General features: G+C 46.7%; 3 protein-coding genes across 4 annotated transcripts; 2 read left to right on the forward strand and 1 right to left on the reverse strand.

Annotated features, from left to right (window-relative positions):
• Positions 1–8,014: 8,014 nt before the first annotated feature.
• Positions 8,015–12,878, forward strand: LOC126548055 (cellular tumor antigen p53-like). Its single transcript, XM_050196137.3, has 2 exons — positions 8,015–8,845; positions 10,971–12,878. The coding sequence occupies exons 1-2, from the start codon at positions 8,132–8,134 to the stop codon at positions 11,277–11,279; spliced, it is 1,023 nt and encodes a 340-aa protein (XP_050052094.1). The 5' UTR covers positions 8,015–8,131; the 3' UTR covers positions 11,280–12,878.
• A 4,947-nt stretch (positions 12,879–17,825) lies between these two features.
• Positions 17,826–19,645, reverse strand: AIMP1 (aaRS-interacting multifunctional protein 1). Its single transcript, XM_050196138.3, has 2 exons — positions 18,705–19,645; positions 17,826–18,244 (listed from the first exon to the last, which is right to left on the reverse strand). The coding sequence occupies exons 1-2, from the start codon at positions 19,515–19,517 to the stop codon at positions 18,122–18,124; spliced, it is 936 nt and encodes a 311-aa protein (XP_050052095.1). The 5' UTR covers positions 19,518–19,645; the 3' UTR covers positions 17,826–18,121.
• Positions 19,646–19,758: 113 nt separating this feature from the next.
• On the forward strand, positions 19,759–90,577 carry LysRS (Lysyl-tRNA synthetase). 2 transcript variants are annotated; one of them, XM_050195709.2, is made up of 14 exons: positions 19,759–19,946; positions 26,993–27,123; positions 29,710–29,845; positions 32,875–33,134; positions 39,962–40,044; positions 42,181–42,284; positions 44,404–44,529; positions 49,213–49,332; positions 63,836–63,998; positions 66,117–66,290; positions 72,222–72,370; positions 73,143–73,292; positions 86,205–86,348; positions 90,007–90,577. In XM_050195709.2, the coding sequence occupies exons 2-14, from the start codon at positions 26,999–27,001 to the stop codon at positions 90,097–90,099; spliced, it is 1,827 nt and encodes a 608-aa protein (XP_050051666.1). In that variant the 5' UTR covers positions 19,759–19,946; positions 26,993–26,998; the 3' UTR covers positions 90,100–90,577. The 2 variants fall into 2 exon arrangements, with proteins under 2 accessions (XP_050051666.1, XP_050051668.1); XM_050195711.2 differs by lacking the exon at positions 26,993–27,123.
• Positions 90,578–144,179: the final 53,602 nt, after the last annotated feature.

Here is a 144,179-nt window from a genome sequence, read left to right on the forward strand (position 1 = left end):
AATACAGGGGCTAAGTGTGAAGGACAGATCACGTGGGAAGTGGGAAACCGGCAATCGATCATTGATTACTGTCTGATGACAGAAGGAATTCATGGTAAGTTGAGAGAAATGGTCATCGATGAGGAAGGGTTTAACAGAACAGGGAGTGACCATAAACGCATCATTTTGAAAATGGGATATATAGTTGGGAAAGAGAGCAAGGAAAGCACAATGGCCAGTCCAAATTTGAACGCTGAACAAATAGCAAATATAGTCACTAGAGTTGAGGAAGAACTTGGCAAGTGGCCAAGTAAGGAGTGGGAATATGGTGAGCTTCTAAGTGTAATAACGACAGAAATACGGAAAGAGAAACAACATGTTCGTTGGAAAGGAAAAAAGAAACCGAAAAGCTGGTGGAACAAGGAGATACGAGAAGCGATCGCCGAACGACAGAAAGCATCTCGAGAGCACAGGCAGGCAAAGAAGGCGCAGTTGCCACAGGATGCAGTAACCAGTAAATGGGAAATATACCGGGAGAAAAAGTCTGTGGTTCAAATACTGGTGCAAGCAAAATTAAAAGGTGAAAGTGAACGTTGGTTCTCAGAAATACGTGAGAAAAAGAAGGCCGCACCTAGAATATTTTGGAATCACATAAAGTTAATAGGCAGGAACTCAACAACAATACAACAACATATCCTAGACGAAGATGAAAACAGACTGGAAGGAGAAGCGGCAATAAATTACATCCAAAAAGTAACAGCCGAATCTTTCCAAGGCAAGGACGAGGTTGTATTTGAAGAAAAAAAGAGCATGAAAGAGACCCAAGTGGAAAAGGAGCTGGTGCTGACAAATTTAGACTGGAAGAAATCGGAAGAGAAAATTCCTAAGCGCACAGCCACAGGGCTAGACGAGGTTCCCGTTAGGCTGATAAATGAATTGGGGCCATAAAGTAAGGAAGCTCTGCTGAAAGCAGTGGAAAAAACTTTAAAAGATAGACGAATACCAGACAGTTGGCGACAAAGTAGAATGAATTTAATTTATAAAGGTAAGGGGGAGAAAGACAGAATTGACTCGTACAGACCGCTCACCATTACATCGGTAATATACAGGCTAGCAATGCAGGCAATCAAATTAAAGCTTCAAGCATGGGCAGAGAATAATGGCATTTTGGGAGAGCTTCAGAATAGCTTTAGAATAGGTAGGCGTTTGGATGATAACTTGTTTGTTCTTACTCAGTGTATTGAAATATCAAAAGCAGAAAGCAGACCGTTGTATGTGGCCTTTTTGGACATTACAGGAGCCTACGACAACGTAGACCGCAACATTTTGTGGGATATTCTGGAAGGGGAAGGCTTAGGTAACGATTGTCTACAGCTTTTGAGAGAGATTTACCTAGAAAATACCGTTTGCGTTGAATGGGAAGGGATGAGGAGCGCGGAGAAAGTTCATATCAACAAGGGACTGAGGCAGGGGTGCCCTTTATCCCCGCTGCTGTTTATGATGTACATGGTGAGGAAGGAGAGGGCGCTAGAAGGAAGTAATATCGGGTTTAATCTCTCATACAAACAGGCAGGTACAGTAATAGAGCAGCAACTCCCAGGTTTATTTTATGCGGGCGACATTGTGTTGCTCGCTAACAAGCAAAGCGATTTGCAACGTCTGGCTAATATCTGTGGACAGGAAGGCAACAATTTAGGTTTGAAATTTAGTGTTAGAAAATCAGGTGTTATGGTATTCAATGAAAACAATGAACATACAGTGGAGATACAGGGCCAAGAAATACCTCGGGGAACAGAATATAAATACCTTGGTATATGGATAAACGAAGGCAATGGATATATGGAAACACAGGAAAGAACCATAACAGTCAAGGGGAAGAGAAATGATGCCAAAATGAAGCACAGAGCGCTATGGGGATACAATAGGTACGAGGTCCTCCGAGGTATGTGGAAAGGGCTAATGGTTCCAGGACTTACTTTTGGAAATGCGGTTGTTTGCTTTAAGTCAGGGGTACAATCAGGACTCGACGGGAACTAAAGGTCAGTGGGTCGCCTCGCATTGGGTGCTCACGGGAAGACTACAAATGAAGCTGTGCAGGGTGATATGGGCTGGACTAGTATGAAGTGAGGGAAGCTCGCAGTAAAATTGAGTATGAAGAACGGCTGAGGAATATGGAAGAAAGTAAATGGGCTGGGAGAGTGTTCAGGTATCTGTACAGGCAAAACATTGATTCACAGTGAAGGAAAAGAACTAGGAAGCTTACCAGCAAGTATTCGACCCGTAAAGTGGGCAACACAGCAACAAGGAAGGTCAAGCGGAAAGTCAGAGAGGCTGAATTAATCTCATGGGTGGCGGCAATGGAAAAGAAACCTGCCATGAGTAACTACTTAAGTGGAAAAAACGAAATCAGGAAAGAAACCATTTATGATAACTCAAAGGGAAGCTCATTACTTTTCGAAGCGAGATCGGGATGCCTTAGAACACGCACCTATAAAGCGAGATATAAGAAGGAAGAAGAAGCATGTGCTTGCTGCGGTAAAGCTAGAGAAACGACGGAGCATATTTTATTAGAATGTGAAGACGTCTACCCAGCGGTCGATTTAGGCACCACTGGCCTCCTTGAAGCCCTTGGGTCCAGCGGGAGCAGTGGTAAAGCAAACAGGTCATCAATAGACATTAGTAAGAGGCGATTGGAGGATTGGTAGAAGAAAAGTAGGGAAACGACAAAAGACGGAGCCGTACAAAAGCACAGTTCGCAATAGGGGATCAGAAAGTTTGGACGTGGTAGTTCATAGTGTTTTTTTTTTCTTTTTTCATTGTTTAACCTAGGTAGGATATTAGGCAGCATACACTCTTAGGCAAAGTTACACCCTCTGGCTTGCCCCTTCTGCCACACAACAGTAATCGTTATCTGCCTTGATGCGTTTCCTTTCTTTAACGCTGCGAGCCCGGTACTTTCCAGTAACGAACGGCACGCGCGTTATCAGCATACACTCTAAGAACAGTTTACACCCTTTGGCTTGCCCCCTCTGCCACACAAAAATAATCGTCATCTGCCTTGATGCGTTTCCTTTCTTTATTGCTGCAAGCCCGGAACTTTCCAGTGACGAACGGCACGCGCGTTATCAGAAGGGGCACTCCAAAGGGTGTAAACTGTTCTATGCTGATAACGCGCGTGCCGTTCGTTACTGGAAAGTTCCGGGCTCGCAGCGATAAAGAAAGGAAACGCATCAAGGCAGATGACGATTATCTTTGTGTGGCAGAAGGGGCAAGCCAAAGGGTGTAAACTGTTCTTAGAGTGTAGAACAGTTTACACCCTTTGGAGTGCCCCTGCTGATAACGCGCAAGCCGTTCGTTACTGGAAAGTTCCGGGCTCGTAGCGTTAAAGAAAGGAAACGCATCAAGGCAGATAACGATTATCGTTGTGTGGCAGAAGGGGCAAGCCAGAGGGTGTAACTTTGCCTAAGAGTGTAGTAGCAAGAGCTTGGTGGCGCAACCCACCGCCCCGTTCCAAAGGGGACGCTGATAACATCCATCCATCCATCCATCCATCCGCAGCGCCGCCTAAGCAGAGTCTGAGGTCTATAGCTCTTCTCGGACGGAAACCGAAATAAACTCGTGCTTTGTTTGCTAGTGAAGCAATTTGTGCACGATACGTAACACTCTAAAAACAGTTTGCACCCTTTGGGGTGTATATTTGTCCCACAACGATAATCGTCATCTGCCTTGCTTGCGTTTCCTTTCTTGAAAACTCGGCGCTCGCTACTTTCCTGTCGAGAATGCTGCGTCACACTGATAACGCGCACGCCGTTCGTGACTGGGAAGTACCGGGCTCGCAGCGTTAAAGAAAGGAAACGCGGGCAAGACAGATGATGATTATCGTTGTGGGACAAATAGACACCCCAAATGGTGCAACTGTTTTTAGAGTGTAACACAACTACCCGGCCTTTTACGAAAATACTGCGATCAATTGGCCTCGAGCTCCACCACTGGAAAAACTGGCGCTACCGTCGGCGTGACGTGCTAGGAGGGATCACGTGGACATAGCGGCCGCGTCGGCTGCTTCGGGCGCGCCGAAGCGAGCTGAAAACGAGTTTAAATTCCCTCGTACGCTGCGGTCCTCATTTAGTGGCAAAATTCTCCCGCTTCGAGTGTCTCCTTTAAAACGCTTGAAAGCACTACAATAGGTAGTGGCTGCCTTTGAAGGCGCGCAACATGGTAGGCTACTGCTCGCTGCCGCAGGGCCCGACGCACGTAACGGAGCCCAGTGTCAATTCACACGTAGCCGCAGGACAAGAAGCTGCGTGAAGCTGGGCTCGCGAAACATAGAACCGGCAAACAGTCATCGGCTACAACTCGGGTATGCAGCAAGCACAGACGCGAGGAAGATTTCTGCTACGGCGCCCGGTCTGCGATGTTCTGAAAACGCGCACTGAGACGCTCGCCCGAGTCCGCTGCCAGACTAATATCATGACGATTTTGTCTATGAACTTGTCGATGCTATAGATACTGGCAAGTTCAGTGGAGTGGAAAGGCAGCGGTAAGAAGCACATCTAAAAAAAAAGCATGGCATATGGTCATGTTTGTGTTATGAATTAATGCACTGGATTACAAAAAAGGAGCATCGGGAAATTGCACGCTGAGAACACCGATAAACATACAGTGCGACGCAACTCGAGAAATAATATTGAACGGTCAAAGAATTTAGAAGAAAAAAAGATTGAATCGTCGCGACGGCACATCACAGGCGTCGAAGTCTGTATAATGAAATAATTTTTGAACAACTCTGATAGCGCTCACGCAACAATGGTTGCTTGTATACTGTCAAATGCTCATATTCTGCGGCCTAAAGCTCATGGCACGGTGCGAAAACGCGCACGCGGTGAAAGCGAAACAGTGCGCGGACAAACATGCAGATGCGCAGTCGGTCGCTGCGAATCTGCGCGATCGCTGCATTGAGGCTTCGTTCTATTACGCTCCATTTAGTTATACAAACACTACAAGAACATATTTCACATAGTTTGCTCTCAGCGTTTACCTACCTTTCACGCAAGAAGCCGGTTCGGGAGACTTCATCGCGGCGACCGCGCGCAGTTGCGTTCACTGTACGTATTCGGTAAAGAGATGGCGTCTGTAAACGATTGTGTGCTTTCAGTTTGCCCAAGATTATTATTTAGACAGTAAGAAACTTCTCTCGTTTCCAAAGTACTTACAGAAATGTCCGGGAGAGCTCGCGCGTGGTTTTTTCAGTGAGCGCTGACAGCAAAACCTATGAGGAGTGCGCCAAGTGATCCCTCATACTACGCCAGCGAGGCGCTTCCGATAGATGGCGACTCCGTAACTCCTCGCCGCCAATACCACCACAAACCGCCGTCTCAAGGCGCGCTAGAGCTCCGTTGATTGTTCTTCTCGTATCTAACAATGTAGAGGGCGCTCGTAACAGCCGTGTTCGTGCATGCCCACCAGTATTTTTTGCAAACCGTGATGCACGGATTTCTGCGATGTCAGATGACGCAGTGTCGATGGGCTACCACTCTGCTGTATTCGGCTGCAAAAAATAACTTTTGGAAGCAAGCGTGAAGTGCATCTTCAGGCACAGCGACTTCGTGGACACCGCCGCTGCGATAGAGAAGCGTCCGCTTTGTATTGCTGACATAAACAGAAAGGACTTTGCGTGTATGTTCGGAAGGTTTTGTTCCCAGTGAGCGCTCGGCGACGAACTCGGAACTCGGCACCCATGATCAAACTGGGATATGAAAGAAAGTTGCGTATTCATGTCGGTCAACTACTGCGTATGGATGATGCAAACTATTTCTTCGTGGACACACATTAAACTTACGCCTAGCGTTAACGTGCCCAAAGACGCTCACTGCATTTCCTTTGGCGCGTTCACGATAGGCGTCATTTAGATCAAGTCAAGCATGGGCTTCAACTTAAGTTGCATTTCTGAATACGGGGGTTATTCTGTTCAAACGTGTTCTAAGATTATCATGCTTGGCAACCTACGTTCTGGCGGAAGTTGACCGAGGACGTATTATAAAAACAGTACATACCGACTAAGAAATGAAGGTGTGTTCTTTTCCATTCTGCAACCAAAGCCGTGTCTACCGCGTGCCCGCCGGCCCTAGTTCACATGGGCTCTCCCGTGCGTCCGAATCTCGCCGGCAAGCTGTATTACTGCAGAAAACAAAGTTGCAGTTGAAAGAGTAGCTGTTAGTTTTTCAGCTCTCTCGAGTAGGCGAGGTGCCCTTGCACGCACAGGCACCATTCGAGACCTAAGAGTACGCATAATCTTTCAATGCGTCTGGTTGACCGTGGCACATTCGCAGCTACTATCATCAGTTCATTTTGTCCCTGTTAACAGCCCTTTCGATCGAGTTATATTACAGTTACAGATAAACCATGTTTAGAAAATCGTACCGCGAAAATGTTAGGACCACGAAAGTTATAGCAAAACGTGCTTCCTCCGAGCTTTGCAGTTACCTGGATTGGGAAGTACGCTGGTGCGGCAAACCGCATGACACCGGATACACCTCTTATTGTTGTCGCCTGAGTGATACCTTAATAGAGTTCAAGGCTAGACATACAATAATAACACGTTACATGTATACTTTATGTATCGACAAAGTTCAGACTTGACCCGCCTCCTATTTCGATCGTGGGTAGAGCTGCGGGAGTGCATCTGGGCGCGCCGCCGTTCGGTAATGTGGCTATATCGAAGCTAAAAGCTTAGTGACGACACCCTAAGAAGTTTTCCAATCGAAAGAACTTGTTGACACCTCTTGGGAAAGCGCGAAAACTTGCCACTCGTCAACTGCGCGTTCGCCATGCACCCCCCAGCGCGATCCCACATATCAGCATGGCGCCGCACGGTAAACGGCGCTGCGATCGCAAAATGGCGGCGCCCTCAATAAAACAGGCCGCCACTTCGACTGCTCGCAGCTAATACTTCCTAGTATTATAGTTCATAGTAAATTGAATTAAATATAGCGTGACGGGGCGCCAAGTTGATGAAAAGTAAGACAAAATTTACGCATACAGACTATTAGAGACTGAATAGCCAAGATGGACGAAAAACAATCACGTGCAACGTCCCATTGATTGTCGTCTTCTTCGTTCACTTCAGCGAAGCAGCCTGCATGCTACCGTCGGTACGGATCTAAACACGACGCCGTCGAAAGGCGCGGGCCTCAGCCGCGGCGACAAGGCCACCTTCATATGTCAGCTTCGGGTACATGTTCACAAAAGCGCTGTCCTGCTTCTGTGCTGAACTTCGATGTTGAATACATTTTGTTTGCGTGCTCCAATTTTTGTAATTCTTTTTGCATTGAACTCGGGACCGTGCAAAGAATCATTCAAAGTAGATGTGGGCGAATATCCAATACGTTCAAATAGCAAATCGAATAGGATCCGATTCGATTCGGTCTTCGAATCGACTAGACACTATTCGTAAATGAGAATATTTCTCAAATACTTTCCGAACATTTGAAAACATCAACTGCGCCCAAATAAACATAAAATTGGTCAAAAGTACGGTAAGCTTTACCCCCGCAGGCATAGTATAGCATCAGCACAATGCGTTGGCGAGCTAGTTGGTGCGAATCCATGAATACTTTGTTTAGCGCAAAACGACAGAGACAAGAAGGACGACAAGAAGCGCCTTGTCCTGTCGTCCTTCTTGTCTCTGTCGTTTTGCGCTAAACAAAGTATTCATAGTATAGCATGTCGTTAATTCAGATAATACGCATAAATACATAGGTATAGAAGCTACGTAAAAGTAAGAGACCGTTTTAGAAGATGCAAACAATACTATGATTGCCACAGGTGTTAAAGAAAGAACAGAAAAAAGGTTGTTGAGGTGAGCGGGTGCGTTTGATACCCGCGCGTTCAAATTTTGCCGCGCAAACACGCTGCGGCTCTCGCCACCCTCTCGTCGCTTCTTATTGGTAGAACATTAATAGCACGTGACCACTAATATTACTGACGTTTATTCTACGTCGACGATTCATGAGTACGTGCGTCTCGGTTTATGCGGTTTGGTAGGATTGGTGGTCCGCTTCGCGGACTTGCCCGGGCATGTTCGAGTGAGTGCCGGCCGGCGTTTGTCAGCTGCTCCGGCTGCTTCGCTTCGCGCTGCTGATGCAACGGCGCGATGACTCACATTCAGCATTGGGGAGGCGAATACGGCTTACTAGATGAAGAGATTTTGGGGCCTTCCGCGCCCAGCGACGTTTGGCAGGAACTAAACAATGCTATTTTCTGGCCTCCAAATGTGTGCGAGGAGTTGCACGAAGACACCGTTGTGCAACTGTTCGACGTTGCGCCGAGGACCACGGCTCCAAATACATCTAGCGTTAACCAATGTGTAAATGAATGGTCCGGTGACTTCGGATTCAGCGCCGTAATCGCGAGTGCACCGAAAGCCGGAAAAAACGTTAACTGGACGTATTCCGAGCAGCTTCGCAAGCTCTACGCTGTTGTGAACGCTCCGTGCCCCATTAGGTTCGTCACCGAGCGCGCCCCGCCTGAAGGTTCGTTTGTCTGTGCTGTCGCGGTTTTTCGGGAGTCCGAGTCCCGGCGAGAAAATGTATTGCGGTGTCCGGCGCATCGCACGCCAGCAAACGAACTCGGCGCCGGCTCCCGCGAAGATCAGTGGTTCCACTGCGATCACCCCCAGGCACAAAACTGCTGCGACGAAGCCAACGGCGGGCGTCACTGCGTTCGACTGCCGTTAGGACCGGAGCCTTTCAGCCTGACGTTTGGCTGTCGCAACAGCTGTCCGGGCGGATTGCGACGGAGAGCCACTGAAGTAGTCTTCCTGCTGCAGTCACCCGAAGGCCAGGACTTGGCACGCAGCGTCGTACAGGTGGGGCATGACGCGCAGCATGTGCATGTATCTCAGGCACGTACCCAGGATTTTTTTTTTTTTTTGGAGAGGGCCCAACCCAACGTAACTTCTCTATGCAAATGAGGAGCGGGGGGTTACCTTTACTAGTACAGATGTGAATAATGCCCACCATTCGCTATAAAGACGCGTAAACCCGCAAAAGAGAAATGATAAATTTGGAGAACGCCAAAGATTCGCCTTTAAAAGTGGAACGCGATAGCATTCAAAGACCCCTGACTGCTTTTCATGCTTCCCGGCAACTGCAGCTTATGTAACCGTAACATTTACCGGAAAACGCTGGCGGCGAACGCTATGCACGAAGGCAAGCTTTCTGGTAGAAATGCGGCCTCTTGCGTGGGTCGATGTGCTGTTATTGTTTCGTACTTTTAATATTTCAGTCTGAGAAGAGCTAACATAAAATGTGCGCTGTCGGTGTTTTTCTTTCATTACATTTGTTTGTAGGCTGCCGTTCTCAAAATTCCGAGGAATAGCTTTCTAAAGAATGAAAGACAGGCGTAATCAACTTTGGTGGTAGATGAGTGGTTCGGTATGCATAATTCTGAACTTGGTCTGACATTCTTTTTGCTGAAGCGATGTCCGACGCAGGACGCATTTGGGAAGTTTTGTAACGATACGTGGCCGCCAGAGTCCCGTACAACCGCGTAGAGCGCAGGACGCTGTGGTTCTAGACTAACTGCGCCCACCGCGGAAGGTTAGAAAACCACCCACATAACCACAGCAGAGAAGTGTCAGGCGGCTCGACCGATAACTTTAGAAGTGTCATTCAAGACACATGGAATTATTCTTCACTTCAGGCGGCGTTTTCTCTACTTCCTTTTAAACAAAGAGATGTCGGTCCATAAATATTTTCACAAACAACTGTTAAATTTGCTAATTTTCGCTTTTCATTTCTGTTTGGCTGTTGCCTCTGCTCTCCCTTAGTAGATCACTTAATTTCTCAACTCTTTGTGACTCGTTTCCAGTTGCCAACTTTGCACGAAAAGTGCTGTACAATTACACTCTTAGACAAATGTACACCATTTGGGTCGTATCTTGCCACACAACAATAATGGTCACCTGTCTTGCTTGCATTTTCTTTCTTGAAAATGCTGCACTCGCCACTTTCCTGTTGTGCTGATAATGTGCATGCCGTTCGTGACATGGAAGGCACCAGGCTCGCAGCATTAAAGAAAGGAAATGCAGACAAGACAGATAATGATTATTGTTGTGTGGCCAGATACGACCCAAAGGGTCATATCTTGCCACACAACAATAATAGGTGCAGGTTAAAGAACCCCAGGTAATCGAAATTATTCAGGAGTCGGACTCCACTGAGGCGTGCTTCATAATCAAGTGGTTTTGGCATGTAAAACCCCATAATTTAATTGAGTCTGTTCCTGTGACTATGTGTATATTTGGTCACAACGCCAAAAGTGTAGGGAAAAACCAGACGAGGAAACGGGTGGCAGTCATATTGCTTATAGTTTTAATGGTTTTGCAGGGTTTGGTGATGGGCGCTGTTTTACGTGATTTTATTTTCCACCTTATCTAACCCATAGCGCGAGTATATGGTTTCGAGGATCTGCCAGCGTCGCGGCGACCCGTCACTCCAGGAAATAAAGAAGCTAACGGAAAAGTTAAACGCAGCTGGCGCTATCTCCGGCCGCAACTCCTTCCACGAGCGTACATGCTAGCTGACTACGAACTTAATCCCTTTCCTGGTCCCTGGATCGGTCTAAACAAAGAAGGTTGAACTAACAAAGCAACAGCGATGTGCGCGTGACCGTTGAAAAGTGAACGCATCTTGAGTTATTAGCGCCGGCACCGAATCGATGAGAAAACTGGCCTTCACACCCAAGAGATGCCGATAACTACCGCCATCCAAAAGGAGTGAAAAAGGCCGCAAAATGTTGACCGCCGAATAGCTGTCAAGTCTCAAGATTGATTTGGCGGCGCTTTAGGAATGTGTGTGGTAAGTGGTGGCGTGGGTGGGAAGGGGGTTATGCAGCTTAACTTCGGGTGAGGGGGGGTCTCGAGCCCCCCCCCCCCCCCTTGTGGTACGTGCCTGATGTATCGTAATGTGTGGTGTTACGTTGTGGTGCAGGTGAAGGTTTGTGCCTGCCCAGGCCGCGATCGAAGACACGATGAGCAAGGCGGAGAACGTGAGCGCGCAGCGCTGGTGGCCCGCGCCGCCTTGCCGTCAACGAGCATGCATCGAGATGCCGACTGTACCGACGGATCCAGCTCTGACAGCGGAGGCGAAGGCCGTGGCGGTACTTTCTTACTACGTGTGAAAGATAGAGACGTGTACAAGTTCTTATACCATGTTCACCAATCTCTCGAGGGCGCACATGCTGCGACTACACCGAGCCTCAGGATGCGGCAAAATCCATCTTCAGAATCGGATGATTAGCCAGACGAGTGAATTGCGTCATTGGACAGCCATTACATGTGTGCTAGAGACCTAGGTACATGCAATTGTGAGTCTGCACTATGACTACCGAGTGACGCCTACACCCATAAGGAAACCACACTTCTAATGCATTCGGACTCCAGTCATGACAGATATATCTTAAATGACCAACCAGTATAAAAACTCTCTGCTTGGCATGTGCCAAGGTTATTTTATTGTTAACGTTTTATTTAACCCATTTTATTACGAACTACACGAGACAGGTACTATCAGCTAAATAAAACAGTGGAGCTTAATTTCTTGCAAGAAATGGTTTTTTTTTTTTTTTTTTTTTTCCACAGCAGTGAAATGCAACTTGTGATTGAGTGGTGAACTGTGCAGTGGCGAGTGCCTGTGTGAATGCCACATTGTGCCACTAAGCTCTGGGTTGAGCAGCAAGACCTTAATAAAGGTTGCTATTTTTCAAGGGAATGATTATAATATGTGAGGTTATTTAATCAGGTTGCCATAATTTTGTGCCATCCAGTGAGGTGACTACTTCCACACTCGTTTGTCGCTTGTGTCCAGTTCTTGCATTCCGTACATTAGTACTGTAAAGAAAATTTCTGAACTGGTGATGCCTTCAAGTGAAATAGAAAAGAAATATTTTCAGAAATAGCAAGTGCAAGTTTAAAGTCAGTCACGAAATCTTACCCCAAAGGAGTGTAATTTTTAATGTAGTCCTTACCAAATACAATTTCATGAAGTCACGTTCATGCTATGTCTTGATCAGCTGTCACAGCTGCGGGAACACATCTGCAAGGGAGTGTTACAATTCATAGTATGATTATAAGCAGATGTGTATAGAATGAATGTAAGTGTGCATATGTTGTGTGCCTGTGTGTTTGGTATGTCAATACCTTGGTTTTAAGAGCTGCGTTGCTCTGAGTATGAAATTCAATATTTGTATTTGAATGTGAACTTGAATGTTTTAGATTAAGCACATATTTGAACATAGAGAACCATGTAGTCTGAAGTGAGAGCCATTTGTTACTATATTGGGGAAAAAAAGTTAGGGCTGCATGGATTGTGCTGTTGGCACTCCAGTTTCCACCAGTGCCTTTGTTCCGACATATTTTGTATGCCTATTTTGGCTAGGACTGTAGTGCCTTATTTAAAGATGTTGCAGTGCCGCAATTTTTACATTTTATAGTTTGATGCAACCTTATGCATGACCACTGTTATACATGAATTTTATATGTGCGTTGTCATTGCCATTTTACAAGTTAAATATCTGTGATAGTGTGATAACCTCATGACATTGTCATCTTGGTGCAATATTGCACATCATTGGTTGAAATGCTGTCTCATGAGTGTGCTTATTCTTTATGTATGTTATTTGTATTTAATCGACTCTTTCTTTCACAATTTGGTACTTTAATTCTCTTTTGTGATGTGTGATAAGTTATTGTGACCAGTCTCACCACCTTTGCCTTTTTATCTAGCTATTGCAGTGCATGGCAAGATCTTGTCACATCCCTAATGTATGTATGCCCCTTTGTCTTCTTCTGGGAAAACAATAATAATAATAATAAAAATGCAATTCATTGAAAAAATTGAGAGAGATGTTTTGGAGACATTATGTTTTAATTAACCTGAGCATATGCTGCTGTGAGGTTCCTCGTATTTGCTTTGTGGCCGTGCTCAGTGTGTAAACATGTTGGATATGTGTGAATAGCAAAATATTAAAAATGAATATATTGGACAAAAAAAGAAAAAGAAGGCTTCAAATGTCAAATGGAGCACCAAATATTCATTATAAAAAGTGGATTAAAAATAAAGGAAAGGATTAATCTTAAAAGTCTACTACTAGACCTTCTGAAACTCATTTGAAAGCAGCAAGTAGCACTTCAATTTGAGTGAACATGTCAATGGCAGTATATGAACAAAGCAAGTGAACATGCTTCGACGTCAAGTTATGGTGCATTGTTATAACAAGACGAAGTGTTACAATTATGAAAGATGGTCACACACATTCTGTGTTTGACCATATTTCATGTTACTGGCTTGTATTGTGTACATAAAGCCAATAAGAAGATTTGACATTGCGTAAATCAAGACAACATAATGCACATCAAATTTTTAGCCACTGAAATTTGTTTCACAAGAAATGTAATTCCTTTTAATGCTGACTCAGTTATCATTTCCTCTCTGCAGCAATGAAGCCTTCCACAGCACAAATTTATCTTGCACTCAGAAGAGGGGTTTCAGGAGCATTGAAATATTTCTGGCCGAGTTGGCAGGTGCTTGAAGTGCCCAGCACAAAGCCACCGAAATGGGTATTAGCTCCATGCAGGCCTTCAGTGGTCCTAGTTCACCCGTGTATTTTACAAGTAAATGTTGAAAAATATGGAATTCTCAAATCTAATGTGTATTAAATAACAGTAACTATGTAATTTGTACTTAGAAATGTCTGTATTTGCTCTTCACTAGAACATACTTTTGCAACTTCACATTGTTATATTATCTAGGCAGGGTTGTTCGCAAACAGTGCACTTGGTATTTTGTACTTTGTTGTTGCTCTGTGTGCTGTGAAAGTGCACCACAAGTTGGCCTATTTGCTAAGCAGTGTAAGGTATTATAAAGGGCAAGAGTTAATGGAACAGAAGAGCTGTGAAGAAGGTACATTTTTCTTAGACGAGCTGGGTTTATCCACTCATTTCTAGTAAAAACAATGAAGGACGAGCTCAGCTCGTCAATGGTACTTGCCATGGACAAGCCTAGCTTCATCTCGGTGCTTAGTTGTCATTCTGGTAGATGGCAGCACACAATCCATAGAAACTGAGAGCTGGATCAGTTGCTGTGGTTCCATCTTAACAAAAAGCTGTGCGAAAAAGACATAGATGAGCGAGAAATGACAAGCACAAGCACTACTTGCAATGAACAGTTTCTTTGGAAAGAAACTGTTAGTTGCGAGTAGCGCCCACGCCTGTCATTTGTCTCTCGTCTACGTCTTTTTCACACAGTTTTTTGTTAAGATGACAATCCATGGAACAGCACAAACAGGTGTTAATCTATTCTTTCTTAGGAAGTAAAACATATTGGAAGCTAGAATATTCAAAAACAATATGGCCATTTTTCATCAAAATTTGGTATAATAGCATGGCACGAAAGAGGTTCATGGGATTTAATCCAAAAGCAACACCTGGCTTGCGAGAAACACTATAGTGGGGTCTGTGGATGATTTTGATCACTTGGGGCTCTTTAATGTGCATCTAAATCTAAGCAGATCAATGTTTTTGGCATTCTTCCTCCTTTGGAACACAGCCTACATGGCTAGGAATTAAACCCCTGATGTCATTCTCAGCAGTAGAATGACATAGCTACTGGTGGGACCTTGGAACAGACACATGCATGCTTCATTCGTGCAGATGACCATCACATTGCACCTATCATTTGCAATATGTGGCCCTGGGCTGCAAAGGAAAATTTTTCATAGCTCCCATGTTCTGCAAACTTTTGTTGTGAACTGTACATTATGAACACTACTTTTATTACTGTAGTGATCATATTGGAACATATTCACTTGTCAGGCTACACAATTTTGAGCAGTTGCATCATAGCTAATAGTTTGCATTGCGCAATTTTCTAACGCTGCCATGGGACCATCAGCTTCATAGCAGTAGTCTTAGGAGTTAAAGTTCAAGGTGTGGAAATATGTGGACTCATGCAAGTAAATGTTCCCACTTTTTTTTTTCTTGCCCCTGATAAAATTGACAGCACTGCTGGCATGTGCCAAATCATGCGCGTGTTTGACGTGCACTGTTTTTGTTATTTGAACTGCAAGGCTTTCATAATCATTGCTCTAAGCAAGTGATAACTTGGAGCCACCAGGCCAATTCCTTAACTACTCTCTTTAGGCTAGCTAACACGTCAGCCAATTAAAATACATTTCGTGTTACTGCTTGTGTAACAAGGAATCCCATACCTCGCAGTCCTGTGCACCCACCTTATGTGCTATGCAACAGTCGCATGCCTCAAATCCCAAATTGCTGAAAAACTTAAATGCAATGACTCTAGATGACCTTCTAGTAATTGCATAAAGCGTGAACACAATTCTACATCAAAGAAAGTTGCAACTTCTTCAGGTTCTTGTCATGGAGAACAGATCATATATAAAAAAACTAAATGATAATTGAGTAAAAATTGGTGTGGCAATTAGTCATTGGTTTGCTGAACTATCCACAACCGAAAAGTCTCTCCAGCATATCAAAAATGCTACTATGGGCTCCGTGTTAAGTTTCCAGTGCCTAAATCTGAATTTTGAAGCAAATCAGAATTTCAAGGCATTCAATTCAGCATTGAAAAATTGTGTTAGGCTTTGTGTAGCTAAATGGTGACCTTAATGCCTTTGACTTCAGCAGCATCCAAAGCTTTCATACAGTCTCTTCACACTTTCATTGGATCCCACCCAATATAGAGCTTGATTGAAATTACCCAAGCTATGCCCCCACTACAGTAGTTCAGTGGCTATGGTGTTCCGTAGCTGAGCATGAGGTTGCGAGTTTGATTCCCAGCCGCCGCAGCCACATACTGAGGGCAGCAGAATGCAAAAACACTGGTTAAAATTAATTCAGAACCTCCTGGCTCTGGTGCCTCGCATCACCCACAAGTTTTGGTACATTAAACCTCAAAGTATTAACTATACATGCAATTTTTGCCAAGACGCAAGATGTGTGAAGTGTACAATGTTCAATTCATGCAACACTTAAAATGATGACAGGTAAGCGACTTTGTAGTGATAACAATGACACCAACTAGCAAGCTGCAACTAGTTGTGCAAGCATACAAAATTTGCATGTGGCAAGCTGTTGTACTGAAACCAGTGCATAGGCTACTAGCCTAAGTGTCTGGCGTGTGCCAGCTGGGCTAAGTCATTCTGGTTAGACTAAGCAGTATTCTAGTAGAAAAAACAAGGGCAAGGCTGCAAAAGTGGTTGTGAGAAAAAGAAACAATGAACAGAATATGAATTCATGAAGTCTTCACATGTTCCCTTCTTGGAGAGTTTTAGCAGAGCATCTCTTAGTCTGCTTTGCTTGTGTTTCACATGTTTGAGCACTGCAGAGGACTGCGTTGATTCTGCATTTTTTGATAAGTGAGACTCTGAGATGCAAGCAGTGTACTGTGAGCTTACCTTTAAAACGGCAAAAGCCAAATGGATGCACAGTCAAAATCCACTCAATTTGCTTGGAAGCAGAGCAAGGACAGTGTTCTGCCTTCCGCTGCTGACATGAGTGTTGTGCACATGCACTCATCATTTCCACTGAGAGTCTTCTGTGCGCAAATTAAAACTATACAGTGATCTGGGCGAAGCAGACTCTAAACACTAAGCTATAACTCAGTTGTGTACCTTCACACTAGAAGCTGCCAATGAAGCATGGAAGTAGGTATAGCATTTCCCTATGCACAATCATCATTTTCAGTCTAATTTCATGAGCAGGTTCACTATCAAGACCTAGTGCTGAACCTAACCTAGCATTGAACCCTAGATGCCATGCTCACTCGGGAAAATTGAGGGTGTTAAAGGAGCCCTCGAACACTTTTAGATCGTAGAAAACGTCGCCAATCTGTCATAGAGGCTGCTGTGAACATGTGAGCCAAATATTGCTGCACAGCATACAGCAGCAAATTTACACTCTCGTCGTGTCAAAAACAGCGAAATCGCTTGCTCTCACTTCCACTATGTTGTCATGCAGTGTCATTGCAAGCAGCTGAATCCAACAACGCTACTGGCTGATTTCGTGATCGTGAGAGCACTCTCAGTAATACATAATTGCTAATGTTGAGTTGTGAATGAAACATATATATGTCTTCGATCTCAAAACGACTGAAAAACATTTCATCTGCCGGTCTAGCTGCATCTGCTGCACGTGGCCTCCAAGATAGCAGTGGTGTGCCTCATAGTGTAGTCTACCATGGCTGCCTAGGGGTGCTGCGATGAGCCCTGTCGCCGCCGCAACATCAAACTTTTGGGCAGGGCTTTGCCCTTCTGGCTTCTCCACTATATACCCTCCAGCACGCTTGCAGAGATGAAAAGAAAGAGACAGCTGGGTATCCGTGCGACAACGCCACTTATAGTTTAAAGATTCAAAAACATTTGCAGCATGACATTTGCGAGACATCCTTTAATGGCAAAACTATTAGGTAGAAAAGTGTTTCAAGGCCCCTCTAATGCATGCACAAAGTTGCACTTCTTTACATCAGTTAGTTTCTGGAAACAGCCATGCACGAGTGCTCGCGACAGGCTTCTGCTTTAGCAGAGATGGCCAATCATGGCACTGGAGACCTTTGTGAACTTTGTCACTGGCTCCATTGGCAACCTGACTGCGCCATCAGTAGTTAGTTGGTAAGGCAGACAATAAGAAGTTGAAAGAAAAGAATTTGTGTGATGCCAGCTCTGGCCTCTTTGTGAAAAGCATTGTCTTGAATTAAAACGCTGCAAGGCAGCAATATTCTGTGAAACATGTCTTCGCAAGCAAGTAATTGCAGCATAATATCACCACAAGGTTGTATTTCAAAAAGGTTTATTAGAAGACTTAAAGAACAATGAGATTGACAAAGAACCAAATACAGTCTGTATAACTTATGACAAAAGCACAGTAATGTAACTTCATGTGTATAGCACTTGCTGTATTCTGCATATACCGTAAATTTTTTATTAACCTAGCAATGTGCATGATGCAATTTTGTATATGTGTAGTTTAACTTGTCGGTACACTTTTGGTATTTAGCAATAAGAGTTACCACTTGTTCTGCTTATTTTCATCATAAGCACACATCATACTGCTGCTCATACTAGTAAACTACTTAATCTGGACATTGCATAATGTCTCTGCAGTCACATGGCCCTGACAGCCAGTAACAAGCCATTGTTGGCCTTTGTAAGTTGCCCTTTTTTCACCGTCAGTCTTGAGATCGGGGGCCACCTGCAAAGAAAGATGAATTCTTAAAGGACACACTTAAAGAGAAATAGGAGGGTGAATGACGGCGTACTAATACTGAAGCAATGCCTTGTGCTGCAACATGCACCACTATATTCTAAGATGTACCTCTACAAGACTAGTTTTCCGAAAACAGCTGAAAACGTACTACTTGTGGGTTCGGGCAAAAAGCTACTCCTCACTTTCACCTGTTGTCCACTACGCGATGCTTGTGAATGGTACTAAAGCTGGCTTAAAACATAGCAGCTTTATACATACTACACTTACGCTAGCACACATTAGATGAACATGTACCGCTAGTAATGATTTCGTGTCGCTACAACTGATACTTTCGTTCAATATATTCAAGAAATTCATTCTGACACATTCACGTAACGTATCCCAGCATTTGCGGGATGAGCGAAATCAATGCCACTCGTATGCAGAACACCAGTTGGTGCAATACCTGCTCAAAAATTTTCTTCTTGGGGTTCAGCTGTGCGTCTGGCTGGCCTGGATAACCGTCGCAGACAACACGATCGCCTGGTTGAGCACCTGGAGGAGGAGCCAGAATTTCAACTTTCTCTGGAGTACTCGCACACATGACCATGGCTTCCGATGTGACACCACGCATCTTGGCAGGCTTCAGATTGCACAGAAGTACAGCCATGCGGTTCTGCATCTTGTCCAGCGGCACAAATTTTACCAGTCCCGAGACAACTGTACGAGGTTTTCCCTCACCTACGTCAACCTGCTCAACGTATAGAGAGTCGGCGTCAGGGTGCTTGACTGCGCTCACGATTCTTCCCACACGCAGGTCAAGTCGGCTCACATCTACTGGCTTAGAGTCATCGTTGTCTTCCAGCTTTTTCTTAGCATCCGCTTTTTTTGCCGGGGGTGCTTTTGCGTCTACTGCGGGCCCAGCGCGTTTCTTGGGCTGATCGCCGGCACCAGCATCGCCAGGCTTCTGCGATACGGCTCGTGCAGCTGGCCTAGCGTTATTTGTTTGAGCTGGCTGCTCAGGTTTCGCTAGTTGCGCGGAAGCACCTACTGGCGCGATACCGTTGCCAGCTTCGGCTGCCTCGAGGCGATTTTTCCATGCTTCGACCTCTTGGCGGAGCTGTTCGTTTTCGCTTCGTAAACGGGCACATTCAGCTTCAACATATCGCTCTCTTCTAGCAGCACGCAAAGATTCCAGCTGAGCAGTGAGCAAAGCGAGCAATTCGTCCGCCTGCTTGGCCCTGCTCATTACCCGCGCAAGCGCGTTATCAACGATCATCTTGAAGAACTGCAGGCAATAGTAACGAATGGGAAAAAAGCGACAGTCGATAATTCCTGACGAAATTGAGGTAAGCTCGCAAACGCGGTAAAAGTCGTCGAGATCACTTTACCGCAACCACGTTATACAAACCGGAAGCGGAAGCATCGCTTGTGCACAGGCACACGCGATGCCAGTAGCGCTGCCATCGCCAAACAAAGCCCTGTCCAAGCTGTCCAAGCATACCATTGACTCGCTCGTACTTTTGCTCATTATTTCGTCTACAGTCCTTAAATTGTTGCCTCACGCTACATAATTTCGACGTTATTTGCAATTTCAGGGCAAGAGAAAAATTGTTCCTGCATTATTGGGCACATTGACATAGCCATCGCAATCGCAACAAAACTCAAGTTCAAGAATGGCAGACGCCGCCGAGAAATTAAGCAAAAAGTGAGTAGCTTTTTAGCGATTTTTAAGTTATTCACGTGGCTAACAGGCTACCTTTCATTTACACAACTAGATAACAGTTGATTAGCCTGCTATTTCCTAACTGTAACGTTATGTTCGCCTTGAATACGGGTGGCGGTGGTTCATGTCCACGTGCACGGTGGGATAGCCACGCTCCATTGTGGGAAGTGCTGATGGCGTTACTTTAGAGGGACGATTGCTTTACGTTAGCGAGTACTCTTACCCGGCGTTATATTCCTGGCAATACATAAGTATAAAGCTTTTATAAGGAAGCGGCTGATGTCATTTCATTTCTCGTCGCTTGTTGCTCCTGACGAGCGCCGAGAAACTGTAGTGGCATAGCAGCATGTCGAAGCTCAAAGCTGTGAATATATAAATCCTTACGATATTGCTACTGGCTCGCCGTTTGCTTGCTAGCATACACATTATGGCCGTATTCTGTAGCAGAAAACTCAAACCGATCGCTGTGTGCGCCTGGAGCTGTACCTTGTACGTACATTAGCGCGAGTTGTTGAACATACACGAGGATCATAGCCTGTTCACTGAGGTAGCAGCATCTTACGTTGACGTTTTTGTTTAATTTCTCTACTTACGCACTTGGGTGTGAAACGGCCTATATTAATGGAATCAATAAAAATACTGAAAGCACACGATCATTAATTGTGTGTGTGTGTGTGTGTGTGTGTATATATATATAGCGTTTTACATGGAGTGTGCAATTATGTGTATAAGTCACTTTTCTTTTTCTACTCTAGAATGAGGTCTAGAATGAATGCTCTAGAATGAACTTCACTGCCTGCACGGCACTGAAGTTGAGAACAGCCTGATGGTTATTTTGCACGTATTTCATCATATTCTGTGTAAAATTCAATCATTTCTGTAGTTGAAGATTTTATTCAGTGGGGCACTAATATAAGTATGCAAGCAGCTTCTAGCTGTTTTATTTTATTTTATTATCGCTGTTACCGGCGGAAGCATCGGCGAAGTTACAAAAGTCTGCAGCACCCAGATGGAACAAGGCCAACAACCACTCAGCCATAACCAAACTAATAAGAAAACATAGAGATAAATCTCATATAAGTGGTGGTGCATGCACCGAAATAGCCGAAGTCATAAGGGAGATTCAGTGGAAGACATTTCTATATCTAAAATTTTCGTGGATATCTTAGAATGTGGTTCATTATGCTGATAACACTTAAGTAAAGGTGGTTATCAACTGATTGTCATCTCTTATTAGTTGCATTGGATAGATGAATGGATTGGTGGATAAGGCTGAAAAATCAGGTGGTGGCACATGCCACTTAGCTGTGACTACTAATATATCTTGTACTTAGTGGAGGGGGAAATTTCACTCTTGCCTTAATTTCAGCCGCCAATCAGATAATATCCGTTTGGTTATTTCTACCCGCCTAAAGTCTATTTTTCCTCCACTGTCTTTAAACCCCAATGCTTTGGAAAAGTGCACTCCGTTGCTTTGAACTCTAGGGTGAAGCCTTTTACAGAAAACTATCAGGTGTTAAGCTGTTTCCTCTCCACATGCACTGCATGACGTGTCTATCCCTTGGTACTTGACTCGGTATGTCTTAGTCTGCAATACTCCTGTCCTGGCTTCAAACAACAAAGTGCTTTCCCTAAAATTATCATAGATATTTTCTTTGGCAATTTCCTGCTTGAAAGTTCCGTATGTTCCCAGTACCGATTTTGTCTGCATCCCTGTTTTCCACATACCCCTCTCTGTTTTTTCGTAACCAATGTTTCTTGGCTTGCTTCCGTGCTGTTGTCCAAATATTTGCATGACAATTTTCTGGCTCGCTTCCTCCATTTTGTTTCAACATTCCTCATGTGCAAGTTACTGAAGACGTTCCTGAAATGAGCAGAACTGAAATCCACTAATGGGGGCACGTTAAAGATCCCCTGGTGGTGGTTGACATTAATCCGGAGTCCCCCACTACGGTGTGCCTCATAATCAAATAGTGGTTTTGGAACGTAAAACCCCAGAATTCAATACAATTCAGTCACTTATTAGCACACAGCCTTGTATTAAATAAAGATGACATCACTTTTAGACTGCTCTTTGCATTTCTGACAGGGTGCATACATTTAATATAATGTGCTATTGCCACCTGAAAATGCTACTGGTAACAAGACCTTTGAGATCAATAATATTAATAAATAATTATTTTTATAACTGACAAAAGACCAAATAATCTTAAGCCCTCCCTCAAGAAAATAGGAAGTGGCAGTTAAGTGCTACAGACAACTGAGGGAAAATGCACACAAATCCACTCGTGAGGGGAAATGGCCATAAAGGCTTGTGCTTCACCCATGGTTGCCCTTGTGTGCAGTTCTCGCTAAGTTGCTGAAAGTGCAACAAATCGCATGTAAGTATTAAACTAAACATAACTGAGATGAAGGGGCATTAATCAACTGAAAAGAGGGAAAATGCTCCAAGGGAGCAATGGCGTCTACTGTACAGGGCTATACACATTCCTTCAAATCATGCCTTATACAGCAATTAGCTCTTGAAAAGCCTGAGGGAAAGACAAACTATGTGCTTGTGCAATGCTTTACCTGTGAACATTCTTCCCTGGATAAGGTCCTTAACATGGTAAGACAAGTGCATTGAGAATTCATAAGAAGGGAGACATTAAAGAATTGAAGAATTGTAGGCCCATTAAGTGCTGTATAAAATATTCAGCAAGATAATTTCCAATAGAATCAGGGCAACACTTGACTTAAGTCAACTAGGAGAACAGGCTGGTTTCAAGAAGGGATATTCTACAATGTATCACATCCATATCATCAATCAGGTAATCAAGAAATCTGTGGAGTACAATCAGTCCTCTATATGGCTTTCATAGGTTATGAAAAGGCATTTAGTAGAGATACCACCAGTCATAGAGGCATTATGTAATGAAGGAGTACAGGAGGAATACGTGAATATCTTGGGAAACATCTACAAAAGTTCCATAGCTACCTTGTTTCTCCATAAGTAGAAGATTACCTAATAAGAAAAGGGTCAGGCAAAGAGATGAAATCTCTCCAGTGCTAGTCACTGCATGCTTAGAAGTATTCCAGCTATCAGACTGAGAAGGCTTAGGAGTGAAGATCAACGGTGAATATCTTGACAACCTTCAGTTTGCAGGTGACACTGTCCTGTTCAGTAACACTGGGGATGAATTGCAACAAAGAAAAGTGTAAGAGTGGCATTGCATAATCTTGTGAGTGGCATAATCTTCAGTAGCCTGGCAAGGGAACAAGAATTCATGATTGCCAGTCAGCCTATGGAGTCTACAGGAGTATGTTTATCTAGGTCAATTACTAACAGGGTGCCCTGATTATGAGAAGGAAACTTACAGAAGAACAAAAATGGGTTGGAGTGCATATTGCAGGCATTACAAAATCCTGACTGGGAGCTCACTGGTGCTAACATATGGTGCAGAAATTTGGAGTTTAACAAGGAAGCTGGGGAACAAGCTAAGTATCGCGCGAGGAGCGATGTAACGAAGAATGTTAGGTGGCTAAAGTGAGCAAGGGACAGAACACTGACTATAGGTGCAACGTTAAGAGACAGGAAGAGAGCAGTGTGGATCAGAGAGCAAACGGGGATAACTGATATTATAGTTGACATTAGAGAAAGAAATGGAGCTGGGCAGGCCATGTGGTGGACCATTACAGTTACAGAATGGGTGCCAAGGGAAGGGAAGTACAGTCAACGATGGCAAAAAATTAGGTGGGTGATGAAATTAGGAAAATTGCAGGAACAAGTTGGAATTGGCTAGCGCAAGACAGGGGTAATTGGAGATGGCGAGGCCTTTGTCCTGCAGTAGACATAAATATATGATGACGATGATGATACAACGAATGATGACATGCCATTCTGTACAGGGAGTGGGAAGGGAATTAAAAGATTTTATAGAAGAGTGCAAAAAAAAAGAGAAAGAAACATAAATATGAAATGGGTGAGTGAACCTGATAATGATATTTACAGGGGAGACAGTGGGTGAATTCAAGTTTTTCTATATCATATAGTGAATCTTTCAAGCTTTGCAAGAAGACCAATTTTTATAGGTATTTTTAAAAATTTAGAACAATAAATCCCAAGGCCCACCGCTGTTTTGAAGGGCCAAGCATTGGACCTAAGATGCTAGGTAACATTAGCGAATTTTGACAAATAATGTCCATTTGGTGTTCAAAAAAACGTCTCATCACAGTGCGCTGGAATATTTGAGTAATATGTGCTCCACTGTTAAGCTGCCACAGTTATCACAGTAGGGACCAGTGGTATGCCCTATGCAATACAGATAATTGTTCGTGAATGCTAGTTCAGTCGCAGCCGATGGTTCAATGCCTCGAAGTGTCAAGGAAGTGGTTGTGCAATTCTTGATCTTACTCCGGTGTTACTCGATCACAGGAAGTGATTTTGGTGAAGCGGCAGATTCTAGAGACAATCTTTTTCTTCGTGAGCCCTTTTATTTTATTATTTCTTTTTCATATATATATATATATATATATATATATATATATATATATATATATATATATATATATATATATTGCTATGTTTGAAGTGCTGGCTTTTGTAAAATATATTCTAAAATTTCGGGATTCCAGCCCCGTTTGGGTAGCTTCATGTGCTTTTTCGTTACCCGAAATACCGGAATGGCCAGGTATCCACTAAAAGGTGAAGCAATGCCTAACAATGTTGGCCCTGTTGTGAAGAGAGACAGTGTCACAGGCTGCAGGTTGGTTGTTACATCGCTTGTGCCTGTTCCACATACTTTGTAGGGGCGCTTTCGGATCCGTGAATACTTGGCGGCTGCTCTCGAAGTACTTGCATAAGGGCTTTCTTAACTCTCTTAGGCATCAATTAATTTTGTTGACTGAAAAGTTACTTTTGCCACATTGCTTGCATCTTGAGAAACATAAAAAGTGTACAGTTGCAGAATAGATTAAGAATTTTCATTGTTTTGCGAGTTTCGTCAAGTTTACAGAATGTGGACTCCTTGCAACAACTCACTACAGGAACATTAGATATGAGAACATCAACTATCTCATGTCTAGAAGGCTTGAAAAGCACCTGTCCAGGCACCTGAAAATTATGCCTGGTGCAACACTCTGTGAAAAACAATGAAAGAAGTGAACCCACTGCATACTACATACCCGCACTGATCAAAAACACAACCGTTTACCTTCCTACTTATTTTACTAAAAGGTTTTGCACCTATTATTCAAACTTGCAGCACAATTCCAGTCAGATGAGTTCCAAGATGTAAGCGACACATTTTAAGTATCATTACTGTCATCAATGCTTTTGCGGTTGATGCACTATCGTGACATACACAGTTGTGTACACAGTGCCTGAAAGGGTTAATGCCATATCGCTTAGTTGATGTAGATGATGTTGGTCACTCAAGACAAAACAGGAATTGTCCGGTAGAGGGCACAAAAAGTCGGCATGATGAACAACGTTGAGTTGTAGAGCCATCCGTTAAGTGTGTGTATGCTTCCAATGGCCTGCCCAGAGGTAGACCAGAGCTAGTTTGGCGCTGATTATAGAAATATTCTTGTACAAATAGTCTGCTACAAGCAAGCGAAAGCTTAAGGCGTCATGAAACAACTGTCTTTGAGTATGTCTTAGCCTTCTGAAGGGGTTGTCCCACTTAGAAATAGTAGCAGAAGCTGGATATGTGCCTCTTGACATGCTGTCTTTGCAGGAGACACTTTGTATTCATCTCAGACATGCAAACTTTGAGCATGTAGAAAGACCTGTAGTGATGTGTGTATGGGCATATGTATGCACAGTATGCAAAACCACGTTGCGGGGCACATTGCGTATGTAACCATGTCGGTATATACAACAAATTATCCGCATTTTTGAAGTGAAGTTGAAAGAAGTGCCTTGGAAGGAGAAAACTTGAAAGGAAAATGAAGATGATCCAAAAACAGAAGGCGAATAGGTGAAGAATGCAGTCTTAGTAGACTGTGTGGTACATTAAAGGCGCTTTCATAAAAAAATGAACACACAAATTTATGCTAATCTTAAACTGTCCGCCAGCGCAATCGGCCTTGGTGGGGAAGTATTTTTACGGTTACAACAAGTGCTAGCTGGTGTGTGCGAAATATTTTATGTACCTCTCTAGGGCAATGTCTCTAATGTATAATTAATTTCAACTCCACGTTTATAGCACCCCAAATCGTTAACCTTTGCTAAGGGCACCCTCTTACAAATTTCCCTCCTTTCTTCTTTTCTGTGGTCAGTGCATAGGGCCACTGTTCCACGCAACGAAAAGTGCCCAGGCACAGCGCCTTTTTTTTTTTTGTGTGTGAATAATTCCTTGCCCTTGCACCCCCCCCCCCCCCCCCCATTGCTTTCATTTCCCAGCTGCACCCCCTCCCTCCCCAGGCATTGCTCCCGAGGTGGATTTCTGCCCCCCCCCCCCCCCCCACTAGTGGCGCCACTGCATCTAATTATATATATAGTGTTCATAACCTGATTAGGAGCATTTCTTTTTACACTGTGAAGACATTTCACCTTGCTGTGATGAGTGCTTAATACTGAGACATGGGAGATCGTTGTATAAAGCTTCCTTTCCACTGAACTGATCTGCTATGTGCAATGTTCTTGCTTCTCAAGTTATTAATTGGGTCTCATGCTGCCACCTGCTGGCCTCCTGGTTAGCTCAGGTGATAAGTGGCTAACCCAGAATGGATTTGGCCCCGTGTTTGATCACTGTCCCACAACAAGTTCCGCTGCAAAGGGTTGTAAGGAACTTCTGTCAGTTTCTTTTGTAGCTTTCTGCTACTTTCAGGTCAATGACAATTTATCCCTCTCATAAACTATTATCGTGCACGAACAGCTACAACATACAGCATGCCACCCACAAATTCAGGCTGTGTGCTCATACCTTGGTCAAGCGGCATTGTGTGCTGTTATCATATGTTCACCAAGGTGCAAGGATCATCAGCTCTGCTGTAGGGGCGTAGTTGTAGCCAGCCTTTTGTTCTGTTGTGGCATGCCCCCCCAGGTGACGATGGCCTTGAGAGCACTTTGCCAGACACTAGGACGGCACAGTTCCTTGGTGCTGCCAATGGTTCCTTCTGCTAGCACATGTCGCATATGTAAACCCAGGACATTGGCTGCTTCGGCCCATGTGAGGTTGGTGACTGGCTCGCAGCCTCAACTTTAAACATTGGAGGTATAGAGGCTAGATAAGAAATGTTGCACACACACTTTCCTTTACTGTCCAGTTAGAAAGTAGGAAGCGCTGCATTCGTAGCATTAAACCGCTTTTGAAATTCACTTTTTTTTTTCTTTTTCCTCTCATTTTGCTGTATTGTTGTTGGCAGTTGTTGATCATCTTTGTGCTGTTTTTTCTTGTTACGAGGCAGCTCTGGATCAGTGGCCCCCAATATGATAGTATGTCACGAAGTGCAGGGGTTTTTTATATACGCACCTGACAGCTCACCTGCTCCTGTCTTAAGGGAGCTTAAAGGGGCCTTGAACCAACCCCCGAGCATGGTGAAAAGACATTGTCCATGGATAGCACACGCTACTGTGAACATTTTGGCCAAGTTTTGCAGTTGTGCGCAGCGCGTGTATCTCACAAGCGGAGCGCGAAGTCGCTTTTCTCCAAAACGCTCTCTTTTCAACAGAAGCCGGCTGCTCGCCCTTTCTAGACTCTTTATTTCGTAATATAATGATTTCCCGTATGCAGCTACTACATATTCGCCAATAGCTGACATTAATCAAGAAGGATGTTTGGATCAGTGTGCTTCTTCCTACTGTTATTGTGTATAGTTATTGATGCAGCTTAATAAACAGGCTGACGTAAGCGAAAGTGCTTGCGAATTTCGAAAATAATTACGTACTTACGGAAGAAGCCGACAATCGTCTGCTAACACTCGGAGCTGGCCGGCCGTGTAGGAATTAAGCTTTGGCCAACCTGGTTATTGGTGTCGTAGCCGTCAAGTCTCGCTAATTTCTAGGACTTGTTTTGAACACTCAACTAGCCTCGAGCCACGCTTAACTTAAGGTCAGACGAAATGCACGCTTGCCAGCACGCTCTTGCTCCTGGCCACTCTTGGTTAGATGCCTTGGCAGACTTTGCTTCGTAATGAGCTATTGAATAGCGCTTCAAAGTGCACAAGTTGGATGCGGCTACTATCCGTCAGTCAAGCTGGTGCAGGACAAAGCTAGTCCGTACCATTTAGCACAGCCAGACAGGAGCATATGAGCACAAGCGCACACCCTAGCCCTGTCGTGCACAAAGCAAACACTGAAGTTGCATGTAACGACGGTCTGCTATGTAGCGTAGATACCGTGGCCGCCACGGGATGTCGCGAATCCACTGGCTGAGCGCACTGTGGTTCACTGAGGACAGCCGCGTTTGGCACGTTTAACGCATTGTAGGCACCAAAATCGGGAATAGTCGCGTCTATGTGAACATCCAAAATCAAATTTGAACTGCGCGCCACGGTGATGTTCAGTAGGCGGAGCATTGTGGGCACACCCCGCTACGCCGAAGCCTTCGCAGTGCAAGGCATTGAAGAAGGAGCGGGAGCACCGCAAACACTATGTTTGATTGCCAATAACTCTGCTTGGGCTGAACACATTGAAGAACTTTTTGCGGCAAATTATTTCTGAAATAGTCTAACTTCAAATGCATTTCACGGCTTCGATATAAAGTGGTTCAGGGCCCCTTTGATGGCGTCATCCTGGGTCGCAGAAAACATTTCTACATGCTCTCATGCATTGTGTTAGGTTACTTAGTGGTCTTCATCTGAAATTTTGTAATTTAGGTACAAGTAAGGTCTGTGCTGCATTTTTTTATTAGTGATATTTCATAGTAATGGCACATTTGTTTATGTTCCCTGTAGTTTGCTAATGATGCTCTCTGTGATCTCTGCACTTTTTTGTGTCTTGCTGTGACATCCCCTTACTCACTGGCATTGCAATTTTGCTGCTCTGCATTTGTATCAGGTTCTGACAGAGTGCATTTAAGGTGTCTTAAGGAAAACATTGCTCATGTATGAAAACTTAGAATTTGTTTTATACTTCCTTATTTTTCCTAAATTTTGCTACTGCTGCAAAGAAGCCTTCCCAAGAAGCCCGCAAAAGCCAAAGATGCAAAGAAGCCTAAACGCAGATACTATGCGTGGGGCTGTAGCTTCATAAAATAAATAGTGGGGTAACTAATTCCAGCTTCATAAATTGAACAGCAGTCAACTTCAAATCTGTATACAGTCCGCCTTTATAACAAAGTGCTTGGGGCCTCCAAAATCATTGGTTATGCAGGTCACTTTATTCTAAAGGTTACGCAGTACAACCGGGACAGAATTATTCCTTCATTATAGTGGTCATTTCGTTGTAGAGGCATTCATTTTAGAGGCACTCAACTGTATAAGTATGGTTTGTGAAGCTATATGTTGGTAAAATTGTGGTGTATTTTTCATCTGCTTTTTAGGGCACAGTGCGCATTCCATTCTGTGTTAATGTTTGCTTCTGAAGGGATCACAAACTAACATCTGTGCACTGAAATGGTAATCTCTATGAATGGCAGAATAATAATATTTGCTGGTGTTTGACTGTGTCAGCTGTGTAACCAAGCTTACATCATTTGCAGTGTTGTGCTTTGCTTCTTATTGCCTTTGGTTTGGTTGTAGCATGTTTTATGTATGGCTTCTTGCTTTGCTGTCAAATGAATTCTTAAAGTGGATACATGGCAGCTTTTTTTGTGTGCAGTGAGCTGAAGCGAAGGCTAAAGGCAGAGCAGAAGGCAAAGGAGAAAGCAGAGAAGGCTGAGGCTCTGAAGGCTGCTGCCTCAAATGCCAACAATGTTGCATCTAATGATAATGATGAGGAGACAATGGATCCCAATGTGAGTACCTTAAGCTGTGTACAAGGAAAAGGAGGAGTTTTTGAAAATGTTTGTTAGGCTACTTAACCACTTTATCAAATTCTCATGCAGATTACTTTTTATGGATGGAATGAAATGAACCCATTTCAGTGGTCTCAAGGGCCTAAATGTTGACGTGGTCTAAATAAGAGACGCCAAATATCGAAGAAACGAAAGCGCACAAATAGAACTGGAATACAAAAATATATATAGACTGCTTTCATGGGCAATTAGGAAAGCTGCAAGGGATGGCAAGCATTGTGCTGCTTTCCTCTTTTCATTAGAATTTGCAGTATGGGAAGGGTTAGCTCGATGTATCGATGAACTGCTTAAAAAGCCATAACTTTTGTTCACTTTTAGCATACATTAAGAGTGCCACATTCTGGGAATGCCCGTGGATTGTGTCTCTTAGCACTGTGCTTCAGCGTCGTTGGTTCAGACGTCCATTGAAAGTGGATGAAATGTCATGACAATACCACTTTTCTCAGGAACAAAACCTTGAATGTGAAGGTATGGTGTGTTTGCATCCTTGCAAAGGTGACCCATTGATGAAAAACATGCACTCCCATTCTCTCCCAGAGTCTCTAGAAGCTCTGTAACACGTGTGGCACACTGCGAGCTCCCCTTGGAGTAATATAATGCTTGTCACCTAGCAGCTTTACACACATTTTTCAATTTTGTAAAGATAAACTGCATATGGCTAGGTGTTACATTCAAGCTGCAGTTCTGAAGGGTGCAAGGGAAGAGACGTCGTAGGTGTTTATTTTCTTCGTCATTTTTGCTTTCAGCAAGCCTTTGAAGGTGAAATATTTGTTCACATAGCTTTCACGAGAGCTTGTTTAATGGTAATTTCATCACTCAGCTAGGTAATGTCAAGGACGGGCTCCAAATTGCTCATTTTGCTCTAGCAGCCAAAAGTCAACTATTCAAATGTTAACGAATTAAACTGCGTTAATTATGCACATAACTGTTCGAGTCACAGGCTGCCAACTCAAATGGGAACAATAACATCACTGTTATATATATTTCTATAATCCTGAAAATGTAATGCAGCTAAAGAAACACCTGATATATAATGCTCATCATATTGAGCAGCATGCTTAAGCCAGTCAAATGTCTGATTGATTGATGGATGGAATCGAACATTCCAGAGCAATACAGTGTGGAGAGATGGTGTACGGGCACTGATTGATCGGAGGTGGCGGGGGCCTCTGGGGGCAGTGGATGTGAAAGACCCATTTAACTTTGAGGCGTCACATAGTATGTAATCTCAGGAGCCGGCTGATAAGACTGGTTTGCTACTTCAAGGCATATGAAGGCTGCCAGAGTTGAGAGTGTCAATATGCAATGAGTGAGAAGAGGGAATCAAAGGGCTCTACCTTTAGTAAGACCCATAAGAAGCCTGCAGACAATGGAGCAAAGGAAAGCATGGGAGAAGTAAAATGTTTCATTAACTGTAGAATTAAAGCTGAAAGTTCAATTTACAACAAACATCATATTCTTAATAAAGGATAAGTCTGCATTGTTGGAAGTTGTGCGTCTTGTTTGTTTGGCACTTCTTACATAGTCCAAGAATAAACTATTAGTGACAACGACACAACTCATGTTGACCTACACACATTATGACTGTATTAGTGACAACGACACAACTCATGTTGACCTACACACATTATGACTGTATTAGTGACAACGACACAACTCATGTTGACCTACACACATTATGACTGCCGATATTCTAAATATATATATATATATCTATCCATTTACACTATCAATACTGACTTGAAAGGAAATAAGAGTAGTGAAAACAGAACAGCACAACTTTATGCACCAACTCAGTAATACTACTACTGTGTGGAAGGCAGTTCGTGTTAAGCGATAGTGTCTTTACATCAGATGTGCACTCGGAGAGTTAAGCGAGTTTTGGATTTGGGATTTCATTGCAGTCTGTGGTCTTTGCATTGATCTGTTTGGAGCATCAAATTTTTTATGGATTTCATGACTGTCTAGGCAGCGGGCAGTGGCAGTGTGCCCATCGGTTTAGCTCACCAGCCCACCACTGTTAACAACCCATGTGGTGGGGAAAGTTCAGCTGCCTTGGCTTGCAGCATGCTTGTGATAGGAGCCTAGTGAGGCCAGCCAAACCAAAAAGATTAGCTGACTGTCAAGACTGCCTGGGTGCACAACATGTAGACAGACTAATACCCCTGCCACACGGCATGTGTAACGTCATTTGCAGCGAATGAGATTACGTCTTAATGCCATTTTTGTTGCTTCTACACGGGCATAGTAAATGACATTCACAGCTAATGGCATTCGCCCATTGAATGAGTTTCCCGAACTCCTGCTAGCACGACTTATGTAATCTCGATGACAGAGACTTGGCAAAAAATTACGAAATAGACAAGTTAAAATGAAATGTAATCGGAGTAAAGGTTGTCATAATTGCTGTTATAAACTTTTTAATAATCTTATGACGTACAGCATGATAGTTGAAGTAGTTTGTGCAGCTACATTCTTGTTCCCAGTCTCCGACTGGACGCTAGCACCTCTTGTCAGCCGTACTGACAAACGCTCATCTGTCTTTTTCCTTTTCTGCATATTGTTTTCAAAGTGTTACTACACTAAAGCCTATCCATCAACCATGGAAACCAACTCTGCAGGTTTGTCAGCAGAGAATGAGAAGTGAAAAGCGCACTGGACCAATGACGAGACGCATGCGCTGCTGAAAGTGGGGGAAGACCACCTCACTGATTTGCGCAGGGCGAATTGCAACCTGAAATTATACATGCCGATTGCCAATTGATGCCGAAACTTCGGCATAAATTGCGAATGCCATTTTGTATACCTGTGTAGACAGGGAACGCAAGACCGCAATGACATTCGGTATGAATTTCATTTAGTGTAAATGACATTTCACATGCCGTGTGACAGAGGTATAACTTGCCTTGCTTTCAGTGTTGCTTGCTGTGTGGGAAATGGAGTGTAATTTGCTTTGACCTCTTGTGCAGGAGTTCTTCCGAATCCGGTCAGCGATGGTGGCGCAGTTGCGCGAGGCTGGCGAAGACCCATATCCTCACAAGTTTAATGTGTCCATTTCCCTGGTCGAGTTTGTTGAGCGCTACAGTGGCCTGCAGGCAGGCCAGGTGCTGACAGAGGAGTGTCTCTCAGTGGCAGGCCGGGTGCACGCAAAGCGCCAGTCTGGCACCAAGCTCATATTCTACGACCTCCGTGGCGAGGGCACCAAGATCCAAGTCATGGCTAATGCTTCGTGAGCCCCTCTTATCCATTTTCTCTCTTTTGGCTTTTGTTGTCTTGAGGTTGGGGCAATGAGTATGTGGTAATATCTTTTGTTGAACATATTTAGACACATTGCTTTCAGCACACACCACTTGGCTAAATATATGCATAGTAGATAGTGGAACCAAGTAGGATAAGAGAACTTGTCTGCAGACAAAAATGCTGGGATAGCAGTAGAATTATCTTAATGGCCGCAGTGGCCCATTGCTGCAATGAGGGTATGAGTAGTGACAGATCGTATGAAAGGCAAGAAAATGGTAGATTAAGACAATGGCCTCTAAATTACTTTGTGAATTACTCTGAATTAACAAAAGTGAATCCAGATCAATACAGAAGCCAACTTTTATTGTCTGTACATCTGTCTGGGGCAGTATGGCCAACAAGCTGCTGTGCCGGAAAAATCCAGTTTATCATGTCTTTGTCTGTGGGAATTAAGTTTTGGGGAAATCATTTTTATGGTTCTGGGATCATACCGTATTTGTGCCCATGCTTGTCTTATCAGTAATGTGTGTAGAATCTAGTGTAGAGAATGCGATTGTGTTGCAAATAAATAAGTTGCCGACCGATAAATCGGAGACCAATAATTCGGACATGCTCGATAATTCAAACAGCGGCACCGCCAATGGCCCCATAGACTTTTAATGTGTAAAAATGACCTATATTTCAGACAGCTGCCAGCTCTAGACTCAATTAGCCTGACTCCATCTGTCACTGTAGCGTACACCAACTCTGCCACCATTATCTCCTCTAGCAACCTCGACAAGACATCAAGTATAACCTCAGAGATCACACGTTAGATGGTAATTCCTGAGGCCTTGCCTTGGTCGCAGCACTTCGCCTCAGAGATTGAACTACAAATGCCAATCTTGGAGGCTTTGCCTGAATTACAGGTCGCATCAACATTGCGATCATCATATCCTATTCTGGCAACCCCGCACATGTAGAGGTGTGCGCTGAGACATCAGCGCGGCGCCGCTGACTGTTCTCGCTGCGCTGCCATCGCCGCAGATGTTTCTTGTCTGGAAGATCTCTTTTTTAAGTCAATCGAGCTTCGTTTGAGATTTTGTGTTGTCGTGTTTAATTCTTTTGCCTGTCTCAAGCATAGAATCATGTCAAGCAGGGGAGTAATGGACAACACAATACAAACAAAAGTTACCCTGTTCTCCACGCGTCTGTGCATACGTGTCATCACAAGTCAGCGCAACGTGGGATTCTGAAACTTCTCCTTCAAAAGCACAGTATGGTGCAATGAGAAGAAACAGCGGCCTCGGAACGTCGGAATCATGGCTTGAGGGTCGTGGGCACTGTAGTTGCGGGTAGAATCAGCAACATGTCTGATAGCGGCATCAATACGAGAGGTGCAACCTGTACCAAGATAGAAATTTCTGGCCCCAATGTGTTTAAGATGCTGTTTGGAAGTTTTCGCGTTATTCCGGCCATTGCATTCGAAAAGAGTTTTTCTTCATTTCCACATGTAAAACAAAATATTATTTTTACACGTATACCGCGTGGCGCTCTTTCTTTGTAGCATTCATATAAAATATTGAATGCAACTTACAACAATAGCTGCACTGAACTATAAAACAGTTTTGATGTGCAGGCTAAAAAACATCTTTTTCCCCTGGAAATAATTGTACATTCGAGCTATGCCTGCATTTCTAGTAATCCCCACTTCATTCATTCAACGTGGTGATGACAAGTTAACAAATTGAGCAAATTTGTTTGCTACCGCGTCGTAGTATATCTCAGCTGAAAAAAAAAAAAACATCTGCTGCAGAAAAAAAATGTATTCTGATTCTTCTTTCATCAGGAAAAAAGGACGTTTAAAAAAAAGTTACATAAGCAAAGGGTGATTAATATTCAGAACAAGTGATTTCACTTATTGTCAAGTCAGGAATGTGCGTTATATATTAATTGACTGCTTAAGGGCTGAACCCAGCAAAAGTTGGTCATAGAAAAGGTCTGTTCCTTTTTTTTTACGTAAAGCATATTGTATAAACACAATCTCATTCAGAACAAGTCGAAGCAAGGTTAATATATCTAGAGAGTTACGTACGTCGGTGCTGGCTTAGCAATTCCAGAAGAATTCACTGACTCTTTGCTCAATGGGAGAACATCTCGTATAAACCGCGGCATAGCAAAAAAGAAAAGAATTGTGACTATGACGCAACAGCAAGGCTCTGCATATTCGTGGAGAAAGGGCTATACAAACACACTCAACATAGACGCTTTTAGATATGTTCCCAATTTTCTTGTTTTGTTTAATATGATGGCTGAAGAGCAAAAGACTCACAAGACGTTTTGTATTTCTCTCACCTTCAACACCTCTGTGTTTGGTCCTCTCAGCCCTTAGTATGAAAAGGCCAGAATTTCAACCAGTTTAGCAAAAAAGGATGTAGCGAAACGGCTTTTAAAATTTTTGGTTTCGGGTTCCACGCTCCCGCCACCAAAGAAAAGTGGCCGTGCGCCGCCGCTGCCTAGAAATGACCACCATGCTGCCGCCGGTTGAACCCGACATGGCCCACACATCTACGCGCATGCCCTGCTCTTGCCATTCTGTTCGTTGAGTTTGCCTTTCAGACAGTGTTCTGCTATTCTGGGCTTGTTTGTTTAATTTGTATTCCAGACAGTGCTCTGCTGACTCCTAGAAGTCTTTCTCATGAACTTATCAACAGGCCACGTCAAATGGCACCAATGGTGCCCTCGCAGTCTGACTCGGAATGAGTCTTGAGTCGCAGTCCAAATGACTCCATAAGTGAAGAGCCTGAACCTGCTGCCTACCACAACATGCTCAAATGCGGACATCATTGATGACCTGCTAGGCTGTGGTGTGCTGATTTCTGCCACCGTTACATTTGAATACTTTACAGATGTCGACAGCATGGTGTTGTCGTGTGCCAAACTGAACAATGACGAAATAATTGAGCAAGTTCTCCCACCTGTAAAGAATAACTCTAACTCGGATGATGATGATCTGCCGTGTGCTCCGGAGCCTTCACATGCAGACTCGAGCCTTTGCAGTCCTTGCATCGGTGTACAGTGAGAGCACATAACAGGCAGAAATACAGGCATACTTTGTTGCAGATAAGTGGACGTGCATGCAGCAACGAATCGACCAATTATTCCTTGCACAGGGGCCTTAAAATGTAAATAAAATGGTCTTTTTTAGATACGAGGGTTGATCCAGAAATAAGGTTCCCAAAGAGCTCCAGCCACACGGGAAGGTGCGAGGTGAAATCTGGCAACACTGGTGCGCGCAGCTGTTCCCCCACTCTCGATTCCCCTCGGCCGCACTTCACTGTGCCGCTCATTCTTGGCTCAGCAGCTGTCCGATATGGAGGTTCCCATTGTTGATCCCACGAAGTGCGAGATTCGTTCCGTGATTCGCTTTTTGCACGCCAAAGGGACTCCACCCGTGGATATTTATCATCAGTTGACCTAGGTGTACGGCGACAAGTGTATGTCCGTTCATTACATCCGAAAGTGGTGCAGGGAGTTTAGTGCTGGTCGGAAGGAGGTCCACGATGAAGAACGGAGTGGAAGACCGTCGGTTTCGGAGGCGGTTATCGAGATGATCAAATGCGAAGTGCTTCAAAACAGGAGGATCATCGTCCGTGAACTTGTTGCTCAGATTCCTGGGAGTTCTTACGGTACAGTGGAAAGAGCTTTGACTGAAAAATTGGGGTATCACAAGTGTTGTGCTCGATGAGTACCGCGGCTATTGACATCAGATCACAAGGAGAAACGCCTTGACTGTGCTTGCCAGTTTCTTCAAAAGTGTCAAGAAGATAAGGAAGGATTATTGGACTCCATTGTTACGGGAGACGAAACGTGGGTCTTTCATTTCACTCCCGAAACAAAACAAAAATCCAAACAGTGGCATCACCCAGAGCCACCAGTCGCAAAGGAGTTCAAACAAACTCCTTCTGCTGGCAAAGTCATGGCCAGTGTTTTTTTTGGAATCGCAAGGTGATACTGCTGATCGATTTCATGGAGCGTGGGACAACAATAAACTCGGACAGTTATTGTGCAACACTAAGAAAACTCAGGCGAGCTATGCAGAACCGCCGGTGAGGACGACTGGCAGGCAGCGTAACGCTGCTTCGCGACAACGCCCGACCTCGCATCTCCGGTCAAACCCAAGAACTTTTGACAAACTTTGGGTGGACTGTCATCCCCCACCCACTGTACAGTCCAGACCTCGTGCCCAGTGATTATCAGTTGTTCCCCAAGTTAAATTAACATTTGAGTGGCCAACGCTTCCGGAGCGACGATGAAGTGAAGGAAGAGGTGAAACGCTCCCTCAACAATTTGGCGACGGAGTTCTACGACATTGGGATACAGAACTTGGAGCACCGTCTACAAAAATGCGTAGAAAAAGATGGTGATTATGTAGAAAAATAGAGTAATGTTTCGTCTTTCCAATGATGTAAATTTCTGTGTGAATAAACAATGTTCTCTGTTTCTAAAATTGATGGGAACCTTATTTCTGGATCAACCCTCGTACATTCGTTTCTTGTTTTTTTTTTCAGACATTTGATAGTTTGGACTTATTTTAAGATCCCCGTGGAGTTCGAATTATCGGTCGTCGACTTTATACCTGTTGGTACCCATGGCATTTTTTAACATTTCATGGGAGGAGGCATTGTAGGCCATTGTTGAAAGATATACCACATATATACAAGGGCACATACTGTAGGCTGCTCGTAGAAGCTGAAAACACCAGGGCATACCAGTCAATTCTGTGTGTTCACTTTTGCCATTGCACTACAGGGAACATATTGAGCTGCATGCACATCAGTGGAAAGTTGGCAGACTCCTCCCAAGGTTACAGCAGAGAAGTTTCAGCAGAATCTTCAACTAAGCACTACAACTCGAGTTTGACATTGTGTGTTCAATGCAGAGCAGATATTTATAGTATTGTGTTTCATGGAACAAAAATATGGGCTTTAATGCAAAACACTTCACTCTATGCTAAACAATGGAGTACAGTTCAACCTCCCTATGATTAAATTGAAGAGATGCCTCAAGTGCTTTGTTATAGCAATGCATAACCTTCGTTGTATATGTCATTGTGGTTACTAATTAACAGGTAGACTGAAGCATTGTCACTGCAGCCTATTGTTATCAGACATTGTTTTTCATAATGTTGTATAACACTGTGGCAGGCATCTCATGTTTGTGTAGATTCCATGTGCTTTGCAGTTCTTGGATGAAAAATTTTCGCTACTATGGAATTTGTCATTTGCAGGCTGCTGTAACTTTTGTTTTATGTGTAGTCGGTGAGATTTATAGCACACGAAGGTCTGCATGAAAAGAATACTACTGGAATTAGAAGGAGGTGTGAATAGGTCTGATATTAGTGGTGACAGTCAAAATTACGCACTCTTTTACCTTAATTTCAGGAGAGCCCGTCTCACAATGACTGTCTAAGGTAATGCGATTAGCATTCAAGCAGTGTAGTGACACATTGTACTGCTAAGGACATGTTTATTTAGAATCTGTAGTGGTCATTCTGAGACTTGTGTATGTGCATTATTTAGCCTTAAATTGATGCGTTTCATTTTGTAAGTACCGTAAATGCAATTGTATACAAGAATATTGTTACGAGAGGTACGGGGATCGATACCTCCACCATAACGTTACGTGTGAAAAGACACAGACGAAAGAGGCTATTTACAGGTTATTTACACTGGAGCCAGACAGCCAGGCCGACCCTCGCTTGCGCTAAGAGCTGCGACCAACTTCATCTTCGTTCTCGCGGCGGCCCGTCTCATGAGAATCGCTCAATGATATCGTAATACTATTAATAATATTTTGTTCACTCAGATATCAGCATGAGGACTTGCTTAATTCTATACTAATCATTTTCCTCTCTGTTACTATAAACAGAGCTACGTTTACACATTTGTCATGGAAATAAATATTGACACTTTCGTATAGGTACTGACTGTAGCATATATACATGTCACATTGAAGAAAAATATGCTAGTTACATTGTGCGTGTTGTTGTTCAGGCAGAATTATGTTTAGCTGATTAAAAATTGCAACTATAAGGACATTCAGAGCATGTTTGTTTTTCAAGCTGCTTTCTGGTGATTTCAGACATTCATGCCACACGTATGCATTTGTGTTGACTTCTCTACTTATAAACACACGCAAACTACTAAAGACACATACACAATATGGGAGAGGACACCAGACAAACACTGGACTTAAGATTTGTTTTGATGTCATTACAGGCTGTGAAGTTGGGTATAAAGTAACAAGCTATGGGTTACACCCCCATAGCTCGTAACATTTACATAGTATAATATCAATCTAAAAAGTTATAGGTTGAAAGCGTCATCTTAATGGAAGCCAACACATCTATTCGTTGGTAGGCTTAAGTGACTGCACACTTTATACATTCATGACATTTAGTTACTGGCTTCACAGTCTGTGTCAACAGTAAGCATCATTTCCAGATCCAGCATTCATACTGTAATGTTCTTTATCATGTTTATGCCTAATCTTTGTTGTGTCAATTGTGCTCTGGAGGGGGGGGTATTCTGTAAGAGTCCACTTAGTGGATTGTCCATTTCGGCCGCTGCTGATTGGATGCAGCTGAACGAGCGAGGAGGAGGCGAGCGGCCCCAGCCAATCAGCTACGACTGAAATGGACAGTCCACTAGGTGGACTGCTACAGAATACCTCCCCTGCTCAGGCACCTACTGGTCAATGTGTAACATTGTTGTATACATCTATGTTTGCCAGTGTGCATGCTACAAGATAGGTTATGTTTTGCCTCTTTGATAGGTATTATAGTTCAGAAGAAGCATTTGCCAAAGTAAATGCCAAGCTCAGGAGAGGTGACATCCTTGGTTGTATTGGCCACCCAGGTAAGATTAGCTGTTTTAAATGCTAGTCAAGTAGCTGGCATGTAACCTGCTTATTCTATGAAGTGTGCCAACAAAAGGCGTGTTATGCTGCTGCATTCAGACTATAAATGAAAACTTCTGTAATAACTAGGCACAGCTAGAGATACCAGTGAACACGTGTGTGCATGACGGGCAGTAGCTCCGGATTTGGAGGTGGCATGAGAGCACACCCACAGGTTTCATTGCGGGGGGGGGGGGGCACTGCCTTTCCCAGTACTGACCGCCCCTCTAATTCCATGTTGGTTGCGTAATTACCAAAAAAAAAGTTCATGTAAATGAAATGAGCCACCAGGCTCTTGCCCTCACACTCAAAATGCACTCCTAGAGCCCCTGTGCATAGGCCAAAATGTATCGTGATACACACACTGCCCCCACTTTGTTCATCCGGATGTAGTACAGCTTTACATAGTCCATGTTACAAGTACATGTGAAGTGACAAAAAGTGTAACCTCAGTTCCCTTTCATAAGGGGATATTTTTGCTAATGCTGCTTTCCAGTGCCACTTGGCACATGCTTGCTCTTAAAAGTTGGAAGTCTGCTGAACTGTAAAAAATTTGGAGGATGCTTAAGCTTCTCTTTTAAGAGTGGAATGCGATGGTATTCAAAGATCCCTGACTACTTCTCACGCTTCCCGGCAACTGGAGCGTATGTAATCGTAATGCTTACCTGAAAACGCTTGCCACGAACGCTATGCACGAAGGCGAGCTTTGTGGTGGAACCACGGCCTCTTGCGTTTGCTGCGATGCGGCGGAAGCGAGCGCCAGCTGGAATTAATGCAAGGAATTGGGCGCGCCGCTCCATGGCCCTCAAGACACCCATGGCGCTGGCGCGCGCAAAATGACAGACGTTGCGACTGGTCTGTGAACGCCGTGGCCAGTTTGTGTGTGTGAAGGGCTTTCTTTGAGTTTTCACTTAACAGAATTATGTTTTCTCGTATAGTCAAATTACAGTTCGAGAACTAGCATGTGTATAGCTTGTGTGCAAGTTGTCGTTTATGATTTTTCTACGTATTTTAGCTTGAGAAATTCAATTCAGTCAATTCCTTGCATCATATGGAAGGCCTGGGTATACATTGTCTGAAAATCTTTTTGCCGCTGCGACGTCCAACGCGGGATGCCGGATTTTCTGCGACACGGGCTCCTGAACGCTGTCATGTTAAAACTGGATTACTGTTCCAGTGCATTAAGGCAGATTGAGACACAGAAGCATGCCAGGAATAGATATTGAGCCTCATTGCATGTCCTTCTTGAACTAGGTTTTCTTTTAGGCATTTTTCGTGAACAGCAGTCGACAATTGATTTTTCAGACATGCCTGGTAAATCGGACACTTTTACAGCGCTGCCACATACCAAATAGAGCCAATGTATAATGTCTGAAATCATGGATGCTAAAACCATTTGCCGTCCAATTTTCCAAACTCTTTGGCAAGACTGCAGATTTGAAACAGCATTAATTGAAGCCACCAGCACTCTCGTAGACCTATCCACTGGCAGCCGTAGCCACCAGAGCAAAGCTAGGTCTAGCTGCTTCAAGGTTCTCTACCAGACTTCCTGCTGTTCAGTGCTGTGTTGTTCATTAAAAGAATTTGCCGCTGTCAGCAATGGCGCCGACTCTGCCCTTGTCATCCTCGCTGTTGTGCTCAAAGTACGGAAAGCACAGCAAGCATGTTGCATAGTGCCAGTTTCTAAAAGTCAGCTTCTCCACTATAGAGTGGTGTGATGCAATCAAGCATATGCAGAGTATTGTGGTGAAGCATACCAAAAGCAAAAAGGGGCCACTGTCATGGGACACAGTACGTAGTATTCATTAATTATACACGCATGCACCTGCTGTCTCTTCTCACAGTACGAACACTGAGACACCTAAATAAGTTTACCGGGATGCCTTCAGAGCTACTTAGGACATGCATGTGGCATTTTGAACCTTTGGGGGCAGTAAAAGGCATCTATTCATTTTGACATTTTTGCGGCTTCTAGGCAGTCCATTACTCGGACATTGAATGTATTTTTAATGTATGTTTGTATGAGCTTATGTATGTGTGCTAAATTTATTCATGCTGGACAAGCATAAGATATGCTTTTTTTTTTACCTCTTCAGGTAAGACAAAGAAAGGTGAATTGAGTATTGTACCAGTGGAGATGGTACTTCTTGCTCCATGCTTACACATGCTGCCTCACCTACATTTTGGGCTCAAGGACAAGGTAGGCTTGCTTGACATTTCGCATTTTAACTATTGAGCCTACGCCATAGTTGTCCCAGTAGGCTGGTTTCAGTTAAGATTAGCCAGCCATGTTCAGTCAACATTTTTAAATTACATGAAAGAAAAAGATTATTATTATATTGCTTTTGTGGCAGAAGAAGCGATTCCAAGCTTACTTTATTTTAAAAAAAAAATTTTACCCGGAAAAAGAATTCCAATATTTCTTATGCCTCAGGCCACCATCCACGAACTGCACATTATTGGTGCTGTCACAAATTATTACAGGAATAGTTTTCACACTGCAACCAAAATATTTTTTCTGAATGATATTAACTGAAAATTCTCCTGGCCAGAAGAAATATAATCTTGTGGGAGCTTCAGATATAGGACAAAATTATTACAAACATAACACAAACTTCAGTTTGGTTCGCACTTCCACTCTTTGAAAGGGAAAAATTGTCATCCACCCGAATGTAGCATGAAGCTACACATTAAACCCATACGGTTTTCTCAGAAAGAATGTTTTGCAGTAGAGGAAAAATTTGTCGTGACTCGTGATCCTGGATCATGAGCCACATCATGTTTTATGGAACAGGATGCGGCTTCACTTCGGCGACCTCTCTTGTCGGGCCGCGCGCAATTTGAGAGGTGCGTTTGTAAGCAGCTGCTTGTTATTCAATCACTTGACCATCTGCGTCCATGTGTGGAAGTTTTCATTTATTGTCTCGACATTCCTTTGCCATGGAAGCGAAATTTCGTTATATTGAATTTGCATAGAAACACGCTTCGGTATATTAATGTTCTAATTGCATGGTGTTCTATGGACAATAGGTTAGGAAAAGTTAAATACTTAGTTTTATCGAGAATTTCGTCATATTGAAGTTTGTTATATCAAGGTTTAACTGTATTTTATTTTTGCACACCAATGTCACAAGTCACTCATGAGAGATGACCTTCGGTACACTGGGCATAATACTAAGCCTAAAAGCTCGCACCACTCAGACTGTGTACGTTGCACATTTTTATTCCAAATAAAGTAGAAATAGATACAGTACGGAAGCAAACCAGCTCCATCAAAACTGCCATGACAACACTGTGAACGCAAATCACGTGTGAACATGACTGCGTATCCCTAATAATGCACCATTTAAATGGCTTATTGTCATCCACTGGCAACGATGGTCAATTAGGTAGACACTGTGAAATTCAGAGGTGGCTATCAGCTTGGAGAACTTCATGGTCTTGCATGGAACTATCTTGCAAGCTCATACATAGTTTTGAATTCACTTCTGGCGTGGGTGTTGAAGTGCCATCTAGGGTCCATCATGGAAGACCATGCTGAAGGATGCCCAGGCTGAGTTTTGCATGATCAGCATGCGTCAGAAGTAACCTAAGTGCCACAAGTTTTTTTTAGTGCAACTGCAAATATATAGCTTTCTATAAAAATACAGTTGGCATTGAATTCTGGCTTGGTCAACAAAAATATGAATGTATCAACTAACCGCATGCTTGTTATTGACTTGTGGCTCACAGCAGTTGATGTCAGCGCTGATAGAATTGCCAACTGTGCCTTTTCTGTGTCTTATAAATAAAAGCTGTGTACCTCAGCAGAATGTTTCATTAGTGACCTGTACAACATGGTCTACAACATACATCTAAAATTCATTTTAATGGCCCTTTTTTGAAACATAGCTGCATCATCATCGTGACATCCTTTACCACAAGCTTGTGCCATTTCTTGTTATTAAAGTTGTCCTTGTGAAAGTGTAGTGGCCTGCATATTCTCCTATCATTTGATTTTGAACCTTATAGGAATGCCTTCGTTTTCAAGATTTGCAAAGTGTCCATGAGCCACGCACCACAGACAGTTTGAACTCAGAAGGCATGAACACGCTGTGGACCATTTGCTATCTGTTAATGACGCCTGGTTGTTTCCACTCTGGGATGCTACGACAGCTGTGCCTTGTATTGTTGGCAAAGTTTGCCTTCCTGTAAACTGTGGCACCTTATTTATACAAGAGTGTTGTTGTTGTTGTTGTTGTTGTTGTTGTTGTTATTGTTGTTGTTGTTGTTGTTGTTGTTGTTAGATGGCTATTTTTTTCTTGCTGGGGTAAATGCAGGAAACCCGATTTCGACAACGCTATCTGGACCTCATTCTTAATGAGAGCACACGGCAAAAATTCATCAAACGTTCCAAAGTGGTCAACTACATACGCAAGTTTTTTGACAGCATGGGCTTTCTTGAGGTGGGTCAATAAATCGTCTTGAATGCTCCAATTGTGAAAAAAGTTTATTGTGCACTTTTTATGTGTGTAGCATTGAGTAAGAGACCTGCGCCTGTGTGTGCATATATATATATAATAAATGTATTGGTAACAACAATGCTGCACATGAAGGCAAAGAAAAGGTAGACACTAATGGCGCTTTCCAGTAGGCATGTAGATAGTAGCACTTGAGCCAAAAGTGCCCTCTCAAGGGCTTATGCCAGCCTCAATGGCACTTCAGAGGCTATTGCTAGATCGCATGGGAGTGCTTTTGGAACAATCCCAAGTGTTCCTGCTCACACACTGGAAAGCATTGTAAATCAGGCCAACTGATAAGTTTCTCGGCTGAATTTTAACGTATTGGAGAAAAAAAAATGTCTGGCTAAGGTCAAATTTCTCTTTCTCAATTTCTTTCATGCCCAGATTGCAATATTGATGACACTGTCGTGTGATGCTGCAGATTTTCTAGTCATTTCATGGATTTCTATTGGAAAAGCCAACAAAACGTGCCAAGTTGAATTTTCAGTTACCAATCAGTACAGAGCAATTTTTTAATGTTAATCACCACTTTCCTAGCCTTGTCGGGTCATACAAAGTTACATTTAGTTTTTTAGTTTGGTAGTTTATAAAATGGCATTGCCACATGCCTGTGATTAATATACCAAACTCCTGTTCAAATTACTTAGTAAAAGCAACCTCTCTATTGCTTAAAGTATTATGAGATGTGTCAGTTTGGCTTGAAATAACTTTGTTATTTATTGATGAAATCTGATAAAACTGCGTGTGCTCTTTCAGTTTTTGTGTTTACTTTAAATATCCTATTATATTTCACATATACATAGTAGTTGTGAAGTTAATTAATAATAACCTTCCATTGTTTGTTGAAACAATTAACAATTTACCTGCTAAAGGGAACAACATATAATTGGATACCACAGTGCATAAGGATAGCAATGCTGGAAACAGATCTGAAATTGAACAATTATTTGTCATTTTACAGCCCATTGAAGTTCCGTGTTCACAGTATGAATAATAAGAACACATTTAAATGTAAATAAAAAAAAACTTTTGGAGCTGAAAATGAAAAATGTGCTCACAGCATTGCATTCCCACCACATTTAGCGTTGTGCTGCAAAAAAAAAGAAAGAAATAGTAGCTCTGGCTGTCCTCGGTGCAAAGGCACTGATGCAGCAAAAATGCAAAGTGCCCAAAAACATGTTTTAAGAAAATTGAAAAAAAAAAAAGAAATGTTACTCAGTGCTATACAGTAAAAGCTATTTACATATTTACATACAAAATTGAATAGTAAGCCCCACAGTGCATATGCATTTAGCTTCATATAGCAAAAAAAAAAAACAGTTGTAGCTGACCTAGATCTTGAGATGTTGCCGCAAACAAGCACGCTGAGCAAAAAGTTTGTCTTGCGAAAAATGCATGACTCTATTTATTCGGGAGTATAATCAAGTATCTACATCTTGTGAGTTTTAACAGGCTAGTGTGCCACTGGCACATGCCCCAGTATGTATGCCGCAGTGTGAAGCGTTTGTTATTGAAAAAGAAAGAAAGGAAGAAAGAAATCATGTCGTGTGCCATACCGGAGCTCCGCATTTCACACGCCGCGAGATTATTCACGAGGAAGGGGTTGCACGTTTGGTCGACCCAGCATCACCGCAGATCGTGCACGAGATGAATAACTTTGAATCGCAAAATATGTCAACTACCGGTGCTCTGCATTTTGTGCACAGCGAGGTCATTCATGAGCAACAGGTAAAACACATGAGGTTACAATAACGCTGTGTCTAAAGGTATGCCGCACATGCAGTCTTGGTCAAAAGTTCTGAAGCTGCAGCAACCGTGCCCGGAGCAGCCACGCTCCGCTATCGCAGCGTTTCCATCAACGGCGGTCGCAGGCGCTCGCTGGTTGGGGGAATAAAAGAGAGAAAGAAGGAACATAGCTCTCGCTTTACTGCTGTCGCCCAGTCAGTGATCATAAAGTTGTCCGTCAGCTAGTATGCCATTCAGCTGCACTTTTACCTTTCGTGCTCCTGCCGCGCGAATGCGCTGCGGTAAAGAAAGGGCTGCCGCCAAGGTGATGCCACAAGGCTCCATAGCCTACTGTTTGGTACTGCAAAGCTTAACCGCACAACCGCGGTGTTCTGGCAAGATAAAGTCTCGGGTTTAAAATGCAATAGCAGTTGTAATGGGAACCAACCTTAGCGTTTCCCCAACCACAGACCAGAGATTTTGAAGTTGATATCGCTGCGTGTTCTGAAGTAGGTCTCAGATTTTTCGAGCTAAAAACATTTTATGCATAAAAGCCAAACCCAAGATGTGGGCTGGGCGAGGCAACACAACTGGCACGCAAAAGCTTTGGAGTGCTTCGTCGGGAGCACGAATATATCGAGAAAACGCTCCTGGCGAAGCGCCACATCCCCAGGATCGCTGCTCTCTAATGCGTCAGCGCCCTCAATGAGGGCAATACTTGCAAAGAGACATACACAACAGCTCGCTAGTTCTTGCCCCACCACGGCATGGCAGCGAGAATGATACTCCTTCTCGCTCTCTTTTATTCCCGCAGCCAACTAGCGTCTGCGAGCGCCGTTGATGGCAGCACCACGATAGTGGAGTGTGGCTGCTCCGGGCAAAGTTGCTGGGGCTACGGAACTTTTGACCAAGATTGTACCTGCTTTGCTTCCATTTCGCTAACTCTGTGGCTCACGCCTACTGATTTTTGCACATGTTTGTGCAGACGAACGTTTATTTAACTCAAACCGGATCATTAAAAATGTTTTCGAAAGGTCACAGAGAGCAGCACATGAAAAGCCTGGCACGAGCGAACATACCTCTCCAGGAGAGCAGGCCTGGTCTCTACTAAGGACTCAACTGCTCCCCCGGGGAAATTAGTGGTGTTATATTGAAGGTAGAGCACCGTAAGGCGCGAGAAAAGTATAACACGGCGTGACTGACTCAGCACAAGCGCCGCAGGCGCGAGAAAGTTTGTTCGACGTACGTCGAGTAACCAAGAAAGCGCCCAGCGACTTCTACAACACCAGACAGAACATTGCCCATGTTTGGCCGCCGCTCACACACTGTGAATTCCGCGCCGGCGAGGCATCGCCGCAGATTGTACACGAGATGACTATCTCTATGGCGAGACCGCAGTCACATGACGTTCACCTTTGCCCACTGCTGCACCGCAACTTGCGCTTTACACAAGGCTGCAGAGCATTTATAGAATTGAAGCTTACGATAACGAAGCACGGCTCCAACGCATCTGAGCCTGCTGCGGCTGCATCAGCGTGAGCGAGAAAATCTGATTTGCGCTTGGTAGCTGGTGTTCAAGCAAAGTCTTGCAGTTTTTCTTGAGCCTTCTTCACTTTCTGCAAGTCATCGGACTGCAGTAGTTTTGCTGGAATGCTGCATGAACACTGCCCACTGCCAGAACCGCTTTCATCTGCTAAGCCTACTCCGCTGTCAAGGGGGGAGGCTTCGGCGGTGCTTGGCACAGGTAGCAAACTTTGCCGGCATCTTCCAAAGCTACTGTGCACTTTTGAAAGTTTAGCACCCCTCGTTTCTTCTTATGTTTGCTGAGTTTATGGATTGTAGCAAACTGAACTTGACATCATTTCACGACGGGCTTCGCACGCCCGAGCAGACGACGGCGAAAATCCACCAATGGCATGGCGTGCTTACGGTCACGTGTCTCAGGCGACAAATGGAATTGCACATCGGAACAACTTTTTCGTGGGCTTTTTCTTCATAATTCAGCGCACAGAGTATTGGTGCCGCGAAAACTAAACGAGAAGTGTGGCTCTTTTAAACAAGACGGAAGATGGCTGCGAATGGAAACATAGAACAACAAGTGCACGTCTAAAATAGGCTCCCTCTTGCGCGTTCATCAGTAAAAGTACAGCTTGCCGGCGTGATATGAAACGTCATTATGACCAAAATATAGGTTCAAGATGCGTGAAAATTTATGAGATAATGCATCAGACACTACAATCCAAAAAATGATGTTTTCAAAAATATGATTTTTTACGCAATTTTTCGGTCTCTAAGACCCCCCCGATCACCTTTCTTTGTCTCTTTAATTTGCCATTGTCTGCAAGACTTTGGTATGAGGCTGTCTTGTAGAGCTTATGTGCTTTTTCGTTCTCCCTGCATCTGCAATGGCATATCTTGTGTATTTATAATGTGTAGGCTTTCCTAGTTGTCATACTTGGCTGTTTATTTCCTTTACAAAAAAGATAGGACACTCTTATATCACCTGGGCACAGGATGGCTAGGATGTACATTTGATTTGAAGTTTTCAAAGAACAAGTGCTGTAAGAAAAATGATGTTGTAGCTTGACTATTCACCCTGCAATTAGTGAAGTTCAGTACGGTGCTTGCTCACAGAAGTGCAAATTGTACTTGTATTTCCTCTGTTTCATGAACTTTTGTGGTTAACATGTATAGAGAGGTTACTGCTAAGCATACGTGTCTAATATCAATTTTCATTATGTCTTGTTGAAGAGTGCATCATCTGTTTGAGTCACTAGTAAGGGACCTAGTCTATATTTTGTTAGCACTGTCAGCTTGAGTTTTGACTTGAACATGCTTGTTGTATGTATTACTGTGGAGCTGCAATACCTGGCACTTATGGACTAAATGTTACCTGTGCAGGTTGAGACACCTATGATGAACATGATTGCGGGGGGTGCCACAGCCAAACCTTTCATTACACACCACAATGAGCTGAACATGGACCTCTTTATGCGTGTGGCTCCAGAACTATATCTCAAGGTTGGTTGATGTTGACATGGTAGGACTTTCAGGAGAAAAGAGCAAAACCTATCAGTTGTGATAGTGTTGTGGTGTGGTGATGTTTGCTTTCCTTTAAGGGGAGACGCTCCTCAAAGCAACTTTCTTTTATTACTTGTACTAGAGGTTTCAAAATTCAGTCAAGTATAGACTTTTCTATGCAGATTTCAAATATAGCACTACTTTTTGTGTAGCTGTTATAGTTTTAGAGTTAGGGGGTGCACAACGCCAAAATATTGTCATCTTTATGGGCACATCATTATGTAATAGATTTTCACAAAAAGCATTGTGCTGTAGTTTGTTTAGCTCTTTGTAGATCGCAAATTGCCGATATCTAGCCGAACAGTGTGCACAGTTACTGAAACTATGCAAAAAAGTTTGAACATTTCAACTAACTTTTTTTTCTAATTCTCTGAGATGTAACCATGTACTTTTGCAACTTACTGCTTCGAGATATTGCAATTTCAAGTACATATTAGCACTGCATATCTTCAAAAGTATGTATGCCAAATTTTGTTACTGTAAGGCAATTGTAAGTGTACAAGGTTATTTTCATGTGATTGTGAAAAAAAATTAGCTGAAGTGTCCGACTTCATTTTTCATAGTTCCAGTAATTGTACACGCTGCTTGAATAGATATCGGCAGTTTGCAGTCTACAAAGAGCTAAATAAGCTACAGCACAAAGTGTTTTGCAAAAATTTGTTACACAATACAGTGCCCGCAAAATCACTCTATTTTGCCATTGTGTAGGACTTAACTCAAGAACTGTAGCAGCTACGCAGAAATTAATGATATATTTGAAATCTGCTTGAAATGCTCTATAAGTGGGTGGATTTTAAATCTTTAGTACAAATCTTAAAGAAATGCTTTTTTCGAAGAGCATCTCCCCTTAAAGCACAGCTCTTAGGTGACCGTTCCTGCAGCGAGCGGCAGAGTCCAATGAGAGCGGCCATTTCAGTGATGTGCACGCAGGAAACTGGTGTCATGCAGACCCACACGACCACTTGTTTCGTACTATCGTCTGCTCGCGTCAGCCTTTGCTCACACTTGTTTGGTTTGCTGAGTTTGGTATCGTTCGCACTTGTTTCGATTGTCATGGTTTACGATTTTTGTAATCTGATTGTGTGCACGACCCTAATTGTTTAGTACTTTCTGGAAGCCAGGCAGGCACCAACGATTACACTGGAACCTTTGACCAGTCATTTATAAAAGTTGCCGTGCTTGACCCGCAGATCAGATTTTCGATGATCGCCGACTTTGCTCGCCATTATCGTTGTGCTTGAGTTTTACTTGTTTTGCTGGGAACGAGTTCGCCCAATAAGGAGTTAAAGTTGTAGCTCACAGTTTCGACACTGTTGTTCTTCACTGTCACTACCATGGGAGAAATGTAAGCAAGTTCTTTCTGAACAATGAGTGATGTTATTGGCGGAAGTGCTTCATCTGCTGTAGCTGCTAAACTAGCTGCCTGAGCAGAGGCTCGGTGCCGCCGCCGAGAGGACCCTGTCATTCAGAATCAAATTCTTTGCTACAGTATATTGCGAATTCAAAACACTTAAACAGCTGCGCTCAAAAATTCACATTGTTGAATTTTTTCCACCCCCCTTGCCCCATTCATTGTACTTGTTGATATACAGTACTGTATTTACTCGCATAATGATCGCACTTTTTTGTCAAAAAAATTGACGCAAATTCAGGGGTGCGATCATATGCGGGTTAAATTTCCCACGAAAAGAAAAAAATTTTTTCCTCCTGTGTTTGCTGCGCGATTACAACAGGTCAACAAACAGACGGCTGCCGCTGCAACAGTGCAGGACACCAAAACAAAAATGTCAGCCGGTGGGGCAAGCCGTCTGTGCCGAAAGAGATTTTTTTTCTTCTCGTGAGTGCATTACGTGCATTGAAACAGTTTCTTCCGTATCAGTAATGAATAATATTGTTAATATCGGCAAGCTTGCAGCAATAACGTAGCCATGTCCACTTTGAGGGGACAGAAACGGAGATGGGCGCACTTAGCTGCCAGTGATAGAAACACATGGCGGGCATGCTGCCGAAACTGCGACATTTGTCTTCACTACTATCCTAATACTACAGCACGTTTCCGCTAAGGGTGGGCGAATATCTTGGCTGGGTGGGCGGATATCTTAGCTGTGTTACAAGTGTCGGCACATGAATAAGGTACACTTCTAATGTATCAGTGTAAACGTGGCTACTATCTTTGCCGCTTGCGGTTTGTTGCATGCCCATGAGTTCAGACGAGAAGAATCGAAAGGCACCTTTTTTGTTGCTGTTGACCACAACCATTATAAAGCCTACAAATAATAAAGCCAAGGCAAGTTTGGTCGTAGCTTTTTTTTTTTCATGGAAGTGCGGAAAGTGATGAAAAGAATGAAATGGGGGCATCTGCTTAAGAATGTTTGGTGCATGCAGACCGCTTTGTAGGTCTTGTAGAGTCGTTCGCGTAGCATTCGACAGCATTCGACAGATGGTAAGCGCGATCATCATTAGCTAGATTTGGCACACGACATATTGCTGCGGCAAGTTCGGGGCACGATCATTACACGGGAAAGAAAAAAAATCGAATTTTGACGACAAAATTCAGGGGTGCGATCATTATGCGAGTGTGATCATTTGCAAGTAAATACGGTATGACTTCTCAACATTGTCATTCTGTGCAGCCACATTGATGTACACTTTGATTGGCAGTTCACCTGCTCGAAACACTAACAATAGAATTGCTAAGAACTTAAGGGGTCACTGTTTCATTTGCCATACTCGCCAAATCTGGCTCAGCTTCCTAAGGCATGAAGAAATGTTTTAAAGGAACAATATTTTAACCCTTTAAGGGTCAATCACGTAAATATGCGGCACTGCAAACAAGTCCAAAATGGTCGATACCATATATTTATGGTGCCATCTGTACATTTAAAAAGTGCACTGATTTCCTATTTTTTTTTCTTTCCTGGCATGTGCTACCATTATGTGGGAATACAGGGAATTTTTTTCTCGCGCCACTCTCTCTCAGTTTTTGTTGCATGGTTTATTTTAGAGCTAGTTTGCTCCGGCGCGTCTATATACTACTATTCGCGCATTGGCAGACGGCGGTGTGGGTTTTTCCTTGCGGGCAGTTTCGGCTTGCGCTCGCAAAACTGATGGCTATCTCGTTACTAATCGCTCAAAGGGCGACCGCCTGTTTCTCGCTCGTTTAGTGCTCACAGGGGTGCACATAGGAAGGATGCCGCCGTGCATGCGTTTCCTTTTCTTTTTTGAAGACTCGCGAAAACTAATTGCCTCTGGTTGGTGATAAGATGAAGATTAGCGGAAGTTTGTCGCACGTTTTGCTTTTTTTGACAGGCACACAACCACACAGTTTTCTTGAGTGCGCTCACCTACACAGTTAGATTACACTATGGATGTAAATATTAGTCTAAGAGCAGGAACATTTGAGACTTGCGAAATATTCTCGTGCGGGCATTTTCTAAGCCTTGAACTATGTGTATAACAATGCATCAAATTTTTCATTCTTATAAGTTTATTTACTTTTTTTATTGTTATTCATGAATAAACAGTCATCATCATCATCAGCCTACTTTTATGTCCACTGCAGGACGGCCTCTCCCTGCGATCTCCAATTATTCCTGTCCTGTGCCAACCGATTCCAACTAGCACCCGCAAATTTCCTAATTTTTGGAACGAAAATGTTAGGCATAACTTTAAGGGACAGAAAGAGAGTGGTTTGGATCAGAGAGCAAACAATATTCTAATAGACATTAAGAGAAAAAAAATGGTGCTGGGCAGGTCATGTAATGCGCCAATTACATAACCTTTGGACCATTAGGATGACAGAATGGGTACCAAGAAAAGGGAAGCGCAGTAGAGGACGGCAGAAGACTAGGTGAACAAACAGTACATATACATCAACGCAAAATATTTTTTTCTCACTTTACGGTCACGCTGTCAAAACACTGGAGTGAGGTGTCGCAGCAGCAGCAGCGAGTGAATTGGCCTTCGTGCATCTCTCTCTTGAACGTGAATGAAACAAAAAGCACAGTGCATACGAAGCTACCGGCACTATGTGCACTCTGCAAACATGATATATTGCTTTGAAGAGGAGGCCTATGCGGGCGCGTACTTTGGCCATGTTGCAGATCGCTTTCAAAATACGATGCCCACAAGGCTATGCCGTAAGCAGCAGCCACCAGAGAATTGCGCCTCCCCCCCTCTCCCTCGCCTCACCGCCATGCCTCGCATGCAATAGAAGAGGGTTTCCGCTCTGCCTTCCTCCCTCGCGCACGCGAGATTGCACACTTTCACTTGCACATTCACCATACGGCACGTGGCTATGATTTTATTGCCCTTGGACTTTATATACGCACCCTCACGGCGCTGGCAGAAATCCGCCTGGAGTGTCCATATAATTGCCATTGCAATAAGACCTTAGTACTAGCGTCTGTATGGCATTTTGAAAGCTGTGAAATGTTTGCACCAATGCAATTAAAGGTAGAGGTGACAACTTGAATAGAACCAGCAATTTTGTTCACTACCATGTTTGCAACATGACATGCGCAGATCATCTCCAAAGTACAGTGGTGCATTCTAGTGTCCAAAATTTCAGTTGCTGTTATATACAGTAGAACCTCATTGATACGATCCCGTTATGTAGTTTTCTTGCGCCAACATTCGCAGAGAACAAAAAAATGACCCACTTCAGTTACGCTTATCTTTATTAGTTCATACATTCCCGGAAAACACAATCTTTCGGAACCAACATCCAGTACATCACCAAACTGCAATCGAGCGATACGTTTACTGGCCGCTAGATCCCGTGTAAACAAGAAAAGACTTGAGGCGCACGATCGACAATAGCCGTCCGCTGCATCAGCTTCCCCGCATACTCACCCACACATCTCGCATGAAAACACCGCTAGCAGCAGAAAAATCAAAACCAGCAGCACACTGTCATCATCATCATCATAGAAGGAAGCAGAGACCGGTCTGTCGAGTTTCTCAGTATATAGACCGTTTCATCGGGCGAGGAGGATAGGGCGCGCGGAGAGCCTTTCCTCCTCTCTGGCTTGGGCGATCCGGCGCGGCGCTGCTTGAAAGTATTGCTGTCGCGTGCTGCGGAACGATTTCGAGATGTTTTAGATCGTACTTTGTGAAATTTACGCCATGTTCGTTCATATAAGGTCGTAAGGGAAGCCTTTCGGTGCATCGGTAACTACTGTAGGCAGAAATATGTCTTGGGGGCGCAAAAATGTGACTCGCATAATCAGCCGCGGTGTACGCGCATTATCAATCGCGGTGCATGTATGTGTTGTTTACTATTTTGCTTATATCGATTTTAATTCAACAAAGAAAACCGGCGTATCTGTATTAGCAGCATTAAATGGTAAATCAGCTCACTGTCTGATCGATCGGCGTAGGGAGTAAAACATAAAACGTAAGAGCGCATGCTCGTGCACGGCCAACCTAAGGCAACCATGAAACATCTAAGCGGCAGGCGCTATCAAATATTTGTGATACACTGGCATCGTTCTCACGCATTTCAAGTGTAGTATGCTTGAAATTATCATATGTCTACGCTAGCCTTGCTGCATGAGGCCCGTGGCGCTGCTCAACACAGCGATCACTGCGGTTGGTAAGCCAGCACGATACATATATAAGCTGTGTGCTTCAGCATTGCCTTTTTGGCCTGTATACAGCCATAATATATGAGAGGGTTCGCATAAAAAGAATGCGATGGCTATTTTTTTAGCGTAAAATTTCCGTAATACGTGTGAGTACGTCGTAGAGAACTGAACGAACACAACCGAAAAAAAAATTCGGTTATCATCCTCTTTCTCTAAAAAGCAAGAGAAAACGGGCTAACGTCTCGCAACGTTTATAAATATAAAACCGCTGATGCCGTATGCTTGGACCATGCGCTATATAGAACAAAGATATCTGTAATTCAGTACCTAATACTGCTTAGGACGCTCGCGCAGTTCGTAAACGGTCACTTTGCTGGACAAGCTTAATTCAGACTGTATAAGGTATGCTGCTATTACTAGCCAAAACTATTTTATTCATGGGTGGAAACCTCATCCATCCAACCAAGTAGTCACGCAATGTAACCTGCAGCGAATAGTTTGAACGCTTGTCAAAGTATAATAGCACAGCTCCTATCGTAGCAGAACGGTACCCACGCTGTTACGATCGTCGCGTATGTTTCATGGCTCCTAAACCGCAGCTTAGAAATAGAGGATAATACTGTAATAAGGTCACATTACTGATTGGAACATTCGGAAATACACAATTGATCTCCGAGGCTGATTGTAGGCTCAAATATGCGCGCGCACATCGCGCTGCGTGTTCCGTCCACCTCAACGCCAGAAGAAATTCCGGCCATGACGCCTTAAACCACTTCAGCAAGTCTCACAGAACCGTTTACCATGTAGAAGACGCGCGTCATACTAAATAGAAAGCACGACCGCGAAAACAAACGCCAGAATCTGCCGCCGAGCGTATACCTGCCATGCAAAAGACCGCTTTCACCCAAGCCAGTATGGCGCTGCTCATAGGTGGCGCCACTGCGTTCACAATATGGCGGCACCTACGAAAAAACGGTCTATAGTGAGAAACTCTATGGGGCCGTCAGAGTCCAGTTCGTCATTCATGCATTTTTCTCTGACGGACGTACAATATAGTGCCGTTGTACTGTCTTGGTGCTTTATTTTGATGTTCATTGAACCCACGTGGGACTGCAGAGTTTGCTGAAGGAGGATGTCGCATTCTAGAATTAAAGGTGAACTTTTTCGGTGTTTAGGGGTGGTAGCGAGGCTTTGGAAAGAGCCGCTGCGATCAAAATCGCACATGGTGCATAGTTAAGAATGGTGTGAGACAAGGTTTAGGTAGCCAGTCTCTTCTTTATTCTCTCGAGTGAGAGCCCCACCACCAGGCACCAAGACGGTGATGATGAGTATGTACAGATTAGAATATGAAGCGTATGAATAATGCTCACAATGGTATTAGCTAAGGAGGTTGAATGTGATACACATCGAAAGCCGCCACTTCGATGGGTTCTGCCATATTCGTTGATGCGAAACCTTTGAGTCGAGTTTAGGTCGCTGCGCTATTTCGGTGGAATGGAATTGCTGATGCAAAAGCCTAGTATTTGCGCCTCGTGCATGCGCAGTGGGGCTTATGCTTTTCTTCTTCTTCGTTTTCTTTTACAGTCGCATAACCTTTCTGGCCCCTATTCAGCAACTCCCTAATGTGCATGGCATGACATAAGTATATTGCATGATGTCGTGTTCAGTGCAGGCGCACATGACTGTCGCACTGTGTTGCATCCTGGGTCAATAAACACGTGTTTGTTGACAATCTGGTGGCGGTGCCTTTTCTATGCCGTATCGGTGAACCCGGCTGCACCCTTTGTGCGTCGCGGTGCAGAGGAGCATCGCGTCTTTTCTTCACTGTGCAAACCCATCTCCTCAACATATCGACTACTGCATTTACTTGCATAATAGACAGTTTTAGTATAGCGTACGCTATTCCATTGCGTACGCTAAAAAATAGCGGGTCGTCACTGCGCATGCGCTGAACGCTAAATGAAATAGCGGGTATAGCGAACGTATGCAATGCAAACGAGTTAGCGTTTTTGCGTGGTTTGCGGAGTTTGCGGGAAACATGGCGGCGGTCCCGGCTGCCCGCTTCGAATTGAATTTGGCGTTGCTTTTGTAAAATGCACTTTGTTCGTAGCAAATGACTGTGTAAACGGCTTTCGCTTAGTCTCAGGCCACTTCGACGACGAGTATTAGGGATAACTTTGTGGTGTTTTGGAGATCGCTTCTCGTTTTGAACGAGTCGAAGCCTAACGAAAGAAACGTTCGAGATATCAGCGCCACCTATCGCTACAGGCGCGAAATAGCCGTAATGACGGCATATGGCCTCAGAGATCCGAAGATATTGTCGGCCAACTAAAATTGTAGAAAACATGCGCTGCTTAGCGTACGCTATATTATAGCGTATAGCGTACGCTATAGTTGCGTACGCTAAACTAAAACTGTCTCATGATCGCTCTCACGTAACAATCGCACCCCCGAATTTTGTCATCAAAATTCTTTTTTTTTTTATTTCCCATGTAATGATCACGCACCAAACTTGCCGCAGTGATATGTCATGTGCCAAGTCTAGCTAATGATGATCATGCTTACCATCTGTCTAATGCTATGCGAACGACTGTTCAAGCCATACCAAGCAGTCTGCACGCACCAAACATTCTTAACCCTTTCGCTGTCACGGACGTACCGGTACGTCATCGCGCTTCCCCCCCACGGTGTCACTGACGTACCGGTACGTTCTCTATCGCGCGTTGAAAATTTCGCGCCTGTGCGCAAAGCTGGCGCTCCTGAATTGGCCGCGCCATCTGTTGACTCTTTCTACAAGTTCGTATATTCTCCCCGACCTGTGTTAACCCATGTATTGAAGAGTACGGTGCGACTGCCACTCCCCACTTTCTCTTTGCTGAGTGGCGCGGTGGCTCCGCGTTCGCGGGATCATGCGTCGCGCGCGTGTGCTTATGGGTTCAAGGGTTGTTCTGCCATCTCCGCTGGTTTGAAGGTTTTTATTTTTCTTCTGTTGGTGTGTCTGCTACGCCGCGTCAAGTTCAGGCGCACGGGCCGTTGCCTCTCCGAAAAGAGTGACTTGATTGCTGCTTTCGCTCTCTCGCCGAACCCTCGCTTCCGACTTGCGGCAGCAAACGTAAAGCCCTTCGAACTTTGTTTAGCCTTTTTCCATCTCCCTCTGTCTTCTTGATCACGCAACGTCCCATTTCTCTCCGTTGTGCGGGCGACTGAAAGCGCATCCTCCCAGCGCGCGGTTACTTTCGGATGGCTGAGCGCGCGGGACCTTCGTCTGCTCATTGGTGCGGTGGCTCAATTCCGATTTAGAATACGAGCCGAGCTCGGAATCGGACTCGGACAGGGTCGCATGCGAGGAAGAGGGTTCCGCATCGTCAGATTCGGATGTTGAACGGATTTTATAGTCAGGCTGATGATGATGATGATGTTTACTAACAGCAGCTGCAGAACACTGAAATGTGCATATAGCATTGACTACGTTATTTGTATACCAATCATAATCAAAAATAAATTGCTATGTTCATTCCCTGTTATGCTCGTTCCCTGAAACCAAGCCGACACTGGGGGTGCGTCACGGCCAGAAAGGTCCGACAGCGAAAGGGTTAAGCAGATGCCTCATTTCATTCCTTTCATCACTTTACGCACTTCCATGAAAAAGAAAAAGCTACAACCAAACTTGCCTTGGCTTTATTATTTGTAGGCTTTATAGTAGTTGTGGTCAACAACAACAATAAAAGAAGGCGCCTTTCGATTCCTCTCGTCAGCGCTCGTGGGCACGCAACAAATCACGAGCGGCAACGATAGTAGCCTCGTTTACACTGATACATTATGAGTGTAACCTATTCATACGCCGACGCTTGTAACACAGCTAAAATATTCGCCCGCCCTTAGCGGAAACGTGCCGTATTAGGACAATAGTGAAGACAAAAGCCGCAGTTTCCGCAGCATGCCCGCCATGTGTTTCTACGTCACTGGCAGCTAAGCGCGCCCACATCCGTTTCTGTCCCCTCAAAGTGGACATGGCTACCGTATTTACACGATTGTAAGTCGGCCACTTTCATTAAATTTGAAAATCTGAAGTGGGGGGTCAACTTACAATCGAAACCAAAACATGACACCGCCAAAAAAGCGAGACCCAACGGGAGCTACAACATAGTTACAATTTTATGTTTGCTCTACGGCCCTACCCGTAGCTTTTCGCTATCCTGCATGTTTGTTCGCTTTTCGGAAGGGTTTTTCAACATTTTTGAGAGTTTTACAGTGCACACAACACTCATGAGGGGGTGTCGATAGTTGATGGAAGCACTGCTGTTCCATTTAAAGCCCCTTAAACTTCGTAAAGTAGTGGCACTCTCCTCCTCCGCCTGCCCTCCTCCTCGTTTCTCCTCTCTTTCACGCTCCCTCCTTGACCGTGGCGCCGCCTACACTGCTTGAGCGTAGCAATGGCACCAACATGCGCTCTACGCCACTACGTAGACGCTTCTCGAGGAAAAATGGCACTGATGCATGGCGTGAGGGCCCACGTGATGCTATTAGGCCAATAGCGACGCGGCGTCGGCCTCGGCCAGAGCGCGCGAGGAGGAGGCGGCATTCTTCAAAGTGGGGCACTACTTTACGAAGTTTAAGAGGCTTTAGTTCCATTCGCAGCGGCACCCTCAGAACGGCAGTGCTTGCGGGGAGTATCGGTAGTTCATGGAAGGGCAGACACCGCTCGCGGGTTTCTTTTTGCCTGTTGCGCTTAGCTTTCTGTATACAGTGAAACCTCGTTAAACCGTAGTTGGCCGGAGCTCGGAAAATGTACGTACTAAACGGTCGTACTGTTTAACCGAATTAGCATGAGATCGCCCACTTACCTGTTGAAAACGGAACTAGAGAGAGTGCGATGAAAGGGGAAAAAACATGCAGTATTTATACACTTTGCGCGACAAAAGTGTTATTTTCGTTTGATGCCGCGGCGGCCTAGCATGACGACAGCGGCCTCAAACTTACTGAAGCTGTGTGCCAGCTTTTCAGCCAGCCCCCTCTTCTCGGCAAACACTGGCATGGCAGATTCCTCGTTGGCATTACGTATTCTCCGTGCACGCACGCAGTAGTGCTGCAAAAGTTCTGGGGTGCCTTTTTCATTGCCGGGTGCTGTTCTCGTCACGACGATTGCATTCATGAGGATGACGTAATGAGCAGCTTCTGCCACCGTTGGGCCTAAATTTCCTGTGCTGTCGCTTTCCGTGCCGTCCTCATCACTGTCGCTAGTCGACACTTCGGCAACAACAGAGGCAACAATGGCGAAAAGTCGAACCTCGTAGCCGACATCTCTTCGCAGTTGCAGCAGCGCTGCCAAGCAACTTCTTTGCATTCGAAATGCCACACACCGTAGTCAATAGTCAACAGCAGATCCCTGTCACGTGCAAGCGCTGACTTCTCCGTGTCACGTTCGATAGCACAGACGATGTCTAATTTTGCTTCTAAACTGAGCACATGGCGTCTTTTTTTGGTCCTCGCTTGCTTGACGCCACACAACGCTCTCAGGCTTCTCTCTGGCACAGCGCCGAAATGATGTTGATGTTGATGTTGCTTCACACGCAAATGCGCAGGGTGCTTGAAGGCGGTTCCGATCTCTGAGGCTTGTCGTTCTGCCGGGCCGCTCGATGGAGACGACGCACCGCCGTGTTTGCGCAACGAAAAGTGGAAATGCAACGTTTTAACCGACGCGTACGGAATAAGCTGGTACGGTTTATGCGGATACAAAACACATTATGTTCAATGGCCTCCGAGTCGGAGATTTGACTTTACTACTTTTAAAACGAAACTACTGTTTAAGCGGGTACGGTTTAACGAGGTTTTACTGTAGTTTGACGAAAGGCATTGGTTTGACGCGTTCCACTTGACTGCCGGCCACGTGCTACTTCTGCTGCCGGCCACATGCTACTACAGTCGTCATGAGTGCTCCAGGCCCACTAATCATTTGGCACTCGTTCAATGCGGGTGGTGCGAGGGTGGCGACTGCAGCGAAGCGAAATTTTCACCTCTGACGGCAAGTGAGGAATTTCCCACGTGCCGAAGTCTGGACGCTTTCCGGAGCTGTAGGCTAAGCTTGCGGCGTACGTCGCTGAAATGCGCGATCGGTCCCTGCCAGTGAAGTGCGACATGGTCATGAAACAAGCCCGGATCTTTGCCTTTTAAGGACCTGCTCAGCCGTGAGTATGAGTGGCTGGCGGCAGAAGACCGCGAAATTACGCCAACCGGACCTGTCAAAAGAGCCTCCCTGACGGCTGCGTATGGTTGGGTGCATTCGGAGTGGGCTGCTGTTCCACAAGATGTCGAGGTGCGGTCGTTCGCCAAATATTAAATTTCGCGGGAAGACAACGCGCTGTGGGACCGTAGCAACGATGACGATGGCAGTACTAAAGACGAGTAGTCCAGTGACCATGTCAGCTACTAATAATTTTCATTATCGAATGCGCCCTCAGGTATGCTCTTTCTCATGTTTTTTTTTTTTTCTGTCACGCGATATGGGGGGCTAAATATGGTACGTTATTGCTGCAAACTTGCCAATATTAACGATATTATTCATTACTGATACGGAAAAAAAGTGTTTCAGTGCACGTAATGTACTCATGAGAAGAAAAAAAATCGCTTTCGGCTTGCTCCGCCGGCCACCATTTTTGTTTTGGTGTCCTGCACCAGTCCCACACTGTTACAGCGGCAGCCCCCTATATGGCAGCCGCCTGTTTGTTGACATGTTGTCATCCCACGGCAAACGCGGGATGAAAAAAAAAGTTTGTTTTCTTTTTGTGAAAAATTTAACTCGCGTAATAATTGCACCCTTGAATTTGTGTCAATTCTTTTGACAAAAAAGTGTGATCATTATGCAAGTAAATACAGTATATCAATTAAAATTTGCATGGTATATGGTAAGCATATGTGTGTTGTAACCTGTGCGAAAAATGCTGCTGCGCCAAATCAGCTTTTTGTCTGCGCTAGGACCTGCACCAAAAGGTGAAATTGCTGTTCTACCACCGATATACGATTACTATTATGTTTTGAAAGAATGCAATTCTTTTTGCCTACCAGAAGTAAAAAGAAAAAGCTTTGGCAACATGTTACACTCCTGTAACACGTGAAGGCGAAAGCCTGCTGCACACTTGGTAATTCATCAAGTTATAAGATCGGAGGGGTCAGACTTGTTGCAAGACATAACAAGCCGCAGTGGGAAGTACACATGTTGCTTTAGGTCGACCTCCTCAGTGACACGTGTGAGCACTTAATACACTACCTAAAGGTGCAGCATGCTTGTCACGAATAAGTGTTACAAATGTGTAACGCAAGCCGAACACAATTACATTGCATCCTCTCACCAGAGGAAAGCAGCGCACAGTCGAAGGCCTTGCTCTCACCGCTTCGCACATCGCACCTCGTTTCTCGCTTGACGAGCATCCTCAGCCGTAGCGTACTTCTAAGGCCTACCGCGCAATACGCTCGGCCTCATGCGAGCATCCTTCATTGTTGTCTCTCTCACTTCGCAGTTGACTGTCACCACAACTGCCGCCGCCACTGCATGACGTTGCCAACGCAGCACCTGTTTTTCTGTCTGTGCGTGCTGCTCATTAACATGTCCACCCTCCGCTTGTTCAGAGAAGGTCACGTTTTTTTTGTGTGTGCTACTGGACTAGATGGTGCTTCTTTTTTTTTTTTTTTTCAAGGCCATCGTGCAGTGAGCAATTTAGGGCTTTTGCCTTAAAAGGAAGTGTATTGCACAGCAAGTAATGTACAGAAAAACTATGCTTTGTGGTCAACAAAATTCTAGTAAAACACTTTTGCTTAACAATACCACAACTGCATGTTATCATGAAGGAAGGATAGCTGCTCAGCATGCTCAGGGAGCAGCAACACCCTCCTGCATGTCACAATTCCTTCAGACACTGAAAAGCGTCGCTCACTAGACACACTAGTGTCTGGTATTGGCACATATCTCTTTAGCAAGTCGAGCCAACGGCGGGTGCCATGCTTACTCCACCACTCACACGAATCTTCTTTTTGGTCCGAAATTTCATCATGCACATATCTTCCAACCTGTGCTTGTGGCAGTGAAAATTGCTGCTGGTTGATGAGCTTATCAAAGTCTTTCCACAGTTCTCATGTGAAAGGAGCCTCTTCAGAAGCTTTCTTTGTTGAGGAATTCATTGGATTCTTTGATATTGAAATTTCCCATGCTGCTTTTAAAGCCAAGTTTTAACCCAGTTTGCTATTGAACCATCCTGGTGGTACACAACTAGGTAATACTTGTTGGGGGGCTAGTTGGTGCATGTTTGCAGAAGAGGGTTATAGCGCCGAAAAAACACAACACACATCAAGCGAGACGGGACAGGCGCATCCCGATGCGCCTGTCCCGTCTCGCTTGCTGTGTGCTGTGTTTTTTCGGCGCTATAACCCTCTTCAGGTACACAACTACTTTAGAGCTTGCCACTTGGTCAAATTTGTAATTTGGAAACTGTTTTTTGGCATTTAACCAGATTAGTAGCAGACACGGAGATTTCCACATGGCGGCTAGTGTTGTCCAGATGCATGAAGAGGCAGCACAGTGTACGTACTTGAGCTGATAGTGTCAAATAGCCAAAAGCACCAGCAGTGGCCTCGTGACAGTACCCACTGTTTACTTCACTATGCTTCACTGCATGGCAAATGTGCTGCTTCACCTCAATGCATTCTGTATGCTTTGCCGCATAGCATGACTGTACTGCGGCGAAGCTGGCTATCGAGGCCATACAAGACTAATTTTTAGGCGTGCAAATATTTCAAATCGAATATCTGCACACTGCTAGTATTTGTGTTTTCCTATATACATTTTCATGTTTCCCAATCTTCAGATGCTGGTTGTTGGTGGTCTAGATCGTGTATATGAGATAGGCCGGCAATTCCGCAATGAGGGTATTGACCTAACACACAACCCTGAGTTCACCACGTGCGAGTTCTACATGGCCTATGCAGATTACAATGATCTCATGACAATTACAGAGTCCCTGGTGTCAGGTGAGGGTTCTCTTCTTTTTTAATTTGTTGTGTTTCCGTTTTCACCATTCACAGATTATTCATGAAGTTCAAATATCAGAGCTTATAGGTATGAGTCTTTTTACCGGTAAACATTTAGAAGCTGTTCAATGAATGGTTTATCATGCTTGTCTTTCTTTCTTGCTTCCTGCTAACAGAAAGTGCTTTCTGAATTTGTTACTGCAGGTAAAGTATAAATACCCTCTAAGACTGCTGGTGTAGGCATGCTTGCATGCATGTGTGTGAGATACAAATGAAAAGCAGGAATTGTTGGCTCACTTTGGGAAAGGGGAGGGTGTGAGAGGGCGACAGAGATGAATAATGCAGTGGTGATAGCTTTGCCTATGAGGTACAAAAATCAGCTAACGTCACTTTGTGCTTCGGACAACTTGAAAATAATTGGGTACATCGCTGTCCTCTGGCACAAGACAGATATGTGTGGTTTCTGCAGCTACTGCATAGTGACTTGCATTTGCGGACTCCACCTCAAGGGCGGTAATGAAACTGTGCACATTCTTCCACATGCCGCCTCATTGATGTGGGCTGTGAAGGAACCCATGAGGTGTCTCTCTGCCCCATTTGGCTGTGGGCAACCAACCAAACTGAGTTTGTCTTGATGGACCATGGGTGAACCATCCTGACACATCAAACACCACGGAATTACCTATGCTAGCCATGAGTGAGAACTGTGAAAGTGCTTCATCTGCACTGCAGGATCCTTTTTAACTATGTTTGTGGTTAATAAAGGGAAAATCAGCATTCGTAGCAATTGCTATAAAGGAAACCCATACGGGTTCCTCGAAAGAAAAGCCTCAGAGTTGAAGAAACATTCGTCCTTGTCTGGGACACGAGCCCAGGACCACCGCCTTTCTGGGGCAGCCGCTCTATCGTCTGAGCTAACCAGGTGGCTAGCAGATGGCAGGGCACAGTCGAATTTGTCAACAACTGAAAGCAAAAGCAAAGGTTTGACATGTTTGACAAATGGGTGGATGTCTGATTTTCCTTTTATTAATTGCTTCTCACCATCTTGCGGGTTTCCGCAGAACTATTACATCATATGTTTGTTAAACTTCATAGCTAGAAAGTGTCATGACTGTGTCTCCTTTAAAGGGAGTCACAAATGATGGGGCCTCATAGAACAAAGCCACAGGAAATTTTGGTTATACATTAGAACCAGAAATTGAAAAGTACTGTCCTAGAAATGGTTCAGTGAGAGTAAAGACCTACATACAAACGAAATGTTGCAAGTCTGGTGTAAAGAGGCAGGCTACTACCCCCCCCCCCCTCCCCTCACAGCCGAGGCTTTCTTCCACTGCCTCAGTCAGCATCCATACAAGCAACCGTCCTCTCATATCAGAGCCAAGGGCCCACGTGAGGTTTACGTCACAACCCCCACCTTGTCATCTTTTTATTTTTCCCCTCTTTCTGTCACACTGCTGCTGGCTATTTGTGCACTGCACATTTTACCCGTGTGACACAGAGGCAATAGCTTGCGACATTGTCTCTGCTGGTGGGGAGAGTGGCTCCTTCAAGTAGAAGAGCACATGGGCTTTCATTTGAATTTCCAGCTGTTTTCACAGTATACATCAGTGCAGGCACAATCACAAATCCATAATCTATGCACCATGTTTGTCTGTTTTCCATGTCCAAACCTGAGAAATGTCATTGAGTTGCATGGCATTGTTAAGAAATTGAAAATAATATGTACAGTGCAGGTCACTATGACAAGGAACACTTGGTTTTTGTATAGAATAAAAAGTTATGGTATTATTTCTTCATCTATTTAACTAAGCGGAAGAAAGGTGGTTCATGATACAAGAACTTGCTCCAGTGGGAATCATTGAGTGAGGTTCAGACTTGTGCGTGCAAAGCTGTTCACAGTCAAATAATAACCATGTGCTAACCATATTCATTTATAATTATATAGACATCATGTGAAGTTTTACAGCTAGCCAAAACAAGCTGTTATCACATGGTATAGTTACGTTGTTTTGTCCCCAATATTTGTTACCTCCTTTTGACCCCACTACCAAAGTTGAGAAAGATTTTTATTTGCTGTTGACTGGCAAAACCGTATACTTCTAATTCACCTGACGGCAGGCATGGTGAAGTTTTTGACTGGCTCATACAAGATCACCTACCACCCGGAAGGAGCCGATGGGCCTGCCCTGGAGATTGACTTTACACCTCCATTCCGAAGGGTTCGCATGCTTCCAGACCTGGAGAAAGCTTTAGGCACCAAACTTCCTGATCCAGAAAAGTTAGCTACACGTGGTGTGTTTTCCTTTTCTCATTTCATTCTCTTACTGTTCTCATAGTGGGACCAAAGAGTTGCATAAAGGGAAAGAGATGTGCTGTCATTTCGTGAATAGACGATTTATTTTAAGTAAGGATGTGTGAATACTTGAATATTGCCAAATCTGATCGAAAAGTGAATGTTCTAATAATTTGATTCTCAAATTGAACATTTACTATTCAACTTTTTTTAATATTCGATATATGTATTTGATGTAGAGAGCCACGCTTGTCTCTGCAAGCACTTCTGCCCTACTGCATGCGCTCCCCGACCTCGGCCCGATGCGGGGATCGCACACATAGCGGCTGGATGCATCAATTCACATAACGGTGCTGCGGGGCTGGCCGCCTCTGTCGGTACAAGGTTCGTCCAGGTCGACTGGACCAATGGAGACGATAACACGACGCAAACAGAGGGAATAGCAAGAATAGCAGCAAAAGCAGCGCATATTTTGTAAAGTTGTTGTTGTTGTTGTTGTTGTTGTTGTTGTTGTTGTTTTATTTCTATTCTTGCCATACAAATTATCAGACACTGACTGAACCCATAGCCAGAGGCTAGTGTGGGGTTCAGATACAAAAATACACGATGGCAATGACACAACACTTGTGTAAAATAGAAAGCCCAAAATCACGGCGAAAGACCAGAGTACACTATACAATGAGGAGAAAATAATACAATATGCATTTTACAGGAGAATGAATAAAGATCTGTAATGAACAACACTGTACAACAAACACAAACCGCGAACGACTGTCACATAGATCAAATAAGGCTCAAAAAGTATGTTCTTAATGCTTTATTAGTTTCGTGGGACTGTTTTATTTCTGGGGGTAAAGCATTCCAAACCTTGGCTCCTGAAAACTGCACCAATCTTTCACTGTAGATGTTATTATTCGGTGGCAGATTAAAGTTACTATGTGTGAGGTTTCTCGTGAGTCGAGAAGGAGAGCGAAACAGGGAGGCATTGAAAGGTTGGTTATATTTTACTATGTTGTTTACACACAGCGCTATCTTTAAAGACCGCAAAAGATCGAAAGGAAGGATATTTAATAACTGGAAAATTGGTTTACTTGGTTCAGTATACTTGCTTTGTGTTATAATTCGGACAGCCCGTTTTTGTAATCGCCGGATAGGATCAAGGTAAGTGTTGTATGTTAAACCCCATGATTCTACACAGTATGTTAGATGACTGTTAATAAGGGAAAAATAAAGGGTACGCAGTGTATGTATGTTAAAATAATCACGGGCCTGTAATAAGGCATAACAGCCAGAAGCCAACTTTGAACAGACTGCGCTAATCTGATTTTTCCAGTGAAGATGTTCATCTAGAATGACACCAAGATACTTAAATGAGTGTGTTCGCTCTAGTGAGTGGCCGTTAATGAAAATGTCAATTTGGAAGCTGTCAATGACTTTTGCTCGTGAACTAAATACCATATATTTGGTTTTGCTTGAATTAATCGTTAGCTTGTTGGTAAAAAACCAGCGTGTAATTTTTTTCAATTCAGCGTTTGTCTTTGCTTCTAGATCCTCATGGTTGTCTGCTGTCACTATGATCGCAGTGTCATCAGCATACATTAAAATATCACAGCAACTTAGGACCTTCGGCAAATCATTCAAGTATAACGAAAATAACATGGGCCCTAAAACGGATCCTTGAGGAACCCCGGTCTGTAAATATTTAAGTGATGATATGATGTTATTGATAACTACAGCTTGTTGACGGTTTTCGATGTAACTGGAAAGTAAGCTGTAGGCTTCACCGCGAAATCCATAGTGGTTTAATTTGTTGAGCATAATAGCGTGATCCACAGTATCAAACGCTTTCTTTAAATCAACAAATACAACAGCGGCCAGTTTGTTTTCATGTAATGCTGTGTTAATTAATTGAGTCAGGCTTAGGACTGCAGATGCCGTTGAATGATGTTTTCGAAATCCATGTTGCTGTTGACAGAGTAGGTTATATTTTTCTAAGAATTTGCAAATATTACTGGATAAAATCTTTTTGTAAATATTATTAATAACACTTAGGACAGAAATGGGTCTGTAGCTTGACGGGTTGGATCGGTCTCCATCTTTGTATACTGGGACAACTTTGGCAATCTTTAGTACAGAGGGGTACTTTGCACATTTTAATGAATGATTAAAAAGTTTGCATAAGATGGGGACCAAGATATCAGTGTTTTCCTTAAGTATGCGTGGGTAAATACCGTCCAGTCCGGCAGATTTATTGCCTGGTAAGCTGAGAATAATGGATGTAATTTCCTGGGGTTCGATTTCAAACATTACAAAAGTATTGAGAACTGTATTGGATGCAGCATTTTGTTGTGATTCGGGAAGTTGAGCAGCTAATGATGGGCCGATATTGGTGAAAAAGGAATTAAATCTTTCTGTAGTATTGTGATCTATTTCTTCTGGGAGAACACGGCGGAAACTGGCTTTGCCAGCAACTTCGTTTATTATTTTCCAGACCTTTTTGAATTGCCAGAAGCCTGTTCAACGAAACGCATGTAATATGCTTTTTTTCGTGCCCTCATCATCGACACGGATCTATTGCGCAGATTCTTAAATTGTTTGGAATAGTAAACATTATCCTTGTGTTGCTTCCACTTACGGTACCATGAATCCTTCTCTTTTAGAACGGCGAGGATTGGCTCAGTCATCCAAGGGCATAGTGGTGCTTCGTAAGAGCGAACACTAATATTTCTGCTGCAGGTAGTAACCATTTGCAAAAGCGTGTCTATTAGGTTACTAAACTCTGTATCGACGTCATCATGGTATATTACACTGGGGTCAATGGCCAATAGATTTTCTCGCAGTAGGGCATAATCTATTTTAGATACATACTTCTTAATCTCACGCTCTGGTTTTATGTCAATGTCAGCAGCAACAAAAAGTGGGAGGTGATCGGAGATGGGTTCGCTGTAAACCCCAGCGCGTATCCCAGTCGGTATATTTGTTAATGCATGATCAATAATAGATGAAGAAGAGGTAGTTACACGCGTCGGTGTATTAATCATATTTCGGAAATTGTACGATGTTAACAGGTTCATGTAATCTTTGTGGCATTCAGCACTTGTATCAATGTTAAAATCGCCAACAATAATTATGCCTTCCGAGTGTGTAGAAAGCGTTTCAAGAATTCCTTCGAGTTTATCAAGAAAGGAGGAAAGGCACGAGTTTGGTGGACGGTAAATAACTCCAACAGTGAATGAATGGGGCAGTTTTATGAACAGTGTTTCTATGTCTGCATGACTGAGGGTGACTGGCGCCAAAGACGAGAAAGGTAGACCATTTTTGAGAAAAAAGGCAACACCACCACCGCGGTTTTTTGATTCTCTCGGATGAGATATCATAACATAGCCAGGAAGCATAACTTTCTCATCTTTTTGCAGCCAGGTTTCTGTAAGTGCTACAATATCAAAAGATTGGGAATATCTTGTCAAGGAAGCCACTAGAAGGTTCAGGTTCTTCCTCAGACTGCGGATATTAGAGTAAAATATTGATGTGTTTTTGTCGCTGCTTAACAGGTCATCTTCATCTATGGCCAAAGACATTGTAAGAGTGTACAAGTACTAAAACACAAGAGCATTGGTAATCAAACAATTTTTCCCAGGTCATCTTCACAGGTTATGTGCATTACCCTCGAGCTTTCCGTTTTTCTCATCAAGATTTTGCCTTCAGAGACCCATGCGAACTTCCAGCCTCTGGCACGCTTTATGCCAATAGCTTTGCCGAGCAAAACCTTTTTTTCTGGACATAAATGTTCGTTGACAAAAACGGGATCGTTCTCTGGGAAGCCAAGCACGGAAGTATTTAGCCTGTTCTTTTTCGCAGCTTGCAATATTTTGTCACGTGGGGACCTTGACTTAAACTTCACAATTACATTGGGAGGTCCCTTCGACTTGGTTGGAACACGATGTACAGCGTCGATTTCCTCAGGAGAAAGCTTAACTTGTAGGTAAGAAGTTATCTGTGTCATCATGCTACCGAGGTCCTCGTTATCAGATTCAGGGATACCTTTCAATTCAATGTTATTCCTTCTGCTGTATTGCTTCAGTTCAACCAATTCTGTTTTTAATTCCTTCACTTCATTCGTCAGCTTCTTATTTTCTTGCTGAATTTCCAGATTGTTCTTCTTTACTTCTGCGAGTTCAATCCTCATCGTTTTAACTTCTGTTCTGAAGCCCTCAAAGGCAGTGTTCATGAAACCCATTGATTCCTTTACTGCTGCTATTTCAGTCTGTACAGCGTCGCTAGATGAGTTCAACTTGTTTACGGTAACCTTAATTTCAGTCATGGCCTCCATAAATTTGGAAGTCATTTCTATCAGAACCTTAGTAACTTCTTTAATGTTTTTGGGAGCCTCGTCTGCGAGTGTCTTGGCAAAATTGTCAAGTTGCGTAGCCTCGTCGTCCCCCATTTTAAGAAGTTTTCCACAAACGCGTCACAGGCAACAAGAGGTACCAGAGCAGTGCAGCAACCGTAAAATGCAAGGAAATAAACTTTCACACGAATGTGTGTGCGCCCACCTGCATAGGTGCAACAATACGGTTAGCAGTCGCACAGACGGCTGCCAGCACCGCTCTGATGTGTCCGTGGCTGTCGCTGGCTCCTTTTATAGGGTTGCTTGAGGGGCGTCGAAAGCCTTCCGCGCAGGCGCGAATTTCTTGGCTGATTGCTTGCACAGATCACTCTGCGGCCACGCTCCGGAATGTATCGTTGGGGCTGCGTTGGATAAGATGGTCCTGCGCCGCTCGATGGAACCGCGTCAAAATGCCTGCATAGGTGCAACAATACGGTTAGCAGTCGCACAGACGGCTGCCAGCACCGCTCTGAAAGTGCGAAAACATTTGCCAAGGTCAAGCCGATTAGCTACTGGAAAGCACAGAGATTGCATTGAATCGCGTTGCGCGATCTTGCCCTGACTCTCCTGATTTTTAAATTTTTGACAGGTGGCCAATCACGATGAACCTGACAATGACAAGTCAGTGCCTACTATGGTCGACCCGCACAACACCAAGAATGGTTATGCGCAGAGCGGTGATCGAGTCACGGGATGTGTTGTCTGCACTTTCATCTGTCATGCAGATTGGCTTTACTCGGCATGAGGCATTGAATCGCCAGCCTCGTGTCCCTCTCGTCTTCCTTCCACCCTCTCGTCAACGTGGGGTGGAAGGCAGATGGGAGAGGGGCGATGAAGGCGTGCCGTGCAAGCTGCGAGGCACAAAGGCGACTGTGGCGAAGCAGTTGGCATTTTTTTTTTCTTTTCCTGGATTTAGCGTTTGGTTTCCTTTCGGCATCGACCCCCAGTGGCCAGGTTTTATTGTTCTAGCTACTAATTCAGCATGGGAACATAGCAGTAAGTGATTTATTTTGCCGTAGAATACAAAAAAAATTCACAGTGCAGCAGCTGCTCATTGTTACATCCAGATATTGCTAAAACCAGTAATACAATAAGTGGGTTTAACAGTAATTCTTTCTATCTAATTAATATGCTAGAATGTTGATCCCCTCTGCTTTTTTGGTGCAACCCCGTTTATGGGTTATAAGAATAGAATTTTTTTTGGCACTTGAATGTTGTTATAAGTGGCTTCGACTGTATTCCGTACTCACACACCTCTAGTGTTGAGAGCTCATGCTGTTATATAGTACAGGAGCAGTTTCCCATGTTGGTTTTACAGTTTGTCTACATGGCAGTTGATAAAGGCTTGCGTCTGTATCATTAGAGTGTGTTCACAGTTGTAGGGAGAGGGGATTTTTTGAGGCATTAGGGCTCCTTTTCTTCTTTGCTTTGATTGTTTTGTGGTTACGTGTGGGCTTCAGTTTTTGCGCACCATTGTCGCTCTGTTGACTCAGTGCTTAACATAGGATAAGTAGGGCTCTGATGCATGTGTCTGGACGTGCAGAGTCCGTGGCCCTGTTGTCTGACTTGTGTGTCAAGCACGAAGTGGAGTGCCCACCACCCAGGACAGCAGCTCGGCTTCTGGATAAGCTGGTCGGCCACTTCCTCGAGGAGCAGTTCGTAAATCCTACTTTCCTCTGTGATCACCCAGAGGTCAGTGTTCTTCGTGCCTACATCTGACAGAGTGCTTGTGTTTAAAAGAGCGTCATAAAAGCAATGTTTAGCAAAAGGAAGACACTTGAAGAGTGTGTACTTTTTTCTGTTGTGTCATACCACAGTGCGGAAAATATAGGAATCTGCGAGTATGTGTAATTACACCAGACAAAGCAGAGTCCTCATTGCCGTAACATACTTTGTGAAAAATTTGTTTCCTTAAAAGGCAGCTGCATCTTCTCAGTTTGCTGCTAAAGAGCAAGCAAAGTTTTCTCGCCAGCTTGACATAGAATAATTTTCAGTTGCCATATTTACCTGAATAAAATAATTTACCCAAGGTGTCCGTAAGCATAAACTTAAGTACAACTAGTACCGCATACTCTCTAGCCATGAAGACTACTGTTTTACAAAGATGTTTGGGCTTAGATGTATGCATTTGCTTTGGTTTTTTTATTTGTTTGCGTCTTTATGTGCACTTTTGCTTTCTTCCATTCATGCAATGATTTCCTATAATATGGTGTCAGCTTTTTATCTCAAAGGTTGTGCACATCAGTTACGGGGGAACTTTGGCTGCGGATGGTGCCACTGGCCATAGTGGCAGCAAGGTAAACTAAACAAGAATAAGCAAATCTGGAACACTAGAGCATCACAGTACAGGCAGGTCGTCAATTTATAGAGGAGGTTGTGGCTTTAGGTTATGCTGATTGTGTTTATTGCAGTATAGATATTCCTTTCACCTTTGGTTCTTTTTTCTTTTTTTTTAATAATGCAGATCATGAGCCCCCTGTCCAAATGGCATCGCAGCGTTCGTGGCCTGACTGAGCGTTTCGAGCTGTTTATTGCTCGCAAGGAAGTTGTTAATGCATACACAGAGTTGAATGACCCACTGGTTCAGAGGCAACGTTTTGAGCAGCAAGCCAAGGTAAGCGTGAAGCTTCTTACCATGATATATTTTGCAAAGTCTGCCAACAAAATTTTCTTTCAAATTCTTTTTCTGTGCAGCCTACTTAACCCTTTGAGGGTCGAATTATTTTGAAAAAAACTTTCCCAGGTGGTCAAATTACTTTATTGCGGATCTTCAATGTACAAAATGTATAAAGCCGGGAATAAATAATAAAAAAATTTAGGAACAGTATTTTGGTGTCGGCATCACTCAGAACTGCAATATGTTCAGTAGTATTTCAGAGTGTGGTACTCCTTAAAACACGGTTCTATGCACAGTGCCTTATCGCAGTCTGCACACCTAAAATGCATGTATGTTCTCTTGGAGTGACGAGTTGGGTTGGCGCACACATGACATCTTCTCTGCGTGCCGCTGCATTGGGCAGAGGTCTGAGGCACCTTCTCGCGTAAACGTGTTGCCGCAGAGAGCGAGAATACCTCGTGCGCGGCGGTGATAAACAAACTAAGAGCAGCGCCAATCAAGATAGAAATCAACTTCCGCCACCCCTGCGAGAGCCTGCCGACAAAGAGAAAAATCACGTTTCGCGTGCCTCCGTTGCGATCACGCGGCGGAACCGAAACCGCAAAAGCGCGTTGCCACTGAGAGCGAGAATACCTCGCGAACGGCGGTGATAAGCTAAGAGCAGTGCCAATCAAGATAGAAATCAACTTCCACCGCCCCTGCAAGAGAGTGCCGACAAACAGAAAAATGACGTTTCGCGCGCCTCCGTTGCGATACGCGGCGAAACCGAAACCGCAAAAGGGGTGCTGCTGCAGTCTGCGCGACGCGCTCAAGCTAGAAATCAGTTCTGTTTATCTCCCCAAGAAGGTAGCGCAAATTTCAAACGCTTCTTTTAAGTCCTCAGAAGTGGCAGCACCTCCCAGTGAGCACGGATCGTCATTATGGCGAGAAATTTCAAACGGAGGTTCGAAACCGTACCCGTACGGCAAAGACCTTGCGGGACAGAAAACCACCACCGTACATGTACGGCGAAAACCTTCAAAGGGTTAATTGTGTTGTCATAATTAACAAGTCTAGTGGTTATTATCTAGGGTGCCCTTAAAACAACTAGATAAGAGTGTTTACAAACTTGTGCAACTGCAGCAGCTTCTCTTGTGGGGTGTTCACAAGGCGCCACACATTTAGACAGCTCAGTCACACAACTGTAGCCCGTATTCTAAATTCCCAAGAAGCCACATATTAAAACTCTGAAAAATAGAACTGATGTTATGACATTTAAGCAGTTGCAAAATTTATGGTGCCTTAGCATTCTATATACAGTCAAACCTCAATATAACAAAGTTCGCTATATAGCAAACTATTTTCATTTCTTGATCTTAGTTCCATTGAAAACCATGCATTTATTTTCACAATTTAATGAATAATTTTGTGACATGGTTTTGATTTAACAAAGCTTTCGGCACCTTTTGCATGTACTTAAAGTCTGTAAGGCTAGTAAATCTAGCAAAAAGCTATAAAAATGTCGGCCGAAGCAAAGTTTATCTCAAGCATCCTTCCGCATGAAAAGTTTGAGCAGCGAAAACGCCATCAAAAAGCGTGTGCCAGGACGTGGTAGGCAGGAAACACTGCTGCGCCATTTGTCGTGTTGTTAAACAACTCGGGGAGGCCGCGAGCTGCGCGGCAGGTTGCAGCGCTTGGAGAAACATGATGGCTGAAGATTCCTTCTGCGCAAGTGGAGTGGCGAGGAAGTGAGCACTATGGAGGGAGGGGGGATCATAAAGGCACATATATGTGCCCTCTCCTCCTCACGTGTCCTTTTGCAAGGCGAGCGCCCTATCTGGGAGGTAATCTCTCCACACCAAGCGAAAATGGCAAGCTGAGAAGGTTGATGCCGTGATGCGCATTGGGTTTCCACACGTGCGTCTGGTGTTGGCGTCCGCGTAATGGTGGGCACGTAAAGTTTCCGAGACACGGTGCAGAGCGTTTGCTCACATTGTGACAGCGAGTTCGTGGTCGTCAAGTGAGATGCGTTCATGTTTGCCTGAGCTCGCCATGACACTGATAACGCTACAAACCTTACTTCATGTATTTGTCTCCTTGCTCTCGCCATCTATGCTCTTGCTCTCGCCATCTATGCTCTTGCTCTCGCCATCTATGCTCCACCTTCCTGACGAAACTGCCTTCCTTTCTTTCTTTTTTTGCTCTGGGTGAACATTCGTATCTCTTATTTATTTGCAAGTGCCGGCTGCAGGCTCTAAGCATGGTCAGCCATGGCATCCAAGATTTACGGTGCTGTGCGATGCAACACGCGCAAAGCTCCAACGCCGTGAGCCACGTCGATGCATTGCTATCGGCGCGATCTGCACCACATGCACTGACACTCATGACCATGCTATTATGGCCCGACCTTCTTGCGATTTGGTTACAAGTGCTTACTGACAAAATACTATCCGCCAGGAATGCTCTGGGAATTTGTGAAGTTGTTTTTACTGCTGAAAATTTAAAACCTGGAATTAACGAAATTCGCGATTTAGCAAAGTTTTTCACTGCAAGTAGAACTTCGTTGTACAGTATCGAGGTCTGACTGTACCAGTATACCTTTGCTTGCTTCTGAGGCATGCGTAGCTTTATGATTGTATTGTCACGTCCACTTGCTCCACATATCTGTAATAGCATTTACTTGGATTGCACGAAACTAAAAGGCATATTGCAGCTAACAAACATATTTAATTTTATAAAACATTGTGTGCCACATATGATTAGAAATAGCTTCAAGAGCCGGTATTTAACCATTGTTTGTGATATGTAAGAGACATAACTGCACCATGTAGGTAATATGATGCTATAAACAGCAGAACCTAATTGATGCTATGTTCCGCTTACACACGTTTTGCAGGCACCAGGGTTTGAAATTGAGAACACAAAAAAAATGACCCAATGGAGTTGCGCTCATATTTAACCGGTTCATACGTTCCCGGAAAACACAATTTTTCGGTAGCACTGTTCAGTACATTGCCAGACTGCAAATCATATGGTACTTTTTCTGGCCGCTAGATCCCCCATGTAAACAAAAAAAATATGCAAAGCATGCGAGATCGAGAACAGTATATAACTGCCCAGACTGCAATCGCCAGACTGCAATCGTATGATACGTTTTCTGGCCGCTAGATCCCCCATGTAAACAAGAAAATATGCAAAGCATGCACGATCGAGAACAGTATACAGTGAAACCTCGTTAAACCGTAGTCGGCCGGAGCTCGGAAAAAGTACGTACTAAACGGTAGTACTGTTTAACCGAAATAGCATGACATCGCCCACTTACCTGTAGAAAACGGAACTCAGAGAGAGTGCGATGAAAGGGGAAAAAACATGAAGTATTTATTCACTTCGCGCGACATAAGTGTTATTTTCGTTTGATGCCGCGGCGGCCTAGCACGACGACAGCAGCCTCAAACTTACTCAAGCTGCGTGCCAGCTTCTCAGCCAGCCCCCCTCCACTCGGCAAACACTCGCACGGCACATTCCTCGTTGGCGTTACGTATTCTCCGTGCACGCGCGCACTAGTGCTGCATAAGTTCCGGGGCGCCTTTTTCATTGCCGGGTGCCGGAGTTCGGAAAACTTTTCGTTTGGAATAGTTACGTTATCGCGCCCCTGTTCTCGTTGCGACGATTGCATTCACGAGGCTGACGTAACGCGCAGCTTCTGCCACTGTCGGGCCTGAATCGCCCGTGCTGTCGCTTTCCGTGTCGTCCTCATCACTGTCGCTAGTCGACACTTCGGCAACAACAGAGGCAACGATGGCGAAAAGTCGAACCTCGTAGCCGACATCTCTTCGCGGTCGCAGCAGCGCTGCCGAGCAACTTCGCATTCCAAATGCCACACACTGTAGTCAACAGCAGATCCATGTCGCGGGCCAGCACCGACTTCTTCGTGTCACGTTCCATAGCACGGACGATGTCTAATTTTTCTTCTATGCTGAGCACCCGGCGTCTTTTTTATCCGAGCTTCGGCATGCCGCGAGTCCTCGCTTGCACGACGCCATAACACTCTCTCGCTCTCTGGCACGGCGTCGAAATGATGTTGATGTTGATGCGGCTTCACGTGCAAACGCACAGGGTGCTTGGAGGCCGTTGTACCAATCTCTGAGGCTTGTTGTTCTGCCGGACCGCCCGGTGGAGACGACGCACCGCCGTGTTTGCGCGACGAAAAGTGGAAACGCTACGTTTTAACCGATGCGTACGCAATAAGCTGGTACGGTTTATGCGGATACTAAATACATTATGTTCAATGGCCGCTGAGTCGGGGAATTGACTTTACTACTTTTAAACCGAAACTACTGTTTAAGCGGGTACGGTTTAACGAGGTTTTACTGTATAGCATTCCACCGCGGCAGCTTCACTGCAATGCTCACCCGCCCGTCTCACTATCTATTCCGGGGTTGTTGCACATGGCATTTACAGCTACCACCGTCAATCCTATTGCAATAAGCATCTCCGCCTACTGTTTCACAGCACATGGTGCCATCGGAAGTGTAGTGCACAGGCGATAACCGAAACACGGCACCATTCCTTGCTGCAGACTGCAATCGTATGTGTTTTCTGGCTGCTAGAGCCCATGTGAACAAGAAAAGGCACGAGGAACGCACGATCGAGAACAGTGTATAGCCACCCGTCTCACGTGCAAACCACGGCGTGCACAGTTTCTTATTCGGGTACCAGCATACCTCCACCCCGGTCATTGCACGCCGCACTCACAGCTATCGCCGCCAAACCTATTGGATAAGCATCTTCCTATCTGTTTTACAGCGCGTGGTGCATAGTGCCATTGGTAGGGCACTGCGTGGTTTTAGTAGGCGATAATCCAAACACCCGGCCAAATCGAGCGCCCACCAGCTCAATTTCGTTTCAGTTTCTCGTCGCCCTCTTAAAACGTCACGCAATAGGAAAACAACAAAACGCGCCTCGGGCTGCCGGAACACCACCAGCTCGACACGCATTGGCATCTCATGCCGCAACGATCCGCGTAATGCTTCACATTACGTAGATGTCAGCAATAGTTGAGTCTGTGAAATCTTTTGGTTACTTCGAATCGTACGTTTTCCCGGTTAGTACTTTCTTTCTCACGGTTTTTTTTTTTCAGAAAGCATATGAACGAAGTTCTACTATATACAGTCGCCGACCGTTTATTCGGACCTCACGGGGACTGCGGAAATGTCCAAATAAACAGGTGTCCGAAAAAGCAGATTAAGAAACAAAAATGAAATCCTTTATTTTCACGCACTTATTCGAGCTCGGCAGTAGGCTTGAAGAAATTGTGAATGCGCCGATGCACGCTGTTGCGTTTACGCGCAACCAGATAAGCCTGAATCTCGGAGAAAGCACAGTCACTGCTTGTACACGCTTCGCATGCGACGGCAGCGTAGCACATGGTGCGTCATCTTCCGACTCAAGAGTCATCGTCCGGCGGTGCAGCAGAAACCTGACGAATGATCTCGCCGTCGTCGAGTTCTGTGCATGTCAGTACAGCAGTGTACCTGTGAAACTGTCAAATGAGACGGTGTCCAGAATCGCAATGCAACCACTGCGCAGGTCTCGGCAGAACATTTTCCGCGTCAGTAAGGAGCACATAGGAAGGCGACAAATCTTAGGCCTCCCGGCACCCGCCTGCCGGGATTCCCCAGCGCAGTCTGCGCGGGGACTGTCGGCGCCATTACACACTTGACGCGATGTTTCCGTATGCCGCGTTGGATCACCGGAACCTCGACACAGCACACAAAGCAAATACCACCATGCCGACACCAGTCGCACAAACGAAAAAAGTGGCCTACTCGCAGCGTCGTTAAGGTGGCTAGAAGGGGAGGTGTGAATACCGGCGGCGCTTTCCTTCGGGTGTGCGTGACCCCCTTGCGCACCGCAACGTGGCGCTGCTGCTCGCGCCGTGGTATTACCGTATTACGGCGTGGTACTTCCGCGCTGGCCTGCGCCCTCAGCTGTCAGTTGGTCTCGTCGCCTGTTTTGGAGTGTTCCTCCCGACATTCCGTCATTCGAGGGCGAGATGCTGTGGACCACCAAAGTTATGTTGAGCACCGCAGCGACGCACGGCTAGTTTATTACATTGCAGGTTATGTGGCGAGAAGGCGTGTTTTGCCCACACATTGTGAAGACAGCGAAGCACCATAAAGGCAATATCCCCAGAGTACAGTGGCTGTACCCAGAGAGCTTCCACCAGATGCATCCAAAGAGTGGGACCTTGAGGGCCTTTTATATCCCTCAGAATCGTTCTATAAGCTGAACAATGCCCTTGAAAACAAACTCACTCGTTTATTCAGTGTGACACCCGCCGTGGTTGCTCAGTGGCTATGGTGTTGGGCTGCTGAGCACGAGGTCGTGGGATCGAATCCTGGCCACGGCGGCCGCATTTCGATGGGGGCGAAATGTGAAAGCACCCGTGTACTTAGATCTAGGTGCACGTTAAAGAACCCCAGGTGGTCAAAATTTCCGGAGCCCTCCACTACGGCATGCCTCATAATCAGAAAGTGGTTTTGGCACGTAAAACCCCATAATTTATTTTTAATCTGCAAAGTGTCATGGCACAATTTGAGGGGTGCTATAATTGATTTCTTAATTGTGTTAGGAGTACAATAACAAAAAAAAAACTGCATTCTCTTGCCTTATTTTTATTGTAAGAGAAGTTATGCCCAGCATTATAAGCAGGTCATTTATCTCGTTTAAGGAAACAGGTAATTATATACTTGTATGGTTAAAAAAAAGATTTAAAAACAGAAAAGTTAAAGAAACACAACCAGTACCGCATGTCTTTGTTCCCTTCAGCAGACTCGCACGGTTGCAAGCACGTTGCAAGCTTGGGGCGTAACGACAGTATGGACTATCTGCCGTTGGTTGCTCCATAGATGTTTGGTTTCTCGTTACCGTGCGCCGCTGGATATTTAAAGCCGCATAGAAGTCGCAGAAGATCCGCCTTCATTCGATCACTCGACGGTCGGCTGTTTGCACCAAGAGCTTTCACATTTGACCCCTCAGCTGGCAGAACAGCGCATGTAGCTCACACAAGCTTCGCGAGCTTTCTCAATTTGTGCAACTTGCTGCTGTCAGACCTTTGTTTGCTGAACTGTCGCATCCTCATCACAACATAGTAATTTAAAAGATGCATTGCAATATCTACTTTGTGCTCAGCACACGGAAATCCAATGCGATGCTTACCAAGCATTTCATTGATGGTGAGGTTGTAAGCATCAGGCTTTTCAGCATGTTTCCGGAAAACTGCTTCAGCTCTCTCCAGCATTTGAAATATGTGAGCAGCCAGGTGCAGCAGCCAGCCTCATGTCTTGAGGTTTGCAAGAGCAGCCTCTGATCATGCGTCGAGCTGACGACGCATCTCTCTTGTCTCGTAAATGACGCTTGCTGTGTGTTGTGTTATTTCGGCGCTATAACCCTCTTCTGGAAACATGCACCAACTAGCCCCCCAACAAGTATTACACAAACCTTCTACAGTCAAACCTGGATATAACAAAATTGAAAAAAGTACGTGATTTTTCGTTATACTGTATTCAGGTTTGCGTTACATGCAGTTTCGGGTTAAGACTGGTAAGGATCATGCCAAAACGAAATAAAAATGCGACAGATATCAATTGAAGTGAACTCGCCATTCAAAGAATTTATTTAATAGAGAAAAACTGCATAATTTTTGCTTGCTGTTTTTGCCCAATCGAAGCCACTACTCAGCGCTCCAAGGAAACTAAGGCATCCATGGCTGCTTCATCGTCCTGCGAGCCGACGAAACGGCGCAGAACATCCACCGCGTCCATCAATTCCCTCGCGGTAGGCACCGCATAAGACATGTCAGGCTCTGGCGGACCATCACCTTTAAGGCTATCTTTAACGGTTTCCACAAGTGCCGCATCAGTCATCTCTTCCGTAGACACGGCGCCGTTGTCTACGAACAAAAAGTCGCACAGTTCGACACCGTCGGGCACCCCACCGTTCATGCGTAGTTCATCCCACGCTTCTGCGACCTCGGGCGGGCTTGAAGGTTCGTCTTCAGGGACTGTAGCTTGAATGGCCTGGTTTACCTGAGCCTTGGCAAAGCAATTGGCGATTACTTGTGGTCCGACCTCTTGCCACGACGCAGCAAGCATTTGGATTGCTTGGTAGATATCCACTTTCGTCGGCCGTTCAAGGCGGATGTCCAGGAGCATATTTTGTATCAATCGACGGCGGTAGCAGCATTTAAAGCTGTTAATAATCCTCTTGTCTAAGGGTTGTATGAGAGAAGTGCAGTTAGGTGGCAAATACTGCAGCTCGACGTTCGAAAGCTGTAGGCCTTTCACATGGTGCGCCGAGCAGTTGTCAAGCAGCAAACAAATGCTGCGGCCTTGTCGTTTGACATCTTGGTTGAGCTCCTTCAGCCAGTCGGAAAAAATTGCCTGCGACATCCACGCTTTGGAGTTTGCCACATATTTTACTGGCATCCGCCTTGTTCCTTTAAGACATCTGGGCCGGGCATTGCGGCCAATAACCAATGGGATTCGCTTGTCGCTGCCATCAGTGTTGGCGCAAAGCAAAACCGTCACGCGGAGTTTGCTTTGCTTTCCACCGCAGCAGTCCTCTCCCTTTAGTGACAACGTGTGGCTCGGTAACATTTGATAAAACAGGGCCGTCTCATCAGCATTATAAATGTCGGCAGCTTCATAGCAGCTGAAAATGCCGGGAAGCTTCTCGGCCACCCACGAGGCAGCAGCATCGCTGTCTGCAGAGGCAGACTTGCCAGATATCACCTTTCCAACGACACCGTGCCGGCTTTTAAATCCTTGTAGCCAGCCGTTACTCGCTTTGAAGTCGTCGTGGCCCAGGATGCAAGCAAAATCGAGAGCTTATCTTCAAGCGACAAAACTTTGTGTTTTTCACAGCGGAACTCATCGCAACGAACCGACACCGTAAACACACACCTGCACACGCACATCAACATGCTGACGAAGAAGGCTTATCATAAGTGCGCCGCAAGACACCACAAAGAATTTGTCATAGTAGTGCCACCTAGTGTCAAGCTACAAAATGAAAACTTAAAGGTTGCTACGCTTGCCACGGAGCGGCGCTAGCGGCGATCAACATCATCATCATCACCGAGATTTGCTTGTTTGCTGCGATAGCAAGCGTTCTGCTCGCAGTCTACTTTACCTTTCAATATAAAAACTTACTTAAGCAATATTGATTAAAGTTGCGCACTGCGCGGTCGAATTTTGGGCAAAACATTACAAGATACAGCTCGATGATCTGCGCCGCAAATTCGTTACATCAAGGTCAACCGCCGCAACGCGTTCGTTACATGGAGGTCACCTATACATGGGCTTCAATGGGGGATGTGTTGGGGAATTGAAAAATTTCGTAAAATCCAGGAATTCGTTACATAGAGGTTCAACTGTACCTGCTCAGAATTAAGCGTCTAAGTAATGAAAAAGAGCATATCTTTAGGCATGGGTGTTTCAATGTTGACTGAAGTTGTAAACTATCCACGCTTGTGCCGCTGCTCCATAGGAGTGCCAGCAGAATTGGCGGAGAGCAAGTTCCGGTCACACGAAGTGGCCGCTCTCTCACCCCAGCGAGGGCGCGCTGTCGGAGTACCACCTCTCTTCTTCCACCATGTTTCAGACCAAAGCGCTGCCAAATTGTTACTGCTGATACCAGTTTCAGTGAGGTCACTTTTTGAGCATTTTCAAAGCAGAGTCCATGTACAACGAACTACTGATACAAGGACCACTTTTCGCACAACTAATAGAGTTCGTGTTAGACAGGTTCAACTGTATGTCAAACCTCAATATAACGAACTCAGATATAACGAATTATTGCATATATCGAACACTTTCTATATCACCTGGAAAATCGCATGCATTTTTCATTTTTTATTTCGAACTGGGTCGGACGTAAAATGGATATATCGAACTCCGCCACCCCAGACCACGCGTGCTCTATAACAGGCGGTGACCTTTCCCGCAACACCCTTGAAGATAGCGGTGGCGCGATGGGCATTCCCGACTGCTGCGCACTATACTTGTATACATCGATCGCGTTGAGGGTGCCATTTGAACGTAGCGGCATATACACGCGGCGGCCGTGGCTAGTTCGACCAAGTTCGACAATGTCCACGACCAGGTCAACGACCATGTCAACGACGCATTGCATTTGCTGCACTGACTCCTCCTTGGTGCCGCGCTCTGCGCCTGCCGTGCCTCGCGAGGACTGGCGGTTTGCATCCGCAAAGATGCGCAACAGCGCACGCTTACTGGGCTCCCTCATAGACGCCTTAATTTGCAGACGCCACTTGGTTATTGACAGTGTTTCAAAATGCCTCGATTGACTGACGTTGAGATCGCAGCAGAAGTAGCGGCCAAACGAAGACGCTGCCGAGGTTGATCCCGCAAGTGCTGATGTTGCCCCGCTCCCAACTTCAACTGAGGCTCTAGCTGCTTTGACCCTTCTGTGCCGCTACTGCGGCGCAATAGAGGGCATCGGCTTATCGCTTGTGGATCGTTTAGTCTATGTTGAGGATTCCGTGTTTAAAGGGGTTGGGACACCAAATTTTGAGGCTATAAAAAGCATGTTGTAGGCTGCTTCCGTATGCAAGGACACCCAGAACGAGGTATTGGACGCTGCAAACATTTCAAAATAATTTTAATTCAGCTCCAAAGAATCATTAAAGACTCCTTCTCGTGGTCGAGACCCATCGCTAGCACGGCAGTTATTACGTCAGAGAGGAGGAACGAAAATATTGACGTCATAGCACACTAGCACAAAAACATGACGTATGATGAGTAGCGATGAAATGCCGATTACGGAGCCTGCTGAGCCGAGCGACCGAGCATAGCCTCCACTATGACCGAGCTACAGGCATATAGAAATCCTTTCTTAATGCAAAGAAGGCGTGCAGACGCAGACACAAGAGGAGAGAAGTGGACAACACGAACGCCGCACGGCGGCCCGGGAACGGCAAACTGCGTGCTGCAAGTTGCCGTGCGGACGGGCCTTTACACGTTTGAGTGTAACACTAGCCGGCCGACTCCGAAAGGGATAAGGATATGCGGCGTTCGTGTTGTCCGCTTCTCTCCTCGCATAGTCGCATAGTTCGGCAGCTCGGAGCGGTCTCTCGATGTGAGGGCCCATCCACGTTACCGGCATGGAAACTCGCCACATGCCGTTTGCCGTTCGCGGGCACCCGTGCGACGGCGGTTTTGCTCACGAACTCCTAGCCATAGAGAGGACGGGCCCGGGACCCATTTGTGCGGCAGCCGTACGGCGAAGCGGCCGATCAGCGACCGAGGAGTGGTCACTCTGACACCGACGGCAGCTTCACCGCCTCTGATCGTTCGGCGCCGCCAATATAGTCGCTAGGCCTTTTCTGGTTCACTCAAAGCTAAACGGCGCTTCGGAATGAATCACCGACTCTCACAAGCTGCAATATTTTCTTACCGTTGTTGCCTCTCTTCGCAATAATTATAATAATCGCGACATGCACTTCAAATCGCCAGTTGTTGACCTCTGCTAGCAGAGCACGCGTATGCGCGAGCAGACGACGCAGCATAGTTTTACGTCACTATTTTTTGTGGCCCACGTGACCAAGCCATGTTGCGTTTCCTCCTCTGTGACGTCATAGCATCCCCCGGAGCCCAGAAACCGAAACCGAAATCGCTCGGTATAATAATGCTATCATTAAATTATTTATCGGATATATATGAATCCTGCTGTGTGTATCGTGCTCCCTGAAGCATGACGCAACGTTTGAATCAACAAACACATGAACGAAAATTTTGATGTCTCCACCCCTTTAAGCACACGGCTGCCAATAAGAAGCAGGCTACACTGCTGCAGTACTTTCAGCCAAATAAATAAATACTTTATGTGAGACTTCAAGTGAGTTGTGCCACGATTGGGACGAGATCGGGGATCCTTGTTTGGAGTCCATGTTCGGTTGTGCCGTGCACGATTGGCCTAGACCGCGCCGACTTCGCGCGGCTGACGAAGTTGGTGTGGCCTACGCTAATTGCGTGTGGCACAATCGACCACGCGCTCCCAACTGACGAAGTAGGCGCGGCCTAGGCTAACTGCACGCGGTGCAACCACACGCACGCTCCGAACAATGGTCCCCAATCGTGCCCTTGGGTTCATTGATTGATTTGCAGAAGCTTTAGACACATTTTTTACCTTATCTTATATATCGAATTCTTACTATATCTAACTATTTTGCCATCACAGCACTGTTCGATTTATCGAGGTTCGACTGTATATGCAGTCCATGCCCATTACAACGGATCCGCATACAACATACTTTCAGATAAAACAGGTAATTCACTTAGTTTAGTCTGCCTATAACAGACTTCTTTTTCTCCCTACTTTAGTTTATGTGGCTTCTAACTCCTTTTACTGCATCAAATGGTCGTAAAAGGTAATAACCTCCTTCAAGGAAAGATTAACAAAATTGCTGCTAGTGCTAGAAAAAAAAAATGAAATGTGGGCCATCAAAAATGTGTGGTAATTCTAGAAGAAAACTGTGTATGCATTACTGAACTGCATAATTTGAGGCAAATCATACCTCCTTCAGAGAGAGGGCAAAAACTGGTTTTGAGCAACAGTATCCTGAATGACACAGAAGGCATAGTGAACTTGACAAATTACCATGGCACGCAAAGCACTTTGTAAGTTTGAACCTCCTCGGGTGAACCATATAAGCTGCTTTTTGCTTTTACATGCAGCTCACAACCAATGACTGAAAATGTAGGTGGTGAAGGAATACATGCTGGCGACTGCTTGTGTGTTGTGTTCTACTTTGAGATTGAGATTTCACTTGAAAAGGGTGTACATTTGCTTGCAGCTAAAATATCCCAATGTGCTTGAAAATTTGGGGGAACTTGAATTGTGCAGGATAAAGCAGCTGGAGATGACGAAGCCCAGTTGGTGGACGAGAACTTCTGCACTGCCTTGGAGCATGGGCTGCCACCCACTGGGGGGTGGGGCATGGGCATTGACCGAATGGTCATGTTCCTCACTGATTCAAACAACATCAAGGTATGTTCCCTTCACGTGTTCTTGGAGCTTCATCTAAGCATTAGATCAGCAAGAACAAATGTTGATGAAAGTACTGTATTTACTCGCGTAATGGACGCACCTCCAACTTTGCTACTTTGTAGTCCCACGATCGAACGGCTGTGAAGTAGTTTTTTGGAGAGACTACAATCTTTGAGTCTCACACATGTGTTTAAAGCAAGTGCACTTAATGCTTAGCGCACCCTTTCCGCCAGAGCTGGCGTAAAGGCACCTCGCAGGTTTGAGAGAGGAAAAAATGCAACTGGCCTTCTGCAACATACACAGTTTACGTACTTTACGCTGACGTAACAGGAGAGCACGAACGCAGGATGTTCGGCCTAGAGTTACTGTATATGCTACCATAGCATATACAGTAACTTTAGTGCGGCCGGACGCAGCGTACGGGAAAGTCTATCTACATCCGTATGTGTAGCAGATAGTGCTCTGCAAAGAACTGGGGATAGGGCAAAAGAAGGCCTTCTAAGCGAAGAAGGGGCAGCTGGCACTTGATCGGCATAGTGGCCATAGTCGGGCGTAATGTAGAATTCGCGTGTCTGTGGCCCGCATTTCTGCCTGCCTTGTGTTTTGATGTGTGTGATGGGCCTCAAGTTGAGTTATACGCCTGTGGTGGGACATAGAGTTTATCTGCTCACACAACGGAGGTGCTGATCGGACACCGATAAACTTTGACATGCCGATCAACAGGACTGTCGAGGAAAGAGGCGCACACAGCAGGCTTGTCAAAACAGGTGCGCGCTTCAACGTTATGCTCGCGATAACGGCAGACGGCCGGAAGCGGCTGCGAGGACGAGCTGGGGCGCGATAGGAGATCGCTGTTCGGAGTGCATGTTAGTTTCGCCGCGCGGCTGACGCGTCGGTTCTTTATTCTGTGGTGGAACCACGATGCGGATGAAGCGGCTCGCGACCTGAATGGCAGGTCTGGTGGTTTCGATGCGGGGTGAATTTACGGTTTGCAAATGGTATACATTTATTTTTACTGCAAAGATAAGTTATGCATGTTCCAAATCATTGCTGTCTTAATTTTCAATTTTTGTTGTTTAAAAAATGTCTCCGTGAAATTTACCCCGCATAATGAATCCAACCCCCAACTTTGCTTTGCTATATTGGGAAAGAAAGTGAATTCATTACGCAGGTATATATGGTATTACTAATTAAAGAGGTTTGCAGAAGTTGATTACAAATGCAGCCCAGAAACTTGATGTTCTTTAGTATTGTGTAGCTTATTTGCACCCATGTTTATATAAAATGCTTGTTTCGTGTTACAAGTCCAAATTTAGATATATTTTTCAGTGCACAAGTCATAAGTTTTTGATACTGCATGCACAGCTAACTTCCGTATATTACAGATTTGTGTTCTTTAATAAATATCCTGAATACCTGCAAGGTATCTTTTGCTTCTGCACCAGGTGTTTGACAATTGAAGGCACCTTCCTGTAAGAGTTGGATTTGAATTTGTAGCTTGGGAATACATTGGCAATTAAAAATTTAGCTTACTTTATTTGTGCTTTGTTTGTGCTTTTTCATTGCTAGCTGTCACAGAAAAGTAACATAGTTTGGAAGAGGAGAATGAGTGCAGAAAAAAATAGAGTGTGTCCTAACTAACCTATGCCAAGCAGAAAGAAAAGGGGGAAGGAAGTGTCTATGTGTGGATTGAGCAAACTGTGTTAAGGCTCATTCAAACCAGCGATTGACAGTGTTCGCATGACTAAGTTGATCGCAAAGCAACCGGTCGCAAATGGTCTCAACTTTTCTCAAAAAGCAACTATTTTGGGCCAGTCGCTCGCTGCTTATTTTTCAGCCACGTGACCGTGGTCACAAGACTGCTAAACCATTCAGTGGTGTGCCAAAAGTGATGTGTTTCCATCCGGCGTCCTCCTGTGTCGTGCCAAATGCAAAGTCCACGCCACCTTGGCAGACTACAGGCCTGTAATTGGTGTCTTGCCTTGTGATGCTGGGGCGCAGCAGTTCCAGCAACATGTTGAATGTATGCGGTAGCATTTGCAGGAAGCCAAACAGCAGCGAAAGAAAGCACAAAATTTATGCACTGATTCCTACACAATACGAACTAGAAATTACGACTTACTCTCGATAATGCTCTTCGTCATGCACGTGGAGTTCAAGCAGGAGGCAGCTTGCATGGCCAGGTACGTATCACAAACGTAGGCACGGATGCGCCCACTAGCGTCGCTTTTTCTTCGGTGGCTTCCGCACTGCCACAGCTGACACCACAGCAGAGCACATCTGCACAGTGGCGACGTCTTCCTCTTCGCTCGAATCAAAATCCATGGCTGTTGCCGGAACGTGAAACCAGCAATGTATGCGCGAACTGCATAGATCCATAGAATTCTCGCTGCGAACGATAATCTCTGGGCTTGCAACTTGCAGGTGGCACTCAGCCCGGCTCGCTGGTATGAGCATCGGTTGCCTTCATTTGCTTTTTGGTTGCCAGTGACAAATGGTCACGTGACCTCCTCAAGCCTTTAGCCACTTGAGGAAGCCACTAGCATTTTCAGCCTGATTTGTAATGAATAATTACCCAGATTTTTACGGCGCAATACAGTTTTCTGCAGAAGGCTGTTTATCCTTTATTTTGTCTTCCGTTTTAAATAAAGCTCACACTGCAACCTACATACATTGCTTCGAATTTGTCACAAGCATCATGACTAGGTTAATTCTATTTCTTACTTGGCTTTGCGGGCCCATAAATGTGACGCCTTTCTGAGAAGTAACTGCTAAATTAGTGCAAGCAATTGGCTTTGTGTGATGCAGCCAATTCAGACATGTACTGCAGTTCTTGATAGCTTAGCTTTCGCTGGCCGCTCATCACTATCTCAAACTGTCACACACAGCTAGGGAAAAGTGAATCTGGTCAGTGGCACACATTTAGAATCCACACTGTGAATAGCATCCTATCATATCTATACATCCGTGTTGGTCAGGTGTGGAGCATGTTGAGTCAATTTGTAGCCTGCTTGAGATTGACACTGCTAAGGTGCACATCTGGGCAGTCATGTCAGCTCTTCAATTTTTTAAAAGCTTTCTTTCGAATGTAAATAAAAGGGGGAAGGGGTTACAAAACAAAGATGCTGTGCTGTAGGGAACAATCGCATTGTATATTTTGAAAGGTGATCTAGCCTTTTGAATAGAAACTAGGGCTGTGAAATCGGTAATTAGCTGGCAGAATACAACAAAGAATACTAAGTGACTTGTCTGTGTGGCTGCTATCAAAATACTGTTGCTTCTGTCTGCATGGAGACCCACCACAATGATTTAGTGGCTTTGACATGCTGCTGCGCATGAGGTTGCAAATTTGATACCAGCCACAGTGGCCATGTTTTGATGGGAGTGAAACGCAAAAATGTTCATGCAGTAAAAAAAAAAAAACACAATCTTTCATAGCCACTGTGTTTCTCTTAAACTTAATAAATTAATCAGTAAATTGTGTGCATGTAGCACCTCTGTTTGTTTTCTTTACTTGGTGCTTGTTACTGTGTGTATTTCCAAGTCAAGCAATGACAAACAAAAATTTTCGTCAGCCTTCCCCAGTTGCGTTTTAACAAGATTGCACTTCTACTAAGGTGAATTGAGGCTGACTAAGAAACATTGTGCTGCCTTGCAGGAAGTGCTGCTGTTTCCAGCTATGAAGCCAGATGACCCTCACAAGCACCGTCATGAGGAAGGGGCTGAAGCTGCCAGTACGTCTGGAAAATAGACCCAGCCGGACGTATCATACTGCTGCTGATGAAAAGTTTTGTGCAACAACTGCTTTCCACACATACAAGGTCTCACTGCTCAAGAGATTTACCCCCATATAAACGAAGGGGACTTGACATGAAGCTCTCCCTCAACTTCACTGAGTAGAGAACAGCGCCCCACATTGACTGAAATAGACATTGCTCTTTAGTAATGCTCCTTGGTAGTTTCTACGTGTAATTACTTCAGAAGCACTATTTCCCTTTGACACATTTGAGTAGATTATGATTGTGCATAGTTACGAAGCTTTAGCTTGAAAATTGCCTAGGAGTGTTATCATGGTGCAATGACCACTTCAGTAGAGGGTTGGCATTGCCCTCTACTTGGTGGAGCTGAGGTGAAGTGCTGAACGGAGGGAAGCGTTCTGGAATGCGGGGATGAAGTTGGCTTACACTTTTTCTGTGGAGTATGAAAATATAACTTATCTGAGAACTGGTTTTGGTGACTGTGGTTCTTTCGTGTGTCACCCAAGTATGCACTTCATGTTCACTTGCACAACTTTCAATGTGTTAGCATTCTTTGGGTACTTCATGCACTTTTCAGGGCTGGCTATCTGTTTGTTTGTGTATTAACCGTTTTCCCACCTACCTGGGTCAGTGGCAGATCGTGATCAAATGGGTAGTGCATCGGGATGCTGTGCTGAGGTAACATAGTTCCAAGCCAACCATGGCACCAACTTGGGTCAGTGAGCATGTGGCAATTTGCACACACGTGCTGCTCTTCAATGAACCTCTTTCACGCCGACATGGATCATTGTAGATGTGGGACAGGGTAGGTGCCGCTGTTGTACGAAATTCTTTGACGCCAATATGGAGCACTGGGTCATGCCAGTTGGTCTGGGCTGAGGGAACAGGGTTCGCAACCAACGGTGGTACCACTGCTAACTGGCCATTGCTGCAAGCAGCTGTTGTTTAGCACGGCAACATTGGCGAAATTGTAGAGTGTCCGCCTCATATGCGGCAGGTACTAGGTTCGAGCCCTGCTTCAGCCGGAAAGCCACCGAATCTAATGCATTAGCATTCTTGGGGTACTTCATGCACTTTCCAGGGGCTATCTAACTATCTATGTATGTTTGTATCTGTTTTCCCGCCTGCCTGGGTCACTGTGTAGTCTGTAGTTGAATGGCTGCCACATCGGGCTGCTTTGCTGAGGCAACGTGGTTTGAAGCAAACCATCTGACCAACTTGGGTCACTGAGTACATACGTCACTGTTGCAGATGCGCCCAAGATGCGGGTGTCCAGGATCTTGATGTGGGTGTCCCGCACCCACAGTCCTTTCATGAGAGTTTCTCGTGTTCTTGGGGTTGAGTACGTGAATGACCCCTCTGATGGTTTGCGGTGAGAACGGGACGTACGCTCTCACTGGGGGGGCTTGGTTGTCCGGCCTCAGGTGGGTATGTTGGCAGATCTCTTCGGCAGCCTCCTCGTGCGGGGTGTCGACTACCAGGATGTTTGAGCCCATGTGGAGGCGCACAACGTATTTCCTCTTCACACAGGCGGGTATCTGGCAGGACTTGACACTTGAACAGCGGAGGCTCGAACGCGGTGTAGTCTGATATAGGTAAGCCCCCCTAAATAGAACTAAAGGTATACCGCCATTCCTCCTCGCCCAGCCTCTCCTGATCTCGCAGCTCGCACTCGCAGTTTGGTCGTTCGGCCCGGGGCGCACGGTGCACCGACTTCGCCCATAGAATTACGCGAGGTGAGACAAGAGGTTTACCTTGCGCGTCAGGCGGAGGTGTAAACGTGAGCGTCCTGCATGGTGCAGCTACCTGGTGAAATCAGCGGATCGCAGAGCTCAGAGACGAAAACAGTTAATATTGCAATAACCAAGTGTATTCTACTTTGCTGCTGGTGTAAATTTACGGCAATGGCGTAATCGTGTTGCTGCCAAAAATTTACACCCGCAGCAAAGTAAAATACACTTTGTTACTGCAATATAAGCTGTTTTTGTTTGTTTGAGCTCTGTGCCACCAGGTGGCTGCACCATGCAGGCCGCTTCCGTTTACACCTCTGCCCCAACGCCTCCACGCACCGTCCGCCTGCGTTTACCCGAATACCGGACTAGCTAAACTTCACTAATAGAAAGGTTTAGCTTGTCCGGTATTCGGGTAAACGCAGGCGAATAACAAAAGTCCCTTGACAACGCGGCCGTAGTGCCGCTCTGATCACGCACGAAACGCGAAAAGCAAAGCAATAGGCATAGCATGTTTCAAAATCCCGGCTCTGCTCGCACCGCATCGGAAGACTGCGCGCGCAGCTGTATTTCCCGCAGAAACTTGCTTCGGACCAAAGCCAAATTAAAGTGACCGTTTTATTTTTCATGAGAGTGCATACGTGCTACAAAAACAGGCTCGTGGCAAAAAAAATAAAATCGGAATAAACAGACCGGGAAGCGACACGTGTAGAGAAAAGGCAAAACCGATGCGTTCAAGAAAGTAAATAACCACTTCTAAATGAGCCGAATTGGTCATCGGTATGCCTGCACAGAAACAAAAAAATACATCACATTTCAGTGTGCCCTTATTATCTATGAATTCATAAGCGCCGTTGAGCACCAGTTGCTGCCTAGAGGACGTGTTCGAATAGGTCTCCTGCAGCTACGCAGTACTGAGTCCGTTGTATCACATCTTCAGTGGCTTTCTTGACGCTCGAATTCTACGGCAGACATCCGTTATCCTTGTCTTGAGCTAATCTGACGTCCGTCTCGATCATATAAGCACGATATTTCACATAATCCCAAAAAAAGAAATCGAGCGGAGAGAGGTCAGGTGATCTAGCCGGCCAATTTACAGGCCCGTGCCTTCCAATCTATTGCGCGTGAAAAGTCGCATCCAGCCAGTTTCGTGCTCAGCTGCTGCTGTGTGCTGGTGCACCATCTTGCTGATACCAGAGAAGTGACAGCGGGACTTAGCTGAGAAACTCATCCACCACTTCAAGGATTTCGTCCACGTAACGCTGTCCAGTCAGTGTGTGATCGAAAATGGGACTGTGGGACGTGACGGCACTCAACCAGTTGGAAGATGCAGACCTTCTCTCCTTCCTCCTCTCATGCCCCTCGCCGCAGCTGCGGCGGCAAGATAAAAATATGTCGCTACCTTAGTTTTATTCACGGGGCTTAGGTGTAGGCGGTGTAGGCTTTCTGCTAAGGTGTCCACGGAGTTTACGTACATGGTTTGTCTTTCGCGTCGGATTAGCGTGTGACGCCTCGTCGCCTGCGGAGTGCAGCTTCAACTTGCATCAGCAGTGCTTACACGCCGCCTACTGCTTCGCTTGCGATGGCACGAACTCGGAAAACTGCTGCTCTAAGCGGCGCAGAAAGGCAACGACGTCTACGGGTGAATATCGCTTTGGTCCGGCGAGAAACGCCAGTGCGAAGCAGAAGGCGTTTGCGACGCACGCTGTGAACTCTACCGGCCCCCAAGACAGTACGGAGTCGGACCAAAGTGATCGTAACTTCGCCGAAGCGGCTCGGCAGCAGGACGCCGCGCGCCAAGCAAACCTGCAACATGTTCGCCGACCCGCAAATCGTGCGTCATTCACGAAGCGATTTACTAACAACCCGTTCGGTTTCGCTTGTACGGTTTGCGAACGCCTGTAGTTTATGGCGGATTTGCGCATCGCTCCGGCGCGTGCAATGAACAGCTCCTGTGAAGACACGTTTCACTTTCGTGTTCTGCAGATTTCTATGAAAGAGGGGTCAGTCATAATCTTTTGCTAGATTTACTAGCCTTAAGGGCTAGTATAGAATGCTTGAAATGGCCGAAAACTTTGTTAAATGGAATCCGTGTCATAAAATTCGTTGATCACGAAAGAAATACAGGGTTTTCAATGGTACTAAGATCGATAAATAGAAATAGATCGTTACATCGCGAATTTCATTAAATCGAGGTTCGTTATATCGAGGTTTGACCATTGCAATTACGTCCGTTTCTGAAAAATTGGTTGGGAACTGTATAACGACAGCTGAAATTTTGCATATCACGATATGTTGCACAATTTTTTAGGCGTGATCCGCGCGCTTGATGCTCCAAATATGGTGACTGTGAACAAAGTTGTACTCGCAACTTTGACCTGAGCACAATACACAATGCGAGTACAACTCGGCTAGGCTTTCGAGTCGAGTAGACGGCCCCTCGACACGAAATTGCAACATTGAATGCCAACTCTATACAAAGCACTGGTCAGGCCTATCGGTCTAGCAGTATGGCTGGGACGATAATTTGCCGATGGCTGACTGGGGCGGCAAGCTGTCGCAAGAAAATCGGCATTAATGTTCGTACCAGTAAAAATCCTCGACTGAGCGCGAGATCACGCGCACGGGCTAGAGACGCATTTTTTTCGTCAGCAGCGCGACGGCCTACATGGGAAGTGACATGAAATTATCCACTTCCCTCGTCTCTACTTCCCATGTAGATCGTCACGCTGCTAACCGAAAATGCAATATTGCCATCATGCCCGTTCAGCCACTCTTGCTATAGTGGCGGCCGTGGTAGCGTAGTTTGGGGAAGCATCCGGACCGCTCCACGTTTAAATTTACAAGCATGTCGTAACGCGCGCACAAGCAAACATGAGACCATCACTAGATCACCGCGCACACTCGCTGCCAAAACGCTGGAGTGAGAAAGCGCGACCGCAGCAGCGAACGAATTTACCTTCGTGCTGCCTGTCTCTTCAACGTGAACTAAGCGGCGAGAACACAGCGCACACGAAGCTATCAGTACTCTGCGCACCTTGTCCCCATCGCAGGTCGCTTTCAAGACAGGGCCCGCGCACGAGACATTCATTTGAGGGATCGCCAGCCGTTTGTGCGCAGGCGCCAGTAAGAGCGAGAGCGAAAATCTGGGGGCCTTTGTCTCTTGAATAAATGACCATAATATGACTGTCTAGGCACTACAGAGGAGGTTTCTTAGCGCGTGCTGTAGGCGTTTGTCCCTAGGAGTGCCGGCATTGCGGGGGGGGGGGGGGGGGGGGGGGTCGAGTTTGCGCTTGGACGCTGGCTGCCGGCGCGGTAAAATAGGTGAAGCAGCGGGCACTGACGCCCGATATGGCGACCGCTGGGTCGGACAGACTGTCTCGCACCTGCGGCGCTCATGCTAAGTCAGCCGAGCGCAAATGGCTGAAAGGCCGCCGGTGACGATGACTGACTCAGCACCAGCGCCGCAGGCGCGGCAATGTTTCTCCGACGTACCTGCAGAGGCAAAGTTCTGACTTGTGTTTCAGAAGTCACGGGGCGTGGTAGTGCTGAACTTAGTGTCACAATTTGGCGGCTGGACGTAATTATACTTATTAAATTTTGTGTTTTACTAATTGTAACAACGTGTCATTATTTCGCAATATTGGCGGCGCCTCCAGGACACGAAAGCGGCAAGGGGATCACCAAAGCTAGAACCCGAACTGGTCCGTGGGTTGGGGCTCGCCGATCGGCCTGCGCGTACCAGGGGAGTATCAGACAGCCAATTTTTTGTGCCAACACCCCTTGGCACGCTTCGGCCTCCGCGGCCCCAACCCACGGGCCGCACTGCTTCCAGCTTTGATCCCCCCGCTGCCCCTAGGGTGCCCTGGAGATCCTGCGTCGCCTGCTTTATTATAACCTCGGGTGCTCTCCTGAGGCCTCCGTTTGCCGGTTACATGTGCCCTCCTGAAGCAGTGCTTCTAAAAAATCCAATCTATCGTCGCAACTAAAAAAGCGACCCGCGACGTGTACAACATCAGTCAGAACCTTGCCCCTTCACACACAGCGATCACCGAATGGAGCGTCCGAGCACACTGCCTCACCCCGCGGGCAGCCAGCGGCGGAGCGTAACGACCGCACTCCGCAATGCAGACGTGTCTATGGAACAAACGCATACAACATGCGTTAAGAAACCTCCGTAGCGCCTAGGCAGGCATATATTCAATGAACGTCTCGTGGGCACGCACGGCCGCGCCATACACAGCCGCCGCCGGAGTACCATGCTTGTATTTCTTTTGCACAGTTCTTATCACAATTTTACATGCGTAAGCATTTCTATGCCTACCCTTCGAGGAAACCCGTCCGTCCGTCCGTCCGTCCGTCCGTCCGTCCGTCTGTCACACAAGACAATTGCTTTCAAGATAGGGCCCACAGCAGCGAGCGAATTGACATTCTCTCACTTCAACGCGGACTATGCGGGGAGAACACAGCGTGCACGAAGCTGTCAGCACTCGGCTCACTGTATCCCCATGTTACGTCTCAATACGGCGATGAGCATTCCCTAGACGTTTACCTCGAGGCAGTCCTGTCATCAGCGCGCGCCCAGACGACGACGGGGCCCGCATAGACTGGGATGCGCAAGGGGATTCACTTCGAGGCGACAACAGTCGCCGCCCTCCGTAGAAGCAGTGATTACCGCGAAGATCGCTCTACCTCTACCTCAACCTAACCCTGACAAGCTGAACTAATTGATGAAAGGGGCCAATGTCGAAGGCTACCATGGGAACAGCGTCGATCTCGGATTCCCAGACTGCTACGCGCTTGCGCCATATGCGGGGGCGAAGGTGTAGCACAGGAAGCGGAACGGTGCGACATTATGGGAGGCATATTGTGACCGATTCGACGATTGCGATTCGCTGAGATACAGTCATCAGATTCCCTAGTCTATAGTCTCCTAGGGAAGACGACTGTTTTAAAAGTGGAGATCTTTTGGTGCAGTGACGGTGTGCTGACGTGTGTTGATGTGAACTCAGTCGTTTAATATGCTCCTGCATGGAGTGGGCTTCCGTATCTGGAGCTAGTGTAAATAATGTAAAATAAACCCTTCTTCCTTCATTCCTACTACCGGACGTACTCATCCCTGTGCTGGATGGATTCCTGGCCTAAACGCTACCGCGACCAGCAGCACCCATCGCAGATCGCTTTCGAGATAGGGCCCACGCGTATCGCTTCAACGCGAACTAAGCGGCGGCAACACAGCGCGCACGAAGCTATCAGCACCCTGCGCACCATGACCCCCTCCTAGATCGCTAAGTAGCCGCCGCCGGATTACGCTTTACGCAGGGTTGATAATGGTTCGTGTCGCCGCAGCGCTGTCGCTTATACCATGGTCGGATAAAGTTTGATAACATTGATAATTAAAAATTAAATTATGGGGTTTTACGTGCCAAAACCACTTTCTGATTATGAGGCACGCCGTAGTGGAGGACTCTGGAAATTTCGACCACCTGGGGTTCTTTAACGTGCACCTAAATCTAAATACACGGGTGTTTTCGCATTTCGCCCCCCATCGAAATGCGTCCGCTGTGGCCGGGATTCGATCCCACGAGTGCTCAGCAGCCCAACACCATAGCCACTGAGCAACCACGGCGGGTTTGCGCAGGAAGCAGTGGCTGCATAACATTGGCTGAAAGAACTTTGTTCCGACAAAGAACGATGTTGTTTGCGAGGTGAGGCGCCTTTCTTATTGCTCGTATCAAAGCACGCCCTAATGCTGCATTTTTTTTATTCTCCCGGCCTGCTAACCAGCGTTTTTGATGCGGTAATTTGTACGTTGCATAAAAATGGGGTTGTCCTCAGTATGTTTAATATTCCAGTGGGACTGCATCACCTCGCACGTCGCCAACTCTTGTTATTCAGTCGGAAATGCAGCACTGTAGGTTGTTTCCCGCTGTGAAAAATTCTGAGCGATGATACAGCCTCTCGATCGCACTTTTCGTTATTGTTAGGACACTTGACATAGAGATTGTAACAGCGCCAACACATACATCCACAAAGTAACAAGGACGAGACAAGCGCTGAATGTCAACTAAATTTTATTGACGGAAGACGGATACCTTATATAAGGGGAAAGGCAGAAGTGAAGGGGGAAGGGAGTGATACAATCGGGAAAAACGACATTGCGCATAGATGAACGAACGTGCTGGCAGTCAACGGAAACAGACGCCGAAAAAACAAGAAAACTAGAAAAAAAGGCGAGGGATACTAACACAATCAAATCAGTAAACGGTCGCTTCCAAAAATTGAAGCTCTGCAGCAAAAAAAAATTGGAGGACGCTTAAGCTTCGCCTTCAAGAGTGGAACGCGATAGCGTTATCGCACCCCGTTCGCACCGCCTACTCAAACGCGCTACGCCAGCCAAACGTCGCGACCGGCACAGGTAGCCGGGCCCCGACGCGCCATGAAGGCGGACGCGATCATGGGGTGAGTGGAGCGCCATATATCGGGGCAGCGCCGTACATTGCGAGGAGGGGGTCTTCTGTATTTGCCGCAAGATGGCTCTGCGAGTGCGCAGAGCGCCGAAGAAATGTAGCGGAAACGTACTTCGCTACTCGAGAAACTGCGACTTCTGTAAGTTACATGGTCATAATTACCGATATACACTGACTGACTGAATAAACTTTATTGAAACCAGCAAGAGATGGTGGCTGGGCCTAGGCCTCCCACGTGGGGACGTCGAGGTGTTGCCTCTTCGCCGCCTCGCAGGCCTGCTGGGTCGCCCAGAGTTGGTCGTCAATATACACCGGAGCATAACTTTCTACGGCACGTTTCTAAGGCAACACCGCATTCACTAGAGGCGATTTTGTCCCGTTTTGAAGGAACGAACTCGTGGCTGAGTGGTAGCGTCTTCGTCTCACACTCCGGAGACCCTGGTTCGATTCCCACCATCTTGCAAAAACATCTTGCAAGGTGGGCTATCTTGCAAGATGTTTTCTTATTTATGAAGTGCCTTCTGACATTTATTGCTCACGGCCAACGCCGTTGACGCCGACGACACCGGCTTTTCTGCGACACGAGCTCCTTAACGCTGTCGCGTTAAAAGCGATACAGAGGTGGTGCTTGCGCAATTGCTGCCATATTTCTATATGTGGAACGCTTCCAAACTGACGCGCGCCGTCGTGTCGGCACTCTTACCGAAAATCTTCGTCTCTCCCAATCGAGCCTCGCAACCTGTGCATTCAATTACGTGTGCGACCAAATTTGCGTGCTTGTCCTTTAAGCTACTTAAATTTCGGGCATGTTCCCCCAACCGTTCATTAATGCAGCGGCCGGTTTGGCAGGCATAAGCCTCTCCACACTTCAAGGGAATGGCGTAGACCACTCCTGTGGAACACTTGATGAACGGCTTATCATGTTTTAGCCGACAACCTCTTTCTTTTAGAGTTGCAGATGCGTGGGTGTAACTGTGCCAGCTCGTTGGGTGCCGAAAAAAACAGCGGACACCCCATGCCTATTGGCTACCTTCTTGAGACTGTGCGAAGTCTTGTGCAGGTACGGCAAAACCAAAGGCTTGTCGGTCTTCCGACGGTCATCTCTTCTTCGTGTTCCTTTTTTAACTTCTGAAGGAGGGTCTCAGACGCAGCAATCAAGACCGAATAGGGGAACCCCGCCGCCAAAAGTAGGCTAGCCTGATTCTCAAAACTTGTCTGCATTAGGTGCAGGCACGACTTCTGAGAGACGATTCCAAACAGTGCGACGCTATAGCTCTTTTTACAGTTTTGGAATGCGCTGAATCATATCGTAACAAATCCTTTTTGCGCGAGGGAAGTAGCCCCAGCAAACGTGCTTTTCATGAAAGGTTGGTCTCAGGTCTAAAAACTAAAAAATCTGCGTCAGGTAGTTCATGGGTAAAATTGAGCTCAAGCCCATGCTTGTCAAATGCGTTTAAAACTTCACCAACTGTAGAGAGCTAGGTGAAGGCCGTCTGCTTTTCTGAAAGCACTAAAAAATCGTCAACGTAGCAAAAACATTTAAAACAACCCCCCCCCCCCCCCAAAAAAAAAAAGAGACCTATCTAAAGTTTATCTACTTTTGCTAAAAATATATCCCAAAGAATTGGGGTCACGCAGGACCCAATGCAGATACCATTGCGCTGCGAAAAAGGCAGGTTGTCATAAACAATAAAAGTAGATCTCAGGTAAAACTGCAATAACGATATAAAATTATCTACTGACAAGCCTGTTGAATTCCGGAATGACACTTCGCCGTTTGCTTCTACGCATTCCTTAACCAACAAAAGCTGATCTTGAGGCACAGAATAAAACAAGTCTTGTACATCTACGGAGAAACCAAAGCCAATGTTATCTGTGCTCTCAAGAAACAGCGCGACATCCGTAGATTTCTTTGTTAGGAACGGATCATCCAAAGCAAGCGTTTTGAGATGCTTTTGCAGAAACCGACTTACGTTTATTTGCCAGGAACCTTCTTCACTAACGATAGTCCGGAATGGAATATCTGGTTTGTGGGTCTTGGCTGTAAAAAATGCGTTTAGGTTACTACCTCTGCTATTAGCAATATCCCTCGCAGGTTTGTCAAGATTTAATTCCTTACAGATGTTAATAGACTTGGTCTTGACCCTAACGGCACTCTTCTTAACAGGCTCAAAATTCTTATTGATGGCCACTTGCGCTTTCTTTTTGTACATTCCCTTTGGTAGAACAACGAACCCAGTCTCCTTGTCCGCTTGAACAAGCATAAAGGTTATTTCTTTTAAACGAAGAAACCACGCCATTTAACAGTCTTCTGAGATTCTGCGCGTCAAGAACGCTTGGTGAGCACTTCCGCTGTAAGTCTACACCCTCAAGAAGGCAACGGTCCCGGCCCTCTTCATTTCTTGCTTTCATGGCCAATTTCCTGTTCGTTGCAATCAGCTCATGGGCTGGGACACCAGGCTCCAACCCATATTTTGGGCCCTTCTGCAGGACACGTGTTACGTTCTCAGGCAGGGAAACATTTCCAAGGACGGTTACACTTCTTTTACTCCCTTGTGGTATGTCCCTGTTACCTAAACAAGACAACAACAGGTTCAGAAGGCACCTTCAATGGTACTCCGTGAGATGAGCAGCTGTTTTCATCAGCGACGCTAGCTTCCTTGCGGCGAGCCATCCGGGGGGGGTCAACGTAGCAAACCCATCGAAGCCAATCTTGAAAAAGACGAACTTGCCGCCACAGTTCTGACCGCATTAATCTGGACATCCTTTAACGTGTCCCCACGACGGTTTTACAGGGCCAAAGAGAGCCCTTACTTCATCTGGGACTAGGCCCTTGCGGATACAGAAGGCGTAGCGTCTTGCCCAACAAGCTGGCACAGTTGTGGCCACGCATCTGCAACTCTAAAAAAGAGGTTGTCAGCTAAAACACGAGAAGCTGTTCATCAAGTGTTCCACAGGAGTGGTCTATGTCATTCCCTTGAAGTGTGGAAAGGCTTATGCCGGCCAAACCGGCGCTGCATTAATGAACGCTTGGGGGAACATGTCCGAAATTTAAGTAACTTAAAGGACAAGTACGCACATTTGGTCGCGCACGTAATTAAATGCACAGGTTGCGAGGCTCGATTGGGAGAGACGAAGATTCTCGGTAAGAGTGCCGACACGACGGCGCGCGTCAGTTTGGAAACGTTCCACATACAGAAATATGGCAGCAAGTGTGCAAGCGCCCCCTCTGTATCGCTTTTTGCTGCAGAACTTCAATTTTTGGAAGCGACCGCTTACTGATTTGATTGTATGTTAGTATCCCTCGCTTTTTTTCTAGTTTTCTTGTTCTTTCGGCGTCTGTTTCCGTTGACTGCCGGCACGTTCGTTCATCGATGCGCAATGTCATTTTCCCCGATTGTATCACTCTCTTCCCCCTTCACTTCTGCCTTTCCCCTTATATAAGGTATCCGTCTTCCGTCAATAAAATTTAGTTGACAGTCAGCGCTTGTGTCTCGTCCTTGTTACTTTGTGGATGCATGTGGGCACTGTTACAATTTTTATGTCAAGTATGCACCAATTCGCCCAGAAAGAAGTTTTAATGTTAGGACACGTTACCTGTTTTACCTAAAATCGAAATAGCGGCTTGTAGAGGAGCTATTATTTTCAGTTTACGTGGATGTGTGCGTCAGTCATACAATGAATGCAGGCTCCGAAAAAAATTAGCGGCAAGTATACCCGTGGTATTGCAGGTGATAAGCGCTAGCTAGTCCATATTGCGGCTTTTTTTAAACTTTTAAGGCGAAAGTCCTTAGATCTCTGTTTCAAGGTCGCCTTGTGAACAGAAAATATTACGCCACCCAGGAAGGCCAGTAACGACCCAGAGCATGTCCAGCCGTGTATATGAGATTAATGATTATCCAAGTTAATTAATCATTCATTGATTGAATTAAGGCGGATTAGGGAGGATTAAGGTGTATAAGGGTGTATTAAGATGCGTGAACAAGGATTAAGGGGGATTAAGGTGCATGAAGGAAGATTAAGGGTTGATTAGGGTGTATAATGGAGAATTAAGGTGCATGATCAATGATTAAGGCGTATTAAAGTTACTTAAGGTAGATGAAAGGATTAAGGTCGATTAGGATGGATTAAGGTGAATTAGGGTTGATGGAGAAATAACACCGATAAGGGTGGATTAAGGAGGATTAATGGGGAATAGGGTGGCAGAAGGGTGATGGAGGTGGATTAAGGTGAATTAGAGTAGGCTTTGCAAGACTTTCGCATTCGCGTTTCTTAGGCGATACCTAAGGACACCTTGGATTTTTGGAATTTGCTTTGAATTGCATTTCCACGCACGCATGAGTGGGCGACGATTATTATTTGGTTTTCTCATGGATACAGGAATTGTGCAGGGGGTGTTTACATGATCGCGCACGCTTGCTATTGATATCGACTTCTAGGCGGAGGCCGGGAATCTTCGCTTTAATAGCGAATGTTTAAAAACACCTTTCTGCGATTTTGTTCTGTAGGGAAACTTTCCCTATTGATTTAACACGAGCCGAAATCATTGCATCAATGCGCTTTGATTACGAAGGTGGAGCAATCAATCCTGATTGTGGTCATGAAGTAGTAATGCAAGAAATATTCTGCAGGCAATAATGTTTAGCACCGCAACGTATTTCATCCTATTCCACCGTAATCCCCCTTCATCCACCTTAATTCGCCCTAATCCTTCTTAATGCACCTTCATCGACCTTCATTATCCTTAACACACCTTATTCCTCCTTAATAACCTTAATCGATATTAATACAATGACTAATCAATTATTAATTAACTTTGCTAATCAGTAATAATCTCTTATACACGTCTGGAGATGTTTTGGTTCGCTTCCGGCATATCTTTGTTCACGTGATATTTTGAATACCTCACAACGCGACCTTGAAGCAGAGATCTAAGGCTTTGCCTTAATAAGCCACACGGAGAGGAATGTGCCACAAGCAATACAAGTTCATACGCACATAGGAAAGCATCTCATCATGTGGCAGAAAAATGGTCTGCAGTATCGAACTCGCCTCAAAGCTCCTTTTACATCAGTATGCCCCGTTCATATGGCGTTAGAAAAAAACCAACCTCCTCAGAAACGTTGCCTTCAGCATTATTGATGCAGTTATCAGCATTTCTCAAAATTTTCAACACCATTGGGCCGTGCAACTGGCCCAAGATAACGCGCCTCCAATCGAATGCTGCGGCCCGTCCGCGGGAGCCAAGGAGAAAAGGCGAGGAGAATCGAGGAGGAAAGCGCCGCGGGCAGGAGAGTGTCGCTACTTTCAAATTATGAAGGGGTTTTACTACTAGCAATTGCAAATACGCCCCCGGCGGTGGCGTGTTTACAATTGCTAGTAGGTACAGCGGGGCGTGGCGTCTCTCGCGGCGCTCGACGCTTCTGCGCAGGCGCGAGTAAGAGCGGGTGCGAGAGAGAAAATATGGGGGGCCTTGCTCCTTGAATAAGTGACTGCCTAGACACTACCGAAGAGGTTTCTTAGCGCGTGTTGTATGCTTTTGTTTCCTAGACATGCCAGCATTGCGGAGTGTGGTCAACTTTGTTTACGCATCGCCGCTGGCTGCCCGCGCGAAGAGGTAGTGGCGGCACGGACGCCCCATTTGGTGATCGCTGTGTCTGAAAGGACAAGGTTCTGACTGGTGTTGTATAAGTCGCTCGTCGCTTTTTTCGTCGCGACGATAAATTGCTTTTTTTTACAAGCACTGCTCCAGGAGGGCTCATGTAACCGGCAAACGGAGGCCTCAGGAGAGCACCTGAGGTTAAAAATAAAGCAGGCGACGCAGGATCTCCGGGGCACCCAGGGGGTAGCGGGGGGATCAAAGCTGGAAGCAGGGCGGCCCGTGGGTTGGGGCCGCGGAGGCCGAAGCGTGCCAAGGGGTGTTCGCATAAAAACTGGCTGCCAGCGATAGCGGACAGCCGATCTTATACACCCCTGGCACGCGCAGGCCTCGGCGAGCCCCAACCGAAGGACCAGTCCGGGTTCCAACTTTCATGTCCCCGTTGCCGCTTTGGTGTCCTGGAGGCGCCGCCAATAATGCGAAATAATGACACGTTGTTTCAATGAGTAAAAACACGATTGAATAAATATACTTACATCCAGCCGCCAACTTGCGACGCTAGGATCAGCACTACCGCGCCACGCGACTTCTGCCGGCACGCCTAGGGACAAACGCATACAACACGCCCTAAGAAACTCCTCCGTAGTGCCTAGGCAGAATCATAAATTCAAGGAGCGAAAGTCCCCACATTTCCTCGCCCGCACCCGCTCTTACTCGCGCAAGCGCGCAAATGTCCACCGCCCGCGCAAGTGCCAGGCGTGGTGTACCTACGGATGGATGGATGTTATGAGCGTCCTCTTTGGAACGGGGCGGTGGGTTGCGCCACCAAGCTCTTGCTACTATACTGCCTACTGCCCTACCTAGGTTAAAAAGAAAAAGAAACACTATGAACTCCCACAGTCAAATTTTCTGATCCCCTATTGCGAACTTTGCTTTTGTACGTCTCCGTTTTTTGTCGTTTCCCTACTTTTCTTCCACCAATCTTCCAATCGCCCCTTACTAATCTCTATTGCGGACATGTTTACTTTTACACTGCTCTCGCTGAACCCAAAGGCTTCAAGCAGGCCAGTGGTGCCTAATTTGACTGCGGGGCAGACGTCTTCACATTCTAATAAAACATGCTCCATCGTTTCCCTAGCTTTACCGCAGCAAGCACATGCTTCTTCTTCCTTCTTATATCTCGCTTTATAGGTGCGATGATCTCGCTTCGAAGAGTAATGAGCTTCCCTTTGAGTTATCATAAATTGTTTCTTTCCTGATTTCGTTCTAATTCCTCTTAAGTAGTTACTCTTGACAGGTTTCTTTTCCATTGACGCCACCGATGAGATTATTTCAGCCTCTCTGACTTTCCACTTGACGTTCTTTGTTGCTGTGTTGCCCACGTACCTTACAGGCCGCATACTTGCTGGTAAGCTTCCTAGTTCTTTTCCTCCACTGTGAATCAATGTTTTCCCTCTACAGATACCTCAACACTCTCCCAGCCAATTTACTTTCTTCCATATTCCTCAGTCGTTCTTGATAATCAATTTTGCTGCGAGCTTCCCTGACTTCAAAACTAGTCCAGCCCATATCACCCTGCACAGCTTCATTTGTAGTCTTCCCGTGAGCGCCCAGTGCGAGGCGTCCCACTGACCTTTGGTTCCCATCGAGTGCTGAGTGTATCCCTGATTTAAAGCAAACAACCGCATTTCCAAACGTAAGTCCTGGAACCATTACACCTTTCCACGTACCCCGGAGCACCTCATACTGTTGGAATCGTACCGCTGGCACGAGTTGTTGGGGACTCGGTGTTGACGCCCGTTATTGCCAATGGGTCGCAAGCCCCAAGGGTAGCGTTGGCCTGGCGGCCTGGGGCACTGGAAGCATCCGAAGGTCCCGGCAAAGCATGAGAAGACTGGTAACAGAACAACTTGTTTATTCTAACATAGCAAAAGAGCGGCCGGTCAGTTCGACCGAAGTGGAGAGACGGGAGAGCACGTAACTCAACAGTACAAATCGGAGCCTCTCTCTGGCGTCCGGGGGCAGCTGCTCTTATACTACCGGCGTCGCGGTCCAAAAGGGAAGGAGGGAAGGTCACGGGATGAAGGTCACGGGACGGCGCAGCAGGAGCCCACGACGGCGCGAACTGTTGAGCCGAGAGACCTCCAGGCTCCTCATTCGGGGAACTCCGCTCCCCGGCTGCCGCGCTTTGACAAGCGAGGGCACACACACACACACGCACACACGAAGACACGTGGCACTGAAACACGCCTGGGCACGCTTGGCGGGTAGGCGTTGCGGCGGCGTCGGACGGGCCAAAATGTCCGCTCCTTTGAACAAAGCCCCGGCGTCCGTTGCATCCGCGCCGGCATTACCGCGCGTTGTAGGCGAAACGTAACAGACCGCCCCGCCGGGGGAAGGAGATCCCGATGGTCAGGGGACTGCATCCGCTGTCCGGAGGGATGTCGCTCGATGATGCTCATAACCGAAGTTGGGCGTCCTTGGGCGTTTCTTGAGCGCAGCGCACAGAGAGGGCCTCGTTCTCACGTTCAGGTGCACACAGGACACTGCAAAGTGACTTCGGGAGAGTTGACATTTTTGTTCTCGTTTCCGGCAAGCGGTAGAACCACGCCAAAAGTCAACCGCTCAATCAGCAAGCACGGCACAACCCTCACTAAGCCCTGCCAGGCTCTTTCCCCTTTTTTTTTTTACTGCTGCCTAGTTCCTTACAGTAGTTTAGCAGCACTCAGAACGCGTCCACAAATCGAAAAATTGCACTAGAAAGCACATCATCACTTTGAAACACTACACAAAAGCAATAGGTTAAAAATCCTGCCTCAGGAAGAAAAACATCAGTAACAAGCAATTTTGAGGCTGATTCCCACGTTAGGGGCTTCGACTTAAGCCATCGGCGTTACCGTTGAGACTCCCCTTTTTGTAACGCACCTCAAAGGAATATTGTTGCAAAGCGAGGCTCCAGCGCAGGAGGCGGCCATTTTTGGGAGAGATGGTCTGCAGCCATTGGAGAGGGCAGTGATCCGTTTCAATGATAAACCTCGAGCCAGCTAGGTAACATGACAATTTCTGAACGGCCCACACGATACACGCACACTCTTTCTCGGTGGCGCTATACGCCTGCTCACGACTGGTCAGCTTACGACTAGCATACAGGACGGGGTGTTCTACTTCTCCATTTTCCCGTTGGCACAGTACAACGCCCATGCCTCGCTCACTAGCATCACACTGAACAACGAACCCTTTTGTGTAGTCGGGCGATCGTAGCACAGGCTGGCTTGTTAGGGCGCTCTTTAGGGCGCTAAAAGCTCTTTCCTTCGTCTCATCCCAGACGACTGTTTGCGGCTCTGTCTTTCTTAGAGCATCCGTCAAGGGAGCCGCGATATCAGAGTACCTGGGGATGTACCTCTGATAGTAGCCGGCGACACCTAAGAACGACCGAATATCGGTCTTCGTGCGCGGTTGCGGGAAGTCTCGCACAGCGGCCACCTTTATTTCAGAGGGGCGGCGACGACCCCGACCAATCACGTGTCCGAGGTAGACAACCTCGGCCTGTGCTAACTGGCACTTGGGAGCCTTGACTGTCAAGCCCGCATCGCGCAGGCGGGTTAGCACTGCCCGCAAGTGCGCCATATGTTCCGGCCAGGATGCGGAGAATATCGCTACGTCGTCTAGATACGGTAAAGCGAATTCTTGCTGTCCCCGCAACACTTTATCCATGAGGCTTGAAAAGCAGTATGGCGCGTTCTTCAAACCAAAACTCAAAACTTTAGGACGGAATGTCCCCATGGGTGAAATGAACGCCGCATACCTACTAGCCTCTTCTGTAAGTGGAACCTGCCAATAACCCCTGACAAGATCTAGGGTGGAAATAAACTGAGCGCTACTCACTCTCTCAAGGCGCTCCTCGATGTTAGGGATCGGATAAATTTGATCCTTAGTGATGGAATTAAGCCTGCGGTAGTCGACGCAAGGACGAGGTTCCTTGCCCGGTACCTCAACTAAAATCAAAGGGGAGGTATAATCACTCTCACCCGCTTCAATAACACCGAGCTGTAGCATTTTCTTTACCTCAGCCTCCATAATATCGCTCTGGCGGGGTGACACCCGGTACGCCTTGGATCGTACTGGCTCTGGGGAGGTAAGTTCTATGTCATGAGTAAGGACAGAAGTCCTACCAGGCCTCTCAGAGAACAGACCTTGAAACTCTTGTAAGAGCTGGTGTAGTTCTGTTTTCTGCTCAGGCGACAGCGATGCTTTCCTTATTAAGTCACTAATGACTTGATCGGTGTCTTTCCTGTTCGTCACTGAGCCTAGTCCCGGAAGCTCGACCGGAAGCTCTTCTAACTTTCCCGCATCGGGAATTTCCTCTCCAGTATCTGGTGCCTTTAACGCTACAGGCTCAATTTTATCCCGTTCGGGCGTGCTCTGAATACCAGCTTGCTGCGCCTCTGACCCTTTCTCATCGTTCAACAACGTCGGCCCCGCAACTACCGCCTTTGCAGCGAGCTCCCGAACCTTCGATCTGGTTAAGGCCTGAACGCTAGCCTCACCAAACAAAAGCCCCTTCTCGCGCAGGAGGTGATCGGACCTGTTTGAAAATAAGTACGGGTACTGGGGGGGCAGCATAGATGACACTGCGGCCTCCGTCTCAAGTGCTCCGAAAGGTCCTTCAATAAGCACTTTTGCTACCGGCAGACACACGCTATGAGCTTCCACTGCTTGCTTGATCCATGCGCACTCGCCCGTGAACATATCGGGTTCTACGTAAGAGGGGTGAACTACATCCATTGTAGCTGCGGAATCGCGAAGCACTCGGCACTCTTTCCCGTTCACGAGGAGGTCTCGCATGTAAGGCTTGAGAAGCTTCATGTTCTCGTCAGTGCTGCATATAGACAAAAACACGACTTGTGTTTTTGTTTCTGGACACTGCGCCGAAAAGTGACCCGGCTTCTGGCACGTATAACAAACGCGCGCTTGCCTCATCTCGAACCGCTTTCTGCGTTCGGCTTCGGTTGCCGCCGTCTCCTTACGTTCGGTCGGACTGCTTTCACTCGCATCCGCACTACGTGTGTCCCCCTTTGCTCTCATGGGTGTGAACTTCGGCCTCTCAAACTTGGAGCCAAATTCACCCTTTTGACCGTCCTTAGCTCCACGAGCCCGACGCGTCACAAACTCCTCGGCTAACTCAGCGGCTCTAGCCACCGTACTAACGTCTGGCCTATCCAAGACCCAGTACCGCACGTTCTCAGGTAACCGACTATAAAACTGTTCTAGCCCGAAACACTGCAGAACTTTCTCGTGGTCACCAAACGCTTTCTCTTCTTTGAGCCACTCCTGCATGTTTGACATAAGCTTGTACGCAAACTCTGTATATGACTCACTCTTGCCTTTCTCATTTTCCCGAAACTTCCGACGGAACGCCTCCGCTGACAGCCGGTACTTTTTTAGCAGACTCGATTTCACTTTGTCGAAATCCTCTGCCTCCTCTCTCTCCAAGCGAGCGACTACGTCGGCCGCCTCGCCGGGTAGCAAAGTGAGCAAGCGCTGTGGCCACGTTTCCCGAGAGAACCCCTGCTTCTCGCACGTTCGCTCAAAGTTAACCAGGAACAAACCAATGTCCTCTCCAAGCTTAAACGGCCGCATCAGGTCAGTCATTTTGAACAATACTCGTTCTCCTGCACCGTGTGCCTGACTTCCATTACGAGCGCGTTCCATCTCTATCTCGAGACGCTTCAATTCCAAAGCGTGTTCGCGCTCTTCTTTTTCTTTCTGCTCTATAAGTTCGCGCTCATGTCTTTTTGCCCGCTCCTCAATGGTCTCAAGGCAATCCGACAGCTCGTCATCTTCAGCTTCTAACTCAAGAATAGCCCTTAGCAGTTCTGGTTTTCTGAGTTTGTCTGAGACATCCAGACCCAACTCTTTTGCAAGCTCCAGTAATATCGGTTTGCGCAACGACTTCAAATCCATGGCTGCTCTGAATGCTGCTTTCTCTACTGCCTACTATTGTCTTGCCGCAAACTAACCCGGTAGCAACGACAACCACAATTACCAGCTCTGTTTCTAACACTAACAAAAGCCTGGCAAAACTCAGAAGAAGAAAGTCCCGCACTCACCAAACCTCGCAGCCAAGACTTCAGCGCAGTCGTTCCGCTGCAGGCAACCAGTCGTCACACAGGGCTCGTTGCACTGCTCCCGGATGGTCGTTGTGCTGCTCAGCATACATTCAACCGCATCTCTTCGCTGCTGGCCTCCGTTGTCGCGATCCCACCGCTGCCACCAGATGTTGGAATCGTACCGCTGGCACGAGTTGTTGGGGACTCGGTGTTGACGCCCGTTATTGCCAATGGGTCGCAAGCCCCAAGGGTAGCGTTGGCCTGGCGGCCTGGGGCACTGGAAGCATCCGAAGGTCCCGGCAAAGCATGAGAAGACTGGTAACAGAACAACTTGTTTATTCTAACATAGCAAAAGAGCGGCCGGTCAGTTCGACCGAAGTGGAGAGACGGGAGAGCACGTAACTCAACAGTACAAATCGGAGCCTCTCTCTGGCGTCCGGGGGCAGCTGCTCTTATACTCCCGGCGTCGCGGTCCAAAAGGGAAGGAGGGAAGGTCACGGGATGAAGGTCACGGGACGGCGCAGCAGGAGCCCACGACGGCGCGAACTGTTGAGCCGAGAGACCTCCAGGCTCCTCATTCGGGGAACTCCGCTCCCCGGCTGCCGCGCTTTGACAAGCGAGGGCACACACACACACACGCACACACGAAGACACGTGGCACTGAAACACGCCTGGGCACGCTTGGCGGGTAGGCGTTGCGGCGGCGTCGGACGGGCCAAAATGTCCGCTCCTTTGAACAAAGCCCCGGCGTCCGTTGCATCCGCGCCGGCATTACCGCGCGTTGTAGGCGAAACGTAACAATACCTATTGTATCCCCATAGCGCTCTGTGCTTCATTATGGCTGCATTTCTCTTCCCCTTCACTGTTGTTGTTTTTTCCTGTGTTTCCATATATATATTGCCTTCGTTTATCGATATACCGAGGTATTTATATTATCTTACCCGAGGTATTTCGTGGCCCTGTATTGCCACTGTTTGCTCACTGTTTTCATTGAATACCATAACACCTGATTTTCTAACGCTAAATTTCAAACCTAAATTGTTGCCGTCCTGTCCACAGATATTAGCCAGACGTTGCAAATCACTTTTCTTGTTAGCTAGCGACACAATGTCGTCCGTATAAAATAAACGTGGAAGCTGCAGCTCTACTACTGTACCCGCCTGTTTGTGTGAGAGATTAAGCCCGATATTACTTCCTTCTCTTGCCCTCGCCATCCTCACCATGTACAACATAAACAGCATTGGGGATAAAGGGCACCCCTGCCTCAGTCCCTTGTTGATATCAACTTTCTCCTCGCTCCTCATCCCTTCCCATTCAACGCAAACGGTATTTTCTAGGTAAATCTCTCTCAAAAGCTGTAGACAATCGTCACCTAAACCTTCCCCTTCCAGAATATCCCACAAAATGGTGCGATCTACGTTGTCATAGACTCCTGTAATGTCTAAAAAGGCCACATATAACGGTCTGCTTTCTACTTTTGATATTTCAATACTTGAGTAAGAACAAATAAGTTATCATCCAAACGCCTACCTATACTGAAGCGATTCTGAAGTTCTCCCAATATGCCATTATTCTCTGTCCATGCTTGCAGCTTTCATTTGATTGCCTGCATTGTTAACCCGTATATTACCGATATAAGGGTCGACGGTCTGTGCGAGTGAATTCTATCTTTCTCCCCCTTACCTTTATAAATTAAATTCGTTCTACTGGTATTCTTCTAGCTTTTAAGGTTTTTTCCACTGCTTTCACCAGAGCTTCCTTACTTCTGGTCCTAGTTCATTAATCAGCCTAATGGGAACCTCGTCTAGCCCTGTGGCTGTGCGCTTAGGAATTTTCTCTTCAGCTTTCTTCCAGTTCCTTTTCCACCTGAGTCTCTTTCATGCTCTTTTTTTCTTCAAATACAATCTCGTCATTGCCTTGGAAAGATTCAGCTGTTATTTTTCGGATGTAATTTATTGCCGTTTCCCCTTCCACTTTGTTTCCACCTTCGTCTAGGATATGTTGTATTGTTGTTGACTTCCTGCCTAATAATTTTATGCGGTTCCAAAATATTCTAGGTGCGTCCTTCTTTTCTCACGTATTTCTGACAACCAACGTTAACTTTCACATTTTATCTTTGCTTACACCAGTATTTGAACCATAGACGTTTTCTTCCGGTATATTTGCCATTTCCTGGCTACTTCATCCTGCGGCAACTGCGCCTTCTTTGCCTGCCTATGCTCTCGGGATGCTTTCTGTCGTTCGGCCATCGCTTCTAGCAATTGTAAATACGCCCGCCGGTGGCGCTCTTTTGTACCTTTTTAAGATCCCAATGGAAAGAGAGCATACAAAAAATGCAATGCAGCCTTGGGTATCAAGTTCGACAAGCAGAATGAAAAGCTGGTTCTCATCAAGATGAACTTGGAGCACAATCACTGAGACCCGCCCGAGGACCCTGGCACTAATGCAGTTGACAGCACCAACGACCTCTCACAGGTATGGCCTTCAGTTTTTACTCTGTTTGCAGAACTGCATGTTGGGCATGTTTACTAGAAACAGTGCTTACAATTTAGTAAGAAACATGTTTATGGCATCTTCACTAGAAACTACCCAATAAACACGAACCACCCAATAAGCAACAACTGCCGTGCGTGACCCAGTAAAATGTAAGACTGGCATATATCTTCAGCCCGTAATCACAATTACAACACACTCCCTGTCCATCTCCGTATTGCTGCGTCATTGAAGTGTGATGTTTTTCTATTCTATGCATAGTGTGATACTTGGAAATGCTTTATGTCTTACAGCAGTGCCAAGATTAAATAATTTGGCACTTTAAAGGCCAACTGTAATGAAATTTTTGACTACATAAAAAGCCCAGTTTGAGATCGTATAGACATGCAGCAGTCTGGGCAAAGGTTTAGAGCGCAGCTCTTAGGCGTGCGTTCCTGCGTTCAGCATGAGTGTGCCTCGTCCTCCCTCGGCATAACCGAGCAAACGAGCACAGTGAACTATGAAAGAGCAAACGCAGAACACCGCGGCGGATGAAAGGCGGCAAGAGCAAAGATAGCACGAGGAGAAAAGCAAAGGAGCAGGGGGCAGCTGAAGCAGGAGGAGGAAAGCGGAGGAAGCCACCTTGAAGCACCACCAGATGGCACTCACATGCATGCATCCATAATGGCAAGATCTTGGTGGCGCAACCCACCGCCCTGTTCCAAAGGAGACGCTCATAACGTTCATCCATCCATTACCTTCTCGAGGGGAATGTCATCCTGGCCCACGGAGGAAGGAAACTAAGGAGAGGCCCTACCCCCTCCGCGCGCTAGGAGAAAAGTGTGGCGGAAACGACGTAGTAGGTTCTCTTTTTTTTGCTGCGTTTTTATTTATTTTTTTGTATGGCCACGCCTTTTGGGCCATATGGCGGCGTTGTTATGGGTTTTGAGCGCTCACACGTGTTGCTCTGGTAGGTTTCGGGCCGTGGCAAAGGCGCTGAGTGGGCGGGTTTGCCTTAGTCACCGTGTCTTGTTGCGCTGTGTTACCAGCACCGTGCTCTGCCTGATGTTGGGCGAGCGCGCGCGCTCCGCGCGCGACACCACGCGCAACGCGGCGTGGTTTCGCGAGAGATGTAAACAAGAGAGGAGGGTGGCCCAAAAGGCGGAGCATCGCCATGAGCAACGCCAAATTCCGGCTTCACTTTTGCTTCACAAACAGTGACGTCAGGGCCTCTCCTTAGTTTCCTTCCTCCGTGCCCTACCCCCTCCGCGCGCTAGGAGAAAAGTATGGCGGAAATGACGTAGTAGGTTCTCATTTTTTTTTGCTGCTTTTTTATTTTTTTTTGTATGGCCACGCCTTTTGGGCCACAATGGCGGCGTTGTTATGGTTTTGAGCGCTCACACGTGTTGCTCTCGTAGGTTTCCGGCCGTGGCAAAGGCGCTGAGTGGGCGGGTTTGCGTTAGTCACCGTGTCTTGTTGCGCTGTGTTACCTGCACCGTGCTCTGCCAGATGTTGCGCGAGCGCGCGCGCTCCGCGCGCGACACCACGCGCAGCGCGGCGTGGTTTCGCGAGAGATGTAAACAAGAGGGGAGGGTGGCCCAAAAGGCGGAGCATTGCCATGAGCAACGCCAAATTCCGGCTTCACTTTTGCTTCACAAAGAGTGACGTCAGGGCCTCTCCTTAGTTTCTTTCCTCCGTGTCCTGGCCCGTCAGATACCTTCCCGCGAGTTGGGGAGAAAGGGTGCGCGCGTCGCGATAGCGACGGAGAAGCGGGAGAGGGCGTATATATAGTGCGCCTCTCCCGTGACGCGACTGCGACGACGCCACAGAACACCTATACAAACTTAGAGAAGGGAAACTGTACCTTCCACAGTGCTACGGAAATAAGCGTAGCGGTGGTGTCGTGAACTAAAGTATGCGACCACAGGTGGCGCTGTACAACAGGAAACGGAAACGGGGTTTCGCACAGTATAGCCGCTTTACCAGGTGTTCTGTGGCTTTACTGGGTTTCTGGCTGCTGCGCACACAGCAACCAAACTGGCGGGAGCACGATCGAGGCGCAGCAGAATACATGTAGCGCTGAGTCATGTCGAGTTAAGGCACACTCTGAACTGACTTTTAAGGGCATCCCGAGCGGTTTTTCGTTTATTACGCCACCGTTACCCCGAGTTGTGCCGCCGCGCTCCAGCTTTTGCATTTCGTGTAGGGCTACTGACAGAATGCGGTTTCCAGGTGGCACGATGGCCTCGACTGGAATAAACGCACACGACACCAAAGATTGAGTAAGCCTGAAAATATTTTATTAGCATTTTACAAGTACAACAAAAAGCACACGTCTACGCATCCACACAAACGCGGTTACATAGTCAAGAACATAGACAAGAAATGGCTCATTAATAAGGGTAGCACAAACGTACAAGAAGACCTAAGCTACGAAACGTACGGTCGGCTGCTAAGTATAATAATTTCCCTGTAACCGCGTGTCACTTTTATACAGCATCTTTACAGCACTACCAGGCCGGGTAGTTTGGCGGAAAGAACGCAACAGCTTACGGCCGTCAGCTGCTTCTTCCTTACGGTTGTCATAATTATCCTAATCTCCGCATCAACGTCGTGCAAGTCCGCATACAGGTATCTGTATCTGAACCATATGTGCCAGCTTATTACACGTGTAGTGAAATTATGATAACCACTGCGTCTTATCAAACGTATTGGTTTTGCAAATGCGCATTACAGCTGACGGAACGACATACTGTAAGTGAAGCACAAGAGAACAAGGACAAAAGGAGGATACAACACTTGAAGAAGAAATGAAGAATTAGTAGGCGTACAGCAAACAAGCGATGACGGAGAACAGACAATGATGCATCGGGTGTTCTGTGACATCTGTTTGCGTACTTACGGTGTTATGGAGATCAACGGCATAAAAACGTACCTTCAAGCGTACTCCCTCAACCTCCGCCGCATTCATTATGATAATCAACGCCTAAACAAAATGAGGCACTATTTTTTGCCAAGAGTAGACCTCTTTACAGCAAGTCTATGTAATGACTCGCAGACGAAGCCAGCATGCTTTCGAAAATGTTTTACCGCCGTAGTATTCGAACGCCAACGGCCAGGAAACACATCGATACCAATAGGCTGTCGGCTGTCGGTGGTTAATCGAGTACAAAAACCTTGACGCTATGACTAAAAAGCAGCTTCAACAATCAAATTTAAAAAAAATCAACTGCCTATTTGCCTGGTGTAAAAAAACATCCCTAGACACCTCGATTGTTTATGTCAATGGTTTGTGTAAAGTAAAAAATTCAGCATGTTCAGCGCCCCTAGCAGAAAAAGCACAAATTAAAGTATGTGACCAAATTACAGTAGCTCCACTTGCGCGCTTACGCTGAAACACGCCTCGATTGATTTTTCGCCCTCTATGGCCATTTGTTGAACTTGAGAGTGTGCGGGGCCTGACGACGCGAGGGAAAGCCCCTCGTACTTGATGCTGGTACGAGGGGCGTAACCAGGGGGGGGGGACTTATAGGGCTACAGCCCCCCCCCCCCCCCCCGAAATTTTTTCGCACTGTCCATGCACCACCGACCAGAGCAACCCCGGGCGCCGGAAATAATTCTGGATTTTGTCTAGAATGTCTTTTTCACGCTCGAAAAGACATTTCACCGCGAACATTGCGAACTCGGGCTGGATTTCGCGGCAACGCCCATGTACCGGGAGTCACATAACGCAAGCAGCCGCGTCCGAGCACAAAGTTTCAAGGGCGTTTTGATGGCGAACGGGCTCTCTGCAGCATCACGCGGAGGCCGCGGAATTTACGGAGCGCATGGATGTTAATTCCGAAACTTTATAGGTATAAATCTCATAAACTTCTGATGTGAAACTTTGTGGGTTTAATGCTGTTATAAACATTTGACGCCAAAGGTGCATTGACTTTTCTAACGTCTTACATCGGAACATACAACGAGGCAGCCAAGTCAACACGATATCAAACAAGTTGACAAAGCACGCAGCGAGGTCCGATGAGACGAAGCTTTGCAGTGGTTCATTTTTGCCGTCATGTCCCATAAAAAAAAAATAACATTTTTTTCCACCTATGCCAAAGCACCCATGTCAAGACGCCAAAGCCAGCCAAGGTAACTACGTTCTTATTTATTTTTTCTACTTTGGCTTTTATTGGCGAGGACACACTGAGCCTCTTCAATTTTATTTGTTTTCACTACCCCACCTGCGGGCTGCCAGAGACAGCCAGAGCGCGTATATGCTTTTCTCGTGTTGCCCCGACCACCGCGCGGCGCACATAGGTGCGCGTTAGGTTTGCTCTGGCCGAGTGGATTTTCACCTGACAGAGTTTTGGACGCTTTCTGGCTAGCAGACGAGAAAAAGAAGCAATGGTCGCTCGCCACCATCACTGTGGGGACTCGACGGATTGCACCGCGTTCGCTTGAGCGCAACCTCTCCGGAAAGTCTTATCTCGCCGGTGTAGGATACCGAGCAGTATGCGTATGGTTCTCGGTGGAGCAAGCGTCTCACGTTTTCTTTGATATTCCTTCGGTAGCCACATTAGGTGCCCAAAGTAGGCATTCGATTGTGGACAACATGCTTTCCTTTGCATTTTTCATTTCGGTGCCCCCGCCCCACAAATGAAAGAAAAAATACATTGTTCCGGCGAAGTGAATTGTCGCATGGTGAAAGTTCGATTTTGTTACTTCTTCTTTTGCGGGAAGTAATGGGCCACGGGACGCTTCAGTTGCCGGATACTCTTGTATATTATTGCGATAGCAATTATATGGACACTCCAGGCGCATTCCTGCCGTCGCCCTCATGTTTCGTATAAAGTCCAAGGGCGACAACATCGTGACCGAGCGCCGCATGCTCTATGTGAGAGTGAAAGCGTGTGGCTGGGGGGTTGAATCGGTGAGCCGACGATGGTGACGCAGTCTTGTGTGCGCAAAGGAGAAAAGTGGAGCGCAAGCGCGTAGCGCGCGCGATACATCGGGCGGAGTGGATGGAATGGTGGCGGGATCTAGGATTCTGTGACTGTGATTGCGCAACATGCTCATTTGCCTTGTTTGACGCATTATATATAGTGACTTTCTCTTAGATACGTAGCTTTATTGTAGACTTATACGTATATTTAAATATATTGTTGCTAGGTTTTATGTATACGTGCGGTGAACTTTGTTCACAGTGACACTATTTTTTCCTTTATCAAACTGTATCTTCCCATTTGTATATCCCCTTGTATCTTCGAATCCATAAAGTACGAGGGCGAGTCAAATGAAAGTGAGCCAACCCACTCCGAGCACTAATGGTTCGGTTCATTATCTGCGAGGCATGCGCGTAGCACACAGACATCTCTCATTTATAAACGTGACACGCAGGTGTGAGCATAAAGGCTCTTTAATGCTCTAATACACTGGGTTGAACATGGTTGCGTGAGATAAATGACACTCCAAAAGTGGAACAGCGTGGTGCCGGGAAGTTTTTGACAGCTGAAGGTATTTCCCAAAAAGAAATTAGTCGCCGTATGGCTGCCGTGTACGTTGAACATTGCATTTCATTGGCCACTGTGAAGCGTTGGAGCAAACGGTTAAAAGGACGGGAAAGTTGCAAAGGCGAGCCAAGGGCAGGCCAAAGCCATCGTGTAATCACCCCTAACAAAATACCACAGGTTGATGAGCTGATGAGACAAGAACGGATGATAAACATCGATGAACTTGCAGAGCGTGTGAACATCAGTCACGCTTCTGTTCACGCCATAATTCATGAACGTCTCGGTTATCGGCTCTTGTGTGCGCAATGGTTGCCCAAGATTTTGAACCACCGCCAGAAGACGGAGACGTTCGGCGCTGCTTTGGCTCATCTGATCCGGTATCACAATGAGGGTGACGACTTATTGTCTGCAATTGTGACCCGGGTCGAACCATGGTGCCACTACTACGAGCCTGAAACAGGACGGCAAAGTTTACAGTGGAAACACTCGAATTCACCACGCACAAAGTAAGCAAAGGCCGTCATTTCCGCCGGAATGGTGTGGTTGACTTTTTTTTTTCGATCGTCAGGGATAGAATTTGCTAAATCTTGAGAGACTATCAATTGTTTCCGATATGATGAAACGCCGGAACGGCTGCGTGTCGCAATCAAGAACAAACGACGTGGAAAATTGACGAATGGGGTTATCTCGCTCCACGACAATGCCCGTCCCCACGTCACTGATGTGGCTAATACAAAACTGGCAAAGTTCAAGTGGTAAACGCTGCAACATACGCCATACAGCTCAGACCTGTCGCCTTGCGACTTCCACATTTTGGGGCAACCGAACAAACGGCTCAAGGGAACCAGATTCGTGTCGGACGATGACGTGAAACGGTCAGTTGCAGACTTTTTGAAGCAGCAACCCAAGGAGTTTTATGAGACAGGAATCGCGCGACTCGTAAGTCAATGGGACATATGTCTAAATGCTCATGGAGACTACTTTTAAATAAAGTACCCCGTTTGTCATATATTCGCATTGGCTCACTTTCATTTGACTCGCCCTCGTATATTCTGCAGAACTCCTGCTTTTTATACGTGCTCTCTGTTGCGACTATGATTTCGGTGCAATTACTGACGAAACACACGACGGGTGACAGCTGCTCCTGCGTAATACGTTGGAACAAATGACAGCGTGATTGAGATTTTTCACTGGCCGTTGCATATGTACAAGAATTTAAACACAGTCCTTGAATGACAAAATTTCATTAACATATTTGTCCAACTTGTTCATTTCATGGCCGTTACATTTTTCATATCAGCGGCATGCACTGCTTTGCTGGTTTCGAACTGATATAGTTCTAAAGTTCGTGTGATATTTTCATTACTTATCAAATAGACAAGAAACATAGAAGCACTGATATCGCTTATTTTTGGCACAATTTCTGGCACCATACGAGTATATTCTTCTATGAAAAAAATACATATTTTAATTGTTTTGACAGTGCGTAGCGTTCAAGAATTCGTTTGCAGCATCTTTGGCAATGGCAATGCAATTATTGTTCATGTGTTTGATCCCTCGGCAAATTATTTAAGAGGAAGCTTTAGTTCGGGCACAACTCTGACGCGGCCTATTCAAATACATGTAAAACGCAGAAACCTTTTCTGATACAACCCATGGATCGCTTTTAATGCAATTTGTTGCATCTGAGAGAGAAAGTTAAATTATAGTTTCTGTTGGAAGCGGAATTTCGATTTAGGGTCTGGATTTTGTTTAATATATTTCGAAAACTTCGAAAGTTCGAAAAAGAATATAAGCACGACGTTTACAATCTAATAGCTGCGCATCAAGAACAGATATCGCGGTTCTGTAAACGGCATCTATTATAACAGTCAATGCGGACAAATTTGGTCTGTCAACTTGTATCTTACCTGAATTGGTTACGTTGTGTACAAGGGCCCTGCAAAAGCAGTATTTCCATAATACTAAATTTTTTTCTGATTCATGTGTAACATATCCATTTTGTCCGCTGTAGATGTACTATTAGATGTAATTAACAGAATTGTGATATCATTTTTCATTGTTGAGTTACAGAGTTTTAAACTTGGTAGTTTCGTTCTCTGAAAATTTACGATTGTGGTCAATTTTTAATAAAGAATTGGCAGCCTAAATGAAAAAATCAAAACAAACAGTCGCTAGAATTTAAGCTTTTTTTATATGCAACAAACTTCGTTAAATTTGGTGCAGTTGTTGCCGAGAAAAACGAATTCTCCTTCTACATGTATTTAGATAAGAACATCCGTGCTAAAGCTTCCTCTTAAGGAGGAGGCCGTGCTGCGTCCAAGCACCACATCGCCCACTTCGTAGCGGGCGTTCCGGTGCGAGCGGTCGTACTGCGCCTTCTGTTGCGCCCTAGCAGTGCGAAGATTACGGCGTGCTTTGTGTAACGCTTCCGTCATTTTGGCACGCAAGTGCGTCGCGTATTCAGCTCGTGCTGTCGGCGCGACTGGCATTCCGCTGCGATCCTCGAGAACCCTATGCATCGGATTCGGCAGAACTCTCCCCAGGTTGAGAGAAGAAGGCGCATACCTAGTCGAGCGGTTCATTGTCGATCGCAATTCAAACCCAATCTCTGAAAGGTAGGTATCCCAGTCCTTGTGCCTTTCAGAGAACGCGACAAGCATGTGCTTAATGTTTCGATTGACTCGTCCAGTGGAGTTCGATTGAGCATGGTAGGTTGTTGTTTTCTTGTGCTTAATGCCAAGTGCAGCGCACGAGTTAACGAAAACCTTGGCAGTGAAGTAGGACGCATTGTCCGTTACGAACTGCTTCGGGAAGCCAAACCTGCTGAAAACCTCCATCAACTTATGCATGATCACTCGTGCCTTCAGTTTTCACAAGGGGAAAAGTTCTACCCATTTACTGAAATGATCCGTGACTACCAGCAAGAATTTGATCCTGCTCGGTGTGGTGGGATACGGTCCCATGCCGTCACACGCCGTGATTTGCCAGGGAGTCTGGCTGTCAATAGGCTGCATGAAGCCGGGCGGTCGTCCACCTCGGGGCTTCACGCTTCGGCACACATGACACGAGCGGGCGTAGCAAGTCACGTCTCGTTTCATGCCTGGCCAGGTAGCGAGGCGACGCAACTTAACGTACGTCTTGGCGCCGCTCGCGTGCCCAGCAATGCAAGAGTCGTGAAAGTAGCGTAGCAGCTAGTGCTCCTCTCAGCGCGCGCGTTATCACCACCTTAAACGCCTCACTTGTCCTCGGTGGGAATATACCTCAGCAGGATGCCGTCGGAATTCAGCAGATAATAATCCAGAGCGCTCACAGCATTACCAACTGTTCCCGAATGCTCCGCACCGACAGCAATACCAGCTGTCTCCATGTGCGCGGCGGCCGCGCCACCCGACTCCCGGAGCACGTTGAACACTTTTCGACAAAACGGGTCTTTCTGCTGAGCCTCGAATAGCTCTCCTCTCTACTGAAGACAACTCCTGCGGAACCGACAACATCTACGTGGTTCACGCTCTCGCTCAGTATCGACGGTTGTTATGCGTTCCTTACTCGGGCTACGACTAGGGTTTCTCCCTTGCCTCGGACTGGCGCTCGCGAAAGTGCGTCAGCTGCGGCATTGCTTTTTCCGTTGCGGTAGAGCACGGTGAAGTCGTAACGCTGCAGCAGCAGTGCCCAACGCGCCAGGCGGCCACTCGGCTCGTTCAAGCGCCTCAACCAAGTGAGAGCCGTGTAGTTAGTATCAATCTTGAACGCCACTCCGTCGAAGTAATAGTCGAACTTTCGCAGAGCCAATACTATCGCGACGCACTCCTTCTCTGTCACCGAGTAGTTCCTTTCTGCCGGCGTCAACGAACGCCTCGCGAACGCAACCGGTCGGAGAGTGCCTCCGTGCTCCTGAAGCAAAATTGCACCTAAACCCAGGTCGCTTGCGTCTGTTTGAATCACAAACTCCCTATTCAAGTCGGGCAGCTGCAACTCGATCGGCCGTGTCAGCGAGCACCTTCGTGAGGCCACTGTTGGGGTCTCGGTGCTGGCGCCCGTTATTGCGAATGGGTCGCAAGCCCCAAGGGTAGCGTTGGCCTGGCGGCCTGGGGCACTGGAAGCATCCGAAGGTCCCGGCAAAGCATGAGAAGACTGGTAACAGAACAACTTGTTTATTCTAACATAGCAAAAGAGCGGCCGGTCAGGTCGACCGAAGTGGAGAGACGGGAGAGCACGTAACTCAACAGTACAAATCGGAGCCTCTCTCCTGGCGTCCGGGGGCAGCTGCTCTTATACTCTCGGCGTCGCGGGCCAGAAGGAAGGTCACGGGATGAGCCCACGCGACGGCGGAGCATGAGCCCACGACGGCGCGCACGGTCGAGCCGAGAGATATGGTGAGCCGAGTGTAGTGACGCATCGCCAACCCGCCGACGGACAGACCTCCTGGCACCTCACTTGGGGAGCTCCGCTCCCCGGCTGCCGCGCTTTGACAAGCGTGGGCACACACACACACACGCACATACGAAGACACGTGGCACTGAAACACGCCTGGACACGCTTGGCGGGGAGGCGTTGCGGTGGCGTCGAACGGGCCAAAATGTCCGCCGCTTTGAACGAAGCCCCGGCGTCCGTTGCATCCGCGCCGGCATTACCGCGCGTTGAAGGCGAAACGTAACACCACGCAGTGCCGCCTCCTGCTCTTGACCCCAAGACCACGGCTCGTCTTTTCCCAAGAGCTCGTCAAAGGCGCTTGCACTGTCGCGCAGTCTGGAATGAATTGGCGATAAAAGTTCACCAATCCCAGAAAGCGTCTCAGTGCGCCGATACCTTTCGGCAACGGGTACCTGAGTATAGCCTCGAGCTTACCCTCACTCGGCAAAATGCGGCCGTTGTCCAGCGTGAATCCCAAAAGCGCTATTCTGCTCGCAGTTATCTAAGCTTTGTTCGGGTTCAGCGAGATACCCGCGGACCTCAGCCTGCCTAGGACGTCTCTCAAGTGGCGCAAGTGCTCCTCGAATGTTTTCGAATAAACCCCTATGTCGTCCAGATATGCGAGAGCATGTTGCCACTTCGCCTCTCATAGCGCTCGGTCCATCAACCTCTGATAAGTAGCGAGAGTTCCGTCCAAACCAAAAGACATTCTCTTAAATTGAAAGAGCCCCCGGTGACAAGTGAAAGCCGTTTTCTCTTTGTCACGCTCGTCCATTTCGACCTGAAAGTATCCACGACTAGCATCGACTGCCGTAAAGTACTTCGCCCCGCCTATAGGCTAGACACTAAAGAGGAAATGGAGGGTAGAAGGTACGCATCCTTCTTCGTGACCTGATTCAGTCTGCGCTAGTCTACGCAAAGGCGATAAGTATCGTCCTTCTTCGGGACTAGAACTACGGGAAGCCCCATGGGCTGTTCGACCTTTCCACAACGCCTGTGTCGATAATTCGTCTAAGGCGCTGTCAAGTGCTTTCCGCTTAGTCAAGCCAGAGTCCTTCAATCTGGTCATGCTAATCGGCCGAGGATTACATTTCCATTGGGCAGCGTCACCCGTGTCTATCCTGTGCCTGACCAGCGTAGTGCGGCCCAGAGGGTCCGTGAAAATCGTGTCGTATTCGTGCAACAGCGACGACGGTCGTGCCCTTTCTTTCGCCGGCATGTTGTTGACCTCTGACAAAATTGGGTGCGCTACCCCTCGCAGAACCGCGGCACACTGTTCTGCCGCCGTCTGTCCTCACCTCCGCCGATTACTGGTCGCTCGCTTGGCTGTGGCCGGGTGTGGCCCGCTCGCGCCGCGCCCGGAGACGGCGTGTCTCCGCTGCCACGGGCGCTTTTGCGAAAAGGTTTAAAGAGCCCGTTCCGTTCACTCGGTAACCTCCCTTGCCGATGTCTATCACAATGCCCGACTTGACGAGAAAGTCTCGACCCAAAATAACAGGCACTGATAGACCGCGGAGATGTACGAGGCGTTGTCGCCTGATGCGATTCTCCCAACGAATTCCTGCCCTATAGCTGCACCGCTCGATTGTGCTTGCCGGAAGCAATTCGGAAGGTGGTGTTCTTATCTCTCAAGCGGATATTGTTCTCATGGAGATGGTGCAACACCTCGTCACCAAATAAAGAAGCCCTTTTCCCGATGTTCAACATTGCAGCGAATTTCTTTTGGGCTATCGTTAGCTCGATGAACGGCGCCTGCGAGTCCGCAACACACCCTACGCGACAAGCCAAAGGCGCAAGTAACCCGATAGCACCGGTTGTGTTCGAGATTGCCGCCGTGGATCGCCGGCGGTCTCGCCCGTTTCCCGAGCCACGCGCTCGGCCTCGGCCCGGCGTGCGGCCGCAGTCACGGGCGATGTGCCCTGTGTTACGTTTCGCCTACGACGCGCGGTATAGCCGGCGCGGATGCAACGGACGCCGGGGCTTCGTTCAAAGCGGCGGACATTTTGGCCCGTTCAGCGCCGCCGATACGCCTCCCCGCCACGCGCGTCCAGGCATGTTTCAGTGCCACGTGTCTTCAAGTGTGCGTGTGTGTGTGTGTGCATGGTGGTGCCCACGCTTGTCAAAGCGCGGCAGCCGGGGAGAGGAGCTCCCCAAGTGTGAAGCGAGGAGGTCTGACCGGCGCCGGCTCGGCGGATGCGTCACTACACTCGTCTCAACATGTCTCTTAGCCTGTCCGTGCCCCGCATCACGTGCGCCTCTGACGAGGCGTTCCTCCTTCCCCTCAACTGCGAGAGTATAAAAGCAGCTGCCCCCGGACGCCAAGAGAGAGGCTCCGATTTCTTCCGTTGAGTTACGTGCTCTCCCGTCTCTCCACTTCGGTCGACCTGACCGCCCGCTCTTTTGCGATGCTAGAATAAACAAGTTGTTCTGTTACCAGTCGACTCATGCTTTGCCGGGACCTTCGGATGCTTCCAGTTGTGCCCCAGGCCGCCAGGCCAACGCTACCCTTGGGGCTTGCGACCCATTTGCAACAACGGGTGTCCGCGCTGAGATTCCAACACATGGTAAACCGAACCGGTAGCAACCGCCGCCGAAGCCTCGGTGGCCTGTGCGCTCGTAGCTTCATTGCACTGTGGTCGGCATGTGCCGCTCCTCCGTTCTCGCATAAGCCTCAGGTTTCTGTCGCGGCGCGCCGAGTACAGCGTTAGTCGGTGCTGTTCTCAGCGCGTTGGTGTACGGGTCCAAAGTGCGGTCTGATAGTTCCCAACTACGCTGGACGTGCTCCTCAGCGAACGATGCCGACGCGTCGACTCCAGACGAGTGTGAAGTGATCACGCCGCCGCTCCACGCGCAGCGAGGCTCGAGTGACAGCGCCGCGGGCGCAGGCGGACGGTATGCTCGCGCCGCGAGGATGTCCCCCTGGATGCTCTTCGCCTCGGCGGCGAGTTCGTCTAGGTCTCTAAACCTACATCCTCTGAAGTAGGCCGCGAAAGTGGGGTGCGCCTGCCTTGTGACGCGCTCAACTTTATCTGCATCGGTGGCGAGAAGGATCACGAGACGATAACGTTCTTCCATCACACGAACATACTCCAGCAGAGACTCGTCCGGAAGCTGGGTACGAAGCTCCAGCTCGCTCCTCAAACGCCACTCGTAGTTGGCCGGAAGAAATTCCTCGCGGAAGTTCGCGCGGAACTCTTCTACCGTGCGGCATCGGTGTCCGGTCAGTCGGAACCATCGAGCTGCCTGGTCAGTCAGTGAAACCGGGATCACGCGCACGACGAGTTCGGCGTCTGAGAGCTCGGTTGCTTGCTGGTAATGCAGCAGACGGTCGAGGTACTCGTTTGCACTCGTGCGATCGTGGTACCCACTGTAGGTAGGCATGTCTACCTTGATCCGTGGTCGCTCGCTCTGCAACGAGGCCTGCATTGTGCCTTGCAGGACACCGGCTAAGCTCTGCATGATTTGCAACGCGTTCTACCACATTACCTCGCTCGACGGCAGACTCTCGCCCGAAGGACCGGATGCCTCCGCCGCCCGGGTCGAGCTATTTAGTGGCATGTGTGCCTCTGTGTCCGCGTCACGAAGCGGCGAGGGGGGCCAACGTAGTACGCCTCATGTCAGGGTTAACCTCCGCCAACGTGACATTTGAGCAATCCTGACTATTCCGCGTGAAACCCTCGAAACCAAAGCTGACGGTTTGTTCAGCAGCTGCCGCCGTGTTAGCAATCGGTCCCTGATTTCGTGCCTCTATATCCGACAACAGGAATAAATCTGAGAGGTCAGACAAACCAGCCGCCATTGTTCGCTGAAACGTGGGTAGTCGTAGCGCCAACACACACCAGAAGACTCGCCGTCTTGCCAAATTCGATCAACGTTGGTAACGCCAAATGTAGGGGTTCCACTCTGCGTGCGGCTAGGGCTTGTTGCGACGCCGGTTACTCGAACCTCGACCGGCGTTACTATTGGGTAGCGTGGCGTTGTCGGCAGGCTGCAGGCGTCCGGTAGACCATGGCGACTAGGCAGGTGCGAGACGATTTCTAGGGCGAAACATGCACTGTTTATTCCATGGTTGGTGAAGGATAAAAAAAGAAGAGAATGAATGAATAAAAAATACATTGCGGGGCCGTTTAAATAGGCCCTCTAAAATCGTAGGCGGGATTTTGCTCACGTCAACGTCACGTGACATGTACTGAGTCCCGTCGGTACTTGGCGGCTGCTGCCTCTCTCCTAGGCAAGCACGTCCAACGTCGCTTGCCTCTGCTGGCGGCAAGCCGTGGGCCCTGTTTGGTTCGCGGAAAGGGTCTCCCCTTGGTCGCACAGTTTGCGGAAAGGGTTCTCCCCTTGGTCGCACAGTTTGCAGAAAGGGTTTTCCCCTTGGTCGCACAGTTTGCGGAAAGGGTTCTCCCCTTGGTCGCACAGTTTGCGGAAAGGGTTCTCCCCTTGGTCGCACAGTTTGCGGAAAGGGTTCTCCCCTTGAGTCGCACAGTTTGCGGAAAAGGTCTCCCCATGAGTCGCACACACACAAAGAGGCCCGAAATCACTGCGAGGCGCCCGCCAGACCGGCAACCTCTCGAGATAACCATAGCAAATCAGGGATCCATCCTCCGTTTTGATTCGGCAGGGTCTTTCGATCATCCTTTTTGCACGGGGTGTTACACGCCAGTCATAACAGGCTAAAGGCTAGCTCCTGATCTAGCCCCACACAGTCGCTCCGTGGTGCTCACCAACCCGTAGCGCGGGAATCGCGGCTACGTCGGGTTCGAACGAATAAGGCACCAGTGGCGTCAACTGTAACAACGTTTATTGCTACCAGCAATAAAGAACACTGGCAGAGTGAAGTCCTCTCTGTAATCAGTAATAATAGGCTGGCCTCGTTACCCGGGATAGTCAGGCAAAGAGGTCACTCACGGGTTCCGGCAGGTTAGGGGGTCCGGCGTCAGGGAGAGAGGGTCTCCCTCGGTGGGGCTGTTTTGTACCTTTTTACCGTTTCGAGGGGAATGTCCTCCTCGTCCGTCAGATACCTTCGCGCGAATAATAATAATAATAATAATAATAATAATAATAATAATAATAATAATAATAATGCACAAAACGTACAAAGACGTCAAAGCGCGACGCTACAAAAGGCTGCTGGCATCAATACCTGCACTAGCTTTACAAAGCTGTTTTGTATCCGTGCCTCTAAATAAATGCTTTGTAAGGTGTGTGCTGCTCATTCCGCAGTTTCGACTGAAGAAAAACTGTGGAGTAGTCAATGAAAGCATACTGTTGCTAGGTGAACGAAGCCGCGATCCCTTCAATCAACCCGTATCCCCGAGCGCGGCGCCGGCCTCTTCTCCGTGACGTCACTCTCAGGCCTTCTTCACTAGGAGGTGTTGGAAGGGTGCGCGCGTCGCGAGAGCGAGGGAGAAGCGGGAGAGGGTGTAGTGCGCCTCTCCCGTGTCTATGCCGGCTCTCGACGCAACAGCGACAAAGCATTCTAAGATCCCTGACTGCTTCTCGCGCTTCCCGGCAACTGTAATGTTTACCGAGGAACTGTCGCGGCGAACGCTATGCACGAAGCTGGGCTTTCTAGTACAAACGCGGCCTCTTGCATGGGCCGCGATGCGGCGGAGGCGAGCGCCATCTGGAAGTGTTTCAAGAAAGCGGGAGCGCCGCTTCGTGGACTCTGAGATATTTACGCACAGGCGTGCGCAAACGGAGGACGCCGTCTGCGGTCTATGCATTGTATAAACGCTGGAAGAAGGGGTTTGTTTGAGTTTTTGCGTAACGCAAATATGTTTTCTCGTATATTCAAATTACAATCCGAGAACTATCATGTTGCTTGCTTGTTGTTGTTTATTGTAGTTTCTTTACTGCTCTATACATTTGTTCTAACATTGTCACAAGGATTACAGCCCTCCGCTTATGTAATGCCTCCAGGCCTTTAAGGTAAAAAAAATGAAATGATATATCTGTAGGTTGTGTGCAGGTCGTAGTTTACGATTTTTCCACGTATGTTATCTTGAGAAATTCAATTAGTTCAGTCAATTCCTTGCTTCATATGGAAGGCCTGGGTATGTGTGGTCAGAAAATCATTTTCGCGAAACGACGTCCGACGCCGGACGCAATGTGCCGACGCCGGATTTTCTTTTATAGGCAACTGCGTTTTCTTCAGCCTCGACAGGATGTGAGATGTGGCTTCTTACCCACAACTTCTCCAAGGCGTTCGATTCTCTCAGTCATGAGATTCTTGCGGACAAGTTGTTCGCATGTGGAATTCGTGGGAAACCTTTGGACTTGTTGAAATCTTACTTAAAAAACCGCCAGCAGAACGTATGTTTGCAGAGTTTCCAATCGTCTCTCCGTCCTATTTCAAGAGGTGTGCCACAAGGGAGCATTCTGGGTCCCCTCTTGTTCAATCTTTATATCAATGACCTCGTAAATATTGAAAAATCAGCAAAATTTATCATATATGCCGATGACAGTAGCATACTATTTTCTGGGCCTAACATAAATGATCTAGTCCTTCAATGTAATAACACACTTTCAAAGCTATCCACATGGTCGCGTCTTAACGAAATAAAGATTAATCCTCTAAAAACCAAAATTATTATATTTCGTGCAAGGAGTAAAGTAGTTACACGGTTAAGCCCTATTGTATATGAAGGTCTGAACATAGCTGTAGTAAACGAACACAAGATACTCGGCGTTACGTTTTCCGCTCACCTTAGTTGGAACTCGCATGTGGAAGAACTATGTAGGAAACTGTCATCAACTACTGGAGCATTATCACGATGTCAACGCTTACTCCCCTCAAAGGTAAAACTTCAAGTGTATTACGCACTGTTCGCATCCTATATTAACTACTGTAGTCTAGTCTGGGCTACCACAACTAAACGGAACTTAAATAAAATCTTGCTTTTACAAAAAAAGATTCTTCGCCATGTTGCAAACATTTCCTACCTGGCTTCAACTGAAACGGTGTTTCAGGAATATGGCATCATACGGGTACAGCACTTATACAAATTTCGGATTTTGCGATCCTTCTTCTTTTCAAACACTTATAAAGAATTCCTTGTAACTATATCAAACCTAACACCTAACTACCCTAATAGGCTTACGCGACATACCTTAACATGGTCTGTTCCTCGTTACCGAACCACCTACAACTCACAGGCACTCCACTTCAATTTACCATCTATTCTAAACGAATTTCCTGAACTAACTACTGCTAGACAACGGCAGCTATGTCAGTTCTTCACATCAATGTCGTAAATAGAGGTCGCATAGTTATCTTTGGGATGGCGTGCATGTGTCTTGTTTGCGTGGCTTTTGCCCATCCTGTACTTATTGCATTTTTTTTTTTCCTTCTTTTTTTGGTCCTGTCATCGTTGCGCGATGTCTGTTATCAGTGCTATTTTTACTCTTTATTGTTTGTGAAACCTGTTAAATAAACAGAATTTTATTTTTATTTACATCTTTTTCTTTTTTTTTTCTTTTTTTTCCTTGTACAGTCAAAAGTCTTTAAACGATGATGTTTATTTTATGCTGTATAAAACAATTGATGTGAACCCTGCTGCAACTCTGTATGTTAACTTCAAGTGAGCCTTACGTAAACTTGTTACAGTATTGCTCACATGTTATAATTATGATTTCATATGCATATATGTGCTGTGAACGTCGGATGCTGCCAATGTAAGGGTCTTCAGGGACTCAGTCAAGCTGCCCAGAGCAGCTTTTAGCCCTGAAGACTACCCAGAATTTTCTGGTGAAATAAACTTTTGATTTTTTGATTGAACTACGGTATGGAAGCATGTATATAGATAACTTCCAGTCACTTAGTGGTGGTATGCATCAACAGCAAACTCTGCATCTGTGACCAACCATTCCTGATGTTGTGATGTTATCATTGGTACATTTTAGCCGCGTTTGCATGAATGTGACTGACGCATCGCATTTCCTATCCCGGTATTGTTCTGCTACAGCATTTACATCACCTTCGTTCGAAACAAGCTGAGCCTGTTTTCGGTAAGTGCGTTTCAACGGTGAGTTCAGGAGAGCACATGACGGCAGCCGTCTAAATTCTCTCCCTCGATGCGACACGCCATCTTTACAAGCACAGCGTGAGTCTACTCAAATACAGCTGTTTACATGGACGCGATATTGTACGTAATATTGTAATTGCAAAACCAGCCGCTGTGGAGTAGTGGCTTTGGCGTTGCGTTGTTAAACCTGAGGGGCAAAATTGGGGCGAAATGCGAAAACGCTCATGTACGGTCCAGGCTAAAAAATTCCAGACAGTCGAAATTAATCCGGAGTCCCCCACTACGGCGTGCCTCATAATCATACCGTGGTTTTGGAATGTAAAACCCCATTTTTTTAAATGATTGGCAAGTAATATTTTAAGTACACGTAAGTAATTAGATAGAATCAATGCTTTGGACCCGCAGTCTATCAATGAATATTTTTAGAACCATAGCCTTAACAGTGTTTCTTTGGGAGCGCACTAAAATGCGGATTCGGCAAACTTCACAAAAAACGCTTGTGAATGACCGGGCACTTTCATATTTGTTATTGCGTTAGCAATTATATGGACACTTCAGGCGCATTTCTGCCGGCGTCGCCGTGATGTGCCGTGTAAAGTCCAAGGGTGATAACAACGTCGCCGTGCGCCGTATGCTGTATGTGCGTTTGAAAGCATGCCAGGGTGAGCTAGCCGACGATGGTAGCAACCTTGCGCGCTCAAGGGTGGAAAGCGGGGAGGAAGCGCGCCGTCTTCCGTAGTGCGCAAGGCACCGGGGGGCGGTGGGGAGAGGTAGGGGGGTTTTGTACTCCGGCGGCGGCTGCGTATGGCGCGGCCGCGTGGGTCCGATATTGAAAGTGACCTGCGATGGGGACAGAGTGCACGGAATACTGATAGCTTCGTGTGCGCTGTGTTCTCGCCGCTTCGCGTTGAAGTGAGAGGCAGCACGAAAGTCAATTCGCTTGCTGCTGCTGCCGCGCTTCCTTACTCCAGCGTTTTGACAGCGAGTGTCCGCGGTCATCGAGAGAGGTTACAAGTTTACAAGTTTATGCGGCAGATAAAACTGCTATGCTTAGTTCGTATCTGCTATCGCAATCGATGTTTGGCCTTTCGGGTGAAACTGCGACATTTTTGTGACGACACTTCTTTTCTCACAAAACTAACATCAATTTCATTTTTCTTGGCACTTTGGCAGCAAAATATAATTGTTTGATCAAAATTAAAAATGGTCAACGAACATCCTCGCCGAACGTATCTGAACACACAAGTAGGCTGTTTAAAGGCCAGGTCCCCTTATCTGAATCACAAGAAATTACTGAGAAGTTATTTGCTCGATGCGTTCGTTTAGAAACTGGTCTTCTGCAAAACAATCGCGGCTCTCTTTGTAGCAGTCGTTCGGAACACTCACTATTCACATTAGCCTTTTTCCCGGTTGAAAATTTTCTTATGCCTTACGTATAAAAAAAAATGCACAATTTGGAATAATGAGAATAATCTTGATAATGAGAATGACAACTTGATCGATTGGTATAGTTAGAATATTCGCACACCACTAGCTTGCAATTAACATATTACCAATGACACATGGTAAACCATTATAGTATAATGGTTAGAATAAAATATAATATTTTATCTGGACCTGGGGCCCTATAACGTAAAACTATTCCAATCTGTTTTTATTCCAATCTCCTGACGTCAAACCTGCGTAACCACCGACGCAAGCTTCGGGCGGTAACCCGTAGCGTTGTTTGAAAAGCACAATGAAAAGCGCTCCTCGTTTATAGGAGGTCACTTTTTGCTTTCAAAGCAAATAGCATTGCCTACGTTGAGCAGATTTCCTTATCGATTTGGCTGACAAGAGGCAAGGAGCACGCTCAAGTGGAGAGGGATTTGACGGGGCCGAGCCAGAAGAGTGTAAGTAGATAACCGGCTGAAGAGGGTGGTGCCGGCGTCTGCGATTGATCTGCTTCTCCTTACTTAGCTTGCGATGGATGGTCGAAAATCGCGACGGCATGCAACGGAACGGCAGAATTGCCGCCAAAACGGATCCTCAGCAAATAATAGCTGGCAAAGAGATGTCGCATACGTGCTGAAAGGGCTCGATAACGTTATAGCACCATGGAAAAATGTTTATTATACGAAAATAAATCCATACTCCGCGGCCACTACCAGCAGCAAGTGCGAGAGCAATCGGTGGGCAGCCATATCTATTACTTTTGGAACGGGGCAGCCTCCGGCTATGTCTCCCGTACTCCTTGATTACGCAGTGCCTCTATGACTGCTGGTATCTCTACCGAATATAATGCCTTCTCATAGTCTATGAAAGCCATATACAGAGGTCGATTATACTCGGCAGACTTCTCAATTACCTGATTGATGATACGGACATTATCTATTGTAGAATATCCCTTCCTGAAGCCAGCCTGTTCTCTTGGTTGATTGAAGTGTTGCCCTAATTCTATGGGAAATTATCTTGGGGAATATTTTATACAATACCGAAAGCAAGGTAACGGGCCTATCGTTCTTGAATTCTTTAACACCCCCTTCTTATGGATTAGTATAATGTTGGCGTTCTTCCAGCTCTATGGGACACTTGAAGTCGTGAGGCATTGCATGTAAAGGGCGGCAGACTTTTTAAGCGTATTATCTCCTTCATCTTTGATTAAATCGACTCTTATTCCATCTTCTCATGTACCTCTTTTCCCCTGGGAGATGTTTTTCAAGGCCCTTCTAGTTCATCACTAAGTATGTGTGTCCGATTCATCACTACCAATGAAACTTGCGTGGCTGCAGCTCTGGGTACTGTACAGTTGAGTATAGAATTCTTCTGCTGCTTCTAATATGTCATCGAAATTGCCGATGACATTAGATTAACAAGATTATGAGGTGTCACGTGCCAAAACCACTATCTGATTATGAGGCACGCCATATTGGGGAATCCAGAAATTTTGATCACCTGGGGTTCTTTAACGTGCACCTAAATTTAAGTACACGAGTGTTTTCGCATTTCGCCCCCATCGAAATGCGGCGAAATAAAAGTCGACGCGCTTCACCGGCAGATCAGATTTCCGACGATCGCCGACTGTGTTCGCCGCTGTCGTTGTTCCTTGAGTGTAGCCTGTGTTGAGAGCACAGGTTCGCCCAATAAAACGCTAGTTTCGCCACTCACAGTTTTTCCGCTTTCTCCACCGTCACTACCACGTGACATCTGGTGGAGGTACTTTTCATTCATATACCAGACGCCCCGACAAGAGTGATCCAAGCCCGGAGCGCAAAGACGACACTAACGTCGTCCCCGACCACCGAGGAAGCCGCCGGCTACAACAGCTGTCCCCGGAGCACGGTCTTCTACCTGAGACGACCAAGAAGATCGTAGCCCAGACAGCCCCAATGGCAGCCGCAGCGTTCTCCATCGCTCTGCAACAGCCCAGGGAGCCACCGACCTTCCGCGGATTATTGTTTGAGGACCCGGAAAACTGGCTGGAAACATACGAAATGGTTGCTGCTTTCAACTGGAACTCCGATGACAAGCTGCGGCATGAGTACTTCACTTTAGAAGACGCCGCCAGGACGTGGTTTTAGAATCGGGAGTCGACCCTGACTACATGGGGCCTGTTCCGCAACGGCTTCCTGCAGACCTTCATGAGCGTCCTGCAAAAAGAGCGAGCCCAATCTTTACTGGAAACCCGCATGCAGCTGCCGAACGAAAATATCGCAATCTTTGCAGAGGAAATGACTTGTCTGTTCCGCTACGCCGACGCCGACATGTATGAAGAAAAAAAGTTCGGTTCTTGATGCTGGGTGTGACAGAACAACTATTCGCCGGATTGATACGCAACCCGTCCAAGACTGTTGCTGAATTTGTTTCGGAGGCCACTACGACCGAGAAGACGCTTGAAATGTGCACCAGGCAATACTACTGCCGTGTGCTGACAACAAACTGCGCCGAAGCAGAAGCGCTAGGTGCCGATGACCTGCGTGAGACGATCAGAGCGGTCGTACGGGAAAAGCTGCAGAAGTTGTGCACTAGGTCGCAGCCCCAGGTGACCTCAATTGCGGACATAGTTAAAGAAGAGCGTCAGCGGCCACTAGAAGTACCAGAAGTTCCGGCATCACCGCAACCCCAGCCAGAATGATGACCTACGCCGCCGTCGCCCGCCGTCAAGGTACCCTTCTGCGACCGCGCCAGGGCCCCGTAACGCCGCAATTCCGTCGTCCACTGCCGCAGCCGCCGCCAGCACGCCCGTCCGTCGCCCAGCGCAGCTACCCGAGGAAGACAGACATTTGCGCGCCCCCGACCACCGCCCGCTCTGCTATCACTGCGGGGAAGCCGGACATGTCTACCGCCGATGCCCATACCGCAAAATGGAACTACAAGGGTTCGGCATCAACGTTCCGCGACTGCAGAAAGGTGAAATGCCGCATGATATCGACGACTACCTCGCTGCCACTCAGTGGAGCCCTCGACGACCTTCCCGTTCGCCGTCACCAGGCCGATACCTGTCGCCGCAGCGCCGACTATATACTGGCCCAGCCCGGGGCCGGTCCGTCAGCCCATATCCAGAAAACTAAAAGCAGCAACCGATGGAGGTGCGGTTGCTGTTCGTCGAAATGACGACTATCTTCCACCGCCGACGAAGACGCCGAAGACACTATCTAGACGACATAGCACCGACACGCCGCCATACCGACGAAGCCTGGAAGCAAAGAATGCACCGACTAAGGACCTGACTACGCGAAGTACCAGCCACACGTCAACGCGACGCAGCCGTGATCCGATGTCAAGACCGAACTGCAACGCAAAACAAAGAGCCATCGACTCAACGTCTTGCTCGACGGCCACGCAGTCACCGCATTAGCAGACACAGGAGCCAACTACTCCGTCATGAGGGGACCCTTCGCCGCCAAGTTGAAGAAAGTTAAGACTGTGTGAGAAGGCCCCCAAATTCGGACCGCTGGAAGACACCTAATAACCCCGACTGGAATCTGCATGGCAGGAATTACAGTTCATGACCGGACCTACCCTGCCACCTTCGTCATCCTCCAACAGTGCTTACGAGATGTAATTCTCGGCAGGGACTTCCTGAACCGACACGGCGCCATCATCGACCTGAGGTCGAAGTCAATAACGCTATCCGAAGATCAAGCGATACCACCGGAAAGCGCTAGTAGTCATCGATACTGCCGGAGAGCGCTAGTAGTCGTCATGCCTTGAGTGTACTTGAGTACCAAGTAAGCATCCCGCCTCGCTCCAGCACTGCCATTTCCGTCGGCAGCGAAACACCCGCAGACGTAGAAGGCATCATTGAGGGCGACCAACGTCTACTGCTCGACCGTGAAATTTGCTTCGCAAGAGGGACCGCTCGACTGCACGGAGGGAAAGTGAAAATGATGCTGACAAACTTAATCCAAGAGTTCAAGCACATCAACAAGGGCACGACGATCGCATACATCAAATAAATTGTGGAAGGCAGCAATACGTTTGTCCTCTCGGATTCTGCCGCATCTACCCCGACGACCATAGTTCCCGAACCAGACTTCGACATAAATCTAAGTCTCCCCATGAGTAAGGAGCAACAGCTCAGAAGTCTTCTCCAACAATAAAAATATTGCTTTTCGACGTCATCGAGGATTCGACAAACATCAGTTGCAAAGCATCGCGTAGCAACCGAAGAGTGCGCTCGACCATTCCACCAGAACCCTTACCTAGTTTCGACGCGAGAACGTGAAGCTATAAGGCAACAAGTCGACGAAATGATGCGCGAGGACATCATCCAGCTGTCGAAAAGCCCGTGGGCGTCTCCTGTAGTCTTGGTGAAGAAAAAAGACGGAACCCTACGTTTCTGCGTCGGTTATAGTCGACTGAACAAGATCACAAATAAGGACGTATACCCCTTCCCACGAATAGACGACGCATTTGATCGGCTCTGCAATGCTAAATACTTCTCGTCGATGGGTCTCAAGAATGGCTACTGGTAAATAGAAGTCGACGAGAGGGATCGCGAAAAGACCGCCTTCATCACGTCAGATGGCCTCTACGATTTCAAGGTCATGCCATTCGGACTCTGCTCGGCGTCTGCAACGCTCCAGCGCGTGATGGACACGGTATTAGCAGGATTGAAGTGGCAGACCTCTCTTGTTCACTTGCATGACGTCGTCGTCTTCGCAGGAAATTTCGACGATCACCTTAGGCGGCTTGCGACAGTACTAGAGGCCATCAATTTATCAGGGCTCACTCTGAAGCCGGAAAAGTGCCGCTTCGCTTACGATGAGCTTCTGTTCCTGGGCCACGTCATCAGCAAATCTGGAGTCCGCTCCTACCCGCACAAGACAGCTGCCATCACAAAGTTCCAGCGGCCCATCGACAAGAAGGCAGTGTGTAGATTCCTTGGCATGTGTGCCTACTACAGGCACTTTGTCAAGGACTTTTCACGCATCGCTGAGCCACTGACACATCTAACTAAAGGTGATGTCAAGTTCAAAGGGGAAACGCTGCAGGCCGACACATTTCAAGAACACAAACGACGCATGCAGTTGCCACCGGTACTTGCGCACTTCGACGACGACGCCGATACAGAAATTCATACTGACGTCAGTAGCCTATAGCCTCGGCGCCGTCCTGGTCCAGAGGAAAGACGGACTTGAACTGGTGGTAGCTTACGCTAGCCGGTTGCTGTCAAAAGCGGAAGGAAATTATTCTATGACCGAAAAGGAATGCCTCGCCATCATTTGTTATGGTATGGTATAAAAAACCTTATATGTCCTTCAGGTCGCGCTGATTCCTAGCCCAAAGCGGGCCACTCCCGCGTCGGGACCGAAAGTCCTAGCTCTCGGCCGCATCGCGGGCCCGATGGACTGCCCATGTCTGTTCTAGTTCGGGGCGGCGGAGAGCCGCGTCCCAACGCTCTTTGATGTTGTCCTTGTCGCTGCGTAACGCGGAACACAGCCGGAGTATATGTTCGAAGTCTGCTACGCTACCGCATCGCGGGCCAGTGTATGAAGCAAAGGCTTCGGGAAATATTTTGCTTATTAATAGGGGATTGGGATAGGTCCCCGTCTGCAAGAGCCTCAGGGTGAGAGCTTGGGGTCTGTTTGCCTTTATGTTCGGAGGCGGATATGGTCTGCGCGCCAAGTAAAAGTGTTTCGTGAGTTCGTTGTATGACAGAAGATGGCCCCTGCAGTGCGTAACCTCCAAGCCTGGCTGCCCTAGCGCCACGCGGTCTGTAAACCCTCGCGCAGCGTCGTGAGCCGACTCGTTGAGATTAGTCGGGGCTCCGACAATTTCTCCGATGTGTGCGCGAAACCAAATGATCATGTGGAGGTTAACGTCCTTGGCGCGGAGGATCGCCAGGGCTTGTCTAGAAACGGTGCCCTTGGCAAAGGCTCTCACTGCCGCCCTCGAGTCACTGTGTATTCTGGTTCTCTTGTAACCCATGAGTGCCAGGGCGATGGCTACCTGTTCGGCCGTCTCTGGATATGTTGTATATACAAACGCGGAATTCGTGACGTTTCCTCTACCATCCAGGCAATCCGCGGTGAACGCTCTCCTGCTTGGTTCGAACGCCGCATCAACGAAAGTGCTTTCTTCTACTCGTTCCCTGGCTTTGTCGAGCAGGGCTTTGGCTCTAGCTCGCCTTCTGCCCACGTTGTGTAATGGGTGTACGTTCCTCGGAAGAGGCGTGACCGTGATGAAGTCCCTCAGCTTCCTCTGCATCTCACAGTGCTTATCTTCAACCCTGGCGGGCGAGATGCCTACCCTCTTCAAGATTTGTCTTCCGGACTGCGTGGTGGAGAGCCTGATGCATGGTTGAGAGTCGTGGTGGAGCTCTCTCCTGCGTCTCGGCAATCTCTTCTAGAGGCTCATGCCCAACTGCATGAGCCTCTCGGTCTTCATATATATGGGTAACCTCAGGGCTCTCTTAATCACCTTTCTCAGGAGCGCGTTGAGTTTGTCCCTCTTCGCCGTCTTCCATTGGTGCATTGCAGCGACGTTGGCAAAGTGACAGAGAGCAAGGCGTACACCAACCGGACGACTTTGCCTTCACGTAGGCCTTGCTGTCGGTTGGTGACTCTCTTGATGAGTCTAATAACGTTGTGTGCCTTCTTGGTGAGACGGACGATCGTTTGGTTGTTGGAACCTTTGGCTTCGATTGTCATCCCGAGGACCCGGATAGAATCCACCCTAGGGATGGCTTTGCCGTCCCTCGTACGCAGGGTGATGTAGGTTTCCTCCGGGGATTTCCAGTCCTTGGGTTCGGGTCCCCTTCTCCTTGGTCTGTACAGTAAGAGTTCTAGTTTCTTAAGTGAGCACCTGAGCCCCATGGGGAAGAGATACTCCTCCATGACGTCGATCGCCTCCTGCAGTTCCTGCTCTATGTCCCCATCGCTGCCGCCTGTGCGCCAGATCGTGACATCGTCCGCGTGTATTGTGTGCTCGACGCCGTCAATCTCAGCGAGCCTCTTGTACAGCCCGATCATCGAGAGGTTGAAGAGGGTCGGCGAGATGACTGATATCTGCGGCGTGCCCCTGTTGCCCAGCGTCGTCATTTCGGCCGTCGGACCTTAAGGCCGGTAGGCCTTAAGCGTGGCCGTTCTGCCGGTCAGGAAAGATTTGACGTAGCCGTAGAAGTGCTTTCCCAGATTGAGGCCCGATATATAGCGGTGGCGGCAGAGTATCCGCCTCGCGTGCAAGATGACCGTGGTTCGAATCCCGGTGCCGCGCAATTTTCCACCGGAAAAAAAAAACCGTGTGTTGAGAAAATTGCATCAACAGGTCTGGAGTGCGGCCTGACCCCGGTGACCAGAACCGGTAACCCACTTTCTCACCAGAGCAGGATTGGCCACCCTGGTGCAGTACTTGGCCACAACCTCCTATATGAATACAACAATCAAACCCCGGCCCTCAGTCCCCAGCAGCCGCGAAGCAACTGACCACGGTGGCGGTCAGATCTGTGACGCAGCAGAGTGTGCTAAGAATCCCTGGCTCCGGACAGGCCGCCATTGGAATTTGAACCTGGCAACGTTTAACGTTAGAACGTTATCTAGTGAGGCGAGTCTAGCAGTGTTATTGGATGAATTAGAGGGTAGTAAATAGGACATAATAGGGCTCAGTGAGGTTAGGAGGACAAAAGAAGCATATTGCAGTGGCTGCACGTCTACCGATAACCGATACGTGCGCTACTGCGACACGCCCCTTTGATAAGGGCTTATATACCGCGGCGCCGAGCGTAGCACGCGCACTTCTTCCCAGCTTATCACAGACGGCGGCCCAGCTGTGCTGGCGCTCGCCAGTCACCTTGTTCATGGAATAAAGAAATTCCTTTCGCGTACTTTCCCTGCAACCGCCTGGTTCCTGCCTGCCTGGAAGAACACCACACATGTACAGTGCTAAAAAGCGGGCATGTACTGTGCTACCGGGGCTTAGCGGAGAGACGAGAGCTAGGAGTCGGATTCCTGATTAATAAGGATATAGCTGGTAACATACAGGAATTCTATAGCATTAACGAGAGGGCGGCAGGTCTTGTTGTGAAACTGAATAAGAGGTACAAATTGAAGGTAGTACAGGTCTACGCCCCTCCATCCAGTTATGATGACCAGGAAGTCGAAAGCCTTTATGAAGACGTGGAATTGGCTATCAGTAAAGTCAAAACAAAATACATATACTGATGGGCGACTTCAATGCCAAGGTAGGCAAGAAGCAGGCTGGAGACAAGTCAGTGGGGGAATATGGCCTAGGCTCTAGGAATAGCAGGGGAGAGTTATTAGTAGAATTTGCAGAACAGAATAATATGCGGATAATGAATACCTTCTTCCGCAAGCGGGTTAGACGAAAGTGGACGTGGAGGAGCCCAAATGGCGAGACTAGAAATGAAATAGACTTCATACTCTGCGCTAACCCTGGCATCATACAAGATGTGGACGTGCTCGGTAAGGTGCGCTGCAGTGACCACAGGATGGTAAGAACTCGAATTAGCCTAGACTTGAGGAGGGAACGGAAGAAACTGGTACATAAGAAGCCGATCAATGAGTTAGCGGTAAGAGGGAAAATAGAGGGATTCCAGATCAAGCTACAGAACAGGTATTCGGCATTAACTCAGAAAGAGGACCTTAGTGTTGAAGCAATGAACGACAATCTTGTGGGCATCATTAAGGAGTGTGCAATAGAAGTCGGCGGTAACTCTGTTAGACAGGATACCAGTAAGCTATCGCAGGAGACGAAAGATCTGATCAAGAAACGCTAATGTATGAAAGCCTCTAACCCTACAGCTAGAATAGAACTGGCAGAACTTTCGAAGTTAATCAACAAGCGTAAGACAGCTGACATAAGGAAGTATAATATGGATAGAATTGAACAAGCTCTCAGGAACGGAGGAAGCCTAAAAGCAGAGAAGAAGAAACTAGGAATTGGCAAGAATCAGATGTATGCGTCTAGAGGAATTCGAAATCCCACAAGTAACGCCGGAAGAAGTAAGGAAAGCCTTGGGAGCTATGCAAAGGGGGAAACCAGCTGGGGAGGATCAGGTAACAGCAGATTTGTTGAAGGACGGTGGGCAGATTGTTCTACAAACTGGCCACCCTGTATACACAATGCCTCATGACCTCGAGCGTACCGGAATCTTGGAAGAACGCTAACATAATACTAATCCATAAGAAAGGGGACGCCAAAGACTTGAAAAATTATAGACCGATCAGCTTACTGTCCGTTGCCTACAAAGTATTTACTAAGGTAATTGCAAATAGAATCAGGAACACCTTAGACTTCCGTCAACCAAAGGACCAGGCAGGATTCCGTAAAGGCTACTCAACAATAGATCATATTCACACTATCAATCAGGTGATAGAGAAATGTGCGGAATATAACCAACCATTACATATAGCTTTCATTGATTATGAGAAAGCGTTTGATTCAGTCGAAACCTCAGCAGTCATGGAGGCATTGCGGAATCAGGGTGTAGACGAGCCGTACGTAAAAATACTGAAAGATATCTATAGCGGCTCCACAGCCACTGTAGTCCTCCATAAAGAAAGCAACAAAATCCCAATAAAGAAAGGCGTCAGGCAGGGAGATACAATCTCCCCAATGCTATTCACAGCGTGTTTACAGGAGGTATTCAGAGACTTGGAGTGGGAAGAATTGGGGATAAAAGGTGATGGAGAATACCTTAGCAACTTGAGATTCGCTGATGATATTGTATTGCTTAGTAACTCAGAAGACCAATTGCAATGCATGCTCACTGACCTGGAGAGGCAAAGCAGAAGGGTGGGTCTGAAAATTAATCTGCAGAAAACTAAAGTAATGTTTAACAGTCTCGGAAGAGAACAGAAGTTTACGATAGGTAGCGAGGCACTGGAAGTGGTAAGGGAATACATCTACTTAGGGCAGGTAGTGACCACGGATCCGGATCATGAGACTAAAATAACCAGAAGAATAAGAATGGGCTGGGGTGCGTTTGGCAGGCATTCTGAAATCATGAACAGCAGGTTGCCACTATCCCTCAAGAGAAAAGTGTATAACAGCTGTGTCTTACCAGTACTCACGTATGGGGCAGAAACCTGGAGGCTGACGAAAAGAGTTCTGTTTAAATTAAGGACGACGCAACGAGCTATGGAAAGAAGAATGATGGGTGTAACGTTAGGGGATAAGAAAAGAGCACATTGGGTGAGGGAACAAACGCGGGTGAATGACATCTTAGTTGAAATCAAGAAATAGGAATGGGCATGGGCAGGACATGTAATGAGGAGGGAAGATAACCGATGGTTATTAAGGGTTACGGACTGGATTCCAAGGGAAGGGAAGCGTAGCAGGAGGCGGCAGAAAGTTAGGTGGGCGGATGACATTAAGAAGTTTGCAGGGCAACATGGTCACAATTAGTACATGACCGGGGCAGTTGGAGAAGTATGGGAGAGGCCTTTGCCCTGCAGTGGGCGTAACCAGGCTGATGATTATGATGATCGTTTTCAGCTCGAAAGAGTGAAGCAGGTTGTCGAAGGCCTTTTCCATGTCCAGGCCCAGGACGGCCCTCGTGCCTCTCGTCTTGCAGTCGATTATGTGGTGCTTTAGGAACATCATGGCGTCTTGTGTAGATAAGCCCGGCCTAAATCCGATCATCGCATGCGGGTAGATTTCGTGCTCTTCCAGGTAACGGGAGAGGCGATTTAATATGGCATGCTCTGCGACCTTTACCACGCACGAGGTAAGCGAAATTGGGCGTAGGTTCTCGAGACCGCGTGTCTTGCCAGGTTTTGGGATGAGTATGGTGTTGGCCGTCTTCCACCCTTCTGGGATCTTGCCGCTTCTCCACGTGTCGTTTACAATTTCAGTCAAGTACTCGATCGAGTCGTCGTCCAGGTTTTGGAGTGTCCTGTTAATGATCCGGTCTGGCCTGGGGGCTGATCTGCCGTTGAGGTCGTGCAGCACAATTCTGATCTCTCCTGTCCCAAAGTCGGCGTCCAGGGTGGGATTCTCCGACCCGCCGTACTCGGGTGGAGAGGAGGGGGGGGGGGGGGGCGCTCGATGTCCGCTCTCCACCGGCAGGTGCTTCTCGACTAGTCTAGCCATCACCTCCTCTTCGAAGGACTCTTTTTGGGCACTCTGCAAAATTTTCTCCAGCGTATTACGCTGGTTTGATTTGGTGTTTGTTTCATCTAACAGGTGCTTGAGGAGGTTCCAGGTGCCCCCGTCTTCGCATTTGGCCATCTATCGAGTTGCAGACCTCGTCGCCCTGTTTTTTGCCAAGTGTCGTGCTGTGCTCCTCGATGGCACGTTTTACTTCTGCGATCTTACTTCTCAGTCGGCGGTTCAATCTGACCCTTCCACCTCTCTAGGAGGGTTTGTTTCGCTTCTATGAGATGCGCCAGGCGGCTGCCCATCTCGACGGGAAGGTCCGTTAGCACTTCTTTGGTAACGGCGCCGACGTCCTGCCTACCTGTGGAGTCCGTTGTTCCAGATCCGGTTCGTTTTCTTCATTCGCCCATTTTCTTTCTGACCTTTCGAAAAGCGTCCCAGTCGACAAACAGGAAATTGCGCAGCTTCTCCTGTCTGATCCGCAGGCTCGTGGCTAATATGCAGCCATCATTTGGGCTACAGCGAAATTTCGCCCTTGCCTATATGGCAGCACATTCAAAGTCGTCAGCGACCATCACGCGTTGTGTTGGCTAATGAACTTAAAGGACCCTTCAGGACGCCCGGCTCGGTGGATCCTCAGACTGGAAGAATATGACATCACTGTAATCTGCAAGTCCGGACGAAAACACTCTGATGTCGACTGCCTATCACGCGCCTTCATTGACCCGACGCCACAATATGACGAGGATGACGACGCCTTCCTTGGTAAAATAAGCGCGGAATACTTCGCTGAACAGTAGCGAGCAGACCTGGAGCTAAAACGCCTCGTCGAGTATTTCTAAGGGAACACCGACGTTGTCCCTAGGGCATTTAAGCAAGGATTGTCTTCGATCTCGCTTCAAAACAACCTACTCGTAATCAAGAACTCACCAGTCCGCGCCAACTACCTTGTTGTTCCCTCAGCGCTGCACGCCTTACATGACGATCCGACCGCTCGGCACCTCGGATTCTCCCGGACGCTATCGAGGATACAGGAAAGGTATTACTGGTCGCGCCTGACCGCCGACGTCGCCCGTTACGTCAAGACATGCCGAGACTCTCAGCGACACAAGACACCACCGACAAGGCCAGTGGGATTAGTACAGCCGATCGAGCCTCCTTGCCGACCATTTCAGCAGATCGGGATGGATTTGTTGAGACCCTTTCCGACG

The sequence above is a fragment of the Dermacentor andersoni genome, chromosome 1, assembly GCF_023375885.2.
Source record: "Dermacentor andersoni chromosome 1, qqDerAnde1_hic_scaffold, whole genome shotgun sequence".
In the NCBI taxonomy this organism is placed as follows: Eukaryota; Metazoa; Arthropoda; class Arachnida; order Ixodida; family Ixodidae; genus Dermacentor; species Dermacentor andersoni.

Coding starts and splice junctions, on each gene's coding strand:
- LOC126548055 (XM_050196137.3), top strand. CDS start 8,132: ATGACTCACATTCAGCATTGGGGAGGCGAATACGGCTTACTAGATGAA. Junction 8,846..10,970: donor TGGCACGCAGCGTCGTACAG/GTGGGGCATGAC, acceptor GTTGTGGTGCAG/GTGAAGGTTTGTGCCTGCCC.
- AIMP1 (XM_050196138.3), bottom strand. CDS start 19,517: ATGATCGTTGATAACGCGCTTGCGCGGGTAATGAGCAGGGCCAAGCAG. Junction 18,245..18,704: donor AGAAGAAAATTTTTGAGCAG/GTATTGCACCAA, acceptor CTTTCTTTGCAG/GTGGCCCCCGATCTCAAGAC.
- LysRS (XM_050195709.2), top strand. CDS start 26,999: ATGGCCTTGAGAGCACTTTGCCAGACACTAGGACGGCACAGTTCCTTG. Junction 40,045..42,180: donor TGGTTGTATTGGCCACCCAG/GTAAGATTAGCT, acceptor TTACCTCTTCAG/GTAAGACAAAGAAAGGTGAA. Junction 72,371..73,142: donor TCCTCTGTGATCACCCAGAG/GTCAGTGTTCTT, acceptor TTAATAATGCAG/ATCATGAGCCCCCTGTCCAA.